The 144179-nt window shown below is 41.8% G+C and overlaps 1 protein-coding gene across 1 annotated transcript; it reads right to left on the bottom strand.

Moving 5' to 3' along the window:
• Nucleotides 1–69480: 69480 nt before the first annotated feature.
• Nucleotides 69481–139136, bottom strand: LOC126184908 (putative sodium-coupled neutral amino acid transporter 11). The gene is made up of 9 exons (XM_049927570.1): nucleotides 138664–139136; nucleotides 138152–138196; nucleotides 137019–137103; nucleotides 120012–120221; nucleotides 119682–119928; nucleotides 101688–101752; nucleotides 87951–88112; nucleotides 87591–87847; nucleotides 69481–72115 (listed from the first exon to the last, which is right to left on the bottom strand). The coding sequence occupies exons 1-9, from the start codon at nucleotides 138730–138732 to the stop codon at nucleotides 71891–71893; spliced, it is 1365 nt and encodes a 454-aa protein (XP_049783527.1). The 5' UTR covers nucleotides 138733–139136; the 3' UTR covers nucleotides 69481–71890.
• Between the last annotated feature and the right edge of the window lie 5043 nt (nucleotides 139137–144179).

Here is a 144179-nt window from a genome sequence, read left to right as displayed (position 1 = left end):
CTGATAGGATTATCCACTGCTGCTAGCAGTGGTGATTGGATACATAAGCTCACTACCAAGTTAAGTGGGTCAGGTAGGCAGTGTTACCGTGTGAACTGTAGGGCACTGTAGGCCGTGGATCGAACCCGTTCAATCATCACAGCTCTTAGGGAAATAGTCCGGTTAGGAGTGTACTAATCATTAGGTAAATACTGGCGAGTAACGGTCAAAAATGTATACGCAAGTGAATTTAGCAAGGTCCACGTAGCACCTAGTTAATGTGGTGCAATGGTGAGGGTAGGAGTGGAGTAAAAGTGAGCTGAGCTTGTGGCAGCTGTGCTGGATTCAAATATTAACTACGTGAATTCACTACTGCCTCTTACCATTGGGACTGAGCTATTTACAGTTAAAATACGTAGCAGTAAGCGCAAAGGCGTGACAGCTACAAGTCCGTATTGGTTTTATACATACGGAATTGGGAAGTGGGTCATTCCGTCAGTGGAGGGGGTTAAAACAACCGAGTCAGTGGAGAACATACCCCATTTACTGATGGAAAGATTCAGCGGTTCGGTCGCATATCATTTATTACATTAACTTCAGTTTTATATATTAACAACAGGTTATCTTCTATCCCTTTCTCTTTTTCCCACTTATTTCTGTAACTTTAGATTATGTTTATTTTTAAAGTAATAGAAAGTTGCTAATAAATTTTGTATAAATTGTCAGTTCACTGTAAATTGATGCGCCTCCACGTGATAGACAACAGCACACTGGTCGCTTACATGAGTACATCTGTGTGTGTGTGTGTGTGTGTGTGTGTGTGTGAGACCGATGTCACGTTTACAATACCATGTGGTAAATATGACCCGCTATATTATAAAGGCAGCCGGACAAATTGCTCATATTAGTCAAGATATTTCACGAAGGAAGGAAGACATTCAGTAGGAAAAGACGAGAAATTAAAGATAAAGTTTGGACGAAATTACTGGTTATCAGAGTTGTCTAATATAACCAACGGTTTCTAACCCTTTCGCCTCTCTACGTTGAAGTACAAACATCGAAATTAAAATCTTTTTTGCAACCTTCACTTCCTTGACAGTGAATTGGTCTGACTCATTGTTCTCAGCTGCTTCAAGAGCTGAATCCACAAGGTGGCAGAACTTGAATTTTAATTTGAATGTGAATGTTGTAAATAATTATACTAACTTATCTTATCTGGCGGTGTCCGTTATATCTTCTTCTTAGTTTCGGTAGAGTGCCCTGGAGAATGCTTTATTCCTGCGTGGCGAAAAAGGATGTTGGGTTCATTTTATCCTGTTTATTATTGATAATAAAAAGGCGCAGCTGTTTATATTGATTCTTCACCACTTATAATGTCCAATTCCACATCATACAATTCAAATAAATAGCCACAGTAACAATGCAACACATGCAACATTCAGTACAACACAAAACCAGCTTCCATAACCGACTTACCGGCAACTTCCGACTTGCCGAGAAGGACAAAGATAAAGCATAGGTCAAAGAAAAATTTTACATGAACAAATGAATTACTTATCAATAATCTTTTCCGAAGTTGTTGGCACATTGAATAATCAGTGGGTGCTACAGTTTCCTCGATGAGACTTGGAAGAATTTAACTTTAGTGAGTCAATTAGGCCCGACTGGTCTTACAATCTACCACAAGCGGTACACATGTCAGAGGAACTTTAGCTCTCTTACGTGTCAACTACAGTAACTTGAAACTATCTCCACATCATAATTATTTAGGAATATTTATACGTGCTTTCGCTGAACAATTTTTCAAAAAAAAACATGTAATGGTGCATGGAAACCTCTTCGATACAGATGACCCACTTGCATTAAATAGTTATATCTGCATCACATTCCAGTGCCGAAATACACACATCAAAAAAAGTTTTGCATCACCCCGGTTCCCAGAACTCGTGAAGATAGACGTTGACTGTGGATATTGTATCACAGACACAGTCCGTTTAACTGTTCAGAGATGCCACTAAACACGCCCAAAGATGTAAACAACCATGCATGAGCAGCACCTGTTAGATGGAGGGGGTCCGACAATCGATCAGTTGCAGTCATTCCATCAGGAAGGAGGTACACGGCTCGTGTTGTCTGTAGTTCAACCATGCCTAGACGGTCAATACCGCGGTTCGATCGCGTCCGCATTGTTACTTTGTGCCAGGAAGGTCTCTCAACATGGGAAGTGTCCAGGCGTCTCGGAGTGAACCAAAGCGATGTTGTTCGGACATGGAGGAGATACAAAGAGCCAGGAAATGTCGATGACATGCCTCGCTCAGGCCGCCCAAGGGCTACTACTGCGGTGGATGACCGCTACCACGGATTATGGCTCGGAGGAACCCTGACAGCTACACTACCATGTTGAATAATGCTTTTCGTGCAGCCACAGGACGTCGTGTTACGGCTCAAGCTGTACGCAATAGGCTGCATGATGCGCAACTTCACTCCCGGCATCCATGGCAAGGTCCATCTTTGCAACCACGACACCATGCAGAGCTGTACAGATGGGCTCAATAACATGCCGAATGGACCGCTCAGGATTGGCATCACGTTCTCTTCATCGATTAGTGTCGCATATGCCTTCAACCAGACAATTGACGGAGACGTGTTTGGAGGCAACCCGTTGAGGCTGAATGCCTTAGACACACAGTCCAGCGAATGCAGCAATGTGGAGGTTCCCTGCTGTTTTAGGGTGGCATTATGGGGGGCCGACGTACGCCGCTGGTGGTCATGGAAGGCGCCTAACAGCTGCACGATACGTGAATGCCATCCTCCGACCGATAGTGCAACTATATCGTCAGCATATTGTCGAGGCATTCGTCCTCATGGACGAAAATTCACGCCCCCATCGTGCACATCTTGTGAATGACTTCCTTCAGGGCAACGACATCGCTAGACTAGAGTGGCCAGCATGTTCTCCAGACATAAACCCTATCGAACATGCCTTGGATTGATTGAAAATGACTGTTTATGGACGACGTGACCAACCAACCACTATGAGGGATCTACGCCGAATCGCCGTTGAGGAGTGGTACAATCTGGACCAACAGTGCTAAGATTAACTTGTGGATAGTATGCCACGACGAATATAGGCATGCATCAATGCAAGAGGATGTACTACAGGGTATAAGAGATACCAGTGTGTACAGTAATCTGGACCACCACCTATGAAGTTCACGCTGTATGGTGGTACAACATGCAATGTGTGGTTTTCATGAGCAATAAAAAGGGCTGAAATGATGTTTATGTTGATCTCTATTCCAGTTTTCTGTACAGGTTCCGAAACTCTCTCCAAGGTGATGCAAAACTTTTTTTGATGTGTGTAGTATAGTTTACAGTAATTAACATTATTTTATTTTACTTTTAAATTCTAGGTAGGAGGGAAGCTTCGCACACTCATCATTTACATCCATGACTTATGCCTTGAACGACATCCCGGCACACATTGCAGTACACGACGTCACGTCTAGCTATGGGGTGTCCTTGAGTAGGAGTAAGACGTTCCCTTTGATTGCCACAAAATTTGTTCTGAGTGTGCCCTTACATTTGGTTGCCCAGCTCATCAATCGAGTTATTTATTACCAACTTCTATTACAACTGCCAAACGCTCTCAATCTCCATGCTTAAAAAGACATACTGACCAAAACTGCTGCTTCCTAAATCTTTCCTGTGTAATGTTTATTATAGGCGATATCTGCAAACTTTGTGTTCTGTTGTGACGTAAATGTTTTTGTCCTCGGGCTCATGTGTTATTCATTCATCGCTGATCCTGCAGGCCAACAATAGCTTTTGGAGGCCCTCCTCGAATCCCCTCACAAAGGTGCAGCGCAATAATTATGTATTACAAATGAAAGTGAGATTATCATAAGCTTTCTTTGTGTATTATTGCATAAGGCCCGTTAAAAAACTTGAGAACAGCAGGAGATGCACTGTTTCGTCTCTGCCGATGTTCTATTCCACAAACAGATATTTTCACTTGGTCAATTATATTTTGGTGTAACAGTGATCTGGGTCAGATGGTCGGATGAAAGAGGATTAAATATCCCGCATAACCATCTTTTTGCGCTGTCTGCAGATTCTATAAATCATTTAAGGTAAACATCTATTGGTTTATTGCAACAAAGTCAAAGCCTTTTTCCTATTTCCCTCACTCCCTCCAACACCTCCACTCTTGTCCAATTGCACCTGAGCTCCATCCTTAACCACCTCAACATTTATTACGCTTTAAACTCTAACCTTTCGAATTCCTTTTCTTCGTGGCTGATTTTTGTAGTGGTGTAGGTTACATGAGACTATGAGTTCTGGTTGTCAACAATGTATTTTGAAATATTTTGGTTCTAGTAATGGCGTTTGGTGCTTTCTTACATGAAATGGATTGGATCCATTGATTTGCCCACGGAAGTGGTTTGATAATAGCTGCAATAAAAGGCTACCAGTCTTATGGAATATATCAACTGTACAATACATGTAGCCAAATGACAAGTAGTTTCTACAGCTGTTAAAAGTGGAATTCGTAAAGTTCCAAACAAACCGCCTATCCTGTTTACAAATTACGAACATACTGAATGGTCAATATTTTCAGCCAAAAAAACCTGGGACCTGCGAGAAGCCACTGGAACACCTGCGAGTATATCAGACTGAGTTTAACTAATTCAGCGAGCTATAGCTGTAGCTAAAGCTAGCAGAGATTGGGTAGATGTATCATGACGTCTATTCTGCCAACGCAGACCAACACACTACGGCGTAACTTCTCGAGCTAAATTTCTACGTTTCATCCAGCTCTTTCTTTTTGTTCAGAGGACACGGTGCAACATGGTGCCTAGTTGTGACTTGCACTTGCCCGTAAATGCGTTACTCGCTTTTCTTATCTGTGTTACGCCGATAGCAACAGCGCTTTGTTTCCGTCGGGGCTTTTGTGCATGTTTGAAGCGATTAGGTTGCGACAGCACCCTTTTCCATTTGCACTCAAGCTTACATATCTTCATCCTTCATTACAAGTTTAGTACATATAAAGAGGGGAATTACTTATTTATTCAGTGAAAGATATGCTAATGATTCTGCGACAGAGGGAAATACAACGACAGTAATTCCAATAAAATCGATGCAGCGGAGCAAGATATACATTTTTGTTGTACATATTGATCACCCATTCCGACAGGGACTTCTGTGTCACTATGCTCTTTGCGAAGTCTGCAAAAGTTGCAAGAGCATTTTCTACCACGCAGGTGCACAAATATGTCATTTGTAATCTATGCACCGTCATAAATCGGTGAAGGGTGAAATTTGGTCATTATCGAGTCATAAGTAAAATACAGAAACTTTTATTTCCTTGTTTGGCATATTATTTGCAAATTTGACAAGTCCTTATGATTTTAGAAATGCTGATGCGTAGTTCAAAATCTAATATACTTTCAGTATTCCTGGTCAGAGCTATCTGAAAGTGTGAAGTGAGACCTAATATTAGACCTGCTATGATTGAGTAAAAATGTGTTTCCCCGAAAGTTGGTTTGAACATCACTGAGCTTTATAATTTATGGTACGATAGCAGATAGTACACTCACGTCCTTCTGGGAATTGTGGGGCATTTCATTCAACTAATATCGGTGGAACTAATACTTTGACAGAATCGAAGTTCTTGTTAAATCATCAAATATGGCCATGATCCACTGAGAATGGAATCAAGCGCTTATGGATCAATTTTCAGAGACTTAAGCATCTGATCCAACAAATCACTTAATAAAGGTAAAATATTTAGAGGATATCCGTGACAGGAATTATATTGATATTATCTCTGACACCATACAGTTTGTTCATGTAATAAACACATTTTTGTGGTCTTCAACCATAAGACTGGTTAGACACAGTTCTCGACGCTAGTCTGACGCATGCAAGCCTCTTCATGTCTGCATAAATATTGTATCCTTCATCCATTTGTATCTGCTTACTGTGATCAAGCCTTGGTCTCATTCTACAACTTCCGCCTCCTCCCCCCCCCCCCCCCCAAACTTCTTCTCTCCATTACCTGATTGACGATTCCCTGATGTCTCAGGATGTGTTCTATCAAGTGACAGATTTCTTAGTAAAGTTGTGCCACAACATTTTCACCATTACATTTCAGCAACTCCTCATTAGTTTCCCTGTGTACCCATTGTAACCTTTAGCATTCTTCTGTAGAAAAAAGCACTCCGTCTTCAGGCCACGAGTGGCCTACCGGGGCCATCCGACCGCCGTGTCATCCTCCGAGAAGGATGCGGGTAGGAGGGGCGTGGGGTCAGCACACCGCTCTCCCGGTCGTAAGATGGTATTCTTGACCGAAGCCTCTACTATTCGGTTGAGTAGCTCCTCAATTGGCATCACGAGGCTGAGTGCACCCCGAAAAATAGAATTATCTATTGCTTCTAGTGTCTCATTTCGCAATATAATATCTAATTCCTTCAGCATCGCCTGATTTAATTCGACTACAGTCCATTAGCGTTGCTTTACTTTTTTTGATAATCACCTTATAAAAACTCTTCAAGACGTTCATTACGTTCAGATGATCTTCCAATTCCATTGTTATCTCTAATAGAATTACAATGTGTTTGGCAAATCTTAATTTTTTTTCTCTCTCTGAATTTTCCAAAACTCTCCTTGGTAACCTTTTCCGCTTGTTCAGTGTACAGACTGAATAAAATTAGCGACAAGTTAAAACCTTGTGTCATTCCCTTCTCAACAACTGGTTCCCTTTCATGCTCTACGACTCTTATAACTGCTGTCTGTTTTCTGAACAAGTTGTAAATAAACTTTCGCTTCTTTATATTTTACCCCTCCTACCATCATAAATTTAAAGAGTGTAATCCAGTCAACATTGCCACAAGCTTTAACCAAATCTACAAATGCTATAAACGTAGGCTCGCCTTTTCTCAGTCAGTCTTCTAAGGTAAGTCGTATGGTCAGTATTACCTCGCGTGTACCAGCATTTCTCCAGAAGCCAAACTATCTTCCTAGAAGTCGGCTTATACCAGGTTTCGCATTCTCCTGTAAGTAATTCGTGTCAATATTTTTTATTCATACCTCATTAAACTGATGGTTTGGTAATCTCCAGCAACTGTTCCCTTTAGATTTAGAATTAGTACATTCCTTGAATTAAGAAATGGCAACGACATCAGCTGTAGTCAGGCTTGGAAGTAAATCGGTCGCTTTGATCGTTCGGCTATCCTGGCATGCTTCCTATTCGACCCAAAGTCCCATCCTGTCATCTACAAGTACACTCCTGGAAATTGAAATAAGAACACCGTGAATTCATTGTCCCAGGAAGGGGAAACTTTATTGACACATTCCTGGGGTCAGATACATCACATGATCACACTGACAGAACCACAGGCACATAGACACAGGCAACAGAGCATGCACTATGTCGGCACTAGTACAGTGTATATCCACCTTTCGCAGCAATGCAGGCTGCTATTCTCCCATGGAGACGATCACAGAAATGCTGGATGTAGTCCTGTGGAACGGCTTGCCATGCCATTTCCACCTGGCGCCTCAGTTGGACCAGCGTTCGTGCTGGACGTGCAGACCGCGTGAGACGACGCTTCATCCAGTCCCAAACATGCTCAATGGGGGACAGATCCGGAGATCTTGCTGGCCAGGGTAGTTGACTTACACCTTCTAGAGCACGTTGGGTGGCACGGGATACATGCGGACGTGCATTGTCCTGTTGGAACAGCAAGTTCCCTTGCCGGTCTAGGAATGGTAGAACGATGGGTTCGATGACGGTTTGGATGTACCGTGCACTATTCAGTGTCCCCTCGACGATCACCAGTGGTGTACGGCCAGTGTAGGAGATCGCTCCCCACACCACGATGCCGGGTGTTGGCCCTGTGTGCCTCGGTCGTATGCAGTCCTGATTGTGGCGCTCACCTGCACGGCGCCAAACACGCATACGACCATCATTGGCACCAAGGCAGAAGCGACTCTCATCGCTGAAGACGACACGTCTCCATTCGTCCCTCCATTCACGCCTGTCGCGACACCACTGGAGGCGGGCTGCACGATGTTGGGGCGTGAGCGGAAGACGGCCTAACGGTGTGCGGGACCGTAGCCCAGCTTCATGGAGACGGTTGCGAATGGTCCTCGCCGATACGCCAGGAGCAACAGTGTCCCTAATTTGCTGGGAAGTGGCGGTGCGGTCCCCTACGGCACTGCGTAGAATCCTACGGTCTTGGCGTGCATCCGTGCGTCGCTGCGGTCCGGTCCCAGGTCGACGGGCACGTGCACCTTCCGCCGACCACTGGCGACAACATCGATGTACTGTGGAGACCTCACGCCCCACGTGTTGAGCAATTCGGCGGTACGTCCACCCGGCCTCCCGCATGCCCACTATACGCCCTCGCTCAAAGTCCGTCAACTGCACATACGGTTCACGTCCACGCTGTCGCGGCATGCTACCAGTGTTAAAGACTGCGATGGAGCTCCGTATGCCACGGCAAACTGGCTGACACTGACGCCGGCGGTGCACAAATGCTGCGCAGCTAGCGCCATTCGACGGCCAACACCGCGGTTCCTGGTGTGTCCGCTGTGCCGTGCGTGTGATCATTGCTTGTACAGCCCTCTCGCAGTGTCCGGAGCAAGTATGGTGGGTCTGACACACCGGTGTCAATGTGTTCTTTTTTCCATTTCCAGGAGTGTAGCTTTCCTGTTCACTCTGCTCATCCTGGCACTCACTCTGATTCCCACAGGAGTTCGGACGTAATATGCATCTGCACTGAAGTAATTGTAAGAGCCGTAGACATACATATATACACACATACATATGTGTTATGTCCAAATTAATAATATAAGTGTAGACCAGATGTAGCTTAAATTCAAAGAAATAGTATCGGCAGCAACTGAGAGATTTATACCAAATCAATTAACAAACGACGGAGCTGATCATCCATGGTAAACAAAACGGGTTAGAACACTGTTGCAGAAACAACGAAACAAACATGCCAAATTTAAACAGACGCAAAATCCCCAAGATTGGCGATCTTTTACAGAAGCCCGAAATTTAGCGTGGACTTCAATGCGACATGCTTATAACAGTTTCCACAACGAAACTTTGTCTCGAAACCTGGCAGAAAATCCAAAGAGATTCTGGTCGTATGTGAAGTATGTTAGCGGCAAGAAACAATCAATGCCTTCTCTGCGAGATAGCAATGGAGATACTATCGAAGACAGTGCTGCCAAAGCAGAGTTACAGCCTTCCGAAATGCCTTCACAAAAGAAGACGAAGTAAATATTCCAGATTTCGAATCGAGAACGGCTATCAACATGAGTAACATAGAAGTAACTATCCTCGGAGTAGTGAAGCAACTTTAATCACTTAATAAAAGCAAGTCTTCTGGTCCAGACTGTATACCAATTAGGTTCCTTTCGGAGTATGCTGATTCATTAGCGCCATAGTTAACAACCATATACAACCGTTCAAAAAATGGTTCAAATGGCTCTGAGCACTATGGGACTCAACTGCTGAGGTCATCAGTCCCCTAGAACTTAGAACTACTTAAACCTAACTAACCTAAGGACATCACACACATCCATGCCCGAGGCAGGATTCGAACCTGCGACCGTAGCGGTCGCGCAGTTCCAGACTGTAGCGCCTAGAACCGCTCGGCCACACCAGCCGGCTATACAACCGTTCGCTCGACGAAAGGTCCGTACCCAAAGACTGGAAAGTTGCACAGGTGACTCAAATATTCAAGAAAGGTAGTAGGAGTAATCCTCTAAATTACAGGCCCATATTGTTAACGTCGATATGCAGCAGAATTTTAGAACATATATTGTGTTCGAACATGATAAATTACCTCAACAACACCAAAAACGGTCTATTGACACACAGTCAACATGGGTTTAGAAAACATCGTTCCTGTGAAACACAACTAGCTCTTTATTCACATGAAATGTTGAATGCTATTGACAAGGGATTTCAGATCGATTCCGTATTTCTGGATTTCCAGAAGGCTTTTGACACTGTACCACACAAGCGGCTCGTAGTGAAATTGCGTGCTTATAGAATATCGTCTCAGTTACGTGACTGCATTTGTGATTTCCTGTCAGCGAGGTCACAGCTGGTAGTAATTGACGGAAAGTCATCGAGTAAAACAGAAGTGACTTCTCGCGTTCCCCAAGGTAGTGTTATAGGCCCTTTGCTGTTCCTTATCTATATAAACGATTTGGGAGACAATATGAGAAGCCGTCTTCGGTTGTTTGCAGGTGACGCTTTCGTTTATCAACTAATAAAGTCATCAGAAGATCAAAACAAACTACAAAACGATTTAGAAAAAAATAGCTGAATGGTGCGAAAAGTGGCAGTTGACCCTAAATAACGAAAAGTGTGAGGTCATCCACATGGGTGCTAAGAGGAGCTCGTTAAGCTTCGGTTACACGATAAATCAGTCTAATCTAAAAGCCATAAATTCAGCTAAATACCTAGGTATTACAATTACTAGCAACTTAAATTGGAGGGAACACACAGAAAATGTTGTGGGGAAGGCTAAGCAAAGACTGCGTTTCATTGGCAGGACACTTAGAAAACGTAACAGACCTACTAAGGAGACTGCCTACACTACGCTTGTCCGTTCTCTTTAGAATACTACTGCGCGGTGTGGGATCCTTACCAGATAGGACTTACGGACTACATTGAAAAAGTTCAAAGAAGGGCAGTATGTTTTGTATTACGGTATCGCGAAATATGGGAGAGAGTGTCACAGAAATGATACAGGATTTGGGCTGGAAACCATTGCAAGAAAGGCGTTTTCGTTGCGACGGAATCTTCTCACGAAATTCCCATCACCAACTTTCTCCTCCGAATGCGAAAATATTTTATTGACACCGACCTACATAGGGAGGAACGATCACCACGATAAAGTAAGGGAAATCAGAGCTCGTACGGAAAGATATAGGTGTTCATTCTTTCCGCGCGCTATACGAGATTGGAATAATAGAGAATTGTGAAGGTGGTTCGAAAAAACCCTCTCCCAGGCACTTAAATGTGATCTGCAGAGAATCCATGTAGATGTAGATGTAGATGTAGAAGATCGCAGATGCACATTATGGCCGAAGTCCTGTGGGAATCGGGATGAGCTGCCAGCAGAAGGAGGTTGAACAGGGACGCTACCTGGGTACGGCAGAATGGGAATTTCAATCGGGTGGAAAGAGTGCTAGGATAGTCGAAACTTGAAATGGTGTAGGCTTCAACGTTATCGTGTTTTATTTGCGAATACGTTGCACATTGTCTTTAATCGTCAAGATATTAGGTAGTTTTGTTTTTCTCCCTTTGTTCTGGAGCCTTCCCTCATTGCGTACTTCCTAGAGAAAATATTTGTTCTCTATTGTGTCTTTTACTGTCTAAAAAAAAGAAGAAAAGGCGAAGCATCCTAGCATCGATAGCAGGCCTCGGGGTTCCGACAGAACAGACACCACGCGTAACTGGTAGTAAGCTGTAGTACACAGAGAAGTTGTAGCATTAGAAAATTGCAGCGAAATGCAGGAAGATCTGCAGTGGATAGGCACTTGGTGCAGGGAGTGGCAACTGACCCTTAACACAGACAAATGTAATGTATTGCGAATACATAGAAAGAAGGATCCTTTATTGTATGATTATATGATAGCGGAACAAACACTGGTAGCAGTTACTTCTGTAAAATATCTGGGAGTATGTGTGCGGAACGATTTGAAGTGGAATGATCATATAAAATTAATTGTTGGTAGGGCGGGTGCCACGTTGAGATTCTTTGGGAGAGTCCTTAGAAAATGTAGTCCATCAACAAAAGAGGTGGCTTACAAAACACTCGTTCGACCTATACTTGAGTATTGCTCATCAGTGTGGGATCCGTACCAGGTCGGGTTGACAGAGTAGATAGAGAAGATCCAAAGAAGAGCGGCGCGTTTCGTCACAGAGTTATTTGGTAAGCGTGATAGCGTTACGGAGATGTTTAGCAAACGCAAGTGGCAGACTCTGCAAGAGAGGCGCTCTGCATCGCGGTGTAGCTTGCTGTCCAGGTTTCGAGAGGGTGCATTTCTGGATGAGGTATCGAATATATTGTTTCCGCCTACTTATACCTCCCGAGGAGATCACGAATGTAAAATTAGAGAAATTCGAGCGCGCACTGAGGCTTTCCGGCAGTCGTTCTTCCCGCGAACCATACGCGACTGGAACAGGAAAGGGGGTAATGACAGTGGCGCGTAAAGTGCCCTCCGCCACACACCGTTGGGTGGCTTGCGAAGTGTAAATGTAGATGTAAGTATATGTGTACTATATTTCTTTACTATATTGTTCTTGATATCTGATGGTATTTCCTCTATCTTATATATGTCGCACACTAGGCGCAATAGTTTTGTCATGGCTGGCTCTCCCAAGCATATCAATAGTTCTGAGGAAATGTCGTCCACTCCAGGGGCCTTGTTTTGGCTTAGTTCTTTCAGTGCTGTATCAAGTTCTCCTCGCAGTCTCATCTTCATCTACGTCCTCTTCCCCTTCTATAACTTTGCCTTCAAGTTCATTTCCTTCGCATACCCCTCTATACAGGGTGAATCACCTAAAAGTTGCACCGCAAATATTGCGAAAATGGGAAGTGCTATTCATGTGCGGTTTTCACAGAATGGATTGGTAGTCAGAGGTTTGTATTGTTAGCCAATCAACAGATTGTAATAAGACTTATAAAGTGTATTTTTTGTACAAACATACACTTTTTAAATGGAACAATGCCTATTGACATAAAAAAACTAAAAGTAGGGTAAATTAAAATGTCAGTGGTGTTTGTTGCAGGATTGTTGTGCGGGTCGTTTACGAGACATCGTATTTTGAAAAGTTCCCACACGGGTACTTGTTCAATACCTGTGATAGCACACATTAAAGAACAACAGAAGTGCGCACACTAGTAACATGGATTATGACCAGTAACTACTGAGCATCACAGGTTGTGTTCAAAATGACCACCGACAGCGGCAGTCCATGCTTCCAGTGGTATGGAACGACTGCTGCAGACATGCTAGCATTTCAGCGGTGATGTCCAAGCAGGCTGCAGTAATACATCATTGCATATCATCGGGTGTAGTTGGTATATCCATGTAGACAGCATATTTCAGCTTTTCCCACAGAAAGAAGTCTATGTGTGTCAAATCTGGGCAATGGACCGGCCGAGGTACAGATCCTCTGCATCCAATCCAGCGATTTGGAAACAATTCATGAAGACATGCTTTGGCAGTAGATACAAATGTTATATATCAATCAGTCTAATCATCAGAAGGTGAATTTGAAGAAAATTAATGAGAAATTATGAAAATAATATAACATAACATTGAAAAAGGAAGGAAAGAAGATTAGAGTTTAATGTCCTATAAACAATGAGGACATTAGAGACAGACCACAAGGTCAGAATAGGAAAGGATGGGGAATGAAATTGGCCATGCCCTTTCAAAGGAACCATCCCAGTATTTGCCTGAAGTGATTTAGGGAACTCACAGAAAGCCTAAATCAGTATGATCAGATGGAGATTTGAACTGTCATCCTTTCAAATGCAAGTCCAATGTGCTAACCGCTTTGAAACATAATTTTGTATTTAACTGCCATGCGGGATTAGCCGAGCGGTCTAAGGTGCAGCAGTTATGGACTGTGCGGCTGGTCCCGGCGGAGGTTCGAGTCCTCCCTCGGGCATGGGTGTGTTTGTTTGTCCTTAGGATAATTTAGGTTAAGTAGTGTGTAAGCTTAGGGACTGATGACCTTAGCAGTTAAGTCCCATAAGATTTCACACACATTTGAACATTTTGATTTATATTTAACATGGGAAATAATGGCCATTACCAAAATTGGGTCAGGCAGAATTTATTTCTTATATTAACTAAATTCACTCCAAAGACAAATGGAGAGTACATGATTCTTTTATTTGTTTATTTATTCATTACTCTCACTGACTGGCAAATTTCAGCTATGAGTATTGAGGGTGTCATATGTTTGCATGCACTATCAAGATAAAACACTCAAAGCAAGTAACAAGTAATCAATAGCGATAAAAAAGAGGACAGAAAGGTTTAAATGTGATGTACAATGTGCCTGTCAACTAAATCCGAAATTTATTTTCATATTATGTTTCCTCTCCGATTCAGATCTCTGGTAACACAACAAGTTTTGTAATGAAAAGTTAACTCAGTATTGGCATATGATCCATTAACAAGGAGGCAGAAGAGTAAGCACTCCTCTTGCTATTTGAATGGAGCATTACTTCAGATGACTGAAGAATCAGTATGATTGCTTGCAAAAGAATTTGAAATTGCTGCACAAAACAATAGTCTCAAAGAATGTTACATAAATCATGTTGTCTCAAAGAGAGGAATGACTGAGTGGACTATCCACATGAAGGATAGCATAAATATACAACCACTACTGAAAACACTGAGAAAGTGTGCACTATGGTGTTAGATAATAAGCTATTAATGATCTACATAAATGGATGTTACCATATGCATAATAAAAGAAAAAGTATAGTACAGTGCATGTACAAAATTAATTATGAGATTTTTTTATGCAAAATGGGCGCAGCACATTTTGGATGATAAACAAAAGCAAATAAAAAAATGAATATTTGGATTTATTTTTAAGTAAAACACTGAGTGTGCATAGAGAAGGATGGGGATTCAATTTCCTGTAAGGCCATTCAAAATTAGATTTTCCGCAATTTTCCTAAGACAAATGTTGAAAAGTACACAATGTTTGAAAAGTACACAACCAGTTTCCTTCCCCATATTCGTGACCTGGTAGTGACCTCAGCTCACAGGTCCCTCCACATGTTACGATTGGCAACATCGCAAACAACAGGCACCAGAAAGACCATGCTCCCTAACGTGCAGTACCTCGGTACCCGCCATGGTGTGAGCATCATTGTGTGTGTACACCAAGTGGTGACCCCAATGAAAGTATCATGGAACAGTTACAACAACAATAAGAATAATAGGAACAGCTACATTACAGTGTGTGGAAGACGTGGCCATGCTGCAACAGTGACACTAAGAGCAGCTACAAATATGACTGAAAGCAGAGGGACTACCTTCTGTGCAAATACAAGAGTTACTACATTTGCACAGACAAGAAAATGAGTGCCTGGACACCTTGTAATTGCTTACTGTCCACCTGCCAGTGGCCAAAACAAGATCTACCTGCATCCTGGGTGTGACCCTGCCTGTACATGCCTGCAGCTGCAAGTCCAGTGATCCTTATTACCCACTGCCACCCACCTGGGATTGTCACAGTAGTGTAAGTGAACTGTGTGGCATATAAAGTACCAGGCTTCTTGATGGATTGCCCATCACTGTGGTTCACACACTTCAAAAGTCAAGTCACTTTGTCACCTTTGGGATAATGTCCGTGGAGAAGGTGGAAAATAAGTTTCCTCTGTCGACTGTGGTCAGAGTTGTATGTGAAAGGGAAAAAAAAGTGAATGAGATATTAAAGATAAAACATATCTTTATTTTAATACATAATTTCCAAGTCCATTAAGACATTTGTCATACTGCTTTATAACCTTCAAAAAGCCTTCCAGCAAAAAATCAGGGCATTGCTTGCAGAAGAAGCATTGAACGGCTTGTTTGATGTCAGCATTGCTGCCAAAGCGCCTTCCGCCAAGAGTCTTCTTCGAAGCAGGAAACAGATGGAAGTCACTTGGTGCAAGATCCAGAGTGTAAGGCGGATGGTGTAGGTGCTCCCACCCGAGAGCTGCAATATTGTTTTGCGTTGCTGTCACTATGTGTGGTCTCACATTGTCATCCAACAGCAGAACGCCAGATCTGAGAAGGCCAGGCCGCTTTTTCTGAATCACCTCTTTCAATTTCGACAGTGGCACAGTACTGTGCAGCATTGATGGTTGCATCCTCCAGAAAGTCCAGCAGTGAAAATCATTTGGTGTCCCAGAAAACGGTGTGTAGCACTTTACCTGCAGACAGAGTGCTTTTGAACTTCTTTCGTACAGGTGATGAGAGATGTTTCCACTCCATGGATGCGGCCTGCACTTTCTGACGTCCCATCACTGAATTGCTGGCACCATCTCCACACCATTTGCCTCGAGATCACACCTGGCCCATACGCCTCAACAAGGTGGTTATGAATTTCTGTACCTGATACTCCACATGCCCATTCATAGTGGATAACAGCTTTTACTTCCGCCTTTGACCACGACTCCAAAATGCCCCTTCTCTCCATAGCTCCAGGAAAAGACTGAGCAGCTGGTCTCCACTTTGTGCAGACACTGCGACAGCACCATCTGCTTGATAGCGGTCGACCTCTACCCAATGGTGTATCGGTGTCTTGCATTTGCACGTTCACCTGCCGTGTCCTCTCAACAAATCTTCAGCTGAGGCCTATACAATGTTATAGTAGGCCTATGGAGAGTCTGTTCTTCCCTACAGCACAGCTCGAAGGTGGTTTAAAATGTTTAAAGAGGGGAGACAATCAATTTCAAAGGAAGGTGGATCCAGTGCTGCAGTTACTTCTCTTATGGAAGAAAACATCAACACTGCTGCTGTCATTGTGAGAGACGATCAACGAATTACCTTAAGATCATTTTCTGAAATACTGAACATTTCACCACATGTTGGTGACAGAAAAATTACACATGACACGTCTTTGTGTGTGATGGGTTCCAAGACTGTTGATTCTGGAACAAAAGGACATTTGCATGAAGGTTTACTTACAGTTAAAGTTGATGTTAGAGGAAGATCCATAGTTTCAAATGTAATCACTGCTGATGAAACTTGGCTACATCATTTTGATAATGAGAGCAAACAGCAAAGCTCAGTGTGGAAATCTCTTTCATCACCAACCCCCAAAAAAGCAAAAGTGGGGAAAGTTATGGTCATCTCATTCTTTGATATTCATGAAATGTTGTACTTGCACACACATCAGTAACTGGACAATATCACAGGAATGTCCTGAAAACATCGCAAGTCCATATCACGCACAAAAGACCACATTTCCATGAAGCAGTCTGGATGCTGCACCACGATAATGTGTGGCCATATATTGCCAATGTTGTTGCTGAATATCTTGCAAAAATCAACGTTAAGTGCATCCCTCACCCTCCTTATAGTCTGGATTTAGCCCCATGTGACTTTTTTTCTATTCCATAACATGAAGAAACAGTCTTGTGGGAGGCACTATCAATTATCAGAAGCAGTGGTGAAGGCTGGAGAGGCAATTTTGAAGGACCTCTCAAAAAATAGTTTCCAGCATGTATTTGAAGACTGGAAGAAATGCTGGGGCAAGTGCATCACATCCATGGGAGACAACTTTGAGAAGGACCATCAAAATTATGAGGCTGAGTAAAGGTATGTTCTTTATTGAACAGCCCTCGTAATATGGCATCTATGTACTCCTCTTGAAAGGTTTGACATTCCAGGGGCACAATTCTCACATGTCCACCTGGACTTGGTAGGACCACTCCCTGTCCCAGATAACTACTGGTGGTACTTCTCGGTAATCAACAGATAAAGTGGTGGTTAGAGTTATTGCCACTGCAAACAAACTGCAGAGAATATGGCATGTGCTTTCACCTGAGGTCGTATTTCACATTTGGCTGTCCCCAGCAGGGACTTCTGAACAGATTCAGCAGCTGGAGATTGAAGTATTTTATACAGTGACTCAGATATATGGGATACACACGACAAGGACTTCACCGTTTCACACAGCTGCAAACAGCATTGTGGAGCACCTACACTGATCATTGAAGGCTGCTCTGATGTGCCTCATGGCAGATTCATGAAGTGACACCCTACCAGTAACAGGATTTGGATTGTGTAGTGCACTAAAAGAAGACCCACAAGCCTCCCCAGTGATGCTGGTGTATGGCAAACCTTTTGGTTCATGAGGAGAGTTTTTCAAACATAAACCTGGCTCCCCATGCTCTACACAAGATTTCCCCAGATAACGCCAGAGGCAAATAGAGGCCTTGCAACTGTGTGGAACTACACAGCAAACTTTGTTTTCAAAGACTAGGGAATGACAAAGCACATTTTTCTCTGATGCAGCTCACTGTGCAGATCACTGGAGCCACCCCAGCCTATGTACTGTTATGGGATGAAAGATGTGACACTCACTCTGCATTGAAGGGCTGGATACAGTAGTGTTCATTATACAGCAGCCACCTCATAACACCAGCTGACCCACCAGCACTGGGCCACAATGGAAACTCATTGCAGATGAAAAGGGTCATTCTGTTTTGATCCAGCATACATTCCTTAGCTAAAGTCAGTTATTTTGCATTCTTCTCCTTGTCGGGATGCTGTGTAGCAACCTCAGCTCACAGGTCACTCCATACAGCTCCATTATCAACGCCACAAACAACCATTGGTGGAAGGATCATGCTCTGCTGCAACCCAATCCCTGAGGTGTGTGTGTGTGGTCATAGGATGTAGGTACCTTAAATAATCAGCAGGACAGTAACAGTCTTTGTAATGGTAGTTATTTGTTTCTTTCTACAGATCTATAAAGAGACTTATCATTAAATGAAGTGTACCATTTATTAAAAAGCCATTCGCCCCACACTCAAAGGGAGATGTCTGTTTTGTTATTAACTGATTCTCCTGTCACCTCTTGGTAGAACAACATAATTATAAATGAAAACAATATTGTGTATGTTCTACAGAATTAATTTATATAGCTAACCAGCTTTCAGTTACAATACCATCTTCAGACATTAACTGACTGTCATTGTCAAAGAAGTTGGAACATTTGTCAACAAAATTGGAAAATTTGTTACTCATCTAGACTGAGACACGAACATGCAGTTAATGTCATCTTTGACAGTGCAGTAATAATGCAATTAAAAAGTTGAATAGCAAATAAATATAAAGGGAGCAAAACAGGAAAAACTTTAAACTCAAAAAAAGTTCCTTTACAACAATTTAAATTAATGCAAGTGACATAAAATATTATCAAGTACCAATTTTATTTTACTGGAATTGTAATTGAGATAGGAAATACAGAGCTTGCTGTTATTCCAGAAGGACTTACTTCCATTTCAGTTCATTATCCACAAGAATTCCTAAGAATCTAGCAGATTCTACTTCTTCCAGCCTCGTTCCATCAACCTCTAAATCCATGTCTACAGCCTTTTCCTTGTTTTTAAACACTGCGTACATAGTCTTTTTTAGATTTATAACCAGTTCATTTTCCAACAGCCATTAAGCTGTGAGATTTGCAGATATGTATGCTCTTCTCTCAAGCTGTTCCATATTTTGGTCACTATTTAGTATTTTCATGTCATCAGCATACAATATTTTCTTTTCTTCCTCCTCAACACCTATATCATTAACAAACACATTAAATAACAATGACCCCATTACCAAACCCTGCAGCAGTCCATATTTAATGGGTTTGGTTTCTGATTGGTATGAGTTTCCTAATGATACATACTGCTTGCGGTTGCACAAGTATGATTTTATCCATTCACCTGGTTGCCCTCGAATGCCATAGTTGCTTAATTTTTGTATCAGAATTTAATGGTCAATGGTGTCAAATGCCTTTGAAAGATCCAGAAGATTTTGGGTAAGAAGAAAAGTGAGTCGCCTTGTTTCATTAGTCTGCTCTTCTGGTTTTTCCAGATGTGTTGTACAATATTTCTTCCCTCTTCTCCATTATATGTTGCAGTTTTATACACCTGAAATTGGGACTTTAACATCCAGAAATAGGTCATAGTTTGAATAAATCATTAGTGTAACTGAAGTGGATCTTTTTAAATTAATTAATCATGCCTCTCAGTTCTGGATGTCTTACATACCAAATCTTGTGTTATTATGGTGCGTGACCATAAAATAAGGCCACTTAGGTGCTGGAGCCATGAGGAACACTTTTACATGAGATCTGGAAAGTGGTGGCTCCCCTCACCCCCACCCTCCATTCAAATCCCCACCAACCTGAGTCCGCTGTGACACTCAGCCTTGACTGGACAGCCATTCATGATGGAGCTTCCCCTCACTTCTCTTGCCAGGTGTGAGGTGTGTGCAGTGATCCATTTTTTTAGGGCCAAGGGTACTATCCCCATTGAAATTCATCATCAGTTACGTGAAGTCTATGGTCCACAGTGTATGAACATCAAAACTGTCTGAAAGTTGGTCAGAGAGTTCAAGGATGGATGTACGGATGTCCTTGACCAATAGTATTCTGGTTGGCCTTCAGTTCTGGCTGAAACAATTGCAAAAGTGGAGAAAGAAATACTTGAAGGTCAGTGTGTGACACATTGTCAGCTGTGTGAACAGATCCCTGGAGTCAGTAAGAGCACAATCCACAAGATTATCACAAGGTGTGTGAAAGGTGGGTCCCCAGAATGCTCACCGAAGACAATAAATGGCAAAATGTTGAAGTTGCCCACAGATTCCTGGAGCACTTTGCAGAACAGGGTGAGGAGTCTTTGGATTCAATTTTCACTGGTGATGAGACTTGGGTACACTACATGACACCTGAAACTAAGGGAAAGTCTTGTCATACACTATATGACAACTGAAACTAAGGAAAATGTTGCATCCTGCCTACTCATCAATTATGGGGTGTCTAGGAAATCTGCTTTCTCAGATCACTAGACAACAATTCAAGCAAATCGTATTAATGAATTTTATTACAAAAGGAAATGTTCACAATACTTTGTGTTAAGCAGATGTGTCACAAGCAAAGGGCGACAGACAAAATAAACAATGAAACTTCCTGGCAGATTAAAACTGTGTGCCTCATGCCCATCATCTGCTAGCACTAAAGACCCTGTAAAACACAATATCATGCAGCACAAAGTGATACTTGCAGCCTTCCTTTAGTGCCGGATGCTGAGGATGGTGGAGCAGTGTCTGATGGTGGCAGCTGTGAAGCAATTCCACTGGCGATGGTCCACCTCGTGGATCCAAATGATAGGAGCCAAGAAACAGTTGTAATACCTGATCCCTGGTGTGCGTGGTGCAAAGTTTGGCCATCTGCCGTCTGAAGGTTCTGACAAAACATTCTACTTCACCTTTTGAGTGTGGGTGGAATGGTGCACTAGTTAGATGATGTATGCCGTTGCGTTCACAGAATGTTTCAGATTCATTTCACATGAACTGAGGGCCATTGTCTAACACTATGACTTCAGGAAAATCTTTGAGGCAAAATATAGAGGAAAACACCTGAATTGTGCTATTGACATTGTTGAGTTCATTGGCATAGCAAAAGGAAACTTGCTATAAGAATCTACCACAATCAACCAAAGAGTGCTCCAAAAAGGTCTCGCAAAGTCGATGTGCACATGTTGCCATGGTGATTGCAACTCAGGCCAAGCAGAGAATTTGGGTGGTGGAACAGACTGATTTTCTGTGAATGCATGACACTGTGATGTTACATGTTCTATTTGGGTGTCCATACCCAGACAAGTACAGTGTCGATCCGCTAACTGTTTTGTATGAACAACCCCCAGTGTTCTTGGGGAAGTAACTGCAACACTTCTCTTTGCAGAGCTTCAGGGATCAACACATGTGACTGTTCACTGTAATTTTGAATGAGAGTCATACCTTTTTGTATAGCAAGGCTATGCTGACATGCAAAGTATCGGCACACTGCGAAGTTCTTTATGCTATGCAATGAGCGAGGCCAAGAGGTGTGAATGTATTTTAGCAAAATGTTCAAATCTGAATCAGCTTCTGTGGCCTGTGCAATTTTCCTATAGTTCAGAGGAAAAGGTTGAAGCAATTCAGAATCCTGAGCATCAATGTGACAACAAGATGCAGCAGAAGTGTCAAAGTCTATATAAGGGCCAATCAGAAAATGTGAAAGTGTGTCTGCATGACCATGTTGAGCTGTCAGATGATACACAACCTCATACTGATAATGAGACAATAACAAAGCCCATCTTTGCAATTTTTGGGCAGTTCATACAGGAACCAGATTCTTTGGGTGAAACAAGGACTGGAATGGCTTGTGATCCATTACTAAGCAGAATTTTGTGCCATTAAAATAGTGGTGGAATTTGGTGACGCTATATACAGTAGCCAATGCCTCTTTCTCTATTTGTGAATAGTTACCTGAGCTTTGGACAGCACTTTTGATGCGAAAGCAATAGGCCTGTCTTTATCACCAAATATGTGTGAAAGCACTGCACCGATTCTGTAAGAGGAAGCATTGATTTGCAACACAACTGATTTGTCAGGATCAAAGTGAAGCAAGCATTGATCACTGAGCAACACATCTTTATGTTTTTGAAAAGCTTTCTGGCACTCATCTGTCCAAACAAAGGGGACATTCTTGTGATGTAAGTGATGCAATGGTGCTGCGATTTGTGCAGTGTTTGGTATGAATGGAATATAATTGTTCATTTTCCCTTAGATTGCTGTAATTCAGTGACACTGTGAGGAACTGGCAGGTCATGGATGGCTAACAAATGTGACTGAAGAGCATGTACACCTTGAGTATTTGAGACATGACCAAGATACTGCAACTCAGGTTTAAAAAAATCAAACTTGTCTAATTTACACTTTAGTCCCGCATCAGATAACACACAAAACACAGCACACAAATATGCAATGTGTTTTTCAGGTGTACAACTGACCTTCTATGACAATGTCATCCAAATAGTTTGAAGAGTTTGGTACTTGATCAGTCAGCTGTCCCAAGTACCATGAAAAATGGCAGGTGCGGAAGCACTGCTGAAAGGCAAATGCAAATATTTAAACAAGCCCAAATGAGTGTTCATGACACACACTTTTTGAGATTCATCATCTAGTGGTATTTGAAGATATGAGTCGCGCAAATCAATTTTTGAGAAGTAGCGACCAGCGCCTAATCTGTCTGGGCGTGACAATGGATAAGTATCAATCAAAGTTTGTGGGTTGACTTTAGACTTAAAGACTTTAGACTTAAAGTCAACCAGAAGCAAATGCGACCTGAAGGTTTGGGGAGCAAAACTAGTAAACTTGCCCATTGACAACTTGTATGGGCAAATAGCTCCACTATCTTGCAACTCTTTAAGGTGAGCAGTGACTTTGTCTCATAATGCAATGGAAACAGTTCTGACCTGGAAAAATTTTGGCTGAGCATTGTCTTTCATAGTAATATGTGCAACAAAATTGCTAACCTTGCCTAAACCTTCAGAAAAAGTTCAGGGAAATCTTTAGAAGTGAATGCAGTCACTGACAATAACCTTGTCCTGAATTTTGAAGCCAAACAAATCAAATGAATCAAGGCCAAATATGTTCTCACAATCGTGTGATTGTAGCACAGTGAAAGTTACAGTTCACATATGTAAGTGATACATGGGAGGCAAAGTACATTTTCTGAGAATGGGAATGTCTTGTCAATTATAAGCCATTAGGTGTGCACTAGTTTTAAACAGGTGTGGGGAGCCGAACAGTTCATATGTGTTATGATTCAGCAATGTAACAGAGGTACCCATGTCCAACTAAAATTTCACGTGTTATCGACTAATTTGCAAGTGAACAAAAAGCTTGTTGGACTGGCGTAACACTGAAGAAACCATTCGCTTGCTAGTTTTGAATACACTGCATTAATTACATGGTCCATGTGACTAGATTTTTGTGAGTGGGCAGAATTCTTATGTTTGTTCTGTTACAAACATACAGATTGTACACGTCCTTTCTTGCCACAAGCATAGCTCTGTGTTTCTCGGGTCAGGCAGTCTTGGCGTTTGTTCCATGAATAGCACTGAGGGCATGACTTAATTCCATTCACTGCTTAGAGAGCTGTTGCTGCTGCATGTAGAACTGTTTACATGGTGTGGCGTGCATGCTGTTGCTGCCTAATGAGCAAGAGATGACTTAACCTGACAAATTGGTGACTGCTTAAATTTTTTGGCCTACAGGGCACCTGAATCATACTGCTCTAGTATTTGGACTAGATCTTGAAATGATGGATCTGACTGTTTCAAAATCTGTTCCCTAAGTTTGACATCAGTTACACTGTACACCAGGCTCGTCCAAACTGTGTCCCTGGGGCGCTAGCGCCCACAGCCAGCGTCCCGGGTGAATTCGTAGGTTGTCGCAGTGGCCAAGCTGTGTAACTTAGCTGGCCGTGTGGACCGCCCGACCACCCACTGCGCCTCTCAGCCTTATACCATTATAAGACACAACCACGGGTTTGGATATTTTTCTAGCCGTGGAAAACGTTTTAGAGTCAATGGGTTTAAAATGGGAACGCTTGACCAGTATAACAACGGATGGAGCCCCTGCGCTACGAGGAATACACACTGTGTTCCTGGGTTACGTCAGGTCGAAAATGGCTGAAGTCAGCTGTTCCTTATTCACGACAGTCCATTGTCTGGTATACCAGGAGGCACTTTGTGCAAAGATTGTCAACATAAAAATTGTTATGGACACAGTTCTTCGAATGGTTAATTATCTTCGATCGCATGGACTCACAAATCTCCAATTTAAAGAATTTCTGGCTGATACCGAAGTGGAATACCAGGACATCCCCTACCACACTGAAGTAAGATGGCTGAGCAGAGGAAAGGTGTTCATCAGTTTTTCTCCTTGAGGGGTGAAATAAATACCTTTTGGAAATGAAAGGAAGTCCAGAAGAATTACTTTGTGATCCTAAGTGGGTGGCGAATTTGGCTTTATTGAGTGACCTTACTGGTCATTTAAATACTTTGGGCATTTCACTCCAAGGCGAAAATCACTCTGTTGCTGATTTAGTGCAGACAATTCAAGCATTTAAAAAAAACTTATTTTGTGGGGAAAACAGTTGCGCGAGAAGAAAAAATTGTTGAAATGGCTTTGAGCACTATGGTACTTAACATCTGAGGTCATCAGTCCCCTAGAACTTAGAACTACTTAAACCTAACTAACCTAAGGACATCACACACATCCATGCCCGAGGAAGGATTTGAACCTGCGACCGTAGCAGCCGCGTGGTTCCGGACTGAAGCGCCTAGAACCGCATGGCCACATCGGCCGGCTGTGCGAGAAGAATTGTGGACACTTTCCTGCACTAGACAGTGTTAAAGAAGATGGGGATTTTTCAGATTATGTTCAAATCATTTATGAATTACAAGAACAGTTTGAAAACTGATTTTTGGAGATAAGTGAGCTTCAACCGGCCTTATATATATTTGTTCTTCCATTTTCCCTTTGGGCAGAGGACATCTCACAAGTGCTTCAACTAGAGCTGATTGACCTGCAGTGCGATATCTGCCTGAAGAACCGCTTTCTTATGTGTAAGACTTTGGATGACTTTTACAGATGTCTTCCACAAGAGAAATATCCTCATTTGCACAAGCAGGCGGCCAAATTTCTCTCAATGTTTGATTCTACGTATATTTGTGAGCACTTTTTCTCTCTTTTAAAGCTTGTTAAAACTAAGAACTGTTCATTACTTGGCGATAAAAATTTGACTAATTCTTTGAGGTTAGCAGTCTCATGGAATATTGTACCAAACCTAGACAAAATTGTTTCCTCGAAAAAGAAAAAAGTGTAAAATGTTAATTGTCTTCTTTAACAATGTTGACTGTAAGAATTAAAGAGCTTTATAACCTTAATTCTATTTTTAATAAGTTTTCAAACTTGGTCAGTTAAAATTATTATGTACAAAACAGCAAACTAAGGATCTGATTTCTAAACTCTGAAAAGGGATACAAAAAGCTGCAGCACGAAGTATAACAAAAAATATTTAATTGCAACTACTAACAGTAATAATCAGACATAATATCCCTTACATAAAACTATTTCTAAAATAGAATATTTTGTTTATGTTGGATCAGACCGCAGGACAGTCCAGCGCAGAGCAGTGCTGTGTGGTCTCACTCACTCTGCAGCTCTCTCTCTCTCTCTCTCTCTCTCTCTATCTCGCTCCTATGCCGACACTAGCGACACATGGTCGTGGACGGGGCGCTGAACTACACTGCCTTGCGCCTGCGGGGCGCAGGCGCACCCGCCGGGTGCAATTCTTGGATGAGCCTGCTGTACATGATTGCATCACACAACATAACATCTGGATATAAAGCACCACAAGCACATTTGACTTTGCATTTCCTTGTCATACCCTGAAAATCTGTTACCCACTCACAATAAGTTTGTTTAGACCTTTTTTTGCAATTAAAGGATAGATACCTAGCTGCTACCACATTCACTTTTTGGTTGTAACAGTTAGTTAGCGTACCTACAACCTGATCATATGAAAGTTGACTCAGAGTGACATTAGGGAACAATTTTTGAATGAAGTGAAACACTGCACTTCCTAAAGTGGACAAAAGGTGATAAGAGTTTCATAGTACCTACATCTACATCTATGTGACTACTCTGCTATTCACAATAAGGTGCCTAGTAGAGGGTTCAGTAAAGCACCTTCAAGATGTCTCTCTACTGTTCCACTCTTGAATGGTGGGTGGGAAAAATGAGCTCTTAAATTTTTCTGTGCCTGCCTTGATTTCTCTTATTTTATCATGATGATCATTTCCCCCTATGTAGGTGGGTGCCAACAGAATGTTTTTGCAATTGGAGGAGAAAACAGGTGAATAAAATTTCATGAGAAGATCCCGTCACAACTAAAAACGCCTTTGTTTTAATGATTGCCACTCCAATTCACATATCATGCCTGTTGTACTATCTCCCCTATTTTGTCATAATACAAAATGAGCTGCCCTTCTCTGAACTTTTTCAATGTCAACTGTTAATCCCACCTAATGCAGATCCCACACCACATAGCAATACTCCAGAATAGGGCGGACAAGCGTGGTGTAAGCAGTCCCTTTAGTAGACTTGTTGCACCTTATAAGTGTTCTGCCAATGAATTGCAGTCTTTGGTTTGCTCTACCCACAACATTATCTATGTGAGCATTCCAGTTTATTTTATTTGTAATTGTAATCCCTAAGCATTTAGTTGAATTTACAGCCTTCAGATTTGTGTGACTTATTGCATAATCGAAATTTAGTGGGTTTCTTTTAGTACTCATGTAAATAACTTCACACCTCTCTTTATTCAGGGTAAATTGCCACTTTTTGCACCATGCAGATATCTTATCTAAATCATTTTGCAAATCAGTTTGGTCATCTGATGACTTTACAAGATGGTAAATGACAGCATTATCTGCAAACAGTCTAAGAGGGCTACTCAGATTGTCTGCTATGTCATTAATATAGATCAGGAACAATAGATGGGCTATAACACTTTCTTGGGGACCATCAGATATTACTTCTGTTTTACTCGGTGACTTTCCATCTATTACTACAAACTGTGAATTTTCTGACAGGAAATCATGAATCCAGTCACACAACTGAGGCAATATTCCATAGGCACACAGTTTGCTTAGAAGATGATTGTGAGGAACGGTGTTGAGAGCCTTCTGGAATTCCATAAATATGGAATCGATTTGACATCCCCTGTTGACAGCACTTGTTACTTCACGAGTATAAAGAGCTAGTTGAATGATATTTTCTGAATGATATTTTCTGAATCCGTGATGACTATGTGTCAATAATTTATTTTCTTTGAGGTAATTCATAATGTTTGAATGATATTTTCTGAATCCGTGATGACTGTGTCAATAATTTATTTTCTTTGAGGTAATTCATAATGTTTGAACACAGTATATGTTCCAGAAACCTACTCAAATCAACGTTAATAATATAGGCCTGTAATTCAGCAGATTACTCCTATTTCTGTTTTTGGGTATTGGTGTGACTTGAGCAATTTTCCAGTCTTTAGATATGGATCTTTCTATGAGTGAGTGGTTATATATAATTGATAAATATGGAGACATTGTATTGACATACTCTGAAAGGAACCTGATTTGTGTACAATCTGGACCAGAGGTCTTGCCTTTGTTAAGTGATTTAAGCTGCTTTGCTACACTGAGGATATCTGCTTCTAGGTTTATTTTCTTGGCAGTCGTTCTTGATTGGAATTCAGGAATATTTACTTCATCTCCTTTGGTGAAGGAGTTTCAGAAAACCATGTTTAATAACTCTACGTTTGTGGCACTGTCATCAGTGACTTCATGATTGTTATTGCACAGTGAAGGTATTGATTGTGTCTTGCCACTGGTGTGCTTTATCTATGACCAGAATCTCTTTGGGTTTTCTGCCAGATTTTGAGACAGAGTTTCATCGTGGAAATTATTAAAAGCATATCACATTGAAGCACATGCTATATTTCAAACTTCTGCAAAATTTTGTCAATCTTGGCAATTTTGCCTTCTTTTAAATTTGGCATACTTTTTTTGTTGTTTCTGCAACAGCAATCTGGTCCATTTTGTGTACCATGGGGGATCAGTACCATCACTTATTAATTTATGTGGTATATATCTCTCAATTGCTGTCGACACTATCTCTTTGAAATCATTCCATATCTTTTCTCCACTTACATGACCAGATTGGAAGGAATGGAGAATGTCTCTTAAAAAGGCATTAAGAGCATTTTTATCAGCTTTTTTAAATAGATGTACTTTGCGTTTCTTTTTGGTGGTTATGGGTGTTACGGTATTCAGCCTAGCAGAAACTGCCTTGTGGTCACTAATCCCTGTATCCATCATGATACTTGCTATCTGTCCAGGATTATTTGCTGCTAAGATGTCAAGTGCGCTTTCGCAACCATTCATGCTTTGAGTGGGCTCATGAACTAATAATTCAAAATAATTTTCTGAGAAAGCATTCAGTACAATTTCGGATGACGTTTTATGGTTGCCACTGGCTTTAAACATATAATTTCTCCAGCATGTAAAGGGTAGATTGAAGTCACCATCGACTATAATTTATGAGCTGGGTACCCATTTGAAATGAGACTCAAGTTTTCTTTGAACTGTTCAGCAACTATGTCTTCTGAGTTAGGGGGTCGGTAAAATGATCCAGTTTATAGTTTAGTACAATTGTCAAGTATAACCTCTACTCATACTATTTCGCAGGAACTATCAACTTAAATTTCACTACAAGGCAAACTACTTCTGACAGCAATAAATAGTTTCTCATCACTGTTCGGTCATTTCAAAAAATTTCAGCTGAACTTATTTCTGGCTTATGGCAGCTTTCCGTGCCTATAACTATTTGAGCTGCAGTACTTTCTATTAGGGCTTGAAGCTCTGACTCTTTCCCAACACAGCTATGGCAATTTACAAGTATAGTACTGATTGTTGCTACAACTACCTTACTGTGTTTTACCTGCCTCCTTTTAGACAGGCACCCTTTCTGTGGTTTCCTGAGACCCTCTAACCTAAAAAACTGCCCAGTCTCTTCCACACAGCCCACGCTACCCATGTAGCCACTTCGTGTGTGTAATGGACTCCTGAACTATCAAGTGGAACCTGGAAATCCACCACCCAGTGACACAAGTCAATGAATCTGCAACCGTGTAATGTCACAGAACTGCCTGAGCCTCTGATTCAGACCCTCCACTCAACTCTGCACCAAAGGACCATAGTCAGTTCTATTGATGATGCTGCAGATGGTGAGCTCTGCCTTAATCTCACAAGCAAGACTGACAGTCTTTACCATTTCCACTAACCACCCAAAACCAGAGAGAATCTCTTTCGATCCAAAGTGAGACACATCATTGGTACCGATTTGAGCCACCACCTGCAGTTAGCTGCACCCTGTACTCTTCATGGCATCCGGAAGTGTCCTTTCCATGTCTGGAATGACTCCTCCCAGTATGCACACAGAGTGCACACTGGCTTCCTTCCACTCCTTGGCAGCCAGGTTCCTAAGGGACCCCATTAAATGCCCAATGTTGGAGCTCCCAACTACCAGCAAACCCACCCTCTGTAAATTCCCAGAACTTGTGGGCCAAGAAGCTTCCTCTGGAACAGGGTGGATGACTGCATCCAGCTTAGAGACTTCATCAGCCACAGATAATACCTTAAACCTGTTCACCAAATGATCTGGGGAGGCCCTGCGATCAGCCCCTCAGAACATCTTTCGCTGCCTGCCCAGACTTTGGAATGATCTCCCACTCAACCATGGGTGAGGGGTCAATCTCAGTGCAGGCAGTGCCCGGGGTGGCCACAGCAGTGGACCAATCAGGGGACACGTGGAATGTGCTTGACGTTCCTCGCATCCCTGCATCCAGCCCCCCACAGTGATGCCCCTTGGCAGCAGTCTCAAGCTGCATGATAGAAGCTAACACCACCTGGAGCTTTGAGTGGAAGGTCACCAACTCAGGTGCCATCTGTACACAGCAATCACAGTTCCTATCCATTACTGAAGTTGCTCCTGTTTGAAGCTCAGAAAATACTACTCAGCTTATTAGCAGCAGGAACTCAAGGACTGATGGTCTAACTGACACTGAACTACACTAACCAAAACAAACAAAAGCCTGTATGACATGAGGGTTGATACAAGCATCAATAACAACAGCGGTACTGTGTACTACATTGTTATTAAAATAAAAGGGTTGCGCCTATTAAGCAATCAAAATACAAGAAACTACAAAAATAAATTAGTAACTACACAGATAACTGAAAATAAGTCACTCCTGTTTGAAACTCCTAAAAATATATAACAAACGAACAGTGTACTCACCTTATTAGCCGCAGGAACTTAAGGTGCTCTCTCACTGACAGCCCAACGAACAACAATTATGTGGGCTTCAAACTGTGCAACCACTTCAGCCATTTCTCTTGTTGTTCATTAAACTGGTGAAAAGGCGGTATGACACTCAGAGCTACAGTAGGTGTAGTTTTCGCTGTATTGGTGGCTTGAGCAGTGAGTAGTTGCTGTACCGTGTTTAGCAGCAATGCAATTTGTCAGGTCTGAAACTGAAACATCTGAGTTAGCTGCATTTCATCTATCACACCTGAGCAGGGTGTGGGTGAGGTGGGTTGCTCATTGTGATAAACAGACAAGGCAAGCAATAAAATAAGTACAAAAGCAAAGAAAATTTCTGCAATGCCCACCTGAAAACACTGATTAGGAAAAACACTATAAGAGACACTATTAAAGCAAGTAAACAAACCCCTGCAAAGAAAAGCCAATATAGAATTAAGGAGCCAGCAAAACAGAAAAGAAAATCTGTGGCCGATGTTGGATCCTGCCTACTCATGAAGTGTGGGGTGCCTAGGAAACCTACTTTCTCAGATTGCTAGACAACAATTCAAGCAAATGATATTAATGGATTTTATTACAAAAGGAAATGATTACAATACATAACTTTGTGTTAAACAGATGTGTCACAAGCAAATGGTGACAGGCAAAATAAACAATGTTCTTCAGTATACAAAATTCCTAAGTCGTTGGTCTTGAAGTGCCTAATCTTGATGCTGCTGTAGAAGTGGGCCGTGACCAGTTGGCACGGTGCTTATGTCCTCTTCACATAGAGGGCACTGCCATCACATTGTCATCCTGGAGAGGGGTTGATCAGTGTGCAATTGGTTGACATCTTCTTCACAGCCCTCTCTGCTCTCTTGTTTTAGACTGGTGATCTGGCACTTGACTGTACACTGGAACAGAAAAGTTTCATCAGTGGCAGCATTTGAATTCACCGAAGCCACAAAGTTCAAACATTCTCTGCTGGCAAGGTGATAGTCAGTGTTCTAGGACAGAAAAGGTGTATTGTACGATTTTATGCCTAGTGGCACAAAAATAAATGCTGCTCACTACTGCATCATGCTATTCAAAACTGAAGGAGGGGATGTTAACAAGGGGAATGTGTTTCCATCATGACAATGCTTGTCCCCATACTGCCCATGCAACAGTCAGTCTCCTGGCCCAGTTCAGATATGACATCCTCACTCATCCTCCCTGCAGCTCAGACTTAACAACTAGCGATTTTCACGTATTTCCTGAGTTGATGTCACATCTGGGTGGATTGCATTTCCAGACTGTCGATAAGTTTAAAAACAATGTCAAGTGCTACCTGCACAATGTGGCAGGAGAGTTCTGTGACCAGGGTATAGAAAAAATGCCTCAAGACATGCAAATATGCATCAATTGTAACACTGAATATTTTGAAGAATAGCTGAACATCCAGCATTTCCTTCAATGTAACATTCATTGCCAATAAACAAATTTTCTATGTGAAAAAAAAATTAGAGACCTTATTTTATGGACGTGCCTCATATTAATAGTCACAAATGGCTTGACTGTAATAGCTAAATGTTACCAGCACCAGATAAAAATTTTGGTCTTAGTTTACCAGCTGATTTGAACAGGTGAGGGGTCAAACCTGTGAACTAAAGAAAAAACATGCTGTTCTAATTAAACTATTTTCCTCCTCCACTTTCAAACCATTTGTTGAATGCACTTTTATTAAGTTTTCTGATTCTTCTCCATTCAATGTGTTTTGTATGTTTTGATATGTTACACAATACTAAGACTGTTTCATACTGTACCGTACAAAGACCATACGTTCTGTTTAACGCTGAATTGAATTGAATTTTATTCGATCCTGTAAGATTACATTGTGTACAGTAAATGTAAGTGTAATATAGGACATGTCAAAGTATTAACATTCATTATCACTTATTTTTATAAACCTTTAGCTTACATTTTTACATAATTGATAATGAATAACAATACATACAAATTTAATGGCATAAATATTCTGTAACACTGTAAAACTCTTTCTCAATGAGATAGTCTTTAAGTTTCTTTGGAAAGTCATTGTGAAGTACACTATCTTGCAGGTTTTTATGCAGACTTCTTAGTAGTCTGATACCAGAGTACTGGTTTTTTTTTCCTAGCATTGCCAGTCAGTGGGGTATGCTCTGTACTTCATTCTTCCTTCTTGTATTGTGGGTGTGTACACTAGCATTTGTAATCCAGTCCTCACTACCTTTCGTGATGTACATTATTGTTTTGTATATACACAATGATGAATAAGTTAAGATACCTAATTTCTTGAAACAGTTTCTGCACATTTCAGAGGTCTTTCTTCTTAAAATGGTCACTTTGGCATGAATTCATGTTGGGTTTCATCCATCATCCATTTGTTTCATTCCTTTCTCATATACACTTTGAATGGTTCATTTATCAAGACATAAAGAGGCTGCACTTGTCATATATAGGGACCCGCTCTGCCCTAGTCCAGTCAGTCTGGTACTCGCTCTGGATTTCGTTTCTATCCCAGTGGTACTGCGTTCTGGTCGTTGCTCATTGACATTTGCCTGGCTCTGGTTCCGAGTGGATTTACGTTTGGTGTTTGGTGTTGTGGTTTCCACAAGCCTCCATTGTTTATGTCTTCCTTGTTGTGTCACTCATAGTCGGTCGTGGTCGGTTGTTGTCAGTTGTCGTTGGTCTGTCGTCCGACTCATCCTGTGTTTACCCGGTGGTGCGTGCTCCACCACCGGTGGCTTCCCCACCTGGCAGCTCCGATCCACAGCCCAAGGTGTTCCCGCTGTTTGTTGTGGTTACTACACTCCCCAAATAGCAAAACTCCTTTACTACTTTAAGTGTCTCATTTCCTAATCTGATTCCCTCAGCATCACCCGAATTAATTCGACTACATTACATTATCCTCATTTTGCTTTTGTTGATGTTCATCTTATATCCTCCTTTCAAGGCACTATCCATTCTGTTCAACTGCTCTTCTAAGTCCTTTGCTGTCTCTGACAGAATTACAATGTCATCGGTGAATCTCAAATTTTTATTTCTTCTCCATGGATTTTAATACCTACTCCGAATTTTTCTTTTGTTTCCTTTGCAGTTTCTTCAGTTTTAATCTACAGTTCATAACCAATAGATTGTGGTCAGAGTCCACATCTGCCCCTGGAAATGTCTTACAGTTTAAAACCTGGTTTCTAAATCTCTGTCTTACCATTATATAATGTACCTGAAACCTGTCAGTATCTCCAGGCTTCTTCCATGTATACAACCTTCTTTTATGATTCTTGAACCAAGTGTTAGCTATGATTAAGTTATGCTCTGTACAAAATCCTACCAGGCGGCTTCCTTTTTCATTTCTTAGCCCCAATCCATATTCACCTACTACGTTTCCTTCTCTCCCTTTTCCTACTACCAAATTCCAGTCACCCATGACTATTAAATTTTTGTCTCCCTTCACTATCTGAATAATTTCTTTTATTTCGTCATACATTTCTTCAATTTCTTCATCATCTGCAGAGCTGGTTGGCATATAAACTTGTACTAATGTAGTAGGTGTGGGCTTCGTGTCTATCTTGGCCACAATAATGTGTTCACTATGCTGTTTGTTGTAGCTTACCCGCAGTCCTATTTTTTTATTCATTATTAAACCGACTCCTGCATTACCCCTTTTTGATTTTGTATTTATAACCCTGTATTCGCCTGACCAAAAGTCTTGTTCCTCCTGCCAGCGAACTTCACTAATTCCTACTATATCTAATGTTAACCTATCCATTTCCCTTTTTAAATTTTCTAACCTACCTGCTTGATTAATGGATCTGACGTTCCACGCTCCGATCCGTAGAACGCCAGTTTTCTTTCTCCTGATATAACGACGTCCTCCTGAGTAGTCCCTGCCCGGAGATCCAAATGGGGTCTATTTTACTTCCAGTAAAATATTATGGTATGACCACAATAAGATGGGCAGACATGGAGATGAGACAGAATGGCAAGAAGGAGCTTTCATGTTTGGACTATTGTTTTGTCCTGCATGCTTATTACAAACAAGAACATTTTTGACCAGGAGTGTGGAGGAGGACAGGGGAATGGATGAGGGGGAGTAGTTGATTTTTGCTTGCCATTTTTTTAGTTGATATCTGTTTTTAAAATATCACTGTTAAGAAAGGTTACCTTAGGGGCAGATATCAGTTCAATAAATGGAATAGGTAGAAAAAAGCCTCTGTGAGCATGTTTCATCCAAATATGAGATAGAGTCAAAGATAATGAACTGCTGACAGATATCACACACACACACACACACACACACACACACACACACACAGGTGGGGGGGAGGGAGACAGAGAGAGAGAGAGAGAGAGAGAGAGAGAGAGAGAGAGAGGAGAGAGAGAGAGAGAGAGAAAGAGAGAGAGAGATTTGTGATTGGGGGAAAAAAAGAAAAATCATTAATAGAGTTTCATGTGGCTTAATAATTGTTCCTCTGTTGTTTGTCATATATGTTAATGATCTTCCATTTAATACATATAAAGCAGAAATATTTCTGTTTTTAGGTGAAATAAGTATTATAATCAATCAAAATACATGTAAAGCAGTGCAGGAAATGGTAAATAATGTGTTTAAAGAATCGTTGATCAGTTTTCTGCAAAAGGGCTCGTCTTGTTTTAAGAAAGTGCAGCATATTCAGTAATGCACATCAAAGTGTACTACTACACCTGTGATAAAGTTATAGCATGAGCAGTACTCAATCTACATGTCAGAACGTTTAAAAATTTTGGTTGTAAATATTGATGAGAATTAAAAAAAACGAATCCACACACAACAACATTTTAGAGGGACGCGTGCGTGAGTTGGGGGAGAGTACCAAACAGTGAGGTCATCAGTCTGATTGGATTAGAGAAGGATGGGGTAGGTAATCGGTCATGCCCTTTCAAAGGAGCCATCCCAGGAGGACAATTACTCAAGCAATAAACTTACCTAAGAGGACAGTGCAAAAGTTTGAAGAAGCAGCAAATGAGGTGGCAGGAAAGAAGGCACCCTATAAGAAGAGAGACCTACTTGCAAAATGAAGAACAGCAAATCAAGCTCAAGGGATGAGAATACCAACACATGGAGTACGGCAGTCAACCCGAAAAAAGAAACCACAACCGAGGGGCCAGGATTTTTGGTGGGATCAGCAGTGGTTTCATAGACAAAAGCATTTAACAAAGTGAGTCATCAAGTGGATGAACAGGTATGTGACTATCATAACTCATATGATCACAGTGCATCAAGATTAAAGACATTAACGGAACCTACAACTTCAAATATAAAGTCAAATTGCTCTCAGGGGAATACAGACAGAGACAAACTACTTACTTTTCTACAAGTTAACATACGTTGCATTAGAAATAAAATTTTAGAATTAGAACATTTGTGTAACACTGAGCATGTAGATGTTATATGTGTATCTGAGCACTGGTTAACACAAGAACAAGTAAATATGTTCATTCCCCAAGGGTATGTTGTGGGAGACATGATATGTAGAAAACAGAGAAAGAATGGTGGGGCAGGAATTTTTGTCAAAGAAGGAATAATGTTTTCAAGAATTGATGTATCTACATACTCCTCAGAGCTAGATGGGGAGTTAAGTTGTGTAAAACTAATGAATGAAAATATAGTGGTAGTTAGTCTATATAGGTCACCAGATGGTGACGTAAATTTGTTTATTGAAAAATGTGAATTAATAATTTAAAAAATATTGAAGAGTAAAACTAGAATTGCTATATGTGGTGATTTCAACATAGAAATGGTAAACAAACAGAGACCAGTTGCTAGGACATTTTTGAATATGCTAAGATCATTAGACCTCTACAAATAACTGTGCCACACGTAAGAATGCCTGTATAGACAATATTATTGTGAATTTCCATAGGGAGGATTTTACAGTTAGACTTGCAGGAAGTGGACTTGCAGATCATGAGCCACTACTCCTTACACTCTGTAAGAGGCAGCCAGTTAAAACTGAAGAATCTAAAGTGGTAGTGGTACGAAGACAGAAGGAAGAGTACATAAATACACTCCTGGAAATGGAAAAAAGAACACATTGACACCGGTGTGTCAGACCCACCATACTTGCTCCAGACACTGCGAGAGGGCTGTACTAGCAATGATCACACGCACGGCACAGCGGACACACCAGGAACCGCGGTGTTGGCCGTCGAATGGCGCTAGCTGCGCAGCATTTGTGCACCGCCGCCGTCAGTGTCAGCCAGTTTGCCGTGGCATACGGAGCTCCATCGCAGTCTTTAACACTGGTAGCATGCCGCGACAGCGTGGACGTGAACCGTATGTGCAGTTGACGGACTTTGAGCGAGGGCGTATAGTGGGCATGCGGGAGGCCGGGTGGACGTACCGCCGAATTGCTCAACACGTGGGGCGTGAGGTCTCCACAGTACATCGATGTTGTCGCCAGTGGTTGGCGGAAGGTGCACGTGCCCGTCGACCTGGGACCGGACCGCAGCGACGCACGGATGCACGCCAAGACTGTAGGATTCTACGCAGTGCCGTAGGGGACCGCACCGCCACTTCCCAGCAAATTAAGGACACTGTTGCTCCTGGCGTATCGGCGAGGACCATTCGCAACCGTCTCCATGAAGCTGGGCTACGGTCCCGCACACCGTTAGGCCGTCTTCCACTCACGCCCCAACATCGTGCAGCCCGCCTCCAGTGGTGTCGCGACAGGCGTGAATGGAGGGACGAATGGAGACGTGTCGTCTTCAGCGATGAGAGTCGCTTCTGCCTTGGTGCCAATGATGGTCGTATGCGTGTTTGGCGCCGTGCAGGTGAGCGCCACAATCAGGACTGCATACGACCGAGGCACACAGGGCCAACACCCGGCATCATGGTGTGGGGAGCGATCTCCTACACTGACCGTACACCACTGGTGATCGTCGAGGGACACTGAATAGTGCACGGTACATCCAAACCGTCATCGAACCCATCGTTCTACCATTCCTAGACCGGCAAGGGAACTTGCTGTTCCAACAGGACAATGCACGTCCGCATGTATCCCGTGCCACCCAACGTGCTCTAGAAGGTGTAAGTCAACTACCCTGGCCAGCAAGATCTCCGGATCTGTCCCCCATTGAGCATGTTTGGGACTGGATGAAGCGTCGTCTCACGCGGTCTGCACGTCCAGCAAGAACGCTGGTCCAACTGAGGCGCCAGGTGGAAATGGCATGGCAAGCCGTTCCACAGGACTACATCCAGCATCTCTACGATTGTCTCCATGGGAGAATAGCAGCCTGCATTGTTGCGAAAGGTGGATATACACTGTACTAGAGCCGACATTGTGCATGCTCTGTTGCCTGTGTCTATGTGCCTGTGGTTCTGTCAGTGTGATCATGTGATGTATCTGACCCCAGGAATGTGTCAATAAAGTTTCCCCTTCCTGGGACAATGAATTCACGGTGTTCTTATTTCAATTTCCAGGAGTGTATGTTTGTTGATAGATTAGGAAGTGCAGATTGGGACTTTATATATAATTGACAATCTGGAAAAAGGGAAGCTTTGGTAACTTAAAAGTCTGAACTGGTTCACACAAAAGCTAGTAGAAATTAGAGGAAACTTGCATATGCTGTACCAGATGCATAAAGAAGCCTCCGACCAAGGGGCAGAACAGAGTGTGAACATTCATAGGTCATATATGAAATGCAAAAAATACTATAAAGCTAAACTTCTTCTGGCAAAAAAGCAAGCAGTGGAGAACTATATAGAAAGAGCTCCCAATAAATGCAAGGCAGCGTGGCAAATAAGAAAACAAGAGAATACACCGAAACGCACAGAAACAGCTCTGCTTGATCCTGAAGAATTAAATGAGTACTTTTTAAACTCAGTTAAAGAAATAAGTAACAGTATCAAAGCAACAAATTCATCTGCAATGAACCTTGTTGGAACACCACTGCCTGTTAACCTGGCATTTCAATGGAGGGCTGTCACACCTGCTGATGTTATAAAAGCTGTATCCAAATTTTCAGGTTCTACAAGTATGGACTGTTATTGGTTATCAAATAACATAATTAAAAAGGCAATACACTCAATTGCCAAGCCATTAGCTTATATTTTTAATAAATGTGTAGAATTTGGAGTTTTTACGGATGCACTCAAGGTATCAAAAGTTGTCCCAGTTTTTAAAAAAGGAGACAAACATCTCCCCCAAAGCTACAGACCAGTCTCCATTGTTCCAATATTCTCAAAGGTATTTGAGGCGCTGATACACACACAAATAAGCAACTTCTTTGAAAAACACAATATCCTATGTAACAATCAGTTTGGTTTTCGAAAGGGGAAGAGCACATCAGGGGCCATCTTGGAAATCGTTGACCAAACCTTAACAGCTTTTGAAAATAATAACATGGTGTCACTGGTATTATGTGACCTAAGCAAAGCTTTCGATTGCATTCCTATTGATATACTACTGGGGAAACTAGAGTTTTATGGGGTGAGAGGGAGCACTTTATTTGTGATAAATTCTTATTTAAGTAACCGAAAACAATTCGTTTCAGTCAGAAATTTAAATTCTTCCATCATGGAAATCAGCACAGGTGTACCACAAGGGTCTATCCTTGGACCCTTCTTCTTCATTGTCGCTATTAATGATTTACCTAAAAATATAGCTCACCCTGTTGTGTGTTATGCTGATGATACAACACTACTTACCACACATCAGAACATTTCAGATCTGAATAACCTAACAAAAGAAACACTAGATAAGGCCCTGGACTGGTTTGCAGCCAATAAGCTCCTATGCAACCCTGACAAAACACAACTACTTCTAATGGGAACATCAAATGAAGTAGGCAATAAGTCGGTAAAACTCTTAGGTATTCACATTGACTCAAAACTATATTGGGAGGAACATGTCAATCATGTATGTGAAAAAATATTTCGGGTGGCATACCTTCTCTTGAAACTAAGGGAGGTAGTGAGCTTGGAGTACCTCAGGGTGACATACTTTGGGCTACTCCAATCACATATTTCATATGGTCTGATTATATGGGGGCACTCCCCTCACATCAAAAACGTATTGAAATTACAAAAAAAAAGTCATACGTATAATATGTAAATGAGGTCATAGGGAGCACTATCGTCCTCTTTTTTCCAGACTCAGAATACTTACAATTATAAATCTATACATCTATGTGTCTGTACTCTATATTAAAAATAATATTTCAGAATTTATTGCCAGAAGGGAAATACACGAACACAACACCAGGGCTAACGGTAATTTAGACATACCGTGCCACAGATTAGCGAGAACAGGAAATTCCCACAAAGTGTTACACTCAAAATGTTCAATAAACTGGCAGTTCATGTTCAGTCTATGGATACAAATTCTTTTAAAATTAAGTGGTACAGCTGGCTGTCAGATCATCCATTCTATGACATTAAAGAATTCTTTGAGATGCCTGAGGAGAATATAAGCATTTAAAAGTTGTCTGTAGTTAAACATATTATTTTGTGCTGTGGTTAATCGTGTGTAATTACAAAGTTTACACTATAAACAATAAAATACCATATTATATTAGATTATAAGATAGCTTTTTGCGTTAACTTTTAAAAGCTATCCTTTGTAATTTGGTACACCGCCATGCTTCAAATGTATTTTATAATGTATTGACAGAAGTTTATTTTATTATTCTGTATGTACTAGTACATCTCGTATGATGAAGCCAATATCATTGTAAAATGATCTACGGTGAATAAAATCCTTGATTCTTGATTTGCCTGAACCAATTTAGGGAACTCACAGAAAACTTAAATCATGATGGTTGGATGTGGGTTTCAACCGTTATCTGAGTCCAACGTGCTAACCACTGCATGACCATGCCCAATAAACCATTGTAGAGCTTCTCAAATAACGCATTTCAGCTATTTTTGCACTTCCTGTTATTGTGAGCCTTAGACAGACAGAAATCATTAAGTAATGTCATATGGACTTGTATTCTGGAGAAACTCTTAAAGTTTTCATAGCATAAGCCATGTTGGTGTTCGCTCTGAATCACCTTGTAGACAAATGTTTAAAGGAGTTAGATATTTTAACTACAGTATCATAGAACGTATTTGCTCCCATGAAATTTGTTGTTAATTATCCATTAGAGATTAGAAGAAATAATAACACCTGGAATTACAAAATGATCTTACTTAAAATTGACATTAGCTCAGAACAGCTATTACAATTTTTGATCATTCAGTCATTGATATTAAATGCCTGACAGATAAAAAGTTGCATTTTAAAGTAAGCTGAGAAAGTTTGTTCTGAGAGAATCTTCCTGTTCCATACAAATTTTTAATCCAAAAATTTGTAGGTTATTTAGTGAAAAAGTGGTACAAACTTACTCGCATTATTAAAGTAAATATTGTTCCATGTTATGTGAGCTCATCTGAAAATAGCATACAGTCATAATTAAATACCAATTAAGTTAATGTTCAGTAAAGTGGCTCATTCCATGTCACTGCAATACATCAGAATGACCCATGGGACATGTTACTAACTTACTGACACAATCAAATAATCAGTGAAATTGAAAATTTTAAATTTTTGAGATTGAAAACAGATTGGAAAGCTTTCTTTTTAAGTTTTAAAATTAAACCTATACGCAGAAATTAAGTGCTACTGTCTTCATTGTTATCATACTCACCACTGTCACTGATTGGAAGAATTTGTTTACTTTACTCACTAGCACCCAATTACACTATGTGATCAAAAGTATCCAAACACCCCCAAAAACATACGTTTTTCATGTTAGGTGCATTATGCTGCCACCTGTTGTAACCAAAACCAACAACGGGAACGCCTTGGGCTGCAGATCGGAGCCGCCAGGCGGGGAAGCCGCCGGCGGTGGAGCACGCACCATTGGGTAAACACAGGATGAGTTGGACAACAGACCAATGACAACTGACAACAACCGACCACGACCGACTAGGACCGACACAACAAGGAAGAGATAAACAACGGAGTCGTGTGGAAACCACAACACCAAACACCAACAATAAATCCACTCAGAACCAGAGCCAGGCAAATGTCAACAAAGAGCAACGACCAGAATGCAGTACCACCGAGATAGAAATGAAATCCAGAGCGAGTACCAGACTGACTGGGGTAGGACAGAGCGGGTCCCTATATACGAAACCGGAGGGAGCGGCTATTGGTCGCTGTCTGCACATGGCGTAGCGGTGGGGCTGCGCAGAATAGCCGTCACAGAGGCGGAGCCCTCTATGGGCTGACCACGTCCATTTGTTCTGGCGCGTGTTTGACATCCGTGGCGGAAGGTACTAGATCCCTCCCCCTCAAAATTGGTGCATAGGGGTGGAAATGCCCCGGACGATGCCGAGGCGGGCGGAACGAGGGCATGTGTTGTGAGACGCCCGGAGGGACCAATGGGGAATGGGAGGGCAGACTGTCTGCGGCATCCATCAAGGTGTCACCAGAGGGCAGGGGGTCAGAGGGCGTCTCTATACCCTGGCAAGGTGGAAGGGGGTCTGCAGAGCCAGCGAGGAGATGGAGGTTGAAGTTAAGGGCTCCACCTCGAGGGACGTGTCCGCACCAGGAAGCAGGGAAGGCGGTGGGGGAGCAATCAAGGCAGGGGCCCGAGGGCAGAGTTGGTAATGGTGGCGACGGTCGAGCCCCCTGTGTGTTGGTACGGTCGTCACTCGCCGCCCATGAGCCGCCGTCACCGTAGCGGGCATCCATGCAGGTGTGCTGCCATAGGAGCAGGCCCACACGGCCGTGCCCGGGGCGTAGCACCGGGAGGGGCGAAAGCGGGGCCCAGAAGGGGATGGTGACAGCAGGTGGAGGAGGGTCCGAGGTTGTCGCCCGTGAGGGAGGACTATGACCGGCCACCAGCGTAGTGCTGAGGTGCTGAGAAACAAGGTGAGGGCCGAGGTGGTGGCTCCGGCTCCACTGATTTCAGCAGCTGCTGTTTGAAAGTGCGGACCAGGCATTCCACCACGCCATTGGATGAAGGATGGAAGGGGGGAGAGCGAATGTGTTTGATACCGTTAGCAGAGCAGAAGGTCTGGAATGAGGACGCCGTGAATTGGGGCCCGTTATCTGTGACCAACGTCTGAGGAAGGCCTTCAATGGCCAACACCTGGGCCAAGGTGGTGAGGGTGGCGTCAGTGGTGGTGGACGCCATGCGGACCACATATGGGTATTTGGAATAGGCATCAATGATGAGGAGCCACATGGAGCCTAAGAAGGGGCCTGCAAAATCTAGATGGATCCTGTCCCAGGGATGGCTGGGTGTTGACCAGAGCACGAAATATTGTGGAGGACTAGCCTGATGATGCACACACACTGTGCAACCACGGACCAGGTGCTCAATGTCTCCATCGATCCCCAGCCAATAGAAATGTTGTCGAGCCAACGTCTTCATGCGAGACATCCCCCAGTGTCTGCGGTGTAATAAGTGCAGGACGCGCTGGTGTAACTCCGGAGGGATGATCACCCGATGTGCGTCCGAGTCCATGGACAACAGGAGGACGTCCTCCATCACCGAAATTCTGTGTGAGACATAACGCCACGGGCTGAAGTCAGTTTTCAAATGTCGGGTAAGGTAGGGAGGCCAACCATGGGTCACATAGCGGAGGACTTGCCGCAGAATGGGGTCCCCGCACGTGGAAGCGGCGATTTGCATAGCCGTCAGAGGAAATCCATTGAGAGTCTCCCGGTGGGCAGAGTCGATGTGGAAGCACAGGACTTCCTGCTGGTCGAACGCCGGGAGACGTGACAAAGCATCTGCATTAGTGTGTTGACTGGTGGGCTTATAGCGGATGGTGTAAGTGTAATTGCGCAAGAACAACGCCCAGCGCTGAAGACGTTGAGCTGTCCATTCTCGGAGGTGAGAATGGGGCCCAAAAAGCGACACTAAGGGCTTGTGATCTGTGAGGAGGGTGAACTGCACCCCAAACAGGTAAATGTGAAATTTCTGAACTGCAAAAATAATGGCAAGAGCCTCCTTTTCGATCTGAGATTAATTCCTTTGCGCAGGGGTTAACGTCTTGGATGCATATGCCACAGGTTGTTCCGACCCATCCTCATTCCTGTGCGCCAGGACTGCCCCAATCCCGTACGCTGAGGCATCGGCCGCCACCACCAAGGGATGATCCGGAGAGAAAGGTGTAAGGCAAGGTGCAGATTTCAGCATCATCTTCAGGTGGGTGAAAGCCTGATCGCAGGCAGAAGTCCACGTGTAAGGTACCCCTTTGTGACGCAGGCGATTTAGGGGATGCGCGACGTGGGCGGCTTGGGGTAAGAACTTTAAGTAATAATTGACTTTCCCCAAAAATACCTGGAGTTCGGATAAGTTTTGTGGACGGGGAAGGGCATCGATGCCCACAACATTGCGGTCCGAAGGGCAAATGCCACCTTTACTGAGCCAATGTCCTAAGTACTCCACTTCCAGTTGAAAAAAACTGCACTTCTCCAGCCGACAACGTAAACCCGCAGCCTGCAGGGCGTGAAATAAGGTACTGAGGTTGCCCAGATGTTCCTGGCGCGTGCGCCCCGTGACTAAGATATCATCGAGGTAATTGACACAAGCCGGTATTGGTTGCATAAGTTGCTCGAGATACCGCTGGAAAAACGCAGGGGCAGGGAAATGCCAAACGGAAGACGCTTGTATTTATAGAGACCGAAAGGCATGTTGATGATGACTATGGCCTGCGATTCCTCATCCAACAGCAATTGGTGATAGGCTTCTGCCAGATCAATCTTAGAAAAGTACTCACCACCTGCCAGTTTAGCGAGAAGGTCTTCCTGTCGAGGAATGGGATAAGTTTCGACCAAAGACTGAGCGTTGACCGTAGCCCCAAAATCTCCACAAAGACGAAGCGATCCATTGGGTTTCATGATGACCACTAAGGGCATTGCCCAGGCACTAGATTGTACTGGCTCGATAACCCCCGCAGCCTGGAGCCAATCGAGTTCCTGCTTGACGGCCGTACGCAAAGCTACCGGAATAGGCCAAGCCCGACAAAAGCGAGGCCGTGTGTTCGGCAGTAAAGTGATGCGTGCCTGGAAATCGGAAGCGCAGCTCAGGTCTGCCGAAAACAGGGAGGAAGAGGACATGCACAGATCGTCTAGGTCCTGAAATGGAACCATAGTTGAAACGAACTGCACTTCGTCTTGAATGGAAAAGCCAAACCGTGTTAACGCATCTAGTCCAAAAGTGTCCAAAGCCGATGGGTGGTCCACCACAAATAGGGTAAGGGGCCGGGGAACATTTTTGTAGATGGCCATAACAGAAAACTGCCCACGGAGAGGGATGGAACCGTCGCCGTAGGCGACCAACCTCCGAGAGGGTGGGGACAATTCTGGAGACCCGAGACGTGCACACATCGTCAGATTGACCAAAGAAACTGTGGCCCCAGTATCGACTTGGAAACGGACGTCCTTGTTAAAGATGTGTAGGGTGAGGAATAACTTTTGAGCCAATGTGTCGGTCCGAGGGGAAACTGCGTGTAAAGCATGGACGGCTTCCTGTTGGCCCGCAGGGGCGGGACGGGGTTGGGTCGAGCGGCTACGACAGACTGATCGAAGGTGGCCTTCTTTCTCACAGAGCGAACAGGTCTTCCAGCGATGGGTTCAGTCAGCTCGAGTGTGGGCCAAGAAGCACTGGGGGCACGACGGGAGGGGGCCACGCGGCCGACGTCGAGGGGCGACCGGCGGTTCCTACACCATAGAGACGTCAGACAGCGAGGAATCTCAATGGCGGTGCCCTCTGGAGGCCGCGACCTGTCGACGGCAGGAAGGAGTGGATTGGGAAGTGGACTCGACCGCTGCCACCTGGGGCCGCGCCATGACACCGCCTGAGCAATTTCGAAGGAATGGGCAATACGCAGAATGTCTGCCAACGAGGGGTTGTCCAACTTTAACCCCACAGTGCGGACCTCTGGATCGAATGCCAGTTGATCGACCACATCCCGAATTAACGAATCTGCATATAACGCCTTGCACTGCTGATTGGTGCACGAGACGTTGCATTTGTGGCTGAGGCCTTGCAAATCAGTTACCCAGGAAAGGTAGGACTGACCCACCTGCTTGTGGTATTGATGGAATTCCAAGCGAGACGCAACCACATGGTATCGCTGGGAATAATAGTTAGTTAGCAACACACAGATCTTGTGAAAGGAGAGAGCCACGGGGTCGGCCAATGGTGCCAACTTGCGGAGCAAGAAAAACGTGTCCGGTGAGGCCCAAGACAAGAATAACGACCGCTGCAGAGAGTCATCTGACACCTGAAAGGCCGTGAAGTGTTGCTTCAGATGATGGAGGTACGTTTCCCAATCCTCTTTTGCGTCGTTGAACGGTGGGAATGACGGCGGACATGGGAACATGTCTGAAAGCGGGGCACCTGGTAGAAGAGGTGGGTGGGAATCCCGCTTATTGACCCTGTCCGAGAGCAACTGCAGTGATGTCTGTAAGACCTACAACTGCTGCTGCTGCTGTCGCATGAGCTGTTGCTGTTGCTCTAAGAGAGTGAGCAATTTCTCTTCCATACTCCTATGTTCCATTTACCTCATCGCCAATGTTTTAACCAAAACCAACTGCAGGAACGCCTTGAGCTGCAGATCGGAGCCACCAGGCGGGGAAGCCGCCGGCGGTGGAGCACACACCACCGGGTAGACACAGGACGAGTCGGACGGGACTAACGACAACTGACAACAACCGACCACGAACGACTAGGACTGACACAACAAGGAAGAGATAAACAACGGAGTCTTGGGGAAACCACAACAGCAAACACCAACAGTAAATCCACTCGCAACCAGAGCCAGGCAAATGTCAATAACGAACAACAACCAGAACGCAGTACCACCGAGATAGAAGTGAAATCCAGAGCGAGTACCAGACAGACAGGACTAGGGCAGAGCGGGTCCCTATATACAAAACCGGAGGGAGCGGCTATTGTCCGCTGTCCGCACGTGGCATAGCGGTGGCGCCCATGTTGCGCGAGAGCCGCTACGCGGAATAGCCGCCACGGAGGCGGAGCCCTCTATGGGCTGACCACATCCATTCGTTCAGGTGCGTGTTCGACTTCCGCGGCGGAAGGTACTAGACCACCTACTGCCAGGTACTCCATATCAGCAACTTCAGCAGTCATTACATATTGTGAGAGCGGAATGGGGTGCTCCACAGAACTCATGGACTTTGAATGTTGTCAGGTGATTACGTGTCACTTGTGTCATACGTCTGTACATGAGATTTCCACACTCATAAACATCCCTAGGTCCACTGTTTCAGATGTGATAGTGAAGTGGAAACATGAAGAAACATGTAAAGCATGAAAGTGTACAGTCTGACCTTGTCTCCTGACTGACAGAGACTGCTGACAGTTGAAGAGGGTCATAATGTGTAATAAGCAGACATCTATCCAGACCATCACACAGGAATTCGAAACTACATCAGGATCCACTGCAGGTACTATGAAAATTAGATGGGAGGTGAGAAAACTTGGATTTCATGGTCGAACGGCTGCTCAAAAGCCATTCATCATGCCGGTAACTTCAAACAATGCCTAGCTTGGTGTAAGGAGTATATTGACAATTGAACACTGGAAAAATGTTATGTGGAGTGACAAATCATGATACACAATGTGGTGATCTGATGGCAGTGTGTGGGTCTGGTGAATGCCTGGTGAACGTCATCTGCCAACATGTGTAGTGCCAACAGTAAAATTCGGAAGAGGTGGTTTTATGATTTGGTCGTATTTTTCATGGAGGGGGCTTGCATCCCTTGTTGTTTTGTATGGCACTATCACAGCACAGGCTTACATTGATGTTTTAACTGCCTTCTTGTTTCCCACTGTTGAAGAGCATTTCAGGGATGGCAATTGCATCTTTCAACACGATCGAGCACCTGTTCAAAATGCACAGCCTGTGGTGGAGTGGTTACATGACAATAATATCCCTGTAATGGACTTTCCTGCACGGAGTCCTGACCTCAATCCTATAGAACACCTTTGGGATGTTTTGGAACACTGACTTCATGCCAGCCCTCACCGACCAACATCCAGGCCTCACCAACCAACATCGATACCTGTCCTCAGTGCAGCACTCCATGAAGAATGGACTGCCATTCCCCAAGAAACCTTCCAGCACCTGATTGAAGGTATGCCTGAAAGAGTGGAAGCTGTCATCAAGGCTATTTGAGGGTCAATACCGTACTGAATTCCTGCATTATCGATGGAGGGTGCCATGAACTTTTAAGTCATTTCCAGCCAGGTGTCCGGATACTTTTGATCACATAGTGTATGTTTCATACAGGGTGTCCATAATTAATGCTCCAGTTCCAAAATGCTATAGAAAAAGAATCACTCTTCAGAATGATGTCAAATTTGAACAGAATATTACTGACATAGGGGGAAATGTCAGGGAACAAAAAAGAAAATAAATTAAAAAAATTTAGCCACAGATGGCACTGAAAGCATATTAATGTAAATGGGTTGGGTACAAATGATAGATGAATCACATTATGATGGCTATGGTTTGAGTTGCACTTTACACCATCTGTACTGTTAAGTGTGCATGATTGCACAAGTTTGGCAGTTGGCTGTTGTGGGACTGTTCATTAGGAAAGCTCTTCCATCAAGGGAAGGTCATACCACATCAGATGGGAAAATCAGATTTTAACTCTCCTGAGTTTAAAAACTGCATAAAAAAATGACATTGGTCTCTAATCATCATGAGACTGCCCAAGACTTGTTCAATATGCTGTCCACCATTATCAACCCCACATTGAAATCAAGAAACAGCATGTTCCACAACAGATAGGAGTGTCTCATGTGTCATGTTCAAAATGAGTTGATAAGGCATGCCTTCAGTTTAGCTACATTCATAATTGGATCACTAAACACATCTTTCAGATAACCCCACAGCCAGAAATCACACAAATTAACATCAGGCGATGAAGACAATGAGGCTGTGGGGAAATTATAGCTGATACTTCTAACATTTCCAAAATTTTTCTAAAGTAACCACTTCGCTGGCTCTGAAATGTGTGGAGGAGCGCCATCTTGCATAAAAAATGATCCCACCCACACCTCCATGCTGCATAGGGTTGGAGTGATGTTGCTGCGCAAAAGACTCTCATAGCATTTACCAGTGACAGAACAGGTAGCAGGACCCATATGACTCATCTCCTTGGAAAATATGGCCCTATAATAAACAATGCTGTGAACCACACCAAACAGTCACCTCTGCAAAATGAAGTGCTACCAGTTGACATGCGTGTGGATTTTCCATTATCCGTATTCTGCAATTCCACATATTGATGTGTCTTCGGAGATGAGAATGTACTTAATCTATCCACAGAATGTTCTGTGGCCATTCATTGTCCACTTCCATGTGGGGAACAAATTCCAGAGTGAACATTTGCCTTGCTGGCAGCTGAGAAGAAAGCAGCTCCTGAACATGGGTGATTCTTTATGGATAGCAGTGCAGGATGTTTCATTGGATTGTATATGCCATACTCGTAGGCATATCCAGAATTTTGGAGTTCCCCATACACTGCATGTTTTCACAACTCTGCTCAGACCCTCCTGCAATACTGTAGCCACATCTCTGACAGACGTTGAATCAACTACCTTACTCTCTCTGCCACAGTGCAATTCTAAAGAACCAATCTGCTCATTTTTGCTAATGATTTTCTCCAGACCCTTAGCAGACATTGGATCAATGTCTTTTTTCATACCCTTCAGTGTCCGGGATTTCTGAAAAGGTACTGGCGCACAATCACCATTCTTGTGAAAGAGCTTTACCAGGAGCAGATGATCCTGCAAGAAAACAATCATGTTGGTTGTCTCTAATGCAAATTAAGGAACAGCTATGTGGCTTTCATCTATTAGTGTGCATATTAGGATGCTTACTGTGCCATATACTGGGCATTTTTTCCCATGATGTTTTCCCCCGTGTCAATGATATGCTGTTCAAATTTGACATTATTCTGAGGAGGGTTCTCTTTCTATAGTATTTTGAATCTAGGATATTAATTATGGACACCCTGTAGTATGATAATCTGAGTTAACTTGGAGCTTTTCTAAGAGATTTGCTCAGCTCATAACATGCTGTTTAAATGATTTCTGATATTAACTTGCAAACTTCGTGTAGGTAACAGTCAAGATCTATGAATTCTAGTATTATCATTTGAGTACATAAATTACTTAACAGGTTTTTTAGCTCATAACCAAGTCATTTTTAAGGAAAAGTAACTTACTCACTGTCCATAAAGATAGAAAAAACAATTTGAAGTTGGGGAACACTTTTTAATCACTGTAGAAAAATGCATGCATTATATAGCACTTTCCCTGCCAACAGAAATGAAAAAGTTACAAACCTGACATTTTAAAATCTAAGTGGAAAGGCTTCCTCAAGAGACTTTCCCCCTAATCTGTGTATAACATTCTTGCTGAGGTTTAGAGAAAACAGCCTTTTGGGAATTCTGTATATATGTTATGACTCATTCCAAGATCAAATAGCTTTGGCACCTATAGTTCTGAGCCATGCATGGACAAATCATATTTCCTCACACTCACATTATTAATGGCATTGTTATTCAGCCAGAGTTATGTATTTGCAAAATTTCATCCAAAGACAATCTGGGCAGGAATGTTAAGAGGTATATTCAATTTATAAGCTGGCTATCATTAAAAGAGGGCAAGCCCCTACCTTTAACCAGTTCTCACAACCAATGGAAGAAAAGGCAATAACTTGCTGTAAAATCAGGGCAAATACAGATTGGCATGCTTTATGTATGCTAAACTTAATGGAGGGAATTTTCACACAAACTATGAAGACCTTTAGCACTACAGATTGCTTCTAATGTCTTAAAAAGGTGTACTTTGCAATGTACCCATCACAAAAACTTTCACAGGTCCAATATAAGCTCTAAGACATGCAAGGAAAACATTTGCTTCCCATATTGGCTTGCATTGACTGCTCTGGGCTTTATGTAACTCAGATAACACTACAAAACAACAAATTTGTTGTGACTGCAATAATTAACATCCAAAACTTTACATATTTATTATATCACACAAACCACCATGCAAACCCAGAACGATGGATAACTTTAATTCCATTCAAACTTCTATTGCCAAAGCACTTGTCAACAGCAACCAGAAGAGGCTGAAGGAAAAATTATACTAATACACTAAATATCCTCTGCCACACACTATACAGTGACTCTTAGACTACACGGAAGCCATATGCATGCTGAAATATTGTGGAATTGTGGTGTACTCATCACAATCTGTTTGGTTTGTGCAGAGAAGACATGTCAAAAATTTATAATACAGTTACAGTCATTTTTAAACTAATAAATGATAACATTGAAATAAATAATAACACTATAATGATATTTCTTGGGCGATGTAACACATTGCATTCAGCTCAAATTTCCAGTTTGCCCTCCCTGAATTCATCTTGTGAGTAATAACATTTCAGTGTCAGTGCCTTACATAGCTTTCATTTAACGGACCTAAATTCATCTGCATTACCTTGTTCCCTTTTAATTTATTATTAATTTTCATTTCCTGTTTACTGAGGTCCCTGGGCGTGCAGATTGAGAAAGTGGGTGGGGAGCATAAAATTTTCATTTCTTGTATCATGTGGGTGAACAAAATGGTTTCCCTCAAGTAATTCATGCCTGGTGTACAAAAATATAATAATCTAAGTTTTATAAATAATGGACAACATGGTTCTTTATGATTTACTGTGCACATATTTCAAACAATTTTTTCAAATGATTCCACTTGCTAAATTGGGTATGTGAAAATGACATTAAGAAAGGTCAAGGAATGTGTAAATGATGGTAAGAGGTACTTACGAATTTGTCTTCACTTGCAATCATTTTTTTTCCATTTCCAAAGTAAAAATATTATTCTGCTGGGTTACCTGATCATTATGGGGACACATGAACTAAAACTAAAGAAACTAAACTCCGCCTGGACAGGTCATCAAGGCCCAGTAGTACTGACCAGCCTTGCCAGCCTTCGTAGACTCACTGCTAAAGGGTGCAGAGGCAGGAAGTAGAATCCTGCATGACCGAGTAAGCGAGCACAAAATAGGAGATGGGGCGAGCACACCCTAACTGGATAGGCTGCCCGCACTAGTTCTAGTGACCGAGCATAGATGCCGTGACCGAATACGTAGCACGTAACTTCAAACATATTACACGTGTCATTATCGGTGTGAGACTGTAGCCAGTACGGTCTTCTCATTTGTGGTTTGTCTCTCTCTGTAATCGTGCAGTGCGAGGAAGCCAGTGCAGTTAAGACGTAAGATTGAAACTAATGTTTACACATTGATGAAAGGGAGGGTCTAAAAAGCCAAGTATGGAGTACATTTCTGTTGGTTGTAGACGAAAACAGTGCGTCTACTGGGTACATATCGTGCATAAACTGCTCAACATTATTGTGTTTCCAGTCGGAAACCACTCATTTAAAGAAACATAGTTGCAAGAAACCTCACAAAGCTACAGCTCCTTCAGGGATACCGGCAGTAATAAAAAATAGTATTACAGCAAAGTGTGTTGCAGTCTGTGGCCGGCCGCGGTGGTCTAGCGGTTCTGGCGCTGCAATCCGGAACCGCGGGACTGCTACGGTCGCAGGTTCGAATCCTGCCTCAGGCATGGGTGTGTGTGATGTCCTTAGGTTAGTTAGGTTTAAGTAGTTCTAAGTTCTACGGGACTTATGACCTAAGATGTTGAGTCCCATAGTGCTCAGAGCCATTTGAACCATTTTTTGCAATCTGTGCTAACGATGTGAGACCTTTTAGTGCTGATTCCAGTGAAGGTTTCAGAGAACTAGGCAAAGAATTAATACATCTAGGTGCACATTATGGAGAAGTTAACGTGCCAGATGTCAGCCAGTTAAATCCGGAATGCGTTAGTGATTTACTGATCAACAGTAACTATAATTTTGTTTCTGTTGCAAACAAGTGAAAAGTATGACAAGTTACATCTGTAAATATTGGATGTTCTTTGAATGCTTTCTTTGTGAAGATGGTTGTCTTTTAGATTACAGGTACAGCACTTATTCAATGTTTCCTGTTAATGAAAGGAAAAATAGATCTTCTGTTTGGAAATGACACTTGTCTTCTATCCGCGATTGTATTGAAATATCATTTTACTTTCCAAATGCTTTATGAATTTAGCTGTGTCACGTACCCATCCTTGGAAATGTTACTTTTGTCTTAAAAGAGAGAGAGAGACAGTTGTTGTTGTTGTTGTGGTCTTCAGTCCTGAGACTGGTTTGATGCAGCTCTCCATGCTACTCTATCCTGTGCAAGCTTCTTCATCTCCCAGTACCTACTGCAACCTACATCCTTCTGAATCTGCTTAGTGTATTCATCTCTTGGTCTCCCCCTACGATTTTTACCCTCCACGCTGCCCTCCAATACTAAATTGGTGATCCCTTGATGCCTCAGAACATGTCCTACCAACCGATCCCTTCTTCTGGTCAAGTTGTGCCACAACTTCTCCCCAATCCTATTCAATACTTCCTCATTAGTTATGTGATCTACCCATCTAATCTTCAGCATTCTTCTGTAGCACCACATTTCGAAAGCTTCTATTCTGTTCTTGTCGAAACTATTTACCGTCCATGTTTCACTTCCGTACATGGCTACACCCCATACAAATACTTTCAGAAATGACTTCCTGACACTTAAATCTATACTCCATGTTAACAAATTTCTCTTCTTCAGAAACGCTTTCCTTGCCATTGCCAGTCTACATTTTATATCCTCTCTACTTCGACCATTATCAGTTATTTTGCTCCCCAAATAGCAAAACTCCTTTACTACAGAGAGAGACAGACGGAAATAAATACATTGTGTGTGTGTGTGTGTGTGTGTGTGTGTGAGAGAGAGAGAGAGAGAGAGAGAGAGAGAGAGAGAGAGAGGCGTGGGATTTGTACAGTAAAGTACAGAGCAGTGAGCCGAGGTGATGCGAGGTGAGATGTCAGCGGTGACCGGTCATGCTCGGATATCCGCGTGTCCGGAATCCGGACATCAGACATGGGGCGAGTACGTGACCGAGCCGAGTCGTATGGGGCCGGACACGAGCTGCTCGGTCCCCCCGTCAACAGGCGAGCCGTGACCGGTCAAACATTGAGTGTTGCAGCACTCTAGCAGGAAGATCCTGTTCCACGAAATCTACAGAGGCATTGGCATTCTCCCTGAGTCAGCCTGCAAACTCCAGGGCACAAAAAGGCAATGTGCACTGGCGAAATGGGGGTCAACTGGTTGAGGGCATCATGCGACAACACCGTTGAAGACGATCTCCAAGTCAGGGAAGGAGAAGACCATTTGCATTTGTTTGATTTCTTCGCACTTTTATGATTGGGAGATGAAGATTCAGATGTTTGTTGGCTGGAGGGACATAAAACGTTGTCACAGGAGTTTTACTTTTGTACTTTCCAACCTGCTGGTTGTGTAGCAGGTGATTTCACCACCAGTGGTAAAGATTTGGTGGCTTGTTGGGCAGCTGTAGGAGAAGGAGACAGGGATGCTACTGTGATATTGGGCCATTTCACAACTGCAATAATGAACCGGAGGTTGCAAGTCTGCATGGTATTGTTCTTTGTGGAGTGAGGCATAGCAAGAATAGTACTATAAGTGACGGATGGTAAAATGCATGGCTTCCGACTTGCCAACAACATGCAAGCGACGGAGTAGGGTACTTTTTCCTTCACCTGGATCTTCTAAATGGCTCACTCATTGAGATACATGGGACCACAATGTCTCAAAGAAGAACTTGTCACTTTTCTGCAGGTCTGCAGCTAGTCGGCTCGACCGCCACTTAGTGCTGGGCAAGGAATGTTTCAGTATATGTCCTAGTTGGATCTCAAACAATTTTAAATTGCTGTATTTGATTAGATTAAGACAAGATACATGAACTATGCCTTCTGCATTGAAAATGTAAAATGTTGACATCCTTTAAGGCAATTATGAAACATTGGTTCATGTATAACAAGCAGATAAAATATATAAGTATTCACAATAAGGGCATATATAACATATATTCTCCAATAGAATACAATGGGTGTCCTTTCAAGTCCTGTGCAATTGTCCTTTTGAACAGTCCTAGTGACAGAGACTGCTGTACAGTGGAGACGGATACTGAATGGATTTAATAGTATAAAATTTTATTTTTATTTTTCACTTGATGTCCGTCAGTGCCTTCTACCTGGTGCCTAGTTGCAGCAGATCAGTCTCATTGCAAAACCGGACAGAACCACTTTGAAACTCACGTGTTGAACTATCAGCAGCTAAACTCACGTGTTGCTGATGAGGTAATGCTACCGAACTGTGCGTCTACAATTTGGTCGACCAATAGGGAGGTTTGGAGGTAGTCACGTGGGGGTGGAACCACAGCCAGCCGCCCGGAGCGGACTCGCCGTCCGCTCTCTTCTGCTGGCAGCTTCCAACCTGACCAGACGCTCTCCTCTCCTGCTCTCTTGGGCAGCAGCCCATTCAGTTTCAGTGGCTGCTCTAGGCCTGCCTTTTCTTTTTACAGGATTAAACATCCATACATTTAAAATATGTTTGATATTTCACCTCAATGGGTGCCCACTGCTTTCCCTTCCTCGCCAATCCTGACATGTTAACATCTGGTGTCAGAAGTGGGATAGCTCACCGTTAGGCCTGTCTTATTGATGTAACTGCCGTACCCAATGAAGCTGCCAGTAGTACTTCACACTTGTTGTACAAGTTGCGATGCACATTGTGATTCGCCATGCAGCCTTCCGCCGTTTTGGCATTCTTTCCAAACAGATGCCACAGTGAATGCCAGGTTGCTTGCGTGGCCAAGCACTTTGCTGTACCACACAGCCAGCCGTATCGATGCCGCTTCCAAGCAGTCCAGTGCTACGCCATGCTGTTGGTAGTCGTCCTCCGCGCCGCTCCGATGTAGCGTGGAGGCATGTTCCGGCCGTGTGCTGCCATCAAGGAAATGCACATGTTCCAGCCGACTAGCTGAGGTACATCGCACAGCCGTCGACACCCCTGACATCATCTTCACCACCGTTTCCTACCACCATCGTCGAATGAGATGCAGCCGTCAACAACTTACCACTGCTGCAACTATGGCTCACGTAAGTTCGTTGCTCAGGTTTTCTTCACTGCCGCCTCCTTGCTGCCGAGTATAGGCCTGTTTTTTTGTGCTCTCATTGTGAAGTTTTCGGCAAGTACTAGGTGTCCCAAAATTGTAACCATGCCTCAAACCCATAGTACTGCCACTAGCAAAGGGAACTCCCCAGCTATGGAAAAACCAGACCCAGTAGCTACCCTCCAAGCAGAAATTGATAGGTTAATGTTAAGGAAGATAGACTCGAAAGAAGAATGCCAAAAATTGTCTCAAATCCAGTCTGCCAATCCATGTGCATCAGAAATACACCCTTAATACCTTAAGTAGCACAGTACCTCAAGAACCATTGCAACTTTGGCTAACAGTTTCCCTTCAGTCGATTTCATTCCAACATTTTCTGGAAAACCTAATGAGCAAATAAATTCCTTTCTACAAACTGTCTGAGATATAGGCTGCACTTGTGCTTGGCCAAAAGATTTCCTATTAACTGTACTCTGCTTTAAATTGTCAGGTGACGCCTGTACCTATATCGAATCGGTTCACACTCTTAGGGACACCAACTCTTTTGCCAGGTTAGAAGCTGGGTTGAAAGAGAGATATTCAGACAGACATGACACCCACTATTACAGGGACAAGTTATCCACCCTACACCAGAAGCAAGGGGAGGATATAGAGGCATCTGCTGACTGAATCTGCACTGTGACTTGCCGCACTTACATGCTGGGTTCGGACCCCGTCAATAACGAGGTGTTAATTGAGCAGGCAGAAGCCTGTTTGATTGACGTATTTATACAAGGACTGAAACCCACAATGTGTTTAGTTTATCTAGATGATATCATTTTCTTTTCCAGAAGCATAGGTGAGCATGTTACTAGGTTAAGAAATGTCTTGTCTAGATTAAAAAGTGCCAATTTAAGATTCAAAATAGAAAAATGTTCCTTTGCTGAGAGTCAAGTACAGTATCTGGTGCATATTATTAGTGCTAATGGAGTGAAGTCAGACCCCCATCTAATTGAAGCAGTTATAACATTTCCTTCCCCTAACAATATAAAGGAATTGCAAAGCTTTCTGGGACTCAGCAATTATTATTTGTCTTGTAAAGGACTATGCCACAATAGCTAAACCCCTTACCCACCTGCTGAAAAAAAATGTACCCTATCAATGGACCCGTGAGTGTGAAGCTGCTGTGCAGTGTATCAGAGGTGCTGTGACTAGTTCCCCCTTATTGATCTATCTCAATTTTGAAAAACCATTCATTCTCTCCTGTATCGCTCCCACTTGGATTTTGTTACAGGGGATGAAATTCTATACCGCAAGACCCCTGTGGCTAAACATATAGTAATACCTAAAAACACAATCCAGAATTGTTGCCCAGTGCCATAACAGCATCCAAGCTTGCCATAGTGGACGAAGAGCCACAAACACCCGCATTGACAAGAAGTATTGGTGGGACAAAATATGGTGAAATGTTGCCAAGTATACAAAAAATTGCCTACCATGTGCCCAAAGAGCACCATCCCTATGAATCAAAATTCCCTTACAATCTCTTCCCAAGGTGTCAAAACCCTTTCAGTTTGTAGCTTTGGATGTAGACGGGCCACTTCCTGTAAGTACACAAGGAAGTAAATATATCCTACTCATTATTGATTACTTTTCCCGATACCTTATTTTGGTACCCATCGCTAACATGTCAGCTGAAACAGTAGAATGAGCTTTTGTAGATCATCTTGTCCTTCCTTTCAGAAGCCCTGAAGCCATTATAACCGATCAAGGAACCAATTTTATGTCCGTCTTATTTTTCCAAGTTTGCAAATTGCTGAGAATTAAAAAATGGAGAACCACCCCTTTTCACCTGCAGGCAAATGGCCGCATTGGATGTGTCCATCGCGCTGTGAAATGAATGATTTCCTATTACATCAACTCAGCCCATAGTGACTGGCAAAGATACATTCCGTATGTGGCAAGTGCTTACAATAGCCATTTCCACGAAGCCACTGAGCATACCCCTTATGAGAAAGTGTTTGGCCGCCCTATGGAGTCTCCCTTTGAGATCAATTAATTACCTCCAAGAATCAATCACACAGCCATTAAGGGGCTAGCCCACTGCCTGAAGGCCATTTGGAAGAAGGTACAAGGGAACAACTGCAAGGCAACCAGGAAGCAGATGGAAAGAAGAAATAAAAACGCCATCCTCCACCCCTATAAACCTGGTGATTTGGTTTTGTTAAAAAATCCTAGTGTAAAGAAAGGAAGAGTGAAGAAACTAACCCCCTTTTTGATGGATCGTATTCAATCATTCAGCTCACTTCTCCTGTTAATGCAGAATTACAACGGCCCGACCACAAACTGATCCTATTCAGGAACTATGCCTCTCCCACTGCCTTCTGAGACGAGCGCCGGACCTTCAGCAGGTTTTGCTCCCCCTGTGAAGCAGAGAAAATGGAAAGTTCCACCACCCCCAGCTTGCCCTAGATATGCTCTGAGATCAACACCCAGATGCCCTTAGATCCGGGATTAAACACTAAGGTACTGCTTCATACTTAAGAGATTCCCAGTTATATCAACCAAAAGAAAAAGTAACAAGGCTTAAGCAACCACCTTATAACTTTCCCTTGCAAATGAACGTTCTACCCATACAATATGTATTTTATGCTCCCATGCTATGATAACTAAGACGTCGCCCTAGCCTCCCTCTCTGAAGAAGTTATCAGAGCTTTACCCGGCCACCCTGTTCTGCAATGCCGGCCTAGCCTAATTAATCCCTAGTTTAACCAGTATTTTATTTATGTTATTTACGTGTCATGACACGCCTAGTGGTCAGACAGTAGCTCTATTTTCAGTACCAATACAGTTAATTCTACATAAGAGTATTGTCTGAAGAAGTGATTGCATTACATCTCTACCTTTTTGTGCTAAGGATTTTTTCCCTGAAATTCCACCATGTTTCACTAAGTAATTTTCCCGTTTGGACACCCAGAGTGATACTTAATAACACGCAGTACTAGCTGAGAATTTTCCTTCCAATGAAGATACATAACCCGTCACTTTGGCACCAAAAGAATGGTTAGATAACTCAACGATTATTCCTGTACCACGGACGCATGGCCTGCACACCCAACAGTGACCCTCTAAACTTCCCCTACCGTTCCTCACAGATGCCCGTTCTTTTTCAGGGTATCTCAGGTACGTTTAGCCACTCGGCAGTACTATGAAGTTGTTAACACGTGTGCTCCACCTGTCAGAATCAGCTGGACCTGTCAATGAGGAGCCGCACGTGCGGCAGCCATAATGCGAGGGGTGGAGTCACTTCAAACACCTGACACTACTGCTACTTCCGCGCCCTTCCCCAACCCGTGACGTCCCACTACTCGTGCCGGCTGTCCCTACCTGATCCCCCCCCCCCCCCCCTTTCCACTCTTTCTGCTCACCGACCGTGCATCTGCCTGCCACTGTTACAGGGACCTTATGCATATTAAAACATACTATCTTCGCTATCAACCAATGAATAGCAACTTATCACAGAATGGTACCATCTTCTTACGTAATAGCTATTGCAAACATGATTTCTCCCTTCCTTCCTTCTCAAAAATCAAGTAACTTCAACAACTTGAGATCCCAACCATAAATTTATTTGCACACCTAAGCCCTTAACATGTCCGCTGACCAGACTATAACTCCAAGGGGAGTTTGTATGCAAGCGACCTCCAACTGATGGAACATGAAGCGGAAACGCATCACAATAACGTAGCCGGCCATTATGGGGTGTCTTCCCATGCACCGCTATTTAGTTTGGTGGCGCCTTGCATTTCCGAGCCTCCTCCGAAGTATAGTACCGCCATATCACCTTCTGCCTAGCCTGATGCATCTTAAGAACCGACTACCTACTCCTTTTCCAAATTCTCAAATGGTTTCACCATTACGTTCCCGACACAGCCTATTCAACCCATATATATACTCATTCATTCGAGAGAGGGTGTCATGATTATAAATGTCTTGCCTCAGGCTGAAATCACTTTGGTTTTCTTTTACACTAGTGAGGCATAGAAACACATAATGGCTGAATACTGTCATTATCCTTAACCTGGTAAATATATGTTTGCAGTGCACCTGTTTTTTACATGATGTAATGATCCTGACAGGTTTTTTTAGCATTAACACCTCCTTACAACCTACAGTGTCTTCCCATGACAGCAGACCATAATTAATATGGCTATGAAAGAGTGTATAATAAACTATTAATTGGTACTGGTCAATACTGTTGAGTGGTACTTAAGGTAAGTAAATAAATAGTGAAATCAAAGTGAAGTAGAAATTAGAAAATAAATGAAAAACTTGGTTTAGTTTAGAGAGTTACATACTGGCAAACAGCAGGCAGAGCAGAAGAGACAATGACCGTGAAGTCAGCAAGTTCCACATAAGCGGACGCTGTTGATTCAGCCGTCAGGGCATCGCCCGACCGGCTCACGTGTTTCTCAGTTGTCACATGTGAGCAAAGGCCCTCGCCTACATTCCAAGAGCCAATGACCGATGATAAGAAGATTCTTTGAGAAACTTTTAAACGTGACAGAAGAGGCAATGTCCATGAAGTCGTTCACCTCCAGTGAACTGAAGTGAATAAATACACGAGACACAGTGGACCCAAAATGAAGAGTAGCAGTAGTTTTCAGTCAGTTTCAGTGCCGAAGACCGTCATGCAAGAAGAGACTACATCATACACAGATGCACCAAGTCCGCCGCTGTAATAGAATAGCAAGCAGCAGCCTCGGCGCCAGAAGACAGAAGTTAAAAGGTATTTGAAGACTGATTTTTACGTACCCGGGTGACTTGTGACTGGCCTTCTCCTGCCGCGCCGCTCCACTGGCCGACGCACAACACTGACACACGAGGCCACTTAGAGAAGAGAAACACTGGGATGCCACATCCAAGGTATCACTATCCGATGCACGACTTCGCTCTCAATAATTAAATGGGCCACCGCACGAGGCGCATCTCCAGTCAACTGGGCGAGACGGCGACACAAGATACACACTGCCAGGTGTAATCAGACGCTGCCGTCACCGCTGCCGCAGCAGAAGGCTTCGCAAGTGACACACCTGCCGCTCTCCGAGCCAGAACATCCAGTAAGAAACAGTTGTACAAAACTTTCAATAAAAGTTATCTTATGTAAAAATGCTGTTTCATTCTACCTCATACCCGAGCCGAGGAAGAACCCACCCTGCCCACATGTTGTTAAGAGAGAAAAATTAATTTATTTAGGATTTTCACCCTGACATAATGCTTTAGAATTAAATGCCCATTACAATAATGCTCATCCTGACAACTGACTAGCATCAAAAAAAAAACTCAGTTACATTTAGTGACAGAAGTGTTACATTTAGTGTCAGAACTGTTACATTTGGTGTCAGAGAAAAAACCCTTGGCTCAATATGAGGTGTGAATGAATGTAACAGTTCTGACACTAAATGTAACACTTCTGTCTCTAAATGTAACTGAGTTTTCTCTTTTGATGCTAGTCAGTTGTCAGGATGAGCATTACTGCAATGGGCATTTAATTCTAAAGCATTATGTCAGGGTGAAAATCCTAAATAAATTAATTTTTCTCTCTTAACAACATGTGGGCAGAGTGGGTTCTTCCTTGGCTTGGGTATGAGGTAGAATGAAACAGCATTTTTACATAAGATAACTTTTATTGAAAGTTTTGTACAACTGTTTCTTACTGGATGTTCTGGCTCGAAGAGCGGCAGGTGTGTCGTTTGCGAAGCCTCCTGCTGCGGCAGCGGCGGCGTCTGATTATGCCTGGCGGTGTGTATCTTGTGTCACCGTCTCGCTCAGTTGACTGGAGATGCGCCACATGCGGTGGCCCATTTAATTATTGAGAGCGAAGTCGTGCATCGGATGGTGATTCCTTGGATGTGGCGTCCCAGTGTTTCTCTTCTCTAAGCGGCCTCGTGTGTCAGTGTTGGGCGTCAGCCAGCGGAGCAGTGCAGCAGGGGAAGGCCAGTGTCCCGGACTCGAACAACGGACTCCAGCTTGCCAGTCTTCGGCTGTCTGATCTTCATCCCAGCTCACAGGTGACTGCTGATGTGAGGCCGTCTCCTTCCTGTCCTCACAAGTCACCTGGGTAGGTAAAAATCAGTCATCAAATACCTTTTAACTTCTGTCTTCTGGCGCCGAGGCTGCTGCTTGCTATTCCATTACAGTGGCGGACTTGGTGCGACTGTGTATGATGTAGTCTCTTCTTGCATGATGGTCTTCGGCACCGAAACTGACTGAAAACTACTGCTACTCTTCTTTTTGGGCCCACTGCGTCTCGCGTATTTATTCACTTCAGTTCACTGGAGGTGAACGACTTCACGATCATTGCCTCTTCTGTCACGCTGAAAAGCTTCTCGAAGAATCTTCTTAACATCGGTCATTGGCTCTTGGAATGTAGGCGAGGGCCTTTGCTCACATGTGACAACTGAGAAACACGTGAGCCGGTCGGGTGATGCCCTGATGGCCGAATCGACAGCGTCCACTTATGTGGAACTTGCTGACTTCACAGTCATTGTCTCTTCTGCTCTGCCCGCTGTTTGCCAGTATGTAACTCTCTAAACTAAACCAAGTTTTTCATTTATTTTCTAATTTCTACTTCACTTTCATTTCACTAATTTATTTACTTAACTTAAGTACCACTCAACAATACAGCTTTTATTTTTTTAGCAGGTATATAACACAGGAGAGCTTGGAACACACATACTCTGTGTGCTGGTTCATTGTCAGTTAGCTGTCTACCATGAAGCCTAGTAGTTTGACAGCCTCCATGTTGTCCTGGTAGCCAACGTTGCTGAGACTGCATATCATGTGTTGTATTTTTTCTTGATTCATTTTCATTTTATTTTCAATGGACCACTCTTTAATGCTTTCAAAGAGTACATCTGCTGCCAACAGAGCTTGTTCAGCCTTTTTCCCCTTGGCAAAGAGTGTAGTATCAGCAGCAAACTGTAGAATGACAAAGATAGCATTTATTGACATGGATAAGGAACAGGAGAGGTCCTATGATGGATCCCTGGGGTACACCATGCTCTAATTTTGCTCTTGGGAGGTTGCTCCATGGACTGATACTATTTGTCTTTAGTTTTCAAGATAGGATTGAATAGTAGCTTGGACAGCCACACCTTCAATACCATAACACTTCAGCTTATTAATCAGTATCTTGTGTGAGATGCACTCAAATGCCTTGCTCAGGTCACAGAGTGTCAATGCCACAAACTATTTATCTTCAAACCCTCCCTTATCTTCGTGATTAAGTCCAGTACCACTGTAACTGTTCTCTTTTCCTTGCAAAAACCATTCTGTGTGTCCTGGAAGAGAGTATTGTTTTCAAAGTAATTTTGTATCTGATGTTCCATTACAGACTATGACTTTAGCAAGAATGGGTATTGTTGAAATAGGTCTGAAGCTAGACACTTTGCATGGGTCGCCTCATTTGTAGACTGGTACTGTCCGTGCTACCTTCAGGAAATCTGGGACGACACCAGAAGATAAACACTTGTTAATTACTGTGGCTAGTGGCTGAACGAGCTCTGGTATTATTTCCTTGCGTACTGTGCAGGGCATACAACAGATATCTTGACTCTGAATGCATATAGGACTTCACTATTTTTACAAGGTCCTCAGAGTGTATTTCCTCCCAGTTTTTAAATGGGTAGCTTGCACTTTTTGTATTGGCTGTGGGATCTTATACTGAAAATGGAATTTCATTTATTGTACTTCCCACTACGTTAACAAAGTACTGGTTGAAGGCACCATGACTACTGGAATTTAAGGCCAAGATGAAAATACAGCTTAACATGCAAAAATCATCTATAGGGGCATGTACCAATCAATAATACAGAGTAAAACATAAGAGATGTGAGGACGGCTATGCAAGAGGCATTCAACGAATTCGAAACTTAAGTCCTATCTACTGACTTGGCAGAAAATCCTAAAAAATTTTGGTCTTATGTCAAAGCTGTAGGTGGATCAAAACAAAACGTCCAGACACTCTGTGACCAAAATGGTACTGAAACAGAGGATGACAGACTAAAGCCGAAATACTAAATGTCTTTTTTTCCAAAGCTGTTTCACAGAGGAAGACTGTACTGTAGTTCCTTCTCTAAATTGTCACACAGATGACAAAATGGTCGATATCAAAACAGATGACAGAGGGATAGAAAAACAATTAAAATCGCTTAAAAGAGGAAAGGCCGCTGGCCCTGCCAGCCTTCTTGCAGTGGTGTATCGTATGTCTCTAGAAGAGTGTAGCATTCCAAAAGATTGGAAAAGGGCACACATCATCCCCATTTTCAAGAAGGGACGTCGAACAGATGTCCAGAACTATAGACCTATATCTCTAACGTCGATCATTTGTAGAATTTTGGAACATGTATTATGTTCGAGTATAATGACTTTTCTGGAGACTAGAAATCTACTCTGTACGAATCAGCATGGGTTTCGAAAAAGACGGTCATGTGAAACCCAGCTCGTGCTATTCGTCCACGAGACTGAGGGCCATAGACATGGGTTCCCAGGTAGATGCCATTTCTTGACTTCCGCAAGGTGTTTGATACAGACCCCACAGTCATTTAATGAACAAAGTAAGAGCATATGGACTACAAGACCAATTGTGTGATTGGATTGAAGACTTCCTAGATAACAGAATGCAGCATGTCATTCTCAATGGAGAGAAGGCTTCCAAAGTAAGAGTGATTTCAGGTGTGCTGCGGGGGAGTGTTGTAGGACCATTACTATTCAAAATATATATAAATGACCTTGTGGATAACATCGGAAGTTCACTGAGGCTTTTTGCAGATGAAGCAGTAGTATATCAAGAGGTTGTAACAATGGAAAATTGTACTGAAATGCAGGAGGATCTGCAATGAATTGACGCATGGTGCAGGGAATGGCAATTGAATCTCAATGTAGACAAGTGTAATGGGCTGCGAATACATAGATAGAAAGAAAGAAGCTTTATCATTTAGCTACAATATAGCACATCAGCAACTGGAAGCAGTTAATCCCATAAATTATCTGGGAGTAGGCATTAGGAGTGATTTAAAATGAAATGACCATATAAAATTAATCGTCAGTAAAGCAGATGCCAGACAGATTCATTGGAAGAATCCTAAGGAAATGCTATTCGAAAACAAAGGACGTAGGTTACAGTGCATTTGTTTGCCCACTGCTTGAATACTGCTCGCCGGTGTGGGATCTGTGCCAGATAGGGTTGATAGAAGAGAGAGAGAGATCCAATGGAGAGCAGCGCGCTTTGTTTCAGGATCATTCAGTAATTGTGAAAGTGATACAGAGATGATAGATAAACTCCAGTGGAAGACTCTGCAAGAGAGACGCTCAGTAGCTCGGTACGGGCTTTGGTTTAAGTTTCGAGAACTTACCTTCACCGAGGAGTCAAGCAGTATATTGCTCCCTCCTATGGATATCTCGCGAAGAGACCATGAGGACAAAATCAGAGAGATTAGAGCCCACACGGAGGCATACTGACAATATTTCTTTCTACGAACAATACGAGACTGGGATAGAAGAGAGAACCGATAGAGGTACTCAAGGTACTCTCCCCCACACACCGTCAGGTGGCTTGAGGAGTATGGATGTGGATGTAGATGTAGATGAAAGATAATATAAATTTAACCATATAATTTGTAGCTGTTTGTTGTCAGAAAATTTGGAAAGCTTGCGTGATGACTTCGCAGTCTTCGCTGACAAGAGCTTTTCGCTGATTTCTTTTATGCTTAAGAAAAAGTAACACTTCATGAAATGGAAAATTTATTTATAGGCAAGATCAAGTTTATGTTGCACAAAACATACTATATCACCTGTTCATAAAACAGTTTTGTCAGTACTGTCTAAACACTCACAAAATATATTATCCCATGGACTTGAGACGGAAGACAGTGTCTTTTCAAAGCTACTTCAACCTGCAAACGAATGCTGAAAACACTTTCGGATGGGTAAGTCAAATAAGAAAGACAATTTATTGAATCAAAGTCCTTCATGGCAGTGAAAGTTGCAGCTACTGTGTCAGACGCCATTTCATTCATAAGGGTTTGAGCACACTTCACACAGCTGCTCTGTTTACTAAGCTTTTCGACAATGTAACCTGCTATGTGATAAACTGAACATTGTTTTGGAATGTTGTCTTCATACGGAATAGGGAGATGATTTTCTCAATCCGCTATCATCATTTTGCCCTTAATTTTGTCCTCAGCAGATAAGTTAATGCGTTTGTTTCATACTTCCATTTCTTTAGCACATACATACATTTGATTAACAAAGGATGTAAGACGTGGTTCTGAAATCTGTTCACAGTTCCTAGATGCAGATATAGCCATCTTAACAGTAACAAATGCACTCTTTAACATATGTAATTACAGAAAATCTACAATTGATGGATGGTCGTCCCAACTTATAGACCAAAAAATTGCAAGATGGCATTCCAGAGGGTCTTGGTTGAATTTTTCTATCATTACGTACTTAAAACCTTTGGATCATAATTACTGAGAAACTTCTAATATACTCTTTACCATGACTCAGAGAAATTCCATCAGTTTGTTTGAGAGTGCTTTCAGCAAAGTGCATCATGATGCACACTTATCAAAGCTTAAAATGGGTGATGTCACTGGGGAAAAAAAACTAGAAACACATTTAGGAGACACACAAAAATTTACAGGAATTATATACGATGGAGAGGTACCAGGAGAGATAGTCAGTAAGAAATATAAATTAATATATCCCTCCAGTTTAGGACCATTTCTGTTCATACCTCATTTGAACAATCTTCTGCTTAAAATAAGCATCCAATTATAATGTATGCCAGTGGCATGTTTATTGTGCAGGTAGTTTTCCAAGCCTTAGTGATGTTCAAAACCTTATTGTACAGGCAAGAACTAGGAGTAATAACTTCAAGGTTAACAGATAAAAACAAATATACACATTCAACAGATTGGTCCAAACAGGCCTGTTTGGGATGCAAATGTTTTGGTTCATATATAGACAGCACACTTTCATGGAAATAACAAATTAATCATGTCCGCAAAGAAACTGCATCCATTCTATATGCATTAACACTTTTGCTGCGGCATCAGTGCAGATGCGCGACTCTCCAGTGCAGTGCAGTCCAGCAACGTGCGAGTGCGGGCTGGTAACACTCTAGTACGGGCCGGTAACACTCTGAAACGGCAGGCTCCGCTCGGAGACGATGCTCCTAGGCACACCTGAGCTACAGGCTGACGTCAAGACCCTGTAAGATCTGTAGGATTATATTCTATACTGACTTAATGATGACATGTTAGATGTATTACTTCAAATAAGCTTTGACTGTATTGTGGTCATGTTTTAAAGTCTGTTTGCTGTCTGACACCTATAGGGGTCACAGGCGTCATTCATTCAAATGTTCGTGGTTTGTTGATACTGTAAAAAAAAAAATACAGTTCAAACAAGTAACAAATCCACCGCATTCAGGAAAAATTTGGATTCCAAAACGCAAATTCTTAAGAAGGAAAAAAAGGAAACAAGATACTGGATTCATTTGAAATTATATTTACTTCAAATGCGCATTTTTTAAGATTGACTCTGATAGAGGTCTTCTATTTAGTAGCATGTTTGCTCCTGGTACGAGAGAATTAGCTGCCTACATTTACGATAGACGCCCAGGGGACACCGGGATGTGTAGAAATTAGTAAGTGAAACACACCCTACGTGGAGGCTTCTCTCGTGTCTCCCATCACTTCAACTGTGGTGCTATTAAAACAAATTTAGCACAACAAATTCTTTTGCAAAAAACTGAAGTGTACGCTTTACAACACAATAAGAAATAAGTCAACTTAAAAGAAAACCTCATTTTCTGAGTACTCGTGAAAAAAAGTTCTAACCTTTCGCGTCATAAAAAGAAATCATGCAATGTCAAAAGAAATAAAAGAAGTTGTCTTTGATAATCGGAATTTCCCTGATATTATCACGTTTTTGCTACTTATGGGAAATTATACAGCAGTTCAAGCAGTATCCAGGTTTGTCTGGGCAGGTCGTACACTCGTATAGTATATCATTGTGCTTGCCTTGTTCCGCGAACTACTTACACCGCTTCTTCATAACTTGCTTCTTCCCTGCAGTAGCTTCCTGCTTTTGCACAACGTGTGTTTGTGATGTTTCTTGCTCTCATTTCTTGGAACGCCCAATGGTGGAAGGAAGCCCTTTATAATGTTCATTCTGTAATCGTACAAGGTCATTTTATTTCCTGAGTATTTGTTGTACAGATATTGAGAATTGAAATCTAGCATGTCAATGACATGAAAGAATAGTTTTTTCAGCCAGCGGATAGTCTTTCGTTCACATAAATAATACAAAGAGTAATCCAAAGAATCATTGATTCATCTATTGATAAGTCTCTTCCCAGGTAATACACTTGAGACATTCTCGTGTTAAAATAATCCGATGTAGATCGTATCATATCAATGATAACATCTGATCTTGTTTATCAGTCCCAGACATACACGCATTGTACCTAATCATAGGCAAAGGTTTTGTGACTATTTGCTGGCACGCTTTCGTCACTTGCTCCATAACATTTCGATGTTCTGTGGAAATGTAGGAAACCTCTCGTCGATCCTTCCATTTTCCGATCATAACTCCATTAGAATACCACACAATTGTCTCTCCTCTCCCAAGTTTTGCCAATACGACATCTTCGGGGGTATATTTCCTATTTAATTTCAGAGTTCCTGTGGAAAGTGTAAAAATCATAGAGGGAGACCAAGAGATGAATACACTAAGCAGATTCAGAAGGATGTAGGGTGCAGTAAGTACTGGGAGATGATGAAGCTTGTAGAGGATAGAGTAGCATGGAGAGCTGCATCAAACCAGTCTCAGGACTGAAGACTACGACGACGACGATGACGACGAAAGTGTTTTAGGTTCAACATAGTTTTAGCTAAACGGAAACTGTTATAATTGTCCAAATAAATGTGATGACCAACATGCAGCTTTTCTGCCATCAAATGCAAAACGACCTTTTCAGTGTGACCTTTTCTCCGCATATCTCCACTACTTCCCGCGTACACAGCACACTTATTTATTAAACCATCTGGATTGTTAAGCATGTGCATCTTAATGCCATATTTATTAGGTACGTTTGCTTTCTATGTATTGTCTAAATGACAATCTTCCCCTCCAAAGAATCATTGATTCATCTATTGATAAATCTCTTCCCGGGTAACACCCTTTAGACATTCTCGTGTGAAAATAATCTGATGTAGATCGTATCTTATAGCAACGATCGTCTGGTTTCGGGTTTCCTGGAAGTGGATTTTTTGCAAAATGCAGAGAGCGTAATATGATCAAATACCGGTCTCTACCGATACTCATCGCTGTTCCCCTATTCTCAAACAGCGGTTCTTTCTTCCAGTAGTCTTGTAATCGCTGATATTTAACGTTACCCATATGTAATGAAACGCCCAGGAAAACTAGTAATCGCGCTGCAACTCGACAGTAATCAGACAGTGAGCGCGGATGCTTATAAGCGTCAGCCGCACTGGCTCGTAGCTTGTTTTGACGCTTATAAGTGTCAGCTGCAGCGAAAGTGTTAAGGATTAAGGATATCTCCAAACCACAACTGAAATAACTGAAACAACTGTAGTTTGGATCAGTATATGCTTTCTTGAACCACGGAATAACATTGTGGGAGCAGGACCTGCCAAATTAATATGAAAAAGGGTTTTATACTGCAGGAGGGCCTTGATGATCATAGTGAAAGTAAAACTAGAAACATCTTGCAAAATCCTTTTCACTAGCTTTAATATTCTCAGAGTTTATGGCATGTATATGCTATATATTATAATGTTAGTGGATAGAGACACTGAGGTAACAAACACAAACACAAATTCACAGCTAAGATAGGTGTAAATTAGTTTTTCATGTGGTTAAAATAAGATTGACATTAGCAGCAAAAATTCCTTATGCTAAGGGAGTGTTTCTCCATACTTTGCTATGAGTGTTGACTGGAGATACTTAAATGGCAACTTAAACTGTAACTTATCCTCGAATGTCCACATAACTTTGAATGTCCACGTAACTTTGAATTAACATGAATAATATACATTTTATAACAATCCTGTCATCGTAATAAATTTAGTACTAAATTACATTACAGCACAAAACTGAAAGAGTGAGAGAGTGAGAGAGAGAGAGAGAGAGAGAGAGAGAGAGAGAGAGAGAGAGAGAGAGAGAGAGTGTGTGTGTGTGTGTGTGTGTGTGTGTGTGTGTGTGTGTGTGTGTGTGTGTGGGCACGCGCGCGCTTTGACCATTAAGGTCCAGAAACCGAGTTAATTATTCAGTGGACTATATCCGAGTCCCAGTTATCAATACACTTCGTACAGGCCATTTTGAGAATGCACACTTAGTTTTTAAAGTTCATCTTTTTATCTAACTCTTCAGGTAAAAGTTTAAACTTCTGAGTTCCCCAAAGCCTTAACAGCATTATAATACTATAATGGCATTGTACACAGCAATACTACAGTGCTGTATAAAAAAATTTCTAAGTAGATATTTATTTTCATATCTTTCAATGACACAGCACAGTGGTTGACAGGAAACAAGCTAATCATTAATCTGATGAAGGTAGTGTATAGCATGTAGTACATCTTAGAAACTTGTGCATTATAAATATTTGTGTGTAAACTTTATATATTTTCTAGCTCATAAACATGGCCTGTCCTACAGTAAAAGTACACAAATATGATCAAAATGCAATTTACAGACCTATAAAATCATAACAGCTGTTTTTTCACTGTGTTTCATGTTTCAAACAATCACAAGATGCTTTCCTATTATTAATTTTTTAGAATGTTTCTCGTGGAGAAAATCACTGGTCTTGATAACATTTTCAAAATTGAATTAAGAATAGTCTTGACTGTCAAGACAGTTTTTAATTCAGTTTTAAAGCTTATCTATTAGCTGATGGATTTATAGTCAGAAAATATAACTGAAGTCCAAGGAGCTTCCCATATTTTCAATAACTTTCTTGTATTAAGAAAACACCAAAAAATAACTGCGTTTATAAAAACTTCATGCAAAAAGTGATATACATAACTATCTAGCACTCTTTTTACAGGTTATTATAAAATACAGATGATCATTTGTAGATAACTGCACTTAACATATTACAGACTATCGAAGGAGGGGAAAAAACCTGGCTCATGCCTATAGAACTAGATTTAGATACTTACAATATCAACTGTGAACTAAGGTAGTATTCACAGTGCTTTCAATAAAATGACACCTTTGGCAACATGCAAGACAGAGAAATATATTTATTCATTGTATAATATTTGTAACATTTTTACAAGTTGGTCCACTTATGAAAGCCCATCAATTCAATATATTGCAATTACGAAGACTGCAAGCTTCAATACTTTATATATTTTAACTGTAATACTCTTTTGAAAAGCTGGAGAAAGACAGCAACTTTTCTTAAACTTTAGTATTTTGAAACAGTAACTCTTAAATTTTCAAATACATATAGTAACTTGTCAAAACCATTTGTTCTGAGTTTCTCTCAGCAAATGGTGAGATTAGAATCTTATGAAATTTATCCTTTGAATTAAAATCACACTAGTATCTGTAAGATACTTATACCACTGGCATCAAAACAATAAATATAATATAAAAAGTAAATTGCTCTTGCAAAGTAATGCATAGAAAACATCTTTATATAACACAGCAAATAGTCCTTAACAATATTTTTTCTCACAGCCCAAGCATTCTCTGTAGTTACAAACAGAAGTAGTAACTGCAGAACAATGAACACAGACTATTTCCTGAGCAAAATGATAAATTGTGCAACATAAAGCTTAAATTTTCATCTTTTACCTTCATTATTTTTGGTAAGAAAAATAGCGAGGCAAAAGTTCACATTTCTTCTCTAGATAAATAACAGACATCACAAGTACAATAAAGGAACTTTCACCAAATGCAGTGCAAGTACAGATATATACAACAGTAAAAATATCATTCCACAGAAAACAATCATTTTCATTCCCAGTGGCCAATTAACAAATACTGCAAAATATACTAAGGAAGAGAGATTCATTACGTGCAGTGACTAAACTGCAAAATGAGTTACAGTGCAAAAATTACAAAAAATTCTGTGATTCTTTTAAAAACTACCCACACCCAAGCATGTATGACAGTCATGCCAGGCGTAGATCTTAGTTAGTGACGTTGCAGTACTGCATGATGTGGCCATGGCTACAGGATGCTGCCGAATGGAAGTTTGTTATCAGAGATGCAAATCCTGCAACAGCACATAATGTTCCCGCAAGTGCTAAAGCTATAGCAGGAGCTTTTTCATAAGCAAGATATCCACCTTCTTCTAGCTTCAGGTATATTATTGCTGGCAACACATATGCCATTGGTACAGCAGCCAAAATACCCTATGGAGAGAAAAAATATAAATATTAATGGTATAGTCACAATGTTTCTAATAACAATGTAAACAATGATTTGTTACTTTTCTATTAGCACATTGGGCTTGAAAAGAAAATTATATCCACTTAGTCTTCAAATTTATAGAATTATTCTCATGTTTGTTGAAATTCATCCCGAAACAATTTTATAATCTGTCATTTGCAGACATTTTATAAAGACCAGCAAAAGTTTTGCATCAGTTGTCATAAAGGGATGAAATCACCAAAAACATCTATACGTACAGAAGCAATTTCAGCTAGGAAATTTATGCATACTGCAGAGAGTGAGCCTTGCCTTCTTAGAACCCACCAAACACTTGTGCCATATTTAACCTGTCCATTTTTGCACGGGCAACAGCTGATCTACATATATATTTTCATTTCTTGAACTTTGTGTTACTGGCTGCTTCCTAGCAACATAATAGACTCTTCCCAAGACAAGTAGTTAATAAAAACAAAAGACATCTCATTTTAGCTGTACTTGTCAGTGCTACAAGAAGCAGATGAACCTCTAGGTACTCTGTGGCTTAATATCATGCAGGTTATTCCCACTATCAGCCAAAGGAACTGAAATGGGATTACTACCATGCAATTGTTATTTGTATTTGGTTTCAAGTTAGTTCTCCAGGGCCTTACTAAAGTCTTCATGTAATAAGGTTTTTTCAAACAAACAATACACCATTGTCCAAACCAAGAACAACCAGGCTTAACTTCTAGCTGTCTCTCACCATGTGTGTGTGAGGTTCAAATCCAGAGGGCCAGATTGATACTCAATGATTTAACTTGTGAAGAAATGTCGGTAAGGTATTTTCACCCAGGGACAAAATGGCACTCATATATTTACATCATAGCTGAAGACAATTTGGTAAACAGTGGGCTGCCGATGTTACTGCAAGTGGACACACTATCACAGTCACACTCCAAAAAATTTTGTAGTAACCACAGGTGAGATGCTTACAAAAACAATCTAGGAGCCACAGACACCCTTGGATTTTTGCCATCGTGCAATTCTCTTGCTCATAGGACGACAATGAGTCCACAGAAGGAGATCTGTATGCCTAAACAATACTCCTGAGCAACCTATCCAAGTGAGGATACAGGGGAGCCTCCTGTGCTAAGGTTCTAAAGAATATATAATTTTCAGTGTGATAGGGTCTGCAGCTATGATGAATCCTCGGAAAAAATTTTGTGATGCCTTTCTGAAGAAGGCTTTTAAGATGACATTTAACCAAATTTCTGGGTACAAAAACATTAAGTTCTTAAGCTTTCAATACCCCTTACAATGAACAGAATCTAATGAAGTGTACTTAAACTAACCAAGTTATTTCTGAATATAATTTACAGTTAAACACTTTTTCACCACACACACACACACACACACACACACACACACTCTCTCTCTCTCTCTCTCTCTCTCTCTCTCTCTCTCTCTCTCTCTTACTGGACAAATTGCAGGGAGGGCATTAGATGGTTGGAAGCAATGTCATTAACTGTTCACCAACCTCTTTCATACACTGCAGCAACAAGTTTTTTTACCTATTTGTTCGACCAAAGACATAGAACAGAGACATATACAAAGGGTAAGTACTTTAACACCATCTGAACTGAGGTATACTCAAGTTACAGTGACCAAAATTATAACAGAACACTGATCAGAAGGAAGCACAAAAAAATGTATGCACGAAAGTCAAATTAGTCATGTATGTTTAGTTCAAAATAGGAGATGCTTGCAGCAGGCACACCAACATGTATACTGGACCGTCTATTAATGGACAACAATTCTCATTATGGATTAAATCCAATTCTGCCATGTCAGGAGAAGTAACAGTTTATGATGACAACAATGATAATGATAAGTGGCTACACGGGTAGTGAGGGCTGTGTGGAAGGGACTGTGTAGTTTTTTTTAGGTTAGAGGGCCTCAGGGAAACACAGAAGGGGCACCCGTCTAAAAGGGGACAGGTAAAACACAGTTAGTTGTAGAAATGATCAGTATTATAGTTGTAAATTGTCGTAGCTGTGTTAGGAAAGAACCAGAGCTCCAAGCCCTAATGGAAGGCACTGAAGTTCAAACACTTATAGATACAGAAAGCTGGCTAAAGCCAGAAGTAAGTTCAGCCGAAATTTTTCCAAACGATCTAACAGTGTTCAGAAAGGGTAGCTTAAATACAGTTGGTGGTGGAGTATTTATTGCTGTCAGAAGAAGTTTGCCTTGTAGTGAAATTTAAGTAGATAGTTCCTACAAAATAGTATGCGTAGAGGTTATACTTGACAATTGGATGGTTTTACCGGCCCCCCAACTCAGATGATATAGTTGCTGAACAGTTCAAAGAAAACTTGAGTCTCATTTCAAACAGGTACGCCACTCATACAGTTATAGTCGGTGGTGACTTCAAGCTGCCCTCAATATACTAGAAAAACTATAAATTTAAAGCTGGCAGCAGGAATAAAATGTCACCTGAAATTGTATTGAATGCTTTCTCAGAATATGATTTTGAACAATTAGTTCATGAGCCCACTTTAAGTGTAAATGGTTACGAAAGCATTATTGAACTCTTAGCAACAAATAATGTGGGACAAACAGTGAGTATCTTGACGAATACAGGGATTAGCAACCAAAAGGCAGTTGCTGCTAGGCTGAATACCATAAGACCCACAACCATAAAAAAGAAACGCAAGGTGTATCTATTTAAGAAAGCTCACAAAAATGCTCTTAACGCCTTTTTAAGAGTGTCTCCATTCCTTCCAATCTGATCATGTAAGTGTAGAAAAGATGTGGAATGATTTCAAAGAGATAGTATTGACACCAATTGAGAGATATATACCACATAAATTAATAAGTGCTGGTACTGATCCCCCCTGGTACACGAAAATGGTCAGATCGTCGTTGCAGAAGCAGTGAAAACAGCATGCCAAATTTAAAAGAACGCAAAATCCCCATGACTGGCAAAGTTTTATAGAAGTTCAAAATATAGCGCATACTTAACTGCGAGATGCTTTTAATAATTTCCGTAATGAAACTCTGTCTCTAAACCTGGCAGAAAACCCAGAGAGATTCTGGTCATTCATATAGCACACCAGTGGCAAGTCACAATCAATACCTTCACTGCATGATGACAGTGAAGTCACTGATGACAGTGCTACTAAAGCAGAGTTGTTAAACACTGTTTTCCGAAACTCCTTCACCAAAGATGATCAAGTAAATATTCCTAAATTCCAATCAAGAACAACTGCCAAGATGAGAAACATAGTAGTAGATATGAAGTACCTCAAACGAAACGATTTATTGACACACAGTCAGCACAGATTCAGAAAATATCGTTGTTGCGAAACACAACTAGCTCTTTATACTTGTGTAGTAGTGAGTGCTATGGACAGGGGATGTCAAATTGATTCCATATTTTTAGATTTCCAGAAGGCTTTCCAAACCGTTCCTCACAAGCGTCTTCTAACCAAACTGCGTGCCTATGGAATATCGCCTCTGTTGTGTGACTGGATTCGCGATTTCCTGTCAGAAAGGTCACAGTTTATAGTAATAGACAGGAAGTCATCAAGTAAAACTTAAGTAATACCTGGCGTTTCCCAAGGAAGTGATATAGGTAGGCCCTCTATTGTTCCTGATCTATATTAACGACATAGAAGACAATCTGAGTAGCCATCTTAGATTGTTTGCAGATGATGCTGTCATTTACCGCCTTATAAAGTCATCAGATGACAAAAACAAATTGCAAAATGATTTATATAAGATATCTGTATGGTGTGGGAAGTGGCAAACTGACCCTGAATAAAGGAAAGTGTGAAGTTGTTTACATGAGTACTAAAAGAAACCCGCTAAATTCTGATTACACAATAAGTCACACAAATCTGAAGGCTGTAAATTAAACTAAATACTTAGGGATTACAACCACAAATAACCTAAATTTGAATGATCACATAGATAATATTGTGGGTAGAGCAAACCAAAGACTGAGTCATTGGCAGAACACTTACACGGTGCAACAGGCCTACTAAAGAGACTGTTTACACCACGCTTGTCCGCCCTATTCTAGTGTATTGCTGTGCGGTGTGGGATCCGCATCACGTGGAACTGATGGATGACATCGAAAAAGTACAAAGAAGGGCAGCTCGTTTTGTATTATCGTGAAATAGGGGAGATAGTGTCACAAACATGATATGTGAATTGGAGTGGCAATCATTAAAACAAAGGCGTTTTTCTTTGCGACAGGATCTTCTCACGAAATTTCAATCACCAGTTTTCTCCTCAGATTGGGAAAACATTCTGTTGGCAGCCACCTACATAGGGAGAAATGAACATGATGAAATAAGAGAAATCAGGGTTCGCATGGAAAAATTTAAGTGCTCGTTTTTCCTGTGTGCTGTTCAAGAGTGGAACAGTAGAGAGAACTTGAAAGTTGTTCACTGAACCACCTGCCAGGCACTTCACTGTGAATAGCAGAGTGATGATGTAGATGTAGACATAGATCACTGAAATAGGTAACTTCACATGTTGTTCTTTAATTTTTATTTCACTGTATCTCACACATTCTGGAATAAAATTATTGGTTTTAGCTACGCAATAGCTATCTTCAGACACTATTGTAAAAGAAAGTACATTACTATAATCCTTTCAGCACAAGAATAAACCTGATGTAAACATTGCACTGCATGTTCTTCCACGCTTGAACCTCAATGGATTTTCGTTTCACGAGGGACTACAGCCCAGCTTTGAGTACTGTCAAGTATGATAATAAGTTTACGTTTTGTGCTGTGGGTTACGTGCACATAGACTTAGCAATAATGCGGGACAACAGCTTCAACAGCGCATTTAACTATGACACCACTGGTCAGTCAGCTGGTACAGCTAGCCTGTCGTGACGTGGCCAGCAGCAGTTCATACGAAAAAAAAGAGACAAGCAGAGGAGCAATACAGCTTTGAACGTCATTGAATTTTTAAGCAGAATGAAATAATACACTGATCTCCCAGAACATGCTCCTTAGACGACTAGACAAAAACTGCAACACATTATCGTTTTTAGCTACCATAATTAAAAACACGATGAAAATTCCTGACTTAACCACAGGGTTGTTTTTCTGCATAAGCTGTGTGTAACTTAAGGGAGTATTGAAGGACTTCACCATTTAGTTAAATACTGAAGCCACTGAAGGTATTACTTACAGTCAGTTGTCTGATAAACTCTTAGCTCCTTCCTTATCCAAATCCGGGGAATACATTTCAGTTATGAAAGTGTCACCTGCTACACTGATAATGAGCATATCAATAACAGAATCCACAAAGCCAACCAGGCTCAGCATTTTCTCCTCTTTTATGACAAGCCGTTCTATATCCCACCAGCATTCGGCAGTGACGAGTGAAAAATCGTCGTGTGTTAATTCCAGTACGACTGGAAGCTTAACAGTCTTGTTACTTCTTGGGCTAAATCCCGCCACTTGGCTCCAGATCAGTTCTGTAGGGTTTATATTGTAATGGTACAGTAGCACATTTAAAAATTCAGCACTTGTATGATGTGCTCAATGCTATGAAAATGATTGCTTTTAATGTTTCTTCAATACTTATTTACCTCTGTGGCATAAAACGATGGACATGGTTCAAGTAATAACGATTTGGTTTTTCATTTTTTCCTTAAAAAATTAAATCATTATTTTTTGTAATATAAACAACTTTTATGAACAGTCTTTCATAAAAGTCAATAATTAAGAATTTGTATTTGAAATGAAAACAGGAATTTCGCATCCAGTATGTAATTAGAAACAAGACGACTTGCATTATTCACAAAAGAGATCACGAGTTTTATAACAACGAGATGTAGGTATTTCAAACCTAACGAGGAAAAAAAAATTATACTAGGGAGATTTGAGCCAACAAACGAATAACCACATTTGGTTTCCATCCTATTACACCTTTTTTGTTCAGTTTAGGTTGTTATATTTGTTCGAGATGGAAGTCCCATGACACTTATTCAAGTTCATCAATCATCCTTTCACTCAGAATTTTTTGTTTGCTATCAACTGTGCTACGCATTTACTATAAGTTTATTGATCAACTGCAGTATAGAAATCTCTGAGAAAACTTAGAAGCTGATTATCTCCGTAAACTTACGAAAAACATTAAGAACAACATATTGCTTGCCAGTTTTTAACCGTGTTTCATGCGCGCGTTTCACTACGGAACAGAAAGCAGCTTCAGCCATTTTTATTCTGTGCATTAGCTGGGCAACAATCGGAGCACAATGCTGCAAAGACTGTGACTGTACACAATTTTTTAATTAAAAACAATGTAACTGAAGTGTGATTAAGAAAAATGTTGATGGCTGTTAATATATTTGATATCAAAGTTTCATGTAATATAACTTATTAATAAGATATCTTATACATAAGTACGAGCTACTTCCAAGAGCTTAACACCACCAGTGTACGTGTGCTATGGCTTCTGACCAATCATCACGTTTATGTTTGTTTACATAACGTTTATTCTTATGATGAACGGATTATAGCTAATACAGCAAGAGCTTAAAAACAAGTGAAATGTTACAACAAAAACACAATATACCTCTCATTCTGCTGCACTACAACAGGTCGTAACATGCAAAAATAACAATAAACAAAACTGACATGCAGACTGCAATCAGTTACATATAGGATGCAAAGCAACCTGAGAGGTGGTCAATCCATGGATAATGCACAAATAAATAAACAAAGGAAATTCAGTACAGTTCTTTAAAATATCTGTTGTATATAAGAAAGTAAGATTTTCTTAAAAAATGAAGTTTAATCATATGAAAAATGTATTAGTTTTCTGACAGTTTAAATTGGTCATAGTTAATCAAAATGTTCTAAAAATAAAAATGTATTACAGAAATCATTCTAAAATTGAATACATTTTGAAGGCTTTAAAAAGATTCTTATAGAGGAAAAAGACAGAATAATCTTAGAGAACACGCATACTGCCCTGTTTCTCATATTCTAGTTCATATTTTGATTAGGACACAAGTAATAGAAATGAAAATGAATGGTAACAGACAAAGTAATGAAATGAAGTAAATTACAAAAGTATTTCAATAAAATAACAGAACAATTTATAGTGGGAAGGTAGTGAAGAGCACCTGCCATCACGAGATGGCACAGGTTACTCCTAGTTGCGTGACATTTCTTTTGCTACAGTTCTTGTTGTGATATTCAAGGGAGTGGACATTGCTGCAGGGAGCAGTGCACTGGTCCATGTGCCATTCATCTACAAAACTCTGTAGGTGACAGCGGCACTGTCGGTATCTGCAAGCCTTCGACGGTGCACGATAGAGCTTCTTGCTAGGAACTCAAATGTCAGAAAATAAGTTCCTCAGAGATTTTGAAATAAAATGTTTGGCTGAAGACAATTTGTTCATTAAGAATAGGATCAAGGTGATCTTTATTCCCACCAAAAATTTCTAGTTCCTCCACAATTTTGAGGTATCTACTTTTGGGAGCAGGTTGCAAAATCTTCACATTATTTGTTATGTCAGTTTACATGCGTCTCATTTTTTAAATGATCACAAAAAGCTGTCAGAAGACTAATACACTTTTCACACGATTAAACTTTTTTTAAAATCTTACTTTTTTTTAAAAATCTTGCTTTTTTTAAATCTTGCTCTCTCATCTGCAACAGAGAATATTTTAAAGAACTTTACCAAATTCTCTTTTCATTACTTTGTATGTTTATTTGTACAATATGCAAGCATTGACCACGTCCAGGATCACTTTGCCTCCTACACACGACTGACAGAATTATGCATGGCAGCTTTGACTTGCTATCTTTACAAGTTGTTGCAGTGTAACAGAAAGTGTTATAACTTCTGCCATTTCTTTTCAATCTCTTAATGTAGTAGCTAGTAATTTACTTTCTTGTACTTCTATAGTAGAGTACAAAGATAGTTATTGCATAGCCAAAATTGGTAATTCTATTCAAAATGCTGTGGGATCAAGACAAAAGTATCATACATCATGATCGCTCTCCAGATGGTCATTTTATGCCAAATTCTGTTCAAGTTGAAGTTAATGACATTTGTGTACTCTGAAGTTCGCAAACTGAAGTATTAACAATAAGTTATCAGATATTCGTGGCTTATTTGGCACTAGAGAACATTCTGGTACGGGGGACTGTGATTTCATGAATATTAAGTGAACAGTTCGAAGAGGCCTCATCTGAAAAATGTTATGATAGTGGAACAGCAAAGTTAGCAGTCTCACTCTGCACATGTATGTCATACTAACATAAGTCAAATGGGAGGTACAAATTACAACCAGAAATCACTGCAAACAACACTATTACATAATTTTTCTGAAATATTTGTACAAATAGCTTCAGTTTAGGGGAAACATAAGGAAATATCAATAATACCACCAATTTTTTTTTAAATTGATTACTAAAAGATTATATATATTAGTGCAACATTGTTGCTGCTGATACAACATACTGGGTAAAACACTAATTTCTGTCACCTGGGATATTCATAAGTATCCTGACACTTTGCTACAACTGAAATGTTATGAAATTATATGTGCATAAAAGAACATTCATCTCATATTCAACAAAAGGAATGTGAAAAGTTGTCCTAAATATGGAGACAGATTAGAGTTTACTGACTGGGAAGATGGAGGGAATAGAACCACAATGAGATCAGTTTTTGGCTCACTACTGTTCAAGGACAATTTTTTTTTTTTTATTTAAGCAACAACTGAGAAACATTTTTGATGACAAACCTAACAGCTAAATGACAATTGAGGAAATCATACACTGTTCTCATAAAGCTTCATTAAGTCTTTTTTTCTAAAAATTCTCTCACCATTAATTTGGAAGCTACCATCCTCTGGGTCTCTATAATATTGAAAACATCAGAGATAATAAATTTTGTACTTTGCTAACAGTCAATAGACAGTAAGATTATAATTTTCTTTATGCAAATAAAGATTGAATTACAAATGAGGTGTGTGTGTGTGTGTGTGTGTGTGTGTGTGTGTGTGTGTGTGTGTGTGTGTGTGTAGCAGGGGGCAGGCAGATGAGTGAGTAGATATAAATTATTTGGAGTTTTTGAAGGAAATATACTTTCAATTTATCTTGCTTTTTTAAGTCCAACACAGAAGCACAAAAGGCAGTTTATATATTGTGTGATCATTACTGTAATATGTTACTCTAATAAGCTGACTGGTTATAATTCCATCTAACATGTATGTGCTTTCTTTAACTCTTATTACATTAACTCTATGGATTCTGTCTTTTCTTTCTTCTTCTTCTTCTTCTTCTTTAGTTTTTTTTTTTTTTTTTTTTGTTTTTGATGACGAGTGCTCAGTAGCTGAATCTGGTGAACTTTATTACTAATTTCTATAAGCAACAATTTCAACAGAAACTTTGTGAGTATTAAATTTTATATTCCCAAAATGATGTGAAGTGTCATGAGGTGACAAAGGCAACTGATATCACATTTAATATGCAGCAGGAAGGAGGGGATTGAGGGAGAGGGAAGGGGGGGCGCGAACGAGGCAGAGGGGAGGGGGGGCGGCGAAGGAGGCAGAGGGGAGGGGGGGGCGGCGAAGGAGGCAGAGGGGAGGGGGGGCGGCGAAGGAGGCAGAGGGGAGGGGGGGCGGCGAAGGAGGCAGAGGGGAGGGGGGGGCACGAAGGAGGCAGAGGGGAGGGGGGGGCACGAAGGAGGGAGAGGGGAGGGGGGGGCACGAAGGAGGGAGAGGGGAGGGGGGGCACGAAGGAGGGAGAGGGGAGGGGGGGCACGAAGGAGGGAGAGGGAGGGGGGGCACGAAGGAGGGAGAGGGAGGGGGGGCACGAAGGAGGGAGAGGGAGGGGGGCACGAAGGAGGGAGAGGGAGGGGGGGGCACGAAGGAGGGAGAGGGAGGGGGGGCACGAAGGAGGGAGAGGGAGGGGGGGCACGAAGGAGGGAGAGGGAGGGGGGGCACGAAGGAGGGAGAGGGAGGGGGGGCACGAAGGAGGGAGAGGGAGGGGGGGCACGAAGGAGGGAGAGGGAGGGGGGGCACGAAGGAGGGAGAGGGAGGGGGGGCACGAAGGAGGGAGAGGGAGGGGGGGCACGAAGGAGGGAGAGGGAAGGGGGGGGCACGAAGGAGGGAGAGGGAAGGGGGGGCACGAAGGAGGGAGAGGGAAGGGGGGGGCACGAAGGAGGGAGAGGGAAGGGGGGGGCACGAAGGAGGGAGAGGGAAGGGGGGGCACGAAGGAGGGAGAGGGAAGGGGGGGGCACGAAGGAGGGAGAGGGAAGGGGGGGGCACGAAGGAGGGAGAGGGAAGGGGGGCACGAAGGAGGGAGAGGGAAGGGGGGGGCACGAAGGAGGGAGAGGGAAGGGGGGGGCACGAAGGAGGGAGAGGGAAGGGGGGGGGCACGAAGGAGGGAGAGGGAAGGGGAGGGGGCACGAAGGAGGGAGAGGGAAGGGGGGGGGCACGAAGGAGGGAGAGGGAAGGGGGGGGGGCACGAAGGAGGGAGAGGGAAGGGGGGGGGCACGAAGGAGGGAGAGGGAAGGGGGGGGCACGAAGGAGGGAGAGGGAAGGGGGGGCACGAAGGAGGGAGAGGGAAGGGGGGGGGCACGAAGGAGGGAGAGGGAAGGGGGGGGCACGAAGGAGGGAGAGGGAAGGGGGGGCACGAAGGAGGGAGAGGGAAGGGGGGGCACGAAGGAGGGAGAGGGAAGGGGGGGGCACGAAGGAGGGAGAGGGAAGGGGGGGGCACGAAGGAGGGAGAGGGAAGGGGGGGCACGAAGGAGGGAGAGGGAAGGGGGGGCACGAAGGAGGGAGAGGGAAGGGGGGGCACGAAGGAGGGAGAGGGAAGGGGGGGCACGAAGGAGGGAGAGGGAAGGGGGGGGCACGAAGGAGGGAGAGGGAAGGGGGGGCACGAAGGAGGGAGAGGGAAGGGGGGGCACGAAGGAGGGAGAGGGAAGGGGGGGGCACGAAGGAGGGAGAGGGAAGGGGGGGCACGAAGGAGGGAGAGGGAAGGGGGGGCACGAAGGAGGGAGAGGGAAGGGGGGGCACGAAGGAGGGAGAGGGAAGGGGGGGCACGAAGGAGGGAGAGGGAAGGGGGGGCACGAAGGAGGGAGAGGGAAGGGGGGGCACGAAGGAGGGAGAGGGAAGGGGGGGCACAAAGGAGGGAGAGGGAAGGGGGGGCACAAAGGAGGGAGAGGGAAGGGGGGGCACGAAGGAGGGAGAGGGAAGGGGGGGCACGAAGGAGGGAGAGGGAAGGGGGGGCACTAAGGAGGGAGAGGGAAGGGGTGGGCACGAAGGAGGGAGGAGGGAAGGGGGGGCACGAAGGAGGGAGAGGGAAGGGGGGGCACGAAGGAGGGAGAGGGAAGGGGGGGCACGAAGGAGGGAGAGGGAAGGGGGGGGCACGAAGGAGGGAGAGGGAAGGGGGGGCACGAAGGAGGGAGAGGGAAGGGGGGGGGCACGAAGGAGGGAGAGGGAAGGGGGGTGCACGAAGGAGGGAGAGGGAAGGGGGGGCACGAAGGAGGGAGAGGGAAGGGGGGGCACGAAGGAGGGAGAGGGAAGGGGGGGCACGAAGGAGGGAGAGGGAAGGGGGGGCGCGTAGGAGGGAGCTATGTAATGTTCACAAATGTCATCAATGTGGATCACTGCCACACATCTTTGCACAAGGTACAGTTACTGCACAGCAGTATTGCAGGTAAATTATTCTGTATCATGTCGTGTCTGTTTAGGGGTACACTATGTCCCAGCTTTCTGATCATGGAAGATAATGCTTGCCCACACAGAACTGTTGGTGTGTCAGACACTGGGAAGTGGAGATAGTGAACATATATAATCGCCTGCATACTCTCCAGACCTAAACCTTATAGAACGTGCCTGGCATGATCTTGGCACTCTTTTCTCAATGAACACTCACTCTTCGAACTGTACAAGAACTGGAAACAATCTTGAGAGAGGAGTGAGGTAATATTCTGAAGGCATCATCAACAGCTTGGTAACCAGCATGGACGACAGGTGCAAAATGTGTTTTAATGTTCCAGGGGGGGGGGGGGGGCATATTCCTTACTGAGCATCTAATGTCAACCTTTATATTGGGGGGGGTTTGAAGTGTGTCAAACATTAATGATATTATGTCTATTATCCTGTTATCGCCACATGTTTAAATCTGCACCATTTTCATTACGAAGATACCACTCCACCTCTTATTACACATGTACTGCTTTCAAGTCATTCATTACTGCCTGCGATAACTACTGTCCGAGAGAGAGAGAGAGAGAGAGAGAGAGAGAGAGAGAGAGAGAGAGAGAGAGAGAGGGGGGGGGGGTGTTTAACAGTTGTCAAGCAGGGTACTTCAGTTCCACTCATTTCAGTATCATGATCTGTTTTATAATTTTCAGATTTACTCATCTATAACTGATTGCTCATACATTCTGTCATCTTTTCTGACTGCAGTGTCACCACTTTCTCCTTCTCATTGACAAATTTAATGTTAATAGCAAGCCGCCATGTCTGACTGCAAAGGTATTTTCTTCTATCACTTTTAATGCTTGCACTGTCTGGTAACAATGGGCAATATTTTAAGCTGGATTGTGACTGTACTTAGTCATGTGACTAAATCAGTTGCTGTTACTGTCAGATCTTCAGTCTGCTTTGCTGGGTAAGACCAAATTTTTTTGAGGTGGTAAATGAAATATTTTTATTGAAATATTTTTATTGAAATATTTGTTACTTGTGCAATACTTTGTAAACATGGGAATGTTAAGTTTCATAGTGCACATGTATCTAGTGAAATTTATAGTAAAAATAGAAATCCACTGGTCAAAAATGAATAATGATGCTCATTATCATACTGGATGAAAACAACCATTATTCTTAATCAAAATTTGTTAACTTGAGAAATGGCAAGCTACACAACAACATACATTTAATACAATGATGGAAAAATTACTTTCTCACAAACTTATAAACAATAAACTTACTAATGTTATTATCTTTAAGTAATTTTTGTTGCAGTACATGGTTGGCATGTTCCCATGTGCAGAACTTAATTATGTTAAATTGTGTGCAAACTGACTATCCCATAAAATTACAATGATTCAGGTACATGACCTGCAAAACATGTACATAACAGACTTAGTTGACTGGTTGGCTCTGAGCACTATGCGACTTAACTTCTGAGGTCATCAGTCGCCTGAGACTTAGTTGTTATAAACGATTCGGATTACCGTAATTCATTGAATTATTACCCAGCATATCACATACACATTCTCAACACTCTGCACTGAATACATTGTAAAAATGTTGGACTGCCAATTTAATTTCTTCAAGCCTTAACCCAATCCCCTTGTGCCATGTGAATGTTCTTATATTTACTGGAGAGCTTTCTTCCAAAAAATATTTAAAAATTTATATCAAAGTTTGCTTTGGGAAAATGTTATGAGTACTTCAATGAAAACTGCATATAAAATAAAAGACCAGAGCATATTTATGGCTTTGGCCTGTATTTTCACGTTGCACATTTTATGTTTAAAGGGCACTGGTGACACTAACAAAGATGTCTTTTCTTCCATGCTGCACCAAAGAAGTTATCCTACAAACCATTCCTCACCAAAACTTATACATAAATTGGAAATGGTAAAATAATTCTCCAGTAGTTACAAAATTTCTTTGCTATTACTAATATTACAGCAAGATAGTTTAAACGTTTTTAAATTCCTCCAGATAGAAGTACACTTTCCAGATACACGTAACCAACATCCACAGTGACATTTCTCCAGTTACAGTGGACGTGCACATCCATATTCTCCATTTTAAAGAAACTCTTGTCAAAAGCACACTTGACCTGTCCAAGTAAATATTAAATATTTCAGGTCAAGCAGCCCACAGTGGATGCAAATGGGCTACTGCTCATATGTGACACATTCAATTTGAATTTACACTAGACTCCACACTGCTTTTTGTTATGGCACTATGACTAAGTTAATTGTACCAGCAGTATGTTAACTGTAGTACCATGCAATTAACTATCTATTGTATTGTACAGTAACAGTCTTTCTTCGTAAATATAAATGTATGTGACAGGAATAATTGTTTGCAGAATCTGGAGGACAGGGAGTAGGGACTGGAGACTGTCCACCTCTTCACATAGTTCAGTCCCCCCTTTTGTTTCTGTCAAACTCCATGTTGTTAAATATATGTGGTGGAAGCAGCAAAGAATGTGCAAAATTGTACATTCTGACTTCTGCATAAATATGGTATTTTTCTTCCAATGTCTTTGCCTTGCATTACAAAAGGATTCTGTAACACCCTCACAGTGCTCTCCAATAGTGATACTGAAACTGTTACTGAATTTCATTTTGTTTCTCAAACAAATCAGCAATTCTAATTCAAGTGCGCCATGTCAAATCTGCAAATATGGAGCATGGCATTTCTCCACATAGTTAATTACATTACACTAAATTTATATGCCTATTCTTTATCATTATTCTGCAGTATAATAACTTCTGGTTGTACAAGGTTGTTGACAAACATTCTCATAGGACCAATGAATTTTTCCATGAGATCATTGTGTATGTTTTTAATAATAGTTGCCATATTGCCTTGAAATCAAGAATTTATTTAACACTAAGATTACTAGGTTCTACACATTACACACTACGAAATATAGCACACCTAGTGTAAGTACAAATTCTCTAAGAGACATCATATTCAATGGCAAACAAAAGTAGTATTCATTGATCTCAAAGCACTACTATTCCTAATGATTTTAAATATGTACTTTAATTCAGTTCTTTACTGCCAACTTCTAAAAAAGATTTTAAAAGTGATGTTTAAAAGCCTAGTTGCTTGATGCCTACATCTAATGCTGCTCACGGGTCTCACTATCTGACAAAAGCATTAATCAAATCCTGTATTTGTTTCTTCTGTTTAATGGTCTTCACACTTTGGTCTTCAACAAACTGCCAACTTATGAAGTAGTTGCTAAGACAGATGCAGGTCACACTGGCTCACAAATATTATCAGTAAATTATACTGCTTCAGATTCCTTAGCCATCCTACACTATCATTTGATTTTCAGTTTCTCCCTCAGATATAATTCATATTATGGTACTACACTTTACAGTCATCCTAAGGTAGGGTTATTAGACATGGAGATCACATGTGATGTTTGAGAATCAGTATAGGTTGGTAAACCATACCACATTTACAAATTTTCAGTTTGGAACAACATGATCAACAAAACTAAAGTGGTGCACTGATTCTAATGATACATGCTTTCATCAAAGAATTATTTGACCTGCTTGAACCTCTAACACAGTATTTGTCCACACCCTTACAGGCTATGTCACACCAATTATCTTTCACACAATACCAAAAAGAATATTTGCAGCTGAGAATCTTAAACATTTAAGTTAAAGTATAACAACAAAATATTTTATTCACACAGAATTTTTTTCATACTTACATTAAGTTCCAAGACAATGCCCAAACAATCCGTTGTCAAAGACAGTAGATATGTAGAAAAAATAAGGCTGATTGTTAAGCCATAGTGTACTGCTTTTGGATAATCTAGGCACAAACTGTATGCTGACATTATGTTTTGAATGACATCTCTTGTTACAAGAAATTCTATTGGATATGTAAGAAGGATGGTGAAACAGAACATAACTCTTGCAACATTTATTAATGCATCATCCCAGCAGTAATTTTCCAGCAAATCACCTAAAAAAAAATTTAATGTTGTTCAGCATTTTGAGTCATCAGGAGTTTAAAAATCTAACTTCAGAATATACATACACAACAGACATTTTTTAACAGCGATTACCTTGTGAAAACTGCTTAAATGTTGCATATCCAGCAATTCCAAACAACAGTGTGACTATGTAGGATGTTGTAACAGATATGTGAGTTACTTTGTTCCAAAGCTGCTGGTTACCATCCTTAATTGAACTATACACCAAGAAAGTGTTGTGGTGGCACATGAATGCTGCAAAGAAACTTTTCTGTACATACTATCTTAAAAGTTTTTAGCTACTTGTAAAGGGCATTAAATCAGAAACTCTTCATAAGAAAATTTAAACACAAGCAAATTTTACTCAGTGTGCTATTACAACATGTGTTCCACATGTACTACCAAAACTACAAAAAGATAAATTATAAACTCAGTGTTAGTAATTAACTTAAACAGTCTTGCAAAGTACCAAAAATATTTTCCTATAACAGCTTCAAATAACTCCCACCACCATATGGGCACACACATGCACAGGACCATTTATTGTTTATCTGACCTTAATATCCATAGTCATGAACTGTATTTTTGCTGTTTCAGGAAAGTATAAAATTAGAAGAGGGTGAAATCCTCTCACAATGCATTTATGCAATTCATTTTACTGTTATCCAGCACAAAAACGCGTTTAGGCCTTGCAGTAGCCACCAGAAATATCGCGGGAGGCGCACATCGGCACGGCGCGTCACGGACGGTAGTTGCCACAAGTAGAGTCCCGTCCGCCAGAGGGCATGCGAGAATTCGGACGCGACCTCTGCCGGAGTAACAACAACAACAACAACAACAACAACAACAACAACAACAACTCAGGCAGCACGGTCCGTGCCCAGTCAGTCAACATCGGGCCTGCCTGGGACTCAATCCCGGTCTATGCTAAGTGAAGTGCTACGTAACCGTGAACCGTGTTACTACGCAATTGGCGACGAGTAGGGTCGTTCTTTTGTGTGTTGCATCGTCGTTCCAGTTTCGCAGCTTATCCGCGGCATGGAGGATTTAGTGCGGGTTTTGGTTGAGCAGCAGATGGAGCTCATGGCCACCATGAAACAGGTGCTTCCGGCGTTGCTCTCCGCGCCGTCTGCTCCAGCACCGTTCCCTCCTCCCTTTCCCCCGCATGACGAGACGGCGGAGGATTGCGACGCGTATGAACATCGCCTTCGGCAGCATTTCCAGGCGTTTCATGTTGCCGATGTGGAGGTATGTCGTGCTTTTTTTTGTCTTGGATATCTCCCTCGCTGTATCGAGTTTTGCGGCAGCTAGTGCCGTTGCAGGAACCCTCGTCCTTGTCTTTTGACGCATTGTGTTCCTTACTGTCTTCATATTATCGCCGCCGCACACATGTTGTGGCGGCTAGGGTCGAGTTCTATCAATGCAAGAAACAGCCCCATCAGTCTTACTGGGCGTGGGCTGCTACCCTGCACGGCCTTAGTCGCAAGTGTCATTTTGTCACGGAGCAGTCGCGAGAGTCGTATGCCCACGTTATGGTGCGCGACGTCATTGCTCGTTTGGCCCCTGATAGGGAGGTCCGGCAACGGGCCCTGCAGTTAGAAGACCCTTCCCTCGAGGAAGTCCTGTCCATTGCTCAATCATATGAAGTCTCTCACGCAGCGGGTCAATAGCTGGAAGCGTGGTGCGATGTCGCGGCAGTTCAGGGCGGCGCGGCCGCGTCCACTGCGTCCGGGTTGGACGATGTGCGAGTCGTATAATCCGGCCGTTATGGCCGCTCCTGCACGGCACGTAAACAGAGTTCCGGCCGCCGGCCTCTGTTACCGTCCTGTGTGTCGTGCTATATACATCACGATCGGTCGGAGTGCCCCCAGCGTTGGGCCGTTTGTTGCAAATGTAATAAAAAAGGACACATTGCTAAAGTTTGCCGCTTAGCCTCGAAAGAATCGAAGGAAGCAGTTACAGAGGACATGGACGTTGACATTCACGAAGTTTCATCGGGCCACGCTCACGACGCACCGGCCCACAAACTCTTTATCGAGGTGTCGGTCCGGTCGCGCCGATTACAACTGCAAGTAGATACGGGCGCGGCGGTTTCTTTATTGAATGCACAAACTTACTCCGACCTTGGGTCACCCCCGTTGGCGCCAGTTTACCGGTGTCTACGCGGTTATGGTCAACAGTTCATTCCCCTACTGGGTCAATTCACTACCGACGTGACTTACAAATCAGTCACTCGGCCTATTACTTTTATTGTTGACATCTTGGGTTGTCGGGTGTTCTGCCGGATATCAGCGTCATACTTGCACGATATTTCGGTCACGTAGCTCGTGGCCTTCATCAGGTGCGACCTGAGACTGCTCCTGGAGTGGACCTGGTCCAGTATTTATGCCTATGACCTTCCCCCTCCACCAACGGCTGCAGGCGCTTCCTCTGTGGTCCTCACCCATTCCCTGTGACCTGCTGGAGCGTTGCTGCTCCGTTTTCTGTCCGCTGCGGTTCTAGGTATTCCCTCTGCGGTCCGCGCCCACCAAACCCGCTCCTGGGGGGTTTCATCTATCGTCTGGGGTACCAAGCGTTCCCCCTGCAGTCCACGCCCGCAAACCACGACCTGTTGGAGCGTTGCCGCTCTGTTTTTCGTCCGCTGCGGCTCTGGATGTTCCCTCTGTGGTCCGTGCCCACCAGTCCCACTTCTGCTTGTTCCATCTTCGATCTGGTGCGCCTGGCAGTCCGTCAGGGGCTCATTTTCCATCTCCATGTCTCTGGTTCTTCTGTTTGTGTAGTGTTGCAGCTGGCCCCGTTGCTCCTTTAACAATTCCAGAGCCGGATCCCAGGCTCTGCTTAGCTGGTACCTTATGTCACGGTTCATAAGATCGTCAGCCATTTTAATTTCTATCGATTCTCTTATAACACTGTCCCAAAATCTGGGTGTTTGTGCTAGAATCTTGGTATCCTCATACTTCATGGCATGATCTAGTTCTAGACAGTGTTCAGCAATGGCTGACTTAGTCACCTGTCTTGATCTAGTGTGCCTCTGATGTTCTTTGCACCTGATCTCCACAGTTCTTGTCTGGCCAATGTAGGACATACCACATTGACAAGGTATATTGTAAATTCCTGGTTTTCGTAACCCCAGGTCGTCTTTGATACTCCCCAACAGTCCCCCGATCTTGTTGGAAGGACAGAAAACACACTTGATATTGTGTTTACAGAGGATCCTACTGATCTCCGACTTTCTGGATATCTTTGAGGAGGGCCTCGGGCGTGTTTCAAACTTTGAAGCTCACTTAATGTTGAAGGCATCGGCTCGCCCGCGTTTTCTATGCGCAAGGCAGATCCCCTTGGCTCTCCGCCCTCAGGTAAAAGAAGAGCTCTACCAGCTGACAGCCCTAGGGGTCATTCTTCCCATTTCTTCTAGTGAGTGGGCTTCGCCCCTCGTTATTGTCAGGAAACCCTTGGGAAAATTATGTCTTTGTGGCGATTTCAAGGCCACCATTAATTCCCAATTGGTGGTGGACACCTATCCTTTGCCTCGTGCTGATGAATTGTTCTCCGCCGTAGCAGGAGGCCAACATTTTTCGAAAATCGATCTTTCGGAGGCTTATCATCAGATACCTCTTGATGAGGACTCGCAACGGCTGGTGAGTTGTCAACACCCCATTTGGCCTTTACCAATACCAGCAGTTGGCCTTCGGAATATCCAGTGCCCCGGCGATATTCCAGCGTTATCTTGAGCACGTCACGTCAACAATCCCTCATTGTATTAATTACCTGGACGACATAATTGTCACGGGCCGCAGCACGAAGGAACAATGGCACAACCTTCGCACCCTCTTTCTCAAATTCAGGTCCGTGGGCTTGCGTTTCAACCTGCGTAAGTCAAACTTCTTCCAACCGTCCATTGAGTATGTGGGCTACACAATCTCTCAGCACGGCGTCCAGCCGCTAGGAAGTTTGGTCCAAGGTATCATCGACCTTCCGTGGCCCGCTTCGCTGAAGGAGTTACAAGCTTTTTTAGGCAAGACTGCATATTACCACCAGTTCATTCCCAGGGCTTCTACCATCGCCCGCCCCCTGTACTGCCTTCTGCACAAGGGCGTTCCTTTTGATTGGTCACCTGCATGCGAGCAAGCGTTCACCTCGTTGAAAGGCCTCCTCACGTCAGCGTCGTGTTTGGCTACTTTTGCCCCTATAAGCCGTTGGTCCTGGCTACAGATGCTTCGCAGTATGGGGTAGGGGCGGTCCTGGCCCATCGCAACTCCGATGGTTCCGAGCAGCCACTGGCGTTGGCGTCTAAAACTCTTAGTCCCGCACAGGCCCATTACTCCCAGGTGGAAAAAGAGGCTTTGGCCATTGTCTACGCTGTTACGAAGTTTCACCCTTTCTTGTATGGCACGAAGTTTCAGTTAATCACTGACCATAAGCCATTAGTATTGTTATTTGGCCCCGCCTCTCAGATTCCGGATAGGGCGGCCCACAGAGTACAGCGCTGGGCCTTGTTCCTCTCTAAGTACCATTATGACATTCATTTTCGCCCTACCGGACAGCATGCCAACGCAGACACTCTTTCCCGTCTTCCGGTGGGCCCGGATCCTAAGTTCGATCGAGAGGAGATTATGTGTTTTCATTTGGATGTGGCGTCCCACCAAGCAGTTGATAGCTTCCCAATCACTAGTTCTAGAGTCGCTAGGGAAACGGCAGCTGACCCGGTTCTCCGGCAAGGGGTTCACCTCATTCAGCAGGGGTCGTCATCCCGAGCTCCAAGCTGGGCCTCGGACCCTCTTCGTAATTATTTTGTTCTACGACACTGCCTCTCCGTCTTGGAAGGAGTTCTCCTTCTGGCTACCGTTGATACAGCTCCTCGCGTGGTTGTTCCTGCAAGTTTACGAAGGGAGGTCCTCACGTTATTACATGAGGGGCACTGGGGTGTTTCTCGTACTAAAACCTTGGCTCGCCGACATGTGTACTGCCCCGGTATTGACAGAGAAATTGAGCACTTGGTGGCAGGCTGTTCCCAGTGTGCGAGCCAACAGGCATCTCCCAGGTCAGCGTTCTCTTCCTGGCCGCCTGCAACCCAGGCATGGGAACGTGTTCACATCAATTTTGCGGGCCCGTTTCTCAATGGCTTTTGGTTCATTGTCATTGATGCTTATTCCCGATTTCCATATGTGGTTCGCTGCTCCTCAACCACTTCAGAGGTTGTAATCCAGGCACTAGCAAAAATTTTTTCTGTGGAAGGCCTGCCAGTCACCCTGGTCTCAGACAATGGACGGCAGTTTATGTCACAGACCTTCCAGGATTTTTGTAGGCGCTTCAGTATTCGGCATGTTTGTTCTCCCCCTTTCATCCACAATCAAATGGGGAAGCCGAGTGCATGGTGCGCACATTTAAGACACAGATGAAAAAGTATGTGCACGAATTTCCTGCGCAGGAGACGTTGACTTTTTCCTGACGGCATACCGGACCACACCTATGGGAGAACGCAGCCCCACAGAGCTCCTCCACGGGCGCCAACCTAGGACTGCTGCACCTCCTTCAGCCCGGTCCTTGCCAGTCTTCGCAAAACAGAGTACCCGGCTTTCCACCGGGTATGTCGGGCTGGGCACGTGGGTTTGGTCGCAATCCACGTTGGATACCGGCGGTGGTCCTGCGCCGAAATGGCCGCCGGCTCTATACCTTGCAGACGGGGGATCAGGAGGTACGTCGTCACCAAAATCAGCTTCGTCCCCGTTTGGGCCCCCACCCTCCGACCCCTCGGGCACCGACTTCCCCATTGCCGGCACCTGTGTTGGTTTCTCAGGGGACGCTACCACCCCCCCCCCCCCCCCCCCCCCCCATGTGATTCCGCCGCACCGCGATGGCTCTCAGCCTTGGCAGCCTCAAGTCACTCCAGCACCAGCATCGCCATCATTAGCGATGCCCCAGCGAGAGCCTGCCCGCCCCCCCCCCCCCCCCCTCCTCTCGCCGGCCCGGTTGTTCAGCAGGCTGGTTCACCTGTGGTCGTCCCTTCCCCTTCGTCCCCGCCACTGGGTCTTGCCCCTCCCGGGGTGGACCAGGATCCAGAGTTCGACGGCCTGTCTCCCGTTCTGTCCCGGGTTCCGGTGGTGGGACGACGGGGGCCTCTTCGTGTGGGTCACTTCCAGCCGTCTTCGAAGGTTCCGGCTTGAGGGTTGGCAGATCCCCTCGACTCCAGCCTTCCAATGGACGTGGAGGTCGTCACTCCTGCACGACGCTCCACCTTCCGATGCAGTGGATCACAGTGGCTTCACCCCCCGAAGGAAGAGGAGTGCAGTAGCCACCAGAAATATCGCAGGAGGCGCACATCGGCACGGCGCGTCACGGACGATAGTTGCCACAAGTAGAGTCCCGTCCACCAGAGGGCACGCGAAAATTCGGACGCGACCTCTGCTGGTGTAACAACAACAACAACAACAACTCAGGCAGCACGGGCCGGGCCCAGTCAGTCAACATCGGGCCTGCCTAGGACTCAGTCCCGGTCTATGCTAAGTGAAGTGCTACGTAAACGTGAACCGTGTTACTGCAGGCCTTATTGATGCACTTGTTCCAGACAACACAGAAGAGAGATAGGACTAACCTAGGATGTTTGACCACTATACAGGGTGTTCAGAAATTCCCATTATAAACTTCTAAGACTTTTTGAGGGGAGTGAGCACATAATATTTTGAATAGGAACCCATGTCTCTAAACGTACAGTTCTCGTTCTACAACAGTTTCCATTCAGATGTTTAGCGTGTCCACATCTGCTGAGGGGGTGGGGGGGAGGGGGGCGGGGAAGTCAGAGTTGCTTGTCCTGGTATGCAATAGGATTGACAAGATGAAGTCCTATGGCCTACTACTTGTGGGGTCAAATGCAAAGTTTAATTTATGAGACTCTTACAGAGACAGAGAAAGATCTACTGGCATGAGTTATGGCTACTGTATTAGAAATCGAAGAGACACCGGGTGGCAGGTGGGTGGGAGAGAGAGAGAGAGAGAGAGAGAGAGAGAGAGAGAGAGAGAGAGAGAGAGAGAGAGAGAGAGAGAGAGAGAGAGTGTACCAGAACATGCTTCATAGGTATAATGTCTGTAACAACGTTGGCGGTCATCACATCAAGCCATTGCTGTAATGCATCAATACCGTTCTTTACAAGTAAACATGTAATGCTTAAGTGTTAACACAAACAAAATGGATGTTCTGTTATGTTTCCTTTTGAACTGTTATGTAATAATTTTACTGGGTCACACCTAATTTAACTCCACAAGCAGAAGTGGAAGATTTAAACTTCTGAACTGAAACTGTTATAAAACGGGAATGGTACATTTCTGGACATGGGCTCCTATTGAAAATATTATGTACTCACTCCCTCTACATGTCCTGGAAGTTTGTCCTACACTGTTTTGCTAATTTTAATGACCATGATTATTCTTTTCACAATAACTGAGCTTTAGATGCCTGTTCAAATGTCAGCATACAACTGACCAAGCAAAAAATGCTTCTACACTACTGATTATGTCATCTCTGTATTTATTACAGTAATGGAGAGAGAATATTACAACAGCGTTTAAGCAATTAAACTAAACAGGCTGTTGTTTTTATGCTACCGGCTACACAGCAAGAAGTAAACACTGCCGAAAGCTGAGACAACTACAACTACACCTCCACTACTAAAGACACAAACTGTAATATTTTTATTTATTTCTTCATTGTAATACGTATTTCATAGATCCATTTTTGCATGGTAACACATGGATGTGGAATGAGTCAAAACATTTAATTCATGATACAGTGATTTCCATCAGGACAATAAACAAAGATTAAGAATACAACCTGAAAATAATAAAGTAACAAACAGTAAGTTCTAATTACACTCACACAGGTTAAGATACAATTTTCAGATATTATCTAAACAATTTTTTACCGAGTAAAAGTGACCATCTTCTGGAGTTACAGATCACCCATTAATCTAATTAAAGCGGCAAGATATATTGACTCAGGAATACACAATAATACATGGCAAATAATCTTAGCTATCTCAGCTAAAGAATTCTTCTAGAGAATACAAACTTTTTTCAAGAAATAACTCTTTTAGCTTGCTTTTAAATAGTACATTATTACCTCGTAGACACTTAATATTACTTGAAAGTTCATTTCAGATTTTTGTGCTTGTGTATTTTACACCTTTTGTACCGGAGACAAAGTTTTCAGGTCACAGTGTATGTCACATTTTCTTCTTGTGTTAAGATGATGGTACATTTCATTCATTTCATATTGAGAAGGATTGTGAGACATGAATGTCATAATTGACAACAGATATTGTGAAGTAGTGTTTAGTATTCCTATTTGCTTAAAAAGGCTGAGGTCAGGCACTCCACACAAAATTCGGACAGCCTTTCTGTGACTTGCAAAGAGTTTTTTAGTCAGTGGTGAATCGCCTCTGAAGATTATTCCTTAACACATAACCGATAGGAAGTAGCCAAAGTAAGCAGATTTTGAGACAGTGATGTCTCAAATTTTGGTGATTATCCATATGGTAAATGTTCCTGAACTAAGCCTTTTCAGGGTTTAATGGATATAGTGTTCCCAGTTAAGCCTGTTAGCTATACGTATGACCAAGGATTTCACAATCTACCCTCTGTATCTGCTGGCTCCTGTGTGCAATGTTTATCTCCTGTGGGCTTTTGTGACCAGAATGGAAATGAATGGAATTGGTTTTGCTGAGATTTACTGATATAGACTATCGTGAACGAATTCAGAACATCCTCAGGTAATTGGCTGGCACTTAATTCTAGGTCAGGTGTCTTACTGTCTATCACAATACTTGCATCATCTGCAAACATTGTGAAGTTGCTTGCTTTGTTCACACACAGGGTGTTACAAAAAGGTACGGCCAAACTTTCAGGAAACATTCCTCACACACAAGAGAAAGAAAATATGTTATGTGGACATGTGTCCGGAAACGCTTACTTTCCATGTTAGAGCTCATTTTATCACTTCTCTTCAAATCACATTAATCATGGAATGGAAACACACAGTAACAGAACGTACCAGCATGACTTCAAACACTTTGTTACAGGAAATGTTCAAAATGTCCTCCATTAGCGAGGATACACGCATCCACCCTCCGTCACATGGAATCCCTGATGCGCTGATGCACAGCCGTCCACAATACGAGCATGAAGAGTCTCTACATTTGCGACCAGGGTTGCGTAGACAAGAGCTTTCAAATGCCCCCATAAATGAAAGTCAAGAGGGTTGAGGGCAGAAGACCGCGGAGGCCATGGAATTGCTCCGCCTCTACCAATCCATCGGTCACCGAATCTGTTGTTGAGAAGCGTACGAACACTTCGACTGAAATGTGCAGGAGCTCCATCGTGCATGAACCACATGTTGTGTCGTACTCGTAAAGGCTCATGTTCTAGCAGCACAGGTAGAGTATCCCGTATGAAATCATGATGATGTGCTCCATTGAGCGTAGGTGGAACGTAACTAAAATGAGCTCTAACATGGAAATTAAGCGTTTCCGGGCACATATCCGCACAACATCTTTTCTTTATTAGTGTGTGAGGAATGTTTCCTGAAAGTACAGGACCAAGGACAGAACCTTGGGGAACTCCATAATTTACTGTTCCCCATTGAGTTTACCCCTTCTACCTGCATATTGTTACCACCTAACACGATTTTCTGTTGTCTGCCTTTTATGTAAGATTTCAGCCAGTTGCCCATTTGTCCTTCGAGCCCATAGTGGCACACTGTCTCTATATGTATTCTACGACTAACAGTCAACGGCCTTAGACAGATCGAAAAATGTGTCCATAGGCAATGTCTCCTTGTCAAGGCATTCCAAAACATTATTGGTAAATTAAAATATAGCTCTGGTTGTGGAGAAACTCACTCTGAATCCAGCTGGTTTTTACGAATTACTGCAAAGTTTTATAGAAGATCAACTATCCTGACATATATTAATTTTTTGAGGACTTTAAAAAAATGTAATCAACTGAGAGAGGACAATAGTTTGTCACATCTGAGGCATTGTCTTTTTTGTAGAGGGGTTTTACAATAGCATACTTCATCCTGTCAGGGAAGATATTTTGTTTCAGACAGACATTGAACATGTGAGCTAGGACTTCACTGAACTGATTGCAGCAGGTTTTTAGCAGTTTGCTGGAGATGTTTGTTGTGACTTGGCAAGACAGCCAAGTCACTATGCGAGGATGCCGAAATGCACGCTATAAGCTCACGCAGGCTGGCGTGAGGTCTGGAACAGTGTAAAGTAGTTAATATAGCAAATAAAGTACGTAGTTGATTTAATACTTAACTTTATTCCATAATTGGAGAACATCGGTCTTGATGATACATAAGTGCAATCTCAATATACTGGTAATGGCGCCTTGCTAGGTCGTAGCAATTGACGTAGCTGAAGGCTATGCTAACTATCGTCTCGGCAAATGAGAGCGTATTTGTCAGTGTAGCATCGCTAGCAAAGTCGGCTGTACAACTGGGGCGAGTGCTAGGAAGTCTCTCTAGACCTGCCGTGTGGTGGCGCTCGGTCTGCAATCACTGACAGTAGCGACACGCGGGTCCGACGTATACTAGCGGACCGCGGCCGGTTTGAAGGCTACCACCTAGCAAGTGTGGTGTCTGGCGGTGACACCACAATGTTGACACCAGTTTATTTATTTATTTTTAAGAAAATGGTTTTTCTTACTTCCTGTACTGTTATTGGGGCTATAGCTATCTGCTCTATGGAATTTGGGAAATGAACTTTCAGTATTTTGAAGGCCTCTTCTAAGGACCCATTGTGTCCCATTTTCTTGGCAACACTTAAAAAGTGCTCATTAAAGATTTTTGCCACAGCCTCTTTATTTTGTACTTGTCTACTGTCATTCAATTTTGTTACTAGATTTATTAATTTTGGGGCATAGATACAAACTTTTTGAATTTTAAATAATTTTACATTATTTTTATACTGATTTAGCTGGTTGTGGTTGTCTGAATTTTTTTTGTGGCTATGTACAGTTCTCGTTTCCTTTCACATGAAATCTTAGCCAGTGGTTATCCATGGCTTTTTCGTATGTTTTGTGGTTTGGGTCTTAGTGATTTTTTTTTTTTGGAGGGGGGGGGGGGGGGGAGGAGAGGGAAGGTGTTTTCAAATATCAGTGCCCCTTCATTACTGAAAATGATTGTACTTGGAATTGGCATTTTCTAAATTATACACAGGTATCAAAGTATCAAATCTGTTGTTTGGAGATGTGACTTAAAACTCTGGATAGTTTCCTCATTAGTTGTCCTAGCTATTTTCCAACATGGGGCCCACTATCACTCTCATAGATACTTGCACTATTTATAATGAGTCTTTGCCCATCATGGTCAAAGAGACCATTCAGGACTTGTCTGGTAGTTTCATCACCTATTTCGGTCTGGTCTATAAATATATTGTCAGTGTGCTTGAACATGAAGTTATTCTAGTAGGGAAGCTAATCATAGAAACAAGATTATATGTGTACATCAGATTTTATAGGTCTGACATTTCTCTGGAATTTGTTATGAAGTTTACACTGAACTCTTCAAGCAATATCACATCCCTTTTGTGTTTGAATAAGTATATTACGACAGCTTCTACCTTATTCAAAAAGAGACTAAAGTTCCCTGAAGGTTCTCTGTGCACTGTTAATTACTGATATATGGGAGTTACCCAAAAAAAATTCTATGGCACGCACTTCCAAATGATGTTCCAAGCAATAATTCTGCACATCAATTGCTGTCACACTGTTTTTAACATAAATGGCAACACTGACTCTTTCTTTACACTTTCTACAAAACAATGTTGCTAATTAATAATTATTTATCACAAGTTTTTCTATACCAGAATAAATATGATGCTCACTAATGTACAGAACATGGGCATACTCTATATCTCATGTCTCATGGATATTGATAAGTTCATTGATCTTACTGTACAGGCTTCTAATATTTTGGCGACAAATTGCCACTTTTTGTTTAGCAGTAGCAGTTACACTGTTTTCTCTAAAAAGAAGTTTCAGTTGAAGGTCTGGGCAAGGTATTTTTCATTACCCCTTTCTCTAACTTGGTCTGTTTCCGCACACTGAGATTGGGAAGAAGCACTTTTACCTGGTTCTTTCAGCAGCCAGTTGTCCAATGTAGTCTGTCTATAATCAGTCCTAGAATTATCTAGTGTAGTGGTACACTCGACATTCACACTTGTCTTGTGTTAACATTGTTCATTGCATTTGCAATTGTGTCATAAATTATAGTCTAAATGAACTTTCCTAGGCCAGCTGTTATGAAAGCCACGAGTGGCGCAAAGTTCTCTACCAGATTTGTGAGCTTCAGTCCTATGAACATTCGCAATACTGCTGCAGATTTCTGCATAATGTCTATTTGTAGACATTACTGCCTTGTTTACACATTAGTTACAATTTATGCCTTCTTTAGTGTTGGAAATGTACTGTTTTTACTTTCAAATGTCGATTTCGGCTGGAGCAATTCACAGGTTGCATAATTTTTGTGATTTTTTCTCTTGGCTTATGATTTGATGGTTTTCTGATTAAGTACTTTGATGCAGCACATGAGAGAGGGTGGTTTTTTTTTCCCTCCAGTAGAAGAAGCAGCATATACGATATGATTTGTGTAGCAATGATGTTATTAAAATTATCTTCAGCCACTGTGTGCACTTCTCCTTTGTTACATCCGCTTGGCTGTCTTCAGTTTATTACATTCACTTTCAGTATTTTTCACCCTATCACCAAGCACTCTGTTCTCCTCGACTGATCTGTGCACAGTTTCTTGCAGTGAGTTAATAGTTTCAACTAGTTTGGATTCGTTAGGGTGCGCGTTACACACTTATATTTTGTATTGGATGGTTTTTCGCTGTAGTATTTTTGCATAGCATGACTTTTGACTTTGTGGATCACTGCTGTTTTATTTCTTTTTATTCTTGACACCTGGTAACTTATGAGAATTCACAAAAGTGGAGATACAACTTCATTTAACTAATTTACTCTGTTTTTAAAACCATGAAACAGCAACCTCATCTTTATTACCAAATTCTGGCATGTGCTGTGACAATCATGAACTATACTACTGTATTTCCAGTTATATTTCTGAACAAAGTTTATGACCAAAGGCTCTCAGCTAATGTGGCACACTTTATTTGCACCGGCATGCAGCTATAAAAACCCTGTTACCATATTTTCTTACAGAATACAGTGTATCACCATAAGGTTATTGAAACCACTGAACCACACCTTTATTAACATTCCACTATTGGACCAACCTACCAACTAACAAATTATATACCTAACTTGCCTCCTACTGCAATAGGGAATATTAAGGCATTTCATAACACCACCACCAAATAGTACTGCCCACCACCCATTATTAAGAACTTTTAACTTTGTGTCACTAATTTACCTCTTAACATCAACAGTCCTTTCCAGATTATGAAAGCAGGTAGCATATAGCTCTACAATCAAAACTGCATGCCTTGGTGTCCTCAGTACTGAACTCCATGCTGCTCAGAATACTATGCAATAGCTGTAAAAAGATAACAGAAACTCCTTTCGACTCAGAGTAAAAGCATATCATCTAAATATGCATGACCGATACAAACTTCTCAGCTCTACTAAACCTGAAGCAGCAAATAGTACTTTCTCAAGTGTGCCAACAGAAATTATTATTTTGTAATTTCAGCCAGAAACTCTTATGAATACTAAACATTATGAATGCCTTAACTGATACTGTAATGGAACACTAAAATGTTTAAAATTATCCTTACATACTGCACTGCATAAAAAAGTCTTAAAATTACTTACCAAATGCCATTATTGCAATAGCTGGTAGCATGTCCTTATTCACAACTGTCCATTCACCTGGTGGACTGAAAATTGATAAAACAACTTCAGAGCATCATGCATTAAACACACAATCTTTACAAATACATGGGTAATAGACCATTTTAAATTCACAGCATATGCAATGCAACTGGAAGTATCCAGACATTACCATATACTAAATTTCGTTGGACTAGAGAACTCCACCCCATATAACATTTAAGACAATATCTGTGTTAAAGAATGTATGTGAGAGCCATTCAGTAAGTATTGCAACAGTTTTTTCTAGGCCACTTTCAGTTGAAAAAATGTGGAATTTGTTGTGGAACATTGTGGAATATTCACACTTCAGCCCCTTTAGATTTATGACGTTCCAATACATGGCGGCACTGTACATAATCTTCAAAATGGCATTTTTAATGGAGCTGCATTCCAAGCAGACCTGTCATTTAGTTTCTTTTGGCAGAAAACCAGAGTATCAGAGATATTCGTAGCCACTTGCAGAATGTCTACAGAGACCTGACAGTGAAAAAGAAAAGCATGGCAAGTTGTTGGACAAAGTGTCTGTCAACACTACAACGAGGTCACGCAAAAGTGTCCGACCTATGTGCTGGTCAGTTACACAAAGCTGCGACTACTGCAATGCTGGAACATGCGAACACTCATTCGAGGTGATCAACAAATCACATGAAACACCTTGGTGCATAACTGAATGTCTGCTGTTAGTGCTGACACTCATCCATCAGTTGGGGTACTGAAAAGTAAGTTGTGTGTGTGTGTGTGTGTGTGTGTGTGTGTGTGTGTGTGTGTGTGTGTGTGTGTGTGTGTGTGCGCGCGCGCGCACTGGGTTCCTCATCACCTAACATAAGACCATAACAGCGAAGGACCATCTGTGCAGAATTGCTTTCTGCATTACGAGGTTGGCCATGACACTTTTTTGTCGAACACTGTTAAAGATGATGAGACAAAGGTTCATCACTTCATCAGAAACAAAATGGCAATCCATTAAGTGATGCCGAGACACCTCTCCTCTGAAGAAGTTCAAAGCTGTGATCTCCACTGTTATTCTGTTTGATGTCCTCTCTCATGGTGCAACAATCAACTCTGAAGTTTACTGTACTGTACTACCCTTAGAAGAGTTAAGAAACAAATCCAGCACATTTGTTGATGGAAAAAAAAGAAAGAAGAAAGAAAGAAAGAAAGAAAAGCAGCAGCAGCTAATGAACTTCTCCTTTTCCATGATAGCACAAGGCCTCAAGCCCATCTGCACACCCAAAAGCAGTTCACAAAACTTCATTGGAATGTTCTTCATTATCCACCCTACAGCCCACATCTAGCACCTTCTCACTTCCATCTATTTGGCCCAATGAAGGATGCAATCCATGGGAAGTTGTATGTGGGTGATGGGGAGGTTACAGATGCAGCAAGATGTTGGCTCTGATTTTTGATCAGTGGAGTGGTACCATTCTGGCAGACGGTCAACCGTCCAGGAACTGTCCTAATCATGGTGATTCTACAATGTTATCCACTGTAAAAATATCACAAACAATACCAGAAAAGACTTCAGGAAATTTGTTTTCCCTGCAAACGTAGAAAAGTGGTACACTGTAATGGTGGAACACCACATGTAAGAAACTTAAGACTTATCTATCATACAATCCTTCCGATAAATCAAAGTACATGGACCACACAAAAAAAATAATGCACACAGCAAAGCATCTGGAAGTAGTTGTACTGATGTTTACACTTTTGATGGAAAAAGGCAGACTAGATGATATTTTGAAGATGTGTGGTACTGTCCAAGTTGTGTTTGTATTTTATTTTCTGTTAGGAAGGTTGGGGAAAAAGGTAGTATAAAAAGCAACACTAAAATGTGAATTTTATACAGACGGTATTAGTTACTGTAAATGAACTATCTTTTGGCATGGAAAGTGATTCAGCAAAAATAAAGCTACTGATGCTCTTCAAATGTGACATGAAAAATTTGGGCACCAGAATAAACACAATGTACAATCATTCTTGACAGCTCATGGCATCAATGTAAAGGTTGATGGTGAACTGTGGATGTTGTATGCTGGGTAAACATCATCGGCTAGTTTTTGCTAACTGTGTCAATCGACTAGCCCACAATAATCGTTCTTCACCAATGTCTATGGTACACTGGGAGAAAAGGATTTAACTGATTCTCAATATCTTCTTGTTTTTAAAGATTAGTTTTCTTGTTTCAAGATTATATCTCTGCAGCACAAAGATTAAACATCAGTTGCCAATATTTATCAAGATTGTGTTTGCACAATCTCAACTGAATGTTAAAGAACTGAATTATGGCAAGCAGTTTGATAGCAGATTTATGGTGAGTCAATTGCGTTGAAAATCTCAGACTGTGCAACACACATCACAGCACAATGGAGTTACTGAACACGAGAACATGTACATTTGTGGCTTCCATCAGCATGGCATATTTCAAAAGCTTTGAGTGGTGAAGCTGTAGTTGCTGCAACCCTTACTCTGGACCAATTTGGACCAACAAAGGTTAAAGGAAAAAACCAAAGGAATTATTTTTGAGAAAGGAGTAAGTTTCATCATTTAAAGTATTATGGACAATGTTTTGTGTGTATTCCAGCACAGAACCTGCAGTCAGCCATTGTTAGCCAACAAACTTCAAGGCTGAAATATAACAACAACTGAAGAGTTATACTACAAAGTTACTTGATGTCACAACTGGATAACTTTAAACCTTTAACAATATCTAATTTCTACATATGCATGAATATTCCACAAACCACCATACAGTGAATGGCAGAGAATACCTTGTACAATCACTAGCCATTACCTTCCCCATTCAAATCTCAAACGGAGTGAGGTGAAAACAACTGTTTGTATGCCTCTTTCAAAGTCCTAATTTTGCTTGTCTTGTCTTGTCTTGATGTTCCTTATGTGAAATGGACACTGTTGGAGTAGAATCATTCATGCTCTAAATTTTCTCAATATTGTTTCATGGATAGATCATCTTTCTCCCTCCACAGATTCCAATTTGAGTTCAATGAACATTTCCATAACATACACTTGCTGATCCAACACACTGATAACGAATGTCACAGCATGCTGCCGAATTGCTTCGAAGTCATCCTTTAATCCAACCTAGTGAGGATCTCAACATTAACAGCATTCTAGAATAAATGAGTTGCATTTGTGTTCTATAACTGGTGTCGTCGATAAACAAGCTACACATTCCTAGAATTCTCCTGATGAACCAAAGTCTAGCATTCACATTCCCTATTACCTACCTTACGTGCTCATTCCATTTCATATTGCTTTGTCACATTATGCCTGGATATCTCAGTGATGTGACTGCACTAAGCAAAAAATCACTAATAATGTCTTCGAACATTAGAGGGTAGTTTTTCCTACTCATCTACATTAACTTCCATTTTTCTAAATTTAGAGCAAACTGTCATTCATTACATCAATTAGAAATTCTCTCCAAGCCACCACATATCCTTCTACAGTGATTATACTTTCCTGTATACCACAGCATTATCAGCAAACAGTTACAGATTGCTGATCACCCTGTGTCAGGTTGTTTATGTATATGGAGAACAAAAGTGGCCCTATCACACTTCCCTGACTCACTCCTGACAATAACCTTGTCTCTGATAACACTTGCCAGCCAAGACAACACACTCTTGTTCTATTGTTGATTATAAAGCCACCTCGATTGCAAATTGGAACCGGATGTTGATCTAGGTTTCACCGCGCCTTCTTTGGAAGAAGGCATGGTTATCCGCAGCGAAACCTAGGTCAACATACAGTTTCAATTTGAAATCGAGGCAGATTCTTTATAATCATTAAATTATTCACGATTGCTGACGCATGCAACGTTAGAAGTTCTCTGTTCTATTGCTTACAAAGTCTTCAAGTGGCTCATCTTAGATACTATTCTGTATACTCTGACCTTAATGAGAAGTCTGCAGTGAGGCACCATGTCAAACACTTTCCAGAAATATAGGAATATGGAATCTGTTCTTCATTCATGGCTCGCAGGATACTGCGAGAAAAGGGCAAGGCAAGTTTGTACAAGAGATGCTTTCAAAATATTTTATGATTTGTGAACAAACAGAAGCTACTTTGCCTAAAAGAAATTTATTATATTTGAACTTCTAATATGATCATGAACATTAAGGATGTTCGTCTGTAATTTTGCAGTGTCCATACTTTTACCCTTCTCATATACTGAAGTCACCTGCAGCTTTTTCCAGTTTCTTCAGACTTTTCACTGTGCAAGAGATCCACAGTAAATGCAAGCTAACTAAGGGCGATTATGAAAGAGTACACTCTGTAAAACTGAATAGAGACTCCATCCCAATCTGGTGGCATTCAGTTTCCACTCTTTCAATTACTTTTCAATGCTAGGAATGCTTATATCTATGATCTACATATGTGCACATGTGCAACTGTCTAATGATGTGTACCAGTACAGTCCTCTTGAAAAAAAAAAAAAAATGCAATATTTATACTTGCTTTTCTGTTGCTATCTTATAGTGCCACATCAAACTGGTAAACAAGTGACTGAATAGAAGCCTTTGACCTGCTTATAGGTGGTGTGTAGGACCAGAATTTCCCTGGGTTCTTGACAAGATCATTTGCTAATGTATAAAGATGGAAGATTAAGTATGCTTTGTGCAACAATCTTTATGTAGTCTCTCAAATGTCTAACTTGCCTGCAGACATTTCCAGCTCTCTCTCTCTCTCTCTCTCTCTCTCTCTCTCTCTCTCTCTCTCTCTCTCTCTCTCTCTCTTAACTGATAATGCAACAATTTGTTTCCTCAGTATTTTCTGAACATTGTTACTAGACCATGGTGGAACTTTCCTTATTCCACTTGCTCAGTACACACACTACCTCATCGAAAGTATCCAGACACCAATTAATGACCATTAATAATGGGTGTCTCCACCCTTCACCTTTCTGATGGTTTTTAACTCTGCTGGGGATATTTTCAATGATGTTTCAATGTTGGAAGGAATGCCAGCCCTTTACTACTGAACAGCCACAGCCATAGGCCACAGTCATGTTTGACACTTTGATCTGAAGCAAAGTTAACATTCCAGCTCATCCCAAAGGTATTCCATAGGGCTGAGGTCAGGACTTTGGATGGGCCAGACCATTTCAGGAAGGTTATTGTCCACAAACCACCTTGGAGATGCTGCTTTATGGCAGGGTGCATTGTCATGGTGACACTTATGATCATTGCCTCCAAACTGTTCCTCTACTGTATCCAGTACACAATCTGGACCAGAAGACTTGCTTTTATTAAGTGATTTAAGTTGCTTCAGTACTCCCAGGATATCTACTTCTTAAGTTACTCATGTTGGCAGTTGATCCGAATTGTGGAATATTTACTTCATCTTTGGTGAAGCTATTTCAGAAGATTGTATTTAGCAACTCTGCTTTAGTAGAACTGTCATCTATAGTATTTCCATTGCTATCACATGGAGAAGGCACTGACTGTGCCCTGTGGCTAGCATACTTTACTTACAACCAAAACACCTGTTGATTTTCTGCCAGTTCCGAGAATGTTTCATTGTGGAAACTGTTATAATGATCTCACATTTAAGTCTGCACTAAATTATGTGCTGCTGTAAAAGATCACCAATCATTGGGATTTTGCATTCCTTTAAATTTGGCATGCCTTTTGTTATCTCTGTAACAGTTTTTTGATCTGTTTTGTGTACCACACGGGATCAGGTCTGTCTTGTTAATTTATTTGGTATGAATCTCTCAACTGCTGCCAATACTATTTCTCTGAATTCAAGCCACATTTGGTCTACACTTACAGTGTTAGTTTGCAAGGAGTGGAGATTGTCTCTCAGGAAAGCATCAAGAGAATTTTTGTCTGCTTTTTTCAATAGACGTACTGTTCTTTTATTTTTGGAGGATTTGGGAGTTAACGGTACCCAATTTCACTATGACAACCCTGTCTTCACTAATCCCTGTATCAATTTTGATGCTCATTACTAGCTCAGGATTCTTTGTTGCTAGGAGTTCAAGTGTGTTTTCACAACCTTTTGCTATTCAGGTGAGCTCATGAACTAACTGCTTGAAATAATTATCAGTGATGCATTTAGCACAATTTCAGATGATGTTTTATGCATACATCTGGATTTAAGCCCGTATTTTCACCAACATATTGAGGGTAAATTGAAGTTGCCACCAACTACAATTGTAGCAGTTGGGTATCTACTAGAAAGTAGACTTTTTCTGAGTTGGGAAGTCAGTAAAAGGATCCAGTTACTTTATTCTGGTTGCTAAGAATGATCTCTCTGCCCATGGCCAGCTTTAAGTGCCTATAACAATTTCAGGATCAGTGCTTTCTGTTAGTGCTTGGAGCTCAGGTACTTTCCCCAACACAGTTACGACAATTCTACGCACGCACGCACGCACGCACGCACGCACGCACGCACCACTACCTGAGTGGCTGCCTCCTGCGTGTAACACACACACCCACCCCACTACCTGAGTGGCTGCCTCCTGCGTGTAATGGACTACTGACCTATTTAGCGGAACCTGGATCCCCACCACCCTGCAGTGCAAGTCAAGGAATCTGCAGCCTACATTGTCACAAAACTTTTTGCTTCCAATTCAGACCTTCCACTCAGCTCTGTACCAGAGGTCCACACTCGGTCCTGTTGACTATGCTGCAAATGGTCAGCTCTGCTTTCCTCTCACAAGAGAGACTTGCCATCTTTACCACTTCTAAGAGCTGCTCGAAATGAGAATCTCTTCGGATCCGAAGTGGCACACATTGCTACTGTAGAGCCACCCTCTGCAGTTAACTGCACCCTGTGTTCTTCATGACATGCAGAAGAACCCATTTCACATCTGGAATGATTCCACCTGGTATGCACACTGAGTGCACACTGGTTTTCTTTGCCTCCTCTGTAGCCATGTTCCTCAGGGGCCCCAGAATGCACCTAATATTGGAGCTCCCACCTACCTATAACCTGACACACTGTAACAGCCCGGATCTTGCAGGCAGAGAGGTTTCCTCTGAAACAGGCAAAGTGACTGCAACTGGCTGAGGGGCACTGTCAGCCACAGTAGCACCTGGAACCTGTTTATCAGACTAAGTTCGGTCCTTCGGAAAGTCTTTTGCAGCCCGCCACGCCCTGAGACAACCTCAACCTCCCACTCTACCACACATGAGGAGTCAACCTCAATGTTGGCAGTAACTGGGCTGGCCACTGATACTGACTGATCGGCAGGCTTTTGAGTTGACGTTGGATCCCATGGCCAGTCCACAACAGTGATGCCCATCCACTGCAGCCTCAAGCTGTCTAACCAAAGCCAACAAAGCCTGGAGCTGCAAGCAAAGTCTCAACAACTTAGCTCACATCTGCACGCAGCAATCACAGTCCCTATACATACTAAAGACAATAGAAAACTGCACTACACAGACAAACAAATGACTATTGACATGCACTACGAAACTTTACTGTAGACACTGACAAAAATTTGAGAACTGTGTCTAGTAAATTAGATTATCATGCAGGGATTCAGAAACTAAACTTCCAAAGCACATAGGTGAAACTAAGTAATTCACTCCTAGTTAGGAACTCTGAAAATATTACAAAATTTGTTACTTCCTTGTTTCTGCTCTGTTGTAGACAGTGCCTGTTGACTGAATGAAACTGCAAAATTTGCAGCAGGAATAAATTAATAGAGGAGCATGGATGGAAGATGTGTGCCCTTCAGGCACAGTTGGATCAAGCTAGGAGAGAGCTCGTGAGGATGAGGGAAGGTAGTGGTTGGCAACTGGCAGTTGGTAGAAGGGTTAGCAGGAGGAGGATGTGGTCTGATAGTTTTGTTGTTACTTCCAGCAATCAGCTGCTAGAGTTGAGGGGAGAGGAGCCTCAAGGTAATGTAGGGGTAAGATATTTGCAGCAGACTCTGCTCATGATTAGAAAGCTGAGGAATAACACTAATGTTAAGAAGAGAAGACTGCCATTAAGTAGCAGTCATGCCAGAGGTGTAAGTTCTCTGTTGCAGGAGAAGTTAGGGGAAGAGTAGCAGGTCACCAACATTTTCAAGTCGAGTGCTGTGCTGGATCAGATGATTAAGGGTTTAGACCCTCCATGTAAGGATTTCACAACAGATATTCAAGTAGTTATGGTGAGTGGAACAGGGTATAGGCTATATAAGGACAGGGCATACAACGTCAGTGGTGATCTGAATAAGATAGCTTCCCTAACTGGAACACCAATGTGAGCACGACAGGGCTGTTACAGCAGCATTATTGGCCTCTTCACAGTGCTGTATGGTATGTCAGTGGTGAGCTGGAGATGGCACTGATGACTGCTAGACAAGGGCACATTGCAGTGGTGCCGGGAGATGGTGTTACTCTATGCATTGACTGCATCTCAATAGGTTTCAGAAAGGAAGGTTGGTGGATTTGATTAGTGAGAATATAGTGGGTGGTTATGGGGCCACACATGGTGAAATACCTGTCACGAGTACGAGATCTATAGCTTTTTATTATAAACCATGACAACAGGTTCCCTTCTCTTAAAAGGATTTCAACTATCTTAGGGACTTCTGTACCGCATATACAGGAAGAAGAATGTGTCACACTGGAGTGTGCAAGTACCACAGATATTTCCCCAAAATTATCTATTATTTGTCAAAAAGTGTAGTACATTAATTCAAACTTCAAGGTGTTTTACTTTATTTTTACACTCTGAGTAGCATGGTAGTACACATTACAGAGCACTGGGGTAGAGATGATGATTTGCAGCATATAGTGCTATCATAATATTGATGTGCAAGATGCTACTGCAGGTCTACCTTAAAGGGTGGGGGATGTTTCATTTTTATCAGCAGCGGCACACAATTCAAAGCTAGAGAAGATCTGACCACAATTACTGTAGATAAACATCTTAAATCATCAGCCATTGCAATTACAAAGATAAGATACCTATGAGAAGTTAATCATTCTGTGCGTTTACTGTTCACCTAGTGGTGATGTGGAAACTTTTTTCACTAAATTAACTTAAGTCCTGGAAAGGGTCTTAGCCCCAAAACTAGCATAATAATATGTAGACACATTAATACTAACGTAGGTCATGAGGGTGACATTAGTAATAAGCCCCTAAACGTTTTGAGCACTTTCAGTGTGGCACAAATGATAAACACTGCTACGAGGGTTTCAAAAAGTTCAGATTCGGTTTTAGACCATGTATTTATGGACATTGACACAGAGAAAATTGTGAACTATTTATAAGTGATACTGGCATTTTGGATCATTACTGTCAGCTAATAAAGCTGAAGACAGGCTCAGTGAAACCTGCAAAACTGCAAGCCTACAAAAGGATTTCCTCAGATCACAAGATCCACACTTTTTCAAAGGCACTGGAAAATCTGACTTGGGATGAAGTGTATATGGAAAGCAATATACATGCTACGTTCTCTAAACCACACATTGTTTAATTTAATTTTGAGGTGAAATTTCCAAATGTAGTCATTTCTACTGCTGCAGTTAAGGAAAACTGTTGAATAACTGTGGGTATTAGGAAGTTGTCGTCCTTTTCAAAAGCAAAGAACTAATCCTCAGTTCCTTGCATACTGTCATAAGGGCAAAAACAAACATTCAATGACAAATTAAAATATAATGCAAACAATAAAAGCAAAGTGATATGTGAGGCTAAAAAACTAGAAACTGGTAAAGGCAGACAAGGATAACATACAAATTAAACATTAGGATAGAATAATAGAAACTTCTCAGGAATTAGCAGGTTTTGTAAATGATTATTTCTCTGGTATCATGGAGAAGCAGCAGCAAAATTTTCCTACAAGACTAATTATCATCCACACTGACAGACACAGTAAGCATAACAACATTTCCCCATGAAAGGGCTTGAAGTTAGAAAGACAGTACGACAATTAAAAAATAAGAAGTCAGCAGGCATAGATGAGGTTCCAGTTTCTCTTCTGAAGGTATGCATAGATAGCATACAAGCCTCATTAACAAACATAATAAATGAATCTTTTAGTTGACGTTTTTCACTGAATATGTAAAGCAAGCACAAGTGGTGCCCTTGCTAAAGAAGGGTAATGCAGAAAGTATTGAAAACCACAGGCAAGTTTCACTGCTGTCTTCATTCTAACAAATAATTGAAACAATCACTAAAGAGGCTATTAAGTTTCATGAGTAAATACTACCTCATCAACAAAGCACAGCTTGGTTTCAGAAGTGGAAGAAGTACAATATCGACTACTGGAGTGGTCAAAAAAGTGGTACTTTAAGCTCTTGATAGGGATGATTGTGTTTCAGGCATTTTCTTAGACTTGAAGTCTTGACAGTGTTTACAATAAAATACTATTTAACAAGCTAGAAGCACAAGGTATAAGGGGAACAATGAATGAGTGGTTTAAGTGTTACTTGGAAAACATGGTGCAAAAAGTGCAGATTGTTCATACATCTGCTGATAAATTTTTAGTAAAAACAATTGTAAAATGAGAAATATATAAACACAAGTTGTACTCAGAGTAGTGTATTAGGTCCAGCTCTGTACTTAACATAGATCAATGATTTTCTAGTTAATGTAATACATGGAGGAAAGTTCTCTTTGCCCATGACTGCAACATAAGTTACTGATAAAAAATCTGAACTATTGTTAGACAATTAACAATGAACATACAGAAAACTGACAGTATGCATTCCAGCATAAAGAGAGAAGCAACTGACTAAGCACAGATGATAAATCTATAGGTTTTGTAGCAAACACGAAGGTTTTAGGGATGTAATGACAGCCTATGTCTTGTGGTGACATTATGCCTCAATCACTCAATTCTTAGCTATGGCATTATTTTTGGGAATCACAGGAACAAAACATGGACAATGCTTTTAATGCAGAAAAGGGCCACAAGAATAATAAAGTAGTGTTAGGCTCAATGTAAAGAGCTATTTCAAAAATTAGGCAGCCTTACTGCACCAGGCACCAGGCAAGTAAATTATAAAAATTTGTGGTGTGTATCAAGGGGAAAGTACTAAGTACTCCGCTAACTGTTACTTATAATTATGAAACAAGAGACAGTTTAGAGCTACATTTACCCACCAGGAAAAACAAACAAAATACAAAAAACAGTTTTATATCAGAGGATAAAACTGTAGTAATTTGCCAAAGGAAGTGAAAAATATTACTAAAAAATATTTTAGGATTAAAGGAGACCACTCGCCAAAAAGCAGAAGCATTGTTTTGACAATAGGCACACACAACAGAAAGAAAGCTTTCTAGTTTCTGGTGCTATCTTTTGATGAGCCAGAGTAGCTCATCAAAGGATCAGAAAGCTAGCAAGTTATCTTTCTTTCATGTATGCGCATCGACAATCTAACGCTTCTGCTTTTTGGTGAATGGTCTCCTTTAATCCTAAAATATTTACATTCTACAAGAACTTTCCTAGAACAGATTACTAAAAGACATTGTTCAAAAAGACAGCTAAAATATTCTTCACAAGTAATGTGTATTACACAACTAAAGATTACTTGCAGGACTTCGAGTAGTGGATAGTAATGAAAGGGGATTAATACAGTACCTTGTCACATTTCAATACATGGTTATTGTTTACTGCTTTCACAAGCATCATGTGTCAAAATGGATATGCATGACAGTAACATCCATTGGCTAAGGTTTTCAGGTGGACAGTTGAATGTGGAGTCAAGAATTGAGGCAAGGGGCACAGCAGCATTTTCTCAGTCCAGTAGTCACTAATGGGTGTCTTAGTGTAAGTGGCAATGAAAAGTGGAACAACGTTTTCCACTGCAAGTGACCATAAGAATTCCAAGAGTCATTAGCAGGTGTCTTCAGTGTGTGGGAAATGAAGAGTGAACCTATGTTATATTCAGAAAGTTACCTGAAACAGTTTGTCCATAAATGAAGAAGCATTATACAACAGAATTACCAAAGAACGTAGTGCAACTGTTAGAACACTGACCTCATCTGAGACAATGGAGTTGTTCTGTCTGGCCATCCTTAATTTTTTTTCCTTCTGTGGTTTTCCTGCACCACTAAGGCAAATACCAGAATGGTTCCCTAATCTAGGTCAGAGCTTAACACCTGTCTTATCCCAATAGGCTACAGTACTATCTTCTTAAAGCATGTTATGTACGCATATTATATTTTGGCCTATTGATTGGCATTTTACTACCTTGACAAATCCTATATCACTGCAAGGTGATCCTTTAACAAATAACAATAAATAAATAAAAATAAATCCACAATTCTGGTAAAAGTAACACTTGAGAAGCACAATTAAAATTAACAGACATATTTGTCAATCTATTTAATTATCAGAATGAGATTTTCACTCTGCAGCGGAGTGTGCGCTGATATGAAACTTCCTGGCAGATTAAAACTGTGTGCCCGACCGAGACTCGAACTCGGGACCCGAGTTCGAGTCTCGGTCGGGCACACAGTTTTAATCTGCCAGGAAGTTTTATTTAATTATCCTATGTTAAGTTTTGTGGGAATCATTTAGAGTATTCAGAGAGTTTGAGATGATCTCCCAACTACATAGAATTGTCCACAAAAACTTTTGCCTTGTTATCTGCCACTGATGGTACAAAAATATTCCACATTCTACTAAGGGACAGACTATCTGTTCAGCTGAGCTGAGGTTCTACAAATACTTGCATTAAAAACAGTTTTTCACATGTTTTGTGAGATACATCCAACCTTGAATGATGTCTTGGGAGTTCAGAAACAAACACTTGGCAATACAATTTGCAGTTAACCTTTCTGACTGGAGCATAGCAAAGCTGACTAAGCAGCAGTTGTTCCCACTATTTGCTATGCATGTAACACAGCCTCACTTGCCTTCACCTGGGTTGGCACTCCCCAAGTATTACCTAACATATGGGTGGCCCCTTCCAGATGTCTAACTTAACATGGTGGTTAGCTATGTCACAATGCAGTGTGAGGCCTAGTGGTGAGTAAAGCAAGCACATTAAGTCTGGGCACACTATAAGACATACGCACAAGCAAGTGAGATCTGCATGGTCATATAAGCTACACATGCCACTGCATCATTGAACAAGGTAGTGCTAGTCACCTCTGGGATCTTCTGCTGGGCTATACAAAGTTTATTTGCCCTGTCTCTAGCACACTACAGTTGCCTACAGCCAACTCTGATCTGCACAAGCCTGAAGTACTCTATTGCTGAGTACAGAATTGGGCTGAGACAGGAATAGCAAAAAGAATATAAGGAGAAGTCAGCAACTTTAATGTAGTAACACCAACTCTCCTCCTGTCTGTGTCAAATCTGCACTAAATGTCATTTATGGCAGATATTACAATCCACCAATGAACTTCAATGTCTACACCTGGCAAGCACAAGCACCACAACAGTGATATACACATGCCCCTGGGCACACTGCAGCATTCTGGATTCAATTGAAGACTAGGCCAATAAATTTCATATGAAGATTAGTGTGAGTACTTTTGCAGCATTTTGGATCACATACCTGATATGGTCCAATCACTCTGATACCATCTCTACATTTAACGTAAACAACAGATTCCACAAAATCCACTTTGTCTTATTGAGCAGCCACTTCAGAGACATTCCTTTGGTCACTCCTCTGTCTGACAGTTGCAGCACAAACCAGGAAGTGGGCAGTAGAATGCAAATCATAAAAAAATAATCAACTAAGCAGTGTGTGAGGGTCAGTTAACACAAGAAGAGATTGGTGGAGGAACGCTAGCTAAGAAATGATGAAACGTTCACCCTGTGCTGTGATTAGGAAACAGCATGTTTGACAAAATGAGGTAACATTAACACCTGGGCTCTTTGTAGGAGAGTGTTATGGCACACCAGTGACAAATGGATGAGTGAGCAGTACAGTAAGGCCCGTGGCAGCCTTACGATGTAAAAAATTAAGAAAGTAAGATTTATGAAACATTACTTTTATGAAACAAAAGCATGGGTATCTTGAGAGCTTGTAATTCTGTAATGTGAATGGACAGTACAGATATTATTAATTACTACTTTCCTAAGGGATTTATTGTTTCTTCTGAAGATTAACTTTTTTGCATAGTTTTACCAAATGTTTGAAATCAGATTCTTATTAACACAGATGTCAATCTTTCTCATCCAGATGGGGCTAAGGGATTAAACAGCAAGGTTGCATGTCCCTTGGTCAAGAAGCAGTTCATCTGCAGTTAGTGCCCTTCACAAAAAATTTGATCGGATTATGAAAGTATGTAGGAGTAGTAAAATCGAAGCACTGAAAACAATATCAATGTCAGAACTGAGAAATATGACTTCAAGGAGAAAATAAAAGTGAGTCAGGCCAGTACATAGGTCAGAGCAGATGAAGGGTCTCTCAGGGATTCACAACTACACTGACTCTGGAAAGCATCATTTGGTGAGTGGAGGAAGGTACTTTGTGTGCCACTGTCATTACAACCTTTTCCATCAAGAAGTACTGACAGTAAGCCTCCATATGAGATTGAATTTCACCAAATTTACACCAGTCATTTTCAGGTATACACAAGGGCTGTTCAAAAAGTAAGGTGACTTTTCAAATTGCACAGGCAATGCACGTTCAATTACCAATCTCTTGTTATGTTGGTACACATGTCCTGAACATATGTTCGCAGTTTCAAGTGTACAGCATACTTAGTTTGTTTTTTACATATAGAAAGGCTAGATGTGTTTTAGTGAGCTCCGCAATTTTTTATTATTATAAAACTGGGGGAAACATTTGCATCAAATTTTGTGTGAAAAATTGAATAAAGTGCTCTAAAACACCTGAAGTGTTGACAGTGGCATACGGTGAGTCTGCTCTGAGTAAAAATAGTGTTTATAAGTGGTACAAGCTCTTCCAAGACTGCCGAGAAGATGCTAATGATGAACCTGGCTCTGGACATCCCAGCACATCAACAGATGATAATGTGGAAGCTGTGAAGAAAATTGTTTTGGAAAACTGTTGAATTACTGTAAGAGAAGTTGCCGAGGATGTTGGCATATTGGTTGGCTCGTGTCATGCAATTTTTGTTTTGGGGATGAGACTTGTGTCAGCATAGTTTGTTCCAAAACTTCTCAATTTTGATCACAAGAACCATCACATGAGCATCGCTCAGGGTTCTTGAATGACATCAATGATGATCTCGATTTGCTCAAAAGGGTCATAACTGGTGTCGAAACATGGGTTTATGTTTATGAGTTGAAACCAAAGCCCAATCGTCACAATGGAAACATCCCTGAGGGTCAAGACCGAAAAAAGCATGCCAAAGTTTCACTCACTGTTTTTTTCAATTACAGTGGCACAGTGCACCATCAATTTTTGCCTCTAGATCATATAATCAATAAAGATTATTACCCTGAGATTATGCACCATTTGTGAGAAGCAATATGCAAAAAACTTTTGGAAGTGTGGAAAAACAGTTCATGGCTTTTGCATCACAACAATGCACCTGCTCATTCAATATTTCTTGTGAGAGATTTTGTGGCCAAAAACAACATGACAATCATGCCTGAGTCACCATATTCACCGGATTTGGCCCCCTGCGACTTTTTCCTGTTCCCAAAACTGAAGAGACCTATGAAAGGCCGAAGATTTTCAACAATTGAGGAAATAAAAACTGCATCACTGGAAGGACTCAAGGCTGTACCAAAAAGTGCTTACGAGAAGTGCTTTGAGGACGGGAAGAAGCACTGGCACAGGTGTATTGTATCTGAGGGGGATTACTTTGAAGGGAACAACATGGATACTGATGAATAAATATTTTTTCATAAAAATATAAAGTCACCTTACCTTTTGAACACACCTTGTATGTAAGAGGGAGTACTGTACTGCTTTTTGGAAAATGCGCTGCCGGAATTTTAACAATAAAGCTCTACATGACGGACAACATGTGCTGTCACAAGAAAGAAGTTGCACAATAATCTATATGGTGTTCTCTCACCTATTAAATGACTTTCTGATACACATTGCTGTTCTACAGATTTTTGATTTTCATAAATCTTATATGGTGAAGGTAACAAATGTACTGGCAACTACTTTACTGATGGGCTTTCCTCCATTGGGCCAATGTGAAGACCATATTATAAGCAGACTACTTTCAGAGCTAGATTTCTTTTATTGTTCAATTAAAATTGCTTTACTGTGCTCCACACCATACAGTTGCTCGAAAAACTTACACTCATTTGAAAAAATGTGGCTTCCACCATTTTCTTCCATGCAACATTTTTCATTATGTTCTGCATATTTCACACAAGACTTTCCCAACATTTTTCCTACAAGACAACTGTCCCAATCCAGAATGAATTTTTACACCGCACCGAAACATGCACCCATTTGAAATTTTCTGGCAAATAGGAACTGTTTGCTAGACCAGAACTCAAAATCCAGAACCTTTGCCTTTTGTGGGCAAATGCTTTAATGATTGGGTTACCTGGGCACAACTCACGTGCACAGCTGTACTTCTGCCAGTACCTCTCTCCTACCTTTCAAACATAACAGAAGTTGTTCTACAAACCTTCTAGGACTAACTAATGGCAGAAAGGATACCCTACAATTCAGGCAAGCCATTTCTCAAAAATATCACTTATTGCAGGAGTGCTAGTCCCTTAAGGTATGGAGGAGAATTTATCTGATGCTCTGACAGTGCGAGAGAGGTATTGGCAGATGTAAAGCTTTGGGGGTGGGCTGTGAGTTGTACCTGAATAGCTCAATCAGTAGAGCATTTACTTAGGAAAGACCAAGTTCAGTACCCAATCTGACAAGATCTTTACAACTGTCCCTACATTTTATTGGCCTTTGGACAATTCAACACCCTTCATGAAGCACATTTTTGTGTAATTTAACAGTAAATGAATATTCCAGGTTTTTCATTTTTCGAAGGGTTCACTGCCTTGGAGTGGCTCTTTCCACAAGGAATATCCCATTATGTAAAACATTTTACAGAAACCAAAATCTGTTTTAACTGTTCCCTGACCCTTCAAATTTGTACTACAATTTTATGACAACACATTGACACTTTATTTGTACATTTTACTTGTTACAGTATTCAAGACAACTCCACCAGAGCTATCTCTCTGTAGGTTAGGTGTTTGTACTCCAACACAATCCACCCCAAGAACTGGTAGTCTAATCATTTTGGTCAAACAAGAAAAGGGACACATTACCCATGCTAAATACTACACATGAGTAAGCTCTAAACTAGACTTTTATCCCTGCAAGGCCCTTTACTATAAGATCATCTATTTACCATACCCATTCATTTTCACTTTTAGGATGAGGGCTTTTCTAGACAAGTTATCCTGGTGGCTCAGGAAGTTCAAACAGTAATCCCACTTTATGGAGTTCACAACATTCCACTTGTTGAGTATTTTTGCAAATCTCAGCTCAGGATCCTAGGATTCAACAGATCTGAATGTATTTAATGCTGCTTGAGCTTCCACAGATGCTTGTTTCCTTATATCAGGAAATGACGTGAGAACAGCACGTATCACCTTCCCAAAACAAATTCAAAATACCTCCACCAAAGACATTGCAATCATATTTTGTGATCACAAGGGAAGTGAATTTCTTCAATTTTGTGATTGAGGTTTCTCAAATAAAGTAAAGTTGATTAAGCATACTCTGTCAACAGCCTGCATAAATCTTAGTGTTATGGGTGAGAGAGAGTGCGCCATCCTCCACACTTTAATGTATATCCAAGGAGAAAATAAAAATGGCACCTCATCTCCAGGTCATAACTTACAAAAAAGAAGGTACACTCCTGAAAGCAAATTGATAACATTTAAAGACCAAACTTTCAATGACAATTTCTACAATATTTTACTGTTACACCTCCATTAATAAGTTTTGTGTGTGTGTGTGTGTGTGTGTGTGTGTGTGTGTGTGTGTGTGTGTGTATATTTTCAGCACTACCATCTACTGCTAGAAGCAAATAGGAATTCTAAATGTTACTTACACTACCTCCAACAAAGGCTCTATCCTTGCAACAACAGCAATCAGGATAAAACCAACACACACAAGAGATGCAAATGAAATTTTGCTCAATTTCTCTAATTCCCGGTACAAACAAAGTGGTGCTGTTACGAAGATGTTTGCCATTCCAATGACAAATGGACGACTCGCAAATACAGATTCTTGGTGATACACATTAATCACTACTTTGGTTAGTGTATCTCCAACAACCACATTATAACTTATCATGGCTGAAACAAAATCATTGTTCAATGTGTGCATAAAATTTTCAGTGGCAGATTATGTAATTCTTATACAAAGTCTTTTTGCATACCAATGAAAGGGTACAGAAACTGCAGGGCTGACAAAACAAAATAACCAGGTTTTCCAAATGCAGCCTGCATTATTCCTTGGTAAGTAAAACTTCCACTTAAATGTCCACTTCGTACCATTAAGACCAAAGAATAGTCAGTCATCAAAGCAACTACAGTAAGAAGAACAAGTCCAATTCCAAATCCTGATTCACTAAAGGCATATGGTATACCTGTAGGCAAAACATTACTTTATCACAGAAATGCAGTTACAAATTTGTATGTAGTATGAAAATAATGCACAAATAGATCTTTGAATTCATCTTGACAAATTATTGATATTTTGCACACAGTCTGGCTGGTAGCCATGGGATATATTTTGTTAATAATAATAATAATAATAATAATAATAATAATAATAATAATAATAATTCCAAATTAGTGTCATCTCACGTATCTACATTAAACACTTATGAAACCATTTTAAAAACCATTTCTGAAGTGTTACCAACAGTAAGTGACACTTGCTTCACAGAACGAAAGTATTTAGAAGGAAAATACTAAATTTAAACTTTTGTGCACTGATGACAACTTGCAAAATTTCTTTAATCTTGCAAGGTACTTTGCAATAGATTTTTTATCTGTCATCTTCAAATACTTAAATGTTATTCAATACACACATTTTTGGATATGAAAAATTTAGCATCTTTCTTAATGCACTTTGAATGAATCGGGAATGGTGTTTGTTTGCATCACCAAATCATAGGTTTTACTCACTATAATTACTGTTTCTCAGTTACTAGATCTACACACAACTGCAAAATGACTTTGCTACAGTGCCTAAAGCTGCTTAATTATCTCATGTTAGAAATTACAAGCTTCTTACCACTCTTACAAATGGCAAAAAAACTGCATTTATTTGTAATGATTTGTGATTATTAATCACTGCCATAAGATTTATTTTCAACAAGTATTATGAACACACTGGCAAGGTCACATGGAAGAACATTTTGTTGTTTTCAGGACAGTAGACAAAATTAATTTTCAAAAAAATTAATATTAGTCAAATTTCTGTCTCAATGTGCAGAGAATACTCTAGGCAGGTGCTATGAGACTAAAAGCATCATCTGTGTTGCCAGAAAACAAAACATCCCTCTCACGCATTTCTATTTTTGCTCGACAGCTGATATGAACGACATGCACCAACAGGGAGTATGGAGTATCAAAGAATCTAAATAAGTCGTCACTTATTGTTCAATGTTTATGAAGCCAAACTACAGAGCACAGTAATTTCACAGTGCTCTCTAACACACTAAGTATCTACATTTTATTACAGCAGTTCATGCTCCCACAAAGTGCAATAAATTCATGTGTAAGCTTCAACAGAACTACACACGCATACTCATTTACTTTCTTTTCTGCTTTTTCTCTCTTTCTTCATAGGGGCTATGAGAAATGAAAAGTGCTGCTGTCCATTGGAAATTGAGCAATGAATCATTCTCCCTATGATGCTCCAAATTGTATCAACTCCATTTCAGCCTCTAAACACACACAAGCATAAAAAGAATTATGAAATATCTCATTTCCACTTATATAATTATTGAAATGGAACAGCTAACACTTCACAGCTTTTGAAACATACAGAATCCCTATTAAATGAAAACTATCCCATGTACAGGTTATCTTAAGCTGTAGCTAGTTACTAATATATGAATACAACAGTGGAAATATTGACATCTGATCAACAGTATAAAGAATAAAGTACAGTTAATTTTTCTGGAACAGAAATACATACATAAAAACAGCTCTTGCTTCAGTGTTGGACTGCAAAAACTTATTTCACTGTGAGACACCAAAATGTGTTCACTAGTAGTAAAATGTAACAGATCTACAAAAGAGACTGGCTACGCTATACCTGTCTGTGCGCATTTGCAGTACTGCTCTGTGGTCTGGGATCCTTACCAGATAAGTTTAACAGAGTACATTGAGAATGTTCAAAGAAGAGCAGCACATTTTGTATTACTGAAAATGGGGGCGGGGGGGGGGGGGGGGGGGTGAGTCACAGAGACAATACAGGATTTGCAATGGACACAAAACAAAGGCATATTTCATCGCAGCAGAATCTTCTCATAAAATTTCAATCACCAACTTTCTTATCCGAATGAGAAGATATTTTGTTGACACCAACCTACATAGCGAGAAATTATCGTCATAATTAAATAGGGGAATTTTGAGCTCGCCCAGGAAGAGATAGGTGTTTGCTTTTTCTGCACGCTGTTCGAGTGTGGAATCGTTGGATTAAAAGAGGGGGAATGGGACCAAACTACAAGGTCATCAGTCCCTTGCTCCAAATAAAACAATGTCAGAAGTGTGAGAATAAAAGAAACGAGACTGACAACTCAAAATAGAATTAAAGGAAAAATCTCGAACAATTAAGGGCAACAAACATGTCAATGGACAAAACGGAACAAGAAAACCACAGAAATGCAAGAAACGAGATGAAGAGATTAAAACAACAAAGCAGATTACCATGGCTGGCTGACCATGAGAATAAAAAAGGAGAAGCCAGCCAATATGCAACACATTAAAACCTCCACCCTAGAAGCACTAGGGTGGAGGACACAGAGGGACAAAGGACATGCACTAAAATGTAAAACTAAATCAGTCAGTCAATGGGGCGTTGTCAGATAAAATTAGTTGCAACAAGTCCGGTAACCTGGGACAGTGCACCAGAATATGGGCCACTGTCAACCTGGCGCCACATCGACACTCAGGAGGGTCTGCACGGCACAGGAGGTAACTGTGGGTCATCCAAGTGTGGCCAATGTGGAGCCCTGCAAGAGGCCCGCATGGAAGTCTTCCACTAATTTGTAGTCTCCTTAATGACACACAATTTGTTGTGTGTACTGTTATGCCAGTCCATCTCTCAAAGCCAAAAAACGCTAAGGCACAAGTCAGAACGCAGGTCAGGTTCAGAGAGTCCCATCTCCAGAAGCGGTTTCCGCGTAGCCTGTTTGGCCAGCCTACCGGCAACTTCATTGCCTAGGATGCCAACATGTCCTGGTGTCCACACAAACACCACTTAACGATGGGACCAGTCCTGGGCATAGATGCACTCCTGCATGGATGCTACCAAAGGATGGCAAGGGTAGCACAGGTTGATAGCTTGTAGGCTGCTCAAGGCGTCAGTACACAGAAGAAACCGATTTCCCGGGGCATGAACGAATATACTGAAGTGAACGAGAGATGGCCACCAGCTCTGCAGTTAATACACTGCAGCCATCAGGCAAGGCATGCCGTTCAAAACTGCCTCTGTGGATGTACGCGAAGCCAAAATGACCATCAGCCATAGAGCATCAGTGTAAACCACTTCAGAGCCCCAGAACACGTCAAGAATCTAGAGGAACTGAGAGCGGAGAATGGCAGGAGTAACTGAGTCCTCAGCGTCATGCGAAAGTTCCAGACGAATCTGTGGCCTAGGTGTACAACATGGAGGTGCACGCAGATGGACCTGAATGGCAGGTGGTAAAGGGAAGGACTCTAGTTCAGACAGAAGGTATCTCTCACGAGCCACACTTGTTAGCCCTGACCTGGGCCACCAATGTGGGAGATGGACTGCCGCAGGTGGAAAAAGGAGACTAATTTGGATGCTCAGGAGGCACTACAAATGGGTGCAACGTAACTGGCGAGCAGTTGTGCATGTCTGATTTGCAATGGAGGGACTCTAGCCTCCATCAGGACACCGGTCACTGGACTCTTTCTAAAAGCTCCCGTCGCTAGGTGAACGCCACAGTGATGCACTGGGTTGAGTATACGCAACGCTGAGGGTGCCGCCGAGCCATAAATCAGACTCCCATAGTCAATGTGGGATTGAACAAGGGCTTTGTAGAGTTGCAGCAGAGTAGAGCGATCTGCACCCCAGTTGCTGTTGCTCAGACAGTGGCGGGCATTGAGTTGCTGCCAGCGCTTTCGCTTAAGCTGACGAAGGTGAGGTAGCCAAGACAACTGGGCATCAAAAACCAGTCCTAAGAATCGATATGTCACCACTACAGTAAGTGGATCATCATGAAGCTAAATTTCTGGTTCCAGATGAACGGTAAGACACCAACAGAAGTGTAGGACTCATGACTTAGCAGCCGAAAACTGGAAGCTGTGGGAGAGAGCCCATGAATGCACCTTGTGGATGGCTTCCTGTTGGTGCTGCTCAGCAACACCAGTGCTGATGGAGCAGTAAGAAATTCTGAAGTCATCTGCATACAGAGAGGGTGAGACAGACGGCACTACAGCTGCTGCTAGACCATTCGAGACCCCCACCCGTATAATGTGGCAAGGATATGTAGTCACCAGGTGGTGTCATATGCTTTGCGTAGATTAAAAAAAGACAGCAACAAGGTGTTGGCTTCTGGAAAAGGCTGTTCGGATGGCAGAATCGAGGGACACAAGGTTATCAGAGGTAGAGTGCACCTGGCAGAAGCCACCCTGACATGGAGCCAATAGGTCACGTGACTGCAGGACCCAACCCAACCACCGACACACCATACATTCCAGCAGCTTACAAACAATGTTGGTGACTGATGGGCCGATAGCTATCTACATCAAGCGGGTTTTTGCCGGGTTTGAGCACCGGAACGATGGTGCTCTCCTGCCATTGCGATAGATGCCATCGCAGCAGATCCGGTTGAAGATGATGATGAGATGGTGCTTGTAGTCAGACGAGAGATGTTTAATCATCAGACTGTGGATCCGATCTGGCCCAGGAGCTGGGTTGGGGCAATGTCCAAGTGCACAGAGGAGCTCCCACTCCATAAATTTGGCATTATAGGGTTCACTGTGGCATTTAGTGAATGAGAGGACTTTCCTTTCCATCCGCTGTTTGTAGGTGCGAAAGGCTGGAGGGTAGTTCTCCAACGCAGAGGCTCAAGCATAGTGCTCAGAAAAATGCTCAGCAATCGCATTTGCATCGGTACATAGCCCGCCATTTATGGTAATGCCAGGGAAACCTGTTGGGGTCTGGTACCCAAAAAGATGTCGGATCTTTGTCCATATTTGGGAAGGTGATGTAAGGCACCCAATGGTAGACACGTACCTCTATCAACACTCTTGTTTCTGTCATTTTATAAGGTGGCATACACGTGCATGGAGCCACTTAAAGGCAATCAGATGCTCTAGGGAAGTGTGACTTAGGTTGCTGTAGAGCTCACCGACACACTGTAATAGCCTCAGCAACTTCCGGTGACCACCAAGGGACTGTCTTTCATCAGGGGCAACCTAAAGAGCGAGGGATCGCATTTTCTGCCGCACAAACAATTGAGGTAGTCACCTACTCAACAATCACATCGCTGTTACCATGTGAGGCAGAGTCAACAGTGACATCAGAGGTGAAAGTTTCCCAGTCCGCCTTGTTTAAATCCCATCTGGACAGGCGTCCATGGGCCTGACGCCAGGGCAGTAACAGGAAGATTGGGAAGTGGTCACTACCACACAGTTACTCATGTGCTCTCCAGTGGCTAGATGGTAGAAGTCCTGGGCTGCAAATTGATAAATCAATGGTCGAATAACTACCATGAGCCACACTGAAATGTGTGGCAGCTCCAGTATTTAAGAGGCAGAGGTCGAACCGAGACAGTAAAGTTCCGACATATTTGCCTCTGCCTGTAAGCACGGTGTGACCCCACGAGGGGTTATGGGAGTTAAAATCTCCCAAAAGTAGGAAAGGTTTAGAGAGTTGATCAATCACTGCAGCTAATACATTCAGGGGTACTGCACCATCTGGAGGAAGATATACGTCGCAGACAGTTATTTCCTGCATCGTCTGTATTCTAAGAGCCACAGCTTCAAGAGGAGTTTGAAGGGCACAGGTTCACTACAGACTGATATTAGCACAAACACAAACTCCACCTGACACTTTATTATAGTCACTACAGTTCCTGTAGTATCCCTTCTAGCCGCAGAGGGCACGGGTCCATACTGCCGGGAACCAGTTGCCCTGGAGGGCAATGCAGAAAGCAGGTGTAAAGCTTAACAGTTGCCGTAGCTCAACCAGGTGGTGGAAAAAAACGCCGCAATTCCACTGGAGGATGACATTATTAGACTGGGAAGGCATGGAACATTCAATGAGGTAGTTTACACCTCAGGGTCCTCTGCTGCCAACAACTTTTTGCCCAAGAAGTCTATATCCGTTATGACTGAGGGTCCAGCAAGATCCAGATCCTCAGCAGATACCAGAATCCCCCACCCCATCCATAGACGCAGAGCTTGTAGGTAGTGGTGGTGTGGGTGCCACTGATGTTCCTTGTTCTTAGGGATTTTTTTCGATTTCTTGTACTGTTCCTTGGGTTTCCCTGGCTGGGAGGACTTCACTGAATCAGTCTCTGGGACTGAGGATGAGCATGAAGCCCTACAACCAGCTGCTTTTGGGCTCTTCAGCTGCTGGCGGGTGTCATCTTTCCCATTAGCAGAAACCTGGAAAGGGAGTAACACAAGGGACCCCTTCCTAGTGGGAGGAGCCGAAGGCGACTTACACTTCTCCGATGCATAAGTGGGGACTGAAATCCCCAATGGATGGGGGAGGGGGTGGGGGTTGCTCCCGAAGTAGGTGGTGTGGGAGCAACAGGGAGGGAAGTTGTTTTTTTTTGTTTGTTTGGGGTTTAAGGGCGCTCAACTACTGAGGTCATTAGCGCCAAATCACAATTGTTAGAGCACATAGAATCTAGTAAAACTCAAGGGGGGGGGGGGGGGGGGACACCAGAAAGTTCTTACAAAGATGCAGATAAAATAAGTGAAAGAGTTAGATGTCTTTGGACAATCCAGTCAAAGTAATGAAACGAAGAACACGAGCAGCTGCTCGAGCGTCATCAGCTAAAATTTCCTGTAAAGTAGATGGCAGAGACAGGACAACACGAGATTGACTAAAACGGGGACACAACAATAAAACATGGCGCATTGTTAACGCATGACCACAAGGGCACTGCGGGGCTGGGTCACCGGAGAGCAGGTAGCGGTGGCTAAACCGGCAATGCCCAATAGGGAGGGAAGTGCCCCCCCCCCCCAATCAAGGGGGCAGGTGTAGTCTCCTGATTCTGAAAGGCAACAGGAATTCAAGGCACTGATGGAGCGAGAACTGTTCTCGTTGCGGCGGAGTATGAGGTTGTCATAGCCACATGATGTAGGCGCTCAAATTTCCTCTTAACCTCAGTGTAGGTCAGTTTGTCCAGGGTCTTATATTCCATCATTTTCCTCTCTTTCTGTAAAATCCTGCAGTCTGGCGAGCAAGGTGAATGATGCTCTCCACAGTTGACACAGATGGGAGGCGGGACGCACGGAGTATTGGAATGCAATGCACGTCCACAATCTTGACATGTGACACTGGACGTAGAGCGGGAAGACATATGGCCAAACTTCCAGCACTTTCAGCACCACACTGCGGGAGAGATATATGGCTTGACGTCACAGCAGGAGACCACCAATTTGACCTTCTCGGGTAATGTATTACCCTTAAGACCAAGATGAAGGCACCGGTGGTAACCTGGTTATCCCTCGGACCCCGATGAATGCGCCAGATGAAAGGAGCATCTCGCCATTCTAAATTGGCATGCAGCTCATCGTCAGACGGCAAAAGAAGGTCCCCATGGAATATAATACCCTGGGCCATGTTTAAGCTGTTATGAGGCATCATGGTAGCACGCCCAACTTGCCACAAGCGTGTAATGCTCGTTACTGGGTAGAGGATGCTGTTTTAATCAAAATTAACCCAGTGCGCATTTTGGACAAACCCTCCACCTCCCCAAACTTGTACTCCAATTGCTCCACAAAAAACTGAGGCTTCATGGACATGAAAGATTCCCCATCAACTCTCATACATATGAGGTACCGGGGCGAATAAGCTTCACTGCCATCCTTAGCCTGGCGTTCCTACCACGGTGTGGCCATGGAGGGGACCAACTCTGGGTCATATTTCTTAACATTAAAGTTAAACTTTGCCCACTTAGAGAATGCTGGCAGCAGACCACCAGAAAGAGATGATGTACTATGCTTCATGGTGTGTCATCGTTGGCACAGAAAGTTACACTGCATAGTGCATGGTGGAAGGTGTCCTCGCCCAAGAGATGGAGAATGGGCGGGACTGCAATGCGACGATGAAAAAGTGGGCTAAAGATCTCGATGCACAATGGACACGATGCCCATGTAAGGTGTCCTCCTCCAATTGGCTCACTCTTCGGGAAAATTTTAAAAAATGGAGTTCAAACCCTTCAGGGTTTAGTCGCTTCTTATGACAGGCAGGAATACCTCGGGCGTATTCTAACCCCCAGACCCACAGGGGGCGAGAGAATTATTGTGAAGGTGGTTTGATGAACCAACTGCCACGCACTTAAGTGTGATTTGCGGAGTATCCATGTAGATGTAGATGAAACAGCATTGGAATATGCTCAGTGATGTATAAGAGATATCATTCACAAAGCTTTATGAGATTAGATCAGAAGCTGTACTGTGTCCTTGTGGAACAAAGTTGAATGGTCATTTAGCCACAATTGAAATGTGCCATGAAAATCACTAACTTAGAATACTAGAAACATTACAGAAATAACAAATCCATAAGAGAACATGTATTGCTGTTGAAAAAACATGGTTAAAAGCATATCTGAACCACCACATACAGAACTGTTGATAACTTCATACATACTGTAAATCAAAGAAATGTGCAAAACCTAAACTTGTTTAAAACAAATACAAGTTTTATTTAAGAGAACAATTCCAACACCATATGGATGGTGAACTTAAATGAGAACAATAAGAGTGCAGCCTGCTAGAGCAAGATATCCATTGTCAAGAAGCTGGGATTTTTACTTGCCACATTAAGACAGCACCACCACAGTGCAGTCTAGAAGTACTCTTCAGTTGAAAGTGAAAAGAAAGCACACACAAAAAGGTAAATGACTAATCAAATATGCCAAACAGAAGTCACAAGATTAGTGGTCTTTCAAAATGTCCAGTTACCATAAAACAAAATCAATGAGCTAGAATTGTTTAAGTCAGATAAATTAAAAGAAGTTCCTGTTACATGCTTAGTGAATATTGGTTAGCTTATGGGATGTTAGCAGTTACAAATATACAGGATTTTTTCGTCATGGCATTTATGAAGAAAAATTGTTACTCAAAGAGGAACACCAGAAAGTTCTTACAAAGACGCAAATAAAATAATTAAAAGAGTTAGATGTCCGTCAAAGTAATAAAACTTTGAACATGAGCAGCTGCTCGAGAGTCATCAGCTAAAATTTCCTGTAAAGTAGATGGCAGAGACAGGACAACATGAGATTGATTAAAACGGGGACACGACAATAAAACATGGTGCACTGTCAATGCATGACCACAAGGGCACTGCGGGGCGGGGTCACTGGATAGCAGGTAGCGGTGGCTAAACCGGCACTGCCCAATCCACAACCTGGCCAAAAGGACATCCTCTCGCCGAGATGGTTGGGAGGAGGTTGTCCAAGCTGTTGAGAATGGTTTTATGGCCTGTAGCTTATTTTCTTGAAGTGACGACCAAGTATCCCACCATAATGACAAGCCTCTTACAAACAACCCCACTAATGTCAGACGATGGGACACAAAGGGAGGCTGGCAGAGGCAGGAGGACTGCAGCCTTGGCCGCAGCATCAGCAGCCTCATTCCCAGGCACTCCTACATGACCTGGAACCCACAAAGCTAACAGGAGAGCCAATCATCAGCAAAAGAATGGAGGTATTGCTGGATCCGTTGCACCAAGGAATGGATCAGATATCGAGCTCCAAGGCTCTGAAGAGCACTGAGTGAATCAGAGCAGAGTACATACAGATAACGGCGGTGGCGGTGGACATATTGAAAGGCGTGATTGAGAGCAAAAAGCTCGGCCGTAAAGCTGGAACACTGGTCAAGGAGCCGGGATTTAAAGGTGACGTCCCTAACAACAAAGGCACAGCTGACACCATCGTCAGTTTTGGAGCCATCAGTGTAAATAAAGGTGTTACTGGCAAGTCGCACACGAAGTTCGACAAACCGTGAGCAATACACTGCATCTGGAGTACCATCCTTCGGGAGCGAGCTGAGGTCAAGATGAATGTGAACCGGAGCCTGCAGCCAAGGTGGTGTCGGGCTCTCACCCTCTCTGAAGGTGGTAGGGAGGGCAAAAGCCAATTGTCGAAGCAGGCAACGAAAGCTGACTCCAGGGGGCAGCAGGGCAGACACATACAACCCATATTGATGGTCGAGAGAATCAGCGAAGAAGGGCTGATAAGAGGGGTGGTCGGGCATTGACAACAGCCGGCAGGCATACCGACAAAGCAGTATGTCGCGCCGGTAGGTCAATGGTAATTCGGCAGCTTCAGCATAAAGACTCTCGACGGGACTAGTGTAGAATGCTCCAGTCGCTAGACGTAAACCCCGATGATGGAGTTGAGACGGCATAAGAGGGATGGCCGAGCAGACGAGGCTCCCATAATCCAGCTTTGATCGGACTATGCACCGATCTAAGCGAAGCAGGACAGTGCGATCCGCTACCCAAGATGAACCACTAAGAACACGGAGGACATTAAGGGAACGTGTACAACGGGCAGCCAAATAAGAGACATGCGGAGACCAACAAAATTTCCTGTCCAGTGTGAGCCCTAAAAACTTCATTGTCTCCACGAATGGGAGAACAACGGGACCGAGATGTAATGATGGTGGAAGGGATGCTTTATATCGCCAAAAGTTGATGCAAACCGTCTTCTCTTCAGAGACCCAGAAGCCATTAGCCACACTCCATGAGTATAGGCTGTCAAGACAACACTGAAGGCAGCGCTCCAGAAGGCATGTTCTCTGGGCACTGCAGTAGATCACGAAGTCATCAACAAAAAGAGAGCCTGAGACGTTAGGTGGGATGCAATCCATAATTGGATTGATTGCTATGGCAAAAAGGGCTACGCTCAAAACGGAGCCCTGAGGCACTCCGTTCTCCTGGAGGAAGACGTAGGACAACACGGAACCCACACGTACCCTAAACATTCGGTCTGTTAAAAATGAATCAATAAAAAGGGGCAGGCGATCACGTAGGCCCCACCTGTGCATAGTGCGGAGGATACCTCCTCTTCGACAGGTATCTTAAGCCTTCTCCAAATCGAAGAACACAGCTACCGTTTGGCGCTTTCGCAAAAAGTTGTTCATGATGAACGTCGACAAGGTCACAAGATGGTCAACAGCGGAGCGGTGTCGACAAAAACCGCATTGAACATTGGTAAGTACCCATCGAGATTCGAGAATCCAAACCAACCGAGTGTTAACCATGCGCTCCATCACCTTACAGACACAGCTTGTAAGAGAAATTGGGCGGTAACTAGAAGGAAGGTGTCTATCCTTCCCGGGTTTGGGTTTGCAAATTGTAAATTCCCCACAGACAGGATAATGATAAACAAGGATAGTCCTTAATACACAGCCAGAAATGTTACCGCAATTTCAGGCACAGCTCATGGTATCCATACTGTGGAAGGCTGCAACATTTACCAATCTGAACTAACCTGAACCTTCGGCTAGGCTACACTTTCACCACAAAGATAATTTCAGAAGAGGGGTAGAGGCAATGTCACACACTAGCAACAAGTGTACACAATGTAACTCCTTTTGGTTTCATAATCAACTACTAAATAACACTAAAACCCATCTTCAAGATAAGATATATAGGTAGCTAGCATATTTACACGTTGAGATCACATTTCCCAACCATCACAACACATTTCACTCAAAGACATGTTCTCGGAGAGAGTTTTAATGCAGTGTGTTGGCTCTGGTGTGTGCTTAACGTTTTCCAGTTCTTAACTTCAGACATTTAACGTTTTGTGTGTCCTTGAGACTAATGATTGGTGTTTCTGTAATGTCATGACTTTTGTGCTGTGGCTGACTCATAAGCAAACCCAACAGCCTCCATATTAAGTGTGTGTGAAGCTAGCATACCACATTTACTGGTTTTCATATTTACACATGTGTAAAACAAAAATACGAATGTATTTCACATGACTTAACACATTACAGATCTCTCCAAAATGCATTGTTTTGTAACATCTGTTGTGCTGAAGTTTTGAGCAATGTAACTTCACTGTAAAATGTTATCACCCATCTTTAAAAACTTCATTTAGTAGGTGAAATGGGTAGTTACAACAAAGGAATTGTCTCTTATCACTTGTTAATGCACATTTCATTTCAATTCATTCATTTATAGAAGAAATCCCAAATTTATACAATACACTCGCAAAAGCAAACTTGCTAATAACAGTAACAGCACATTTCCCCCACATGTATTTCCTCTATTCATTCATAAATTCTCGCTAAGTGGTGACACGTTACCATATTGTAGCACACTCCAGCAAGACATTTACAAATTAATTCCTATGCCAGATAAACTGACAATCCCAGGAAAAGAAAAAAAAAACTATCTAAAACACTAATACTAGACCTCATTTAATGACACATCAAAGCATAAGAGATACAGACACTGATCTGATTGTAAACATTCAGCCACTCTTTCCATTTTCTATTTATGTAAGCAGCAGAACCTGACAATTTTGTGGAAGTACGTAGGCCATCCTTAGGCTCTGCTACTCAAGCCTTCGGAAGGCCCGTAAGAGCTGTATTCTGTAGGAGCCAAATCCCAAAACCCATACTACATTGAGCTAACGTGCATCTCAAGGTGCTTCTTAAGACTAGCTGCTACCTGTTCGAAAACTATTGTTCAATACCAACAATCCCAAAAAACATTCACTGCCATTTTTCATGTAGAAAATACTTTCAATGTGATTTCATAATTTAAGTTCTGTAACACACTACTAAAAAAATATTTTAACATATATTTTGGGACAGCTCCACCTCAACAACACCTGCATGTTCCAGACACCACCAAGTAAATATCTTCTGACTACTACAGGGTGATTATAATTAAGTTAAACTTTCAAACCGCTGTAGAAATAACACCACTGATCAGAATGACATCAAATTGCAATGGAATATTATCGAGGAAGGGAGAAAACATATGCCAGAAGAAAAATAAGTAGACAAAAATGTAGCAATAGATGGTGTTGTAAGCATCATAATTTAATAGTGGTCAGCTATGAATGACAAATGAATCATACAACAATGCCTAAGGTGTATGTTTGGTGTTAAACTGTACTACTCAGTGCGCATGGCTGTACAGGTGTGATACTATTAGTTATGTAAGCCCATCCACCACGGCAAGGTCATATCACATTGAATGGGGAAAAAATCTGTTTTTAATTGTCCTGAGGCCAAGAACCGCATAAAAAGCATCACTCACATCAGTTTTTAATTGTCCTGAAGCCAAAAACCACATAAAAAGCATCAATCAAAATCAAATTTGATTATTAATTTCAGCGTGACTGGCGCAAAACATGTTCAGTATGCTCTCCACCATTTTCTGCAACAAGTTAAAAATCGAGAAACAGCGTGTTCCACAACTGATCAAAGTGTTTCCGGAGTCATGTTCAGAATGTGTTTCACAATGCAAGCCTTCAATGCAGCTAAGTTTGCAATCTGAACACTGAACACAACATCTTTCTGATAGCCCCACAGCCAGAAGTCACACGGGTTAAGATCAGATGATTGGGATGGCCAGGCTGTACGGAAATGATGGCTGATAATTCTAGCATTTCTGAAATAGCGCTTCAGCAGCTGCTTATCTGGATTTTCAATGTGCATAAAAATGATCCCATCCACCATCCACACACACACACACACACACACACACACACACACACACACACACACACACACACACACTGTTGGAGAGCTGGAATTATGTGATTGTGCAAAAGAGACTCATAGCACTTACCAGTGACAGTACAGGTAACAGGACCAGAAGCACCTGTCTCTTTGAAAAAATGTGACCGTATGATAAATGATGCCGTAAACTCTTACCACACACTGACCTTTTCAGGATGAAACGGTACTGGTTGGCGTGTGTATGGATATTTCGTTGTCCATATTCGACAATTTTGTGTATTGACATAGCCTGTCAGATGGAAGTGAGCTTCGTCTGTCCAAGAAATCTTCCACAGCCAATCATTGTCCACTTCCATGTGAGCAAGAAATTGTAAAAACAAAGGTCTCTTGCTGACAGGTCAACAGGAAGCAACTCGTGCACATGGGTAATTTTGAATGGATAGCAAAGAAGTAGGTTCCGTAGGATTTTAAGCACTGTGCTCACAGGTATGTCCAATATTGGGACAATTCTCCGTGCACTACACATTTACACACCACCACTCATCTCCTCTTACATTGCTGTGGGCACTGCTTCCACTCACATCTAATCAATTCGTTTCCTCCCCCTATCAGGTTGCACACAAAAAGAACCAGTCTTTTTGGATTTCCGAATCATTTTCTCCAGACCCACAACAGTCATCGGACCAATGCCTTTTTTCAATCCTTTCAGTGTCCGGAACTTCTGCAGAGTGATGTGTGCAGGGGCATCATTCTTGTAATACAGCTTTAAAAGCAGAGCGTGATCCCGCATTAAGACAGGCATAGCGAGCGTCGCAGATGCCAAAGCAGGAAAAGCCATGTACCCGGCGTGGTTTTTTTTTTTTTACGTATTATGAAACAGTGACCCCCCCTTTCTCCGATAATATTCCATTGCAATTTGACATCATTCTGACCAGTGGTGTTATTTATACTGCATTTTGAACGTTTAACTTTAATTATAATCATCTTTTATCTAAATATCTTCAAGATTGGGCTTTAACTACAAACAAACAGTGAAAATAGGAAGGCTCCCCCCTGCCCCCCTCCCAGCCATCAGTACACTTATCACTTGAGGTATTTGTTAAGGAAGGAAACTAACTGAAGTATACAGCTGTAAAAGTACAGATAAAATGAACTTATCTATGTACATCCTCTCACATTTTAACATATCATTTCTATTTAAAACACAGAAGACCAAACCTGGTTGGCTTAACAGAAGAAATCTGTTTGACAACAGTTACAAGAAATCCATATGTTGAGAAATGAAGATTATATGAGGTCTCTACATCTTCCATATTATCTAATGGATACCTTGCATATCTCACAAAATACAAAATATTTAGAAAGTGATCAAAGAAGCCAAAGCAATGGCAAATGACTGCTATGCAGTTCCAATAACATAATTAAAGTTTTATAGAATGAAGTGAAACAACAGCAAACTGGTGATTACCTCCAAAATTCCAATATCAAATTGAACTGTAATGGCAAAGAAATTACTGATCCTGAAGAAACAGAACATGCTTCCAATATTTAGTTTAGGAACATAAGTATGGAATTGGTCACTTAAACCAAACCTTGCACTAAGAACTGTCCAGTATCATCTTTAAATACCTACATAAATCAGCTTCAGTATCTCTTTCCACCAATCCAGTAAGAAGTTCTGTCCTTTATGAAAACTAACAACCACCCCACTGGAATAGATGGCATCTCAGACAGTTTCATTAAAAAATTTAGTGATCCCATTGCTCAACATTAGCTCAACTTCATAGCAGTCCCTCTCAAACTAGAATTCCTCCCATCATGCCTAAATAGTTTAAAGTTCATACAACTATTCCAGAAAGATACAAAGGATGAAGTGCCCATTGCTCTACTATCCGAATTCTCAAAAACCATAGATTTCCCCCCCCCCCCCCCCAAAGAGGAGTAGTAGATTTCATGGTGAAGCACAGGATACTATCTACAGCACAACAGTTTCAGGGAAGTCCAATCAACTGATACAGTAATTTTTGTACTTTTAAGGGAAGTACTTTAAAAATTAGATAATGGTGTAAATGTCATTGAAATATGTCTATCTCTCTACAGCTTTTGATATCTTCTGTCACACAAAACTAGTGCCTAAGCTTGACAACTTGGGAAGTAGAGGAACATCTAACAACTGGATAAAATACCTATGTGGACGCAAGCAAGTGCGATGTGTAACACCAGTGCTTCAAAAAATTAACATTATTCAAAGTATGAATTCAATAAATATAGAGTGCCGCAAGGCTCAATACTGGGGTCAACAGAAGCGTCCAATTCCACCTGTCTGCTTTGACCTGTGACGTAAGGCTGTTGTGGTGTCTGATATCATGACAGCATGGAGTTTAGTTTGTGAGAGTGGCATGTTTGTAGGTGGGTTTTTTTTTTTTTATGTGATTGGTGGTGCTCTCTGGTGGTGGTGGTGGTGTGTGTGTGTGTGTGTGTGTGTGTGTGTGTGTGTGTGTGTGTGTGTGTGTGTGTTTTTTTAGGTGATGTTTTTGGTTTAGTTTGCATGTGTGGCGTGTTTATAGGTGGCACGTGGGTGTGTCTGGTGGTGTGTTTATGGGTAGCATATTATGTGGTGTATGGGGTTCATTTGCATGGTAGCATTGGACGTGTGTGGTATCGGTGGTAACTGGGCTTTCAGCGGAATATTTTTCAGTGAGTTTGGTTTTGTCATGTCGATGCTATTGTTTTTTTTTTCCTGTTCGTTGTGTGTGAATTTTGATAAATTGCTTTATGTCTTTGGTGGATATGGATATGACTGACAAGGTTGTCGGCGATGATGGGGGACAGTGCATTGTCTCTAACAAAATTTCTTGACTTGTTGCAATCCTTTTTTACTAAAGTACGAGCAGCCCTTAGCGGCTCGCCATCTTTCTTACAACTATTCATGACGTCGCCTTTCTGGCTTAGATCTTTTTTAATATGTTACTTGTAAGTACTGCATCTTTTTCCAATCAGTGCAAACTTTAATTTTATTAATGTATTATATACTTAATATGTTTTACAACAGTTAGTCTAATTCTGAATACGACGCTCATAGTAGCGTCGGAACCGAGGGCTTATTTCTTCTAATATAACGCACATTTCATATAAAAAAAATAGCGTAATGTAAATTTAAAACATGTAATTTTTTGTTATACACTGACTTATCCTACGTTAGAATTTACCATTTGCGCTACAGTTGATTACCTGAAGCAATGAAGATATTTGTTTACAATAAATAAAGAGAGCAAGGTTAAACAACTTACCAATGACACCACTTCCAATGATTGAATTAATGTAGTTAAAACTGGCATAAGCAAGGCTAGACTTCTTTTGTCCTCGACTGTCATCCTAAAACAGAAAGTTACAAATTTTGACCACAATGTAGATAATGAATACACAACCAAACAGGAGAAAAACTTCCACCAACAAAGCCTACAGGCAACAATCAATGTAGGTACTGTTTTCTCATAGCACAATCTAAGTCTCATCCCTTGGTGATAAATCTCTAATGTGTGACATACAGTAACTCATGTAAGTGATTTCATGAACAAGTGAAAGAAAATAATGTTTTGAGATCGGCAGAATCCAGTTTCCCACTACAATTTGTTTTTCCTTGGCATTTAATTTCTATTTATCTTTATTCTTTCAAGGATTAGCTCACAAAGATATAGGTTTTATCAAGGTAATGCAATGCAAATCAATAGACCAAAATACACATGAGGGTAGAACAGGTACCCTATGGGAATAGGGCACATGGTCAGCCATGGCCTTTATTAGGGAACCATCCCAGCATTTGCCTTGGCTATCTAGGAAAACCAAAGAAAACTCAAATCACAATGGCCAGTCAGAGCAGCTCCATCCTCCCAAATATACAGCACTGCCTTATTTGGTAATTCCCTATTGTAGCACAAATATTCTTATTAAGGGCTGCAAGAGCATTGCAAACTATTCCTAGTACAAAAATAGATTCTACACAACAAATCTGTGCCATAGAACTAGTCTGAAACCACCATTTCCAAAATCAAAAAATATTACATTGTTTCATTCTACTTTTTGCTTTGTTAACCTGAGAATTTTATTTCACTGCACCACTGAAGTTTGATGCACCTTTGTTGAGTAAAATTACATAATGTGTTTAAATTACTACACTACATACTTAGACCTTTTTGAAAAGAGATGGTCTACAAAATTATTTATCGCAGTGCCTTCAAAATAAGAATTATTCTACATCTCACAATTCTATATAGTTTTCTCCCTTGACATCATTGATAATCCTCTGCCACCCTATCATGTTGGATTTGAAGTCAGTTTTACTGCAACTGTAATTTAGTAATAAGAGTATGAACATGCGTGTATAGTCATTCATGCAGGACGAGGAGCAACCACATATACAAACCTCCAAAAGTTGTTCGGTGTCATTGTGCACTGTAGAATCTTCCACCTGTAAGCCAAGAAATACACACATTACAGCTCTTTAAACAGTTCACATTAAGACAAGGAAATGAAAAGGTGTCAGTACACTACTTTATACAGTGTTCACTGTAAGGTAACCACAGATCCAGTGGACCACAGAGGAACGTTTAAAACTATAAACAGAACTCTAAACAATTACGATAAAAGTTACTTTTTAAAGGATTAGCTATGGTTTTGGCAACCAATATATATTTAATTACTTTTATTTGTTGGGTTTCTTATGTTGTTTAATTTCTTAATCGGCTATGCACCCTTACGATGGAAAATGCTGAAAGAAATAGCACAATCTAACATTTTCCACGAAACATATGCACCAATGTACTTTACATTTTTGTGGCATAATTTTAAACTATTATTAAATTATACGCATTTAACGCTACGTAACAATGACAACAGCGAAATATTATTACATCTATATACATGTGAACATATTACCGATTGCTGCCCTTCTAGAATATATGTCGATTCATTTGGAGGTTTTGTTGCCACAGGCGTACTTTCCATTTTAAATACTTCTTTCAATTCGATGTTTAACTTATTAACGAGCAGAAAACGTTTGCTTTTAGTGCTGAAAAGTAAATAGTGGAAAAACAGTCAAAATACTGATCAAACAGCCTAACTAAACTTCCTCCCCACACATTCAGCTCGCTTCTGACATTTGCTGTCAAACTTCAAATGACCGGTCTGTATTCCACAGACGGAGAAAGGATAATTAATGTACATCTTTAAGCATCTGTGACGAATGAAATCGGCTTTCCAAAGCCACCAGAAGAGCTTCTCTAGATTCCACGTTAAGTCACGCATTAATACGAACGCGTTTGTCATTTAAAAACAAAAAAAGTGTACATTAATAATTTAAAAGAAAACAAATGTCTCCGTATGTTTCGAGCTACGAGTAATCTGGGAAAGAATATACAATTTGAAATATCTTGGACATGAAAATTTTGATGGAAAGGCGCCTCATAACATTTATACGGTGAGACATTAGTACATCAGATCTTCATATGGCGGTATGTAATATACCTCAAAAACTTAGGAAAATATATTCTTCATTTATTCATTGGCTCTCGGTAATGACTTCACGGATATAAAACGTATATTTCACGTGGGGCCATCTAAACTTTGCCTCGATTAAGAGATAAAAAAATTAAATCAACACCTTGCCGAAAACAGGTTAGTCATGTATCCAGCACTAGCAGCATAGCAAATGGCAAATGGCTATTGCGATGGTGTATCACCGGAAAAGAAACATCAAACGTAGCATCGTACTCAAAATCCATACAGTGTAGCTTGTAAGGTGAGATAGAAATGGCCTGATCCGAAATATTTAGTCTGAATTGCAAATCAGTGGTGCGAAACAGTGAATAATCATATAAAAATCGCATGATGGTAAAGGTGGAGCAGTTCAGCCTTGAACAACACGAACAAAAATCTGTAACAGTGTGCTCTCAAGGCAACTATGACATAAACTTTTTTAAAGTATTTGTCATTTCTTGTGTTCCTTCTTTCGTACAGCTCAGTAATTCGTCACTTTTCTTGCTGGATCTTCTCGAGTTCCTGTGACTAGATAGCTCCCGTTTTCTTTGAACAAGCTCCATTTTTTAATCCCTCCATTTCGTGACTGATATTTCTATAAAATATTCTGTTATTTTCTGACTTCTCTTTGAAGGGATGTTGTAAGTTTTTCAGTTTTGACAGCACGTTCCTTATTTGGTCGTAAATTTTATTCTTGTCTTCACGTTCCCTACATTCTGCCTTGCAATTTTTTCTGCCGTACTTGTTTATTAGTTTTCTGACAGCCTCTTTGGTTTAGTCACTGAGTTCTAGTTACTTATTTTTGTGTTGATTGTGACATTTTTTGTTGTCGACAAATCGGCATAATTGATATGTCTACCGTTTTAGGTCACTTGTGCAATACAATAGTTTGGTAGTTCTATTACTGTAATCTATTCCATCGAGGTATTCGAATTTCTGAGATCCGTTAATTATTCCATATTTGATCAGTAATTTGTGTATTGTTCTGTACTGTAGGTTACGTTTTGCCATGAAAGATTTGTAACCGTGTATTTCCAGTGTTCTCGTGAGCTATATATAATTTACAGATCCCAGAATATTAAGTTTTATTTTGGACCTTCCTTAAATCATTACAATTTTCTCAGGTTAGTGTCATCTTCCTTCTCCATCCCTGACCGTAGATTCAACACATTTTCCATTTACGGTCAATAAATGCAACACTTTTTTTTCTCGGCCAATTTCGGTTGAAAAATGCGGAATCTGTCGTGGGACATCGTGTAATATTCCAGCTCCAGCCCCTATAGCTTGATGAAGTTCCGACAGCCGATGGCACTATATGTAGCCTTCAAAACGGCATCCGTAACATAGGTGAATTTCAAGTAGAGAGCTGTCCCTGAGTTTTTTGTTGTTTTTTTTTTTGCCAGGAAATCCGAGAATCATAGACATTCATAAGCGATTGCAGAATGTGTAACTAGACATGGCCTTGAACAAAACCACAGCGGGTCTCTCATCATCACAGCAAGGTGGTGCTGACCTATCCGATGTTCCGTGTGCCGGCTGGCCGCACACAGGTATGACTCCAAAAATATTGGTCTTCAGCAGATTCGTCAGCATAAAAATACAAATGATCGACTCCTTCTCCATGACAACTCAGTGCCTCACACAAGTCTGTGCACACAGGAGGAGCTCACAAAACTTCAATGGACTGTTCTTTGTCATTCATCCTACAGCCCAGATCTCGCACTTTTCATCATCCATATGTTTGACCCAATGAAAGATGCACTCTGTAGAAAGCGGTAAGTGGATAATGCAGCAAGGCATTGACTCCAACGTAGACCAGTATAGGGGTACCATGTGGGCATAGATGTACTCCTACTAAACTGGTGTAAGTCTATAACATTGAATGGAGACTATGTTGAAAAATAGGGTTTTGTATCCCACAGATTGGGGAATAATATCGCCATTCCAGAAGAACAATGACATAACGGTCAAAATGAATAGTTTACAGGAGAGGCAGAAAACCAAATTACATTTTAAAAAAACTTCATAAAACAACAGTAAAACTATCTATGGAATTAAAAGTAACCCTAACTGTGACACTAAGTGTTCTCTACAAAACACAAAAATTTTTTCCTTCAAACAGAATCCCATTCACCCCCTTGCAACCCTATAAGTAAATGTGTCAATGTTCCCCCGACATTGTTATCGAAATTAACAATTACGACTAAAGAAGGTGTGTGGGAAAAATATATCTATAAACCATAATTTTTTGTTCTCTATTACAGCTTCATTGTTTTATTATGTAATTGTAATGGTTGAGCCTCGTCTTGTAGAAAAAGGCAGATGTTTGTCCCGTTGTTACTGGTAAGACAGTTTGTGAATCATAAATTGCACCTTCTTACTTTGAGCCAACTCCTTATCCAGGTTTTTTCTATGCAACTCAGTTCTTTTTCTTCCTGATGTTCTTGAAATGCTTCTTTCAGCTTTGTCTTGTCTTCATCTGTGTCGTTTTTGTAAGCTTCACATTGGTCGCACTGATTTTTCTTTGGAACAAAAAATCCGACGTTAAATTCGGTACTTAATATATGCTGGTAGGCGTCATAATTCGCAGCTGGCACGTTAGTGAAAGACCACTCTGAAGAATAATTTCTGTGCATTTCTGCGATTGATAAGCCAACATCAATGAATACTCTTGTTGTGTAACTTCTTGCATAGTGACTCTCAATATGGGGAATTGAGTTTATGTTATTCCTAACTGACTCCAAGATTTCTGAATCAGTCTTACAGTGTTTCCCATGTTGTCCCCTTTCGTCCACAGGTGCCATCACAGCCCCAGCCCTTTTCACTTCGATAACAGTACGGATTTGCCTTTCCGTTATTCCCAAAGTGGTTATCAGAAATGTTTTGCACACACGAATCTTCTGTTCATCTTTCACCAAGTAGGAAACGCAAGTAGGCTTTCTAGGTTCTTCGGCAGTAATGCGACGATATTTGAGAACGAACGTTTCAATGTAAGTATTTAAAAAATCCCGTTGTCTTTGTAGCGATCCAGTGTCCAATAATTCGTGAACAGCTGACATCTATAGTCTTCTGTTACTTTCCTTGTACAAGAGAAAATCCATTTATTAGTACACGGAGTACCCATTTTTCGAGCCTTGTCAATTTTACCCGTACATGATGTATAGCTTTTCTCACTGTTTCTCAACATTTTGGCTTTTACTCTGCCCCAGTTGCTAACATTTCCAATTATCTTTTTAGGTTGTTTAATGGGAGATTTTTCCTTATGGACGACTGATTTTTCACTTGAATTACACAATTCATCGCTGTTTGACGGCTGATAATGTCACTTGAGACAGAGGATAAATCTCAACTGCTATTAGAAGTGCTGCTGGGCAAAGGGGATGTTACTGGCACCGTTTTCAAAACTGATTTTGTCGCGCTTGCCCTTTCAACCACATACACATTTGAAGCTTCCAGTAATTGTGTTGCCTTGGATTTTTATTTTGATGACGATGCCTGTGGCTCCACCTTGCTCACTTGCTTGTCTGTTATTTCACAGTGTGGACTTCATAGTTCTTGCTCTATACTGCTCACCCGTACTTGTGGTTCACCTATCATGCAACAGTTTACTTCCATTGTCCCTTTGATATCCTCCACTAGCCCTTGAAGAGCAACTCACATGATCTTCTTTGCTTGATCACTCATTTGTACTCCTATAAAACGGAAATGAAACTGACCTAAATGTATTAAAAACCATTTTGTTCAAATCAACAATAACGCAAAGAACAGTTATGACAAAAATTTATTTAAAAATTGAGGAAACAATGACGCCATCAACAATTACGATGCAGAAGCTACTCAAATATCAGGCAAATAATGACATAATGTACACTTGCATCGTTATTGCACCAAGGATTTTAGTTGAAATGATTCTCAGTCCGCAGTATTGATAACTTGTGTCGTTATTTCACTGTATACGTTACTACGCACACCAAACTGAAACACGCAACTGAAAATTACGACAATGTTCTTCCCAACCCAAGTCACAACAATCGATATTTCCACAAAGACGCAAGTAACCTCTAGTGGCACTATGTATAACTACAGTTCTGACGATCTTTCACGGCATGCGCTACCTTTTTCTAAGATGACTAGTGCAATAACCTCGAGTTGGTGAATTTTGCAATTGTGTGATTGTTCTTCCGGAACAGTGATTATGGCGTATAGGAATCCTGAATAAAACAAACCTGTTTTCCGAAAAAAATGTGATGCATTACTTATTGAATACCCCTCGTATTTAACTCCATGGTTATAACAGTCCGCCTCGGAATTTGACTTGTGACTTCGTGGCAGTTGTATTTGGTCAAAACTCTTGGTCTTGTTACTAATCTAAAATTTATCAACACATTAATTAAGAATGGTCTAGTATTCGACTCATATGCCTGTTTTAAAAAAATCGTCAAAAGGAATTACTTTTTTGTGCCTAGTAGCAGAGAAGTCCCCCTGTACGTGTCAACATACCTCTTGTTACTGTTTTTGTGCAATTGCTGAATCAACTTTGACTATCCTTCGTCTTGGAGCTAACAAACAGCGCCTGTAATTTATTTAAAAGTTGTTACCCTACATAATTCAGTACCATAGGCCTGCAAAGTCTTTACTTGATACTTCATTGTTATTGTGATCGCTTCTCAGTTTTGGTTATTGATAACTTGATACGAGTGTCTGAGTTTAATGTGTACAGCACCGAAGATGATCACTATGTGATCGAAAATCGATTCTGCTATCAATAAAACAATATTACGACCATCGCTGACCTTCCTTTTAATTTAATCTTCCGTGTTTGCTAAGTTTTAGATTCATGCTTGAGGTCGAACAGAAATGTGTATTTGCACTGAAGGTTATGGATTTATTGCCCATTGAGGCGAATCAGTTATATG

Source organism: Schistocerca cancellata, chromosome 4 (assembly GCF_023864275.1).
Source record: "Schistocerca cancellata isolate TAMUIC-IGC-003103 chromosome 4, iqSchCanc2.1, whole genome shotgun sequence".
Lineage (NCBI taxonomy): Eukaryota > Metazoa > Arthropoda > Insecta > Orthoptera > Acrididae > Schistocerca > Schistocerca cancellata.
The sequence above is the reverse complement of the archived record's forward strand: the minus strand, read 5'-3'. Positions and strand labels throughout refer to the sequence as shown.

Coding starts and splice junctions, on each gene's coding strand:
- LOC126184908 (XM_049927570.1), bottom strand. CDS start 138,732: ATGGAAAGTACGCCTGTGGCAACAAAACCTCCAAATGAATCGACATAT. Junction 138,197..138,663: donor TTCTAGAAGGGCAGCAATCG/GTAATATGTTCA, acceptor CTTGGCTTACAG/GTGGAAGATTCTACAGTGCA. Junction 137,104..138,151: donor ACACCGAACAACTTTTGGAG/GTTTGTATATGT, acceptor TTTCTGTTTTAG/GATGACAGTCGAGGACAAAA.